This window comes from Mobula birostris, chromosome 17, assembly GCF_030028105.1.
Source record: "Mobula birostris isolate sMobBir1 chromosome 17, sMobBir1.hap1, whole genome shotgun sequence".
NCBI lineage: Eukaryota > Metazoa > Chordata > Chondrichthyes > Myliobatiformes > Myliobatidae > Mobula > Mobula birostris.
This window is the reverse complement of record NC_092386.1, coordinates 14962363-15078250: the sequence shown is the minus strand read 5'-3', so window position 1 is coordinate 15078250 and position 115888 is coordinate 14962363. Positions and strand designations below refer to the sequence as shown.

The following is a 115888-nucleotide window of genomic DNA, read 5'->3' as shown; positions in this document are numbered from 1 at the left end:
TACTTCAGAAGTGTTGGTCTCCTAGCAGCCACTCACTAACATCCTTAAACGGATGAAATGGTTAGCTGACAATGCACAATGAAGCAATCATCACAGTAACCTGTAAATCTGGCACTAACTTACATTATTCTGCACTAGTGATCCTGGAATAGTTACATACTGATTAAATTAAATCTTTTACCTCCAACAGATGTTCTGGGTAGTTTTGATGGACACCAGTGCACAGTCTTATGAGTCCTGCCAGTCCATGCAGCAGAATATAGAGCGATTTCACTTTGATTGCTGACATCCACTGAGAAGGTTAAGTAATTGATTGCCTTGACAATGAGGGTGCTGGCAGTCTGACGGACATACATATGACCTGCTAACTGCCAAATACAGGAAATATTGCCTGCAACACCTTGGAAAGGGCCTTGGAGAAATAATTAAAATTTATAAACACAAGGAAATCTGCAGATGCTGGAAATCCAAGCAACACTCGCAAAATGATGGAGGAACTCAGCAGGCCGTGAAAAGAGTAGCCAGTTGATGTTTTGGACTGAGACCCTTCATCAGAATCGGAAGAAAAAGATGAGGTCAGGGTAAGAGGGGAGGAAGAAGTACAAGGTGGTAGGTGATGGGTGAGGGGGAGAGGTGAAATAAAGAGCTGGGAAGTTGATTGGTGGAAGAGATAAAGGGCTGGCGAAGGGGGAATCAGACAGGAGAGGGTAGAAGACCATGGAAGAAAGGGAAGGGGAAGGAGCACCAGAGGAAGGTGATGGGCAAGTAAACAGATAATGTGAGAGAGGGAAACGGGAATGGGGAATGGTGGGGAGTGGGGGAGGCAATTACTGGAAGTTTGAGAAATCGATGTTCATGCCATCAGGTTGGAGACTACCCAGACGGAAAATAAGCTGTTGCTCCTCTAACCTGAGTGAGGCCTCATCCTGGCAGTAGAGAAGGCCGTGGACTGATGGAAGAAAAGTGAAATTAAACGCAAACAACAGGAATTCTGCAGATGCTGGAAATTCAAGCAACACACATCAAAGTTGCTGGTGAACACAGCAGGCCAGGCAGCATCTGTAGGAAGAGGTGCAGTCAACGTTTCAGGCCGAGACCCTTCGTCAGGACTAACTGAAGGAAGAGTAAGTAAGGGATTTGAAAGTTGGAGGGGGAGGGGGAGATCCAAAATGATAGGAGAAGACAGGAGGGGGAGGGATAGAGCCAAGAGCTGGACAGGTGATAGGCAAAAGGGGATACGAGAGGATCATGGGACAGGAGGTCCGGGAAGAAAGACAGAGGGGGGGGACCCAGAGGATGGGCAAGAGGTATATTCAGAGGGACAGAGGGAGAAAAAGAAGAGTGAGAGAAAGAATGTGTGCATAAAAATGAGTAACAGATGGGATACGAGGGGGAGGTGGGGCCTTAGCAGAAGTTAGAGAAGTCGATGTTCATGCCATCAGGTTGGAGGCTACCCAGACGGAATATAAGGTGTTGTTCCTCCAACCTGAGTGTAGCTTCATCTTTACAGTAGAGGAGGCCGTGGATGGACATGTCAGAATGGGAATGGGATGTGGAATTAAAATGTGTGGCCACTGGGAGATCCTGCTTTCTCTGGCGGACAGAGCGTAGATGTTCAGCAAAGCGGTCTCCCAGTCTGTGTCGGGTCTCGCCAATATATAAAAGGCCACATCGGGAGCACCGGACACAGTATATCACCCCAGTCGACTCACAGGTGAAGTGTTGCCTCACCTGGAAGGACTGTTTGGGGCCCTGAATGGTGGTAAGGGAGGAAGTGTAAGGGCATGTGTAGCACTTGTTCCGCTTACACGGATAAGTGTCGGGAGGGAGATCAGTGGGGAGGGATGGGGGGGACGAATGGACAAGGGAGTTGTGTAGGGAGCGATCCCTGCGGAATGCAGAGAGAGGGTGGGAGGGAAAGATGTGCTTAGTGGTGGGATCCCGTTGGAGGTGGCGGAAGTTACGGAGAATAATATGTTGGACCCGGAGGCTGGTGGGGTGGTAGGTGAGGACCAGGGGAACCCTATTCCTAGTGGGGTGGCGAGAGGATGGAGTGAGAGCAGATGTACGTGAAATGGGGGAGATGCGTTTAAGAGCAGAGTTGATAGTGGAGGAAGGGAAGCCCCTTTCTTTAAAAAAGGAAGACATCTCCCTCGTCCTAGAATGAAAAGCCTCATCCTGAGAGCAGATGCGGCGGAGACGGAGGAATTGCGAGAAGGGGATGGCGTTTTTGCAAGAGACAGGGTGAGAAGAGGAATAGTCCAGATAGCTGTGAGAGTCAGTAGGCTTATAGTAGACATCAGTGGATAAGCTGTCTCCAGAGACAGAGACAGAAAGATCTAGAAAGGGGAGGGAGGTGTTGGAAATGGACCAGGTAAACTTGAGGGCAGGGTGAAAGTTGGAGGCAAAGTTAATAAAGTCAACGAGTTCTGCATGCGTGCAGGAAGCAGCGCCAATGCAGTCATCGATGTAGCGAAGGAAAAGTGGGGGACAGATACCAGAATAGGCACGGAACATAGATTGTTCCACAAACCCAACAAAAGGGCAGGCATAGCTAGGACCCATACGGGTGCCCATAGCTACACCTTTAGTTTGGAGGAAGTGGGAGGAGCCAAAGGAGAAATTATTAGGAGTAAGGACTAATTCCGCTAGACGGAGCAGAGTGGTGGTAGAGGGGAACTGATTTGGTCTGGAATCCAAAAAGAAGCGTAGAGTTTTAAGACCTTCCTGATGGGGGATGGAAGTATATAAGGACTGGACATCCATGGTGAAAATAAAGCGGTGGGGGCCAGGGAACTTAAAATCATCGAAAAGTTTAAGAGCGTGAGAAGTGTCACGAACATAGGTCGGAAGGGATTGAACAAGGGGTGATAAAGCAGTGTCGAGGTATGCAGAAATGAGTTCGGTGGGGGCAGGAGCAAGCTGAGACAATAGGTTGGCCAGGACAGGCAGGTTTGTGGATCTTGGGTAGGAGGTAGAAACGGGAAGTGCGGGGTGTGGGAACTATAAGGTTGGTAGCAGTGGATGGGAGATCCCCTGAGCGGATAAAGTCGGTGATGGTGTGGGAGACAATGGCCTGGTGCTCCTTAGTGGGGTCACGATCGAGGGGTAAATAAGAGGAGGTATCCGCGAGTTGTCGCTGTGCCTCGGCAAGGTAGAGGTCAGTATGCCAGACTACAACAGCAGCCCCCTTATCGGCGGGTTTAATAATAAGGTTAGGATTAGTGCGGAGGGAGAAAAGTGAAAATCAGCTTTCTTGCAGTCTGAATTCTATTTTTCAATGATATCCTATATTAACCTGGAAAATATTTTCCATACTGGCACAACGGTATTGCAAAGTCCTGGTGTGAAATCACTGAAGGTATATGATCAGAATCAGAATCAGATTTAATATCATCGGCATATGTTGTGAAATCTGATATCCTTGCAGCAGCAGTACAATGCAATACATGATAAATATAGGAAAAGATTTGTGAATTACAGTAAGTATATATATACTTTAAATAGTTAAAATAAATAAGTAGTGCAAAAATAAAAAATTTAAAAAGTAGTGAGGTGGTGTTCACAGGTTCAATGTCCATTTAGAAATCAGATGGCAGAGAGGAAGAAACTGTTCCTGAATCATTATATGTGGGCTTTCGGGCTCCTGTGCCTCCTTCCTGATGGTAGCAATGAGAAGAGGGCATGTCCTGGGTGGTGGGGGTTCCTTAATGATGGATGCGGCCTTTTTGATGCATCACTCATTGAAGATGTCCTGGTTACTGGGGAGGCTAATGGCCAAGATGGAAGAATGTTTACAACTCTCCACAGCTTATTTTGACCCTGTGCAGTAGACCCCTCCCCCTATACCAGACAGTGACGCAGCCAGTTAGAATGCTCTCCATGGCATATCTGTAGAAATTTGCAAGTGCCTTTTGTGATATTCAAAATCTCCTCAAACTCCTAATGAAATATAACCACTGTTGTGCCTTCTTTTTAGCTGCATTGATATGTTGGGCCTAGGGTAGTCCTCTGAGATGTGGATATCCAGAAACTTGAAATTGCTCATTCTCAACACTTCTGATATCCCTATGAGGACTGGTGTGTGTTCTTTTGTCTTATCCATTCTGAATGGATGTAGATACAAAAAAACATAAAGTTAAAGGAAACTTCTTAATAAAAGTAAAACTTATTTAGTGCCTGTTACACCGCTGGTGCTTAGGGCAGTAATAAAAGTTCTTCATCCCTGGCGGTGTTCAGGGTTTTCTTCATCATGTCAGTAGCTTCCTCTCAGTCTTTACTACTGTCAGTCATACAAGTCCCAGGCGGAGACTCAGGAATACTACTGCACTCAGATGTAGAAAGATTCTTTATTGCTGTTTCTGTGAATAATTTGTTTTACCAATCAGGGTTGTTAGCTGAACCTGGAGGATCGGTGGACCACTCTTAGTCTGGCCTCTGCTTTTTGACCTGTTTGGCATGGGTGACCCTACCAAGACCCAAAGCATAAAGACCTGACTCTGGCCAACATAGCTCTCTGGGTCATTGAGCCTTCAAACCACAAAAGGGTTGCGGTCATCTTGGAGCCAATAAAAGTAAAAGTCGATTTTAAAATGGCTGGGTTGCAAAAATGTGGACGGAATTGATGGAAAGTGTATAGCGTGGTGCATAAGACTTTCTAATAACCACAAATGTGACTGTTCCCTGTATGCTTGTTGCAAGGATGTGACAGGTGAGGAGCATTAGGGCAGTCTGGGAGTGGACAAAATGGGATGAGCAGAGATGTGGCACAGACTCAGTACCTAATAGATTTCTCTGTATTTTTGGCCTGGTTTTGTATAATTCCCAAGGCCACAAGAGGGACAGAGCCAAAATTCCTCATTATGAAGCAACAAGAAGGATGGATACTCCAGAGGAACTGATTTCTTTTCCATTCGTTAGAAGTGATAGCTTCCTTCCGTTATGACATCTTGGATTGGTAATGTGAGAAAGACAATCCCACTAAAGAAAATGCTTTCGATTTCCAGACAGCCCTGAAGCTTTATTAGAATATTGGGAGATCTCAGAAGGGAAGTTGCAAATTGAATAAGTAGTTCATCTTTAATACAATGTACTAGGTGGATCATTACCTGGAAAGTCCTCAAATAATAGTTATGTAGCTGAAGTCATTTCACAATGAATTCAAAGTCAGTACACAGCAGAAACCCACAATGACAGGGAAATTTAAAATCAATTGAATAAAAATAATATACAATTTTACAATTCAACCATGAACTCACCCTTAGGACCCATGTGTATAAGTACCCACTTGTGACAATAAATGAACTTACTGGAAGTGGCTGAAGCAGCAAATCCATAAAACAATGGAGCTAGCCAATTAATAACTTTGTTTAGTTCAGATATACAATTCATGGAGCAGCAGTCCCTAATGAGCTAAGTACATTCATAGTAAGTACTAGCAAAATATTACTAAGGTTGTCGTCACACCAACAAATCATTTCATAATTTGAAGAGGAAATATAGGCACTAATGAATTAATCTACCTGAGCAAGGCAGTTATGAGTCAATCATAAAAAACACAGAGTCGCAGAGCACTACAACATAGAAAAACATCCTTCAGCCTACCTAGTCTGTGCGGAACCATTATTCTGCCTAGTTCCACCTGGCCCATAGTCCTCCTTACCGTTCCCATCCATGTAGTTATTCAAATTTCTCTTCAGTGCTGCTATCAAACCTTTGTCCACAACTCCCACTGCAGCATATTCCACACTCGCACCACTCTCTGAGTGAAGACATTTCCCTTCAAGTTTCCCTTTCACTTTTCATCCTTAACCAATGACCCCTAGTCCTAGTCTCACCCAACCTCAGTGGAAAAATGACAAACATGAGAAAGTCTGCAGGTGCTGGAAATCCACACAACACACACAAAATGCTGGAGGGACCTCAGCAGGCCAGGCAGCACCTATGGAAAAGAGTACAGTCGACGTATCAGGCCGAGACCCTTCATCAGGGCTGGGGAAAAAAAGATGAGGTGTCAGAGTAAGAAGGTGGGGGAGGGGAGGAAGAAACTCAGCTGATAGGTGAAACTGGGAGGGGGAGGGGTGAAGTAAAGAGTTGGGAAGTCGATTGGTGGGGAATGGAGGTGTATAGGGACTGGACATCCACAGTGAAAATAAGATGATCAGTGTCTTGAACTTCTGGTAATGCCCCCCCCCCCATCCTACACCATTCCCCATTCCAACTTCCTTCTCTCACCTGACCAGCCCATCACTTCACTCTGGTGCTCCTCCCCCTTTTCTGTCCTCTCCTATCAAATTCCCCCTTCTCCGTCCTTTTATCTCTTTCACCCATCAATTTCCCCGCTCTTTATTTCACCCCTCCCCCCTCCTGGTTTCACCCATCACCCATGTTGCTTCCCCCCTCCCCCCACCTTCTTACCCTGACTCGCTCATCTTTTTTCCTCCAGTCCTGATGAAGGGTCTCAGCCCAAAACATCGACTGTATTCTTTTCCATATACGCCGCCTGACCTGCTGAGTTCCTCCAGCATTGTGTGTGTGTGTTGCTCAGTGGAAAAAGCCTACTTATTTGTACCCTATCTGTACCCGTCATAATTTTGTAAACCTCTATTAAATATCCCCCTCAATCTCCTGCTCACCAACGTATCCAACCTTTCCCTATAACTCAGGTCCTCAAGTCCTGGCAAAATCCTTTTAAAATTTTCTCTGGTCTCTTTCACTTTTAGTGATAAACCTCACTTTAAGGAACTATACCAAAAAATGAAGTTAAATTTGTTGCTTTTACCCTTTTCGAAAAATCACAGAAAAGCTGCAATAATAAGGATTTATTAATGGAAGCAATCCACATTCAGCCTGGAGGTAGAGTACTGAATGATAATTATAACATACTATCTTAATGCTTTCAAAATAGAGAAGCCTTTGTCAGTCTTAAGATGTATTGCATTGTGAGGTTGAAGCTGTGTCAGGGAAAGGGAAAGAGAGATACAGATGGGTCCACAGCAGCAATTGGGAAAACAGTGTGGCTGTGTCAAATGCAATCTGAAAATTGGAGGTTGATGGAGCTGGAATGGCAAAATGAAGGCAACTCATGTGGTTGGAGGCTCGGGAACCCTTAGGAAATAAGATAATACTAATGTCACGAGATTGAAAGTGTGGTTGGCAAGCAGGCAGACAGTAAGAAACTGCCAAGACACGATGAAAAGAGGCAAGCTGGATAAAATAGCTGGCTTAGTGAGAGCAAGTAGAGTAATAGTGGACTGGAGCTTCAGTGAGATAATGTACACTAGGGTTTCATAAGGTTCTGTACTGAACCCCTCACTACTAAAGTCAAAAGTTTAAAGTAAATTTATTATTAAAGTACATATATGTCACCATATACTACCCTGAGATTCATTCTCTTGTGAACGTTTACAGTTGAACAAAGAAATACAATAAAATCAATGATAAACTGCACATTAAGACTGACAAGCAACCCATGTACAAAAGAAGGCAAACTGTGCAAATAAAAAACTAATAATAATAATAATTAAGCAAATAAATAATATAGAGAACATGACTTGTGGACTCCTTGAAAGTGAGTCTATAGGTTGTGGAATCAGTTCAGTGCTGAGGTGTAAAGTTACCCATGTTGGTTCAGGAGTCTGATGGGTGAAGTGGTATGTCTGAAGACTTGGACTTAAAGGAATATGGCATGATTAAGAACTTTGCAAATAACGCCAAAATTGGCAGATAATTGACAGAGACTTTAGTGACATACCATGTCTCCTCAAACTCCTAATGAAATGTAGTCACTGTTGTGCCTTCTTTATAATTAAATCAATATATTGAGCTCAGGGTATATCTTCAGAAATGTTGACACTCAGGAACTTGAAGCTGCTCACTGCAGATCCCTCAATGAGGACCGGTGTGTGTTCCCTTGACTTCCCCTTCCTGCAGTCCACAATCGATTCCTTGGTCTTACTGCCATTGAGTGTAATGTTGTAGTTGCAACACCACTTAACCAGCTGATCTATCTGACTCCTGTATGCCTCGTCATCAGAGAAAGAGGAGCATTGGGCTAAGCACGCATCCCTGAGGTGTGCCGGTGTTGATTGTCGGCAAGGAAGAGAAATTATTTCCAATCCACACAGACTGTGCTCTTCTGGTGAGGAAATCAAGGATCCCGTTGCAGAGGAAGGTACAGAGGCCCAGGTTTTGAAACTTGTTGATTAGGACCGAGGGTATGATTATGTTGAACACCTGAGCTGTAATCAATAAATAGCAGTCTGATGTAGGTATTACTATTGTCCAGGTGATCCAAAGCAGAATGGAGAGCCAGTGAGATTGCATCCGCTGTAGATCTATGATGGTAATAGGCAAAGAGCAATGTATCAAGTCCTTGCTTAGGCAGGAGTTGAATATAGCTATGAACAACCTCTCAAAGTACTTCATCACTGTAGATACGAGTGCCAATGAGTAGATAATCGTTGTGGCAGCTCACACTACTCTTCTTGGACTCTTGTATTATTGTCCCCCTTTTGAACCAGGTGGGAACCTCAAACTACAGCAGTGAGAGATTGAAGATGTCCTTGAACACTCCTGCCAGTTGGTTGGCACAGGTCTTCAGGGCCCTGCCGGGTACACCATCAGGGCCTGATGCCTTGAAAGATGTTCTGATGTTGAAATTTGAGACAGAGATCACAGGGTGACCAGATGCTTCAGGGATTCACACAGATGTAGTTTTATTCTCTCTATCAACGCATGCATGAAAGACATTGAGCTCATCTGGGAGTGAAGTATCACAGCCATTTATTATGTTAGATTTCACTTTGAGGAAGCAATGGCTTTCAAATCCTGTTAGAGCTGATGTGCTTCCCATTCAGGAGTGCCACAGACCTGGCCTTCAGTCGACTGTAAATGCCCTGGTTCATCCACAGCTTCTGGTTTGGGTATATCCAGTGTATTCTCAAAGGCACACACTCGTCCACACAGGTCTTGATGAAGTTTGTGACAACTGTGGTGTATTCATTTGGATTCAGTGATGAATCCCTGAAAATCTTCCAGTCAATCAACTCAAAGCAGTCCTGTAAACGCCCCACCACCTCCCCTGGCCATACCTTCTTGGTCCTCAACACGGATGCTGCAGAATTTAGTCTCTGCCTATGTGCTGGGAGTAGAAGTACAGCAGGGTGATCAGACTTTCCAAAGCGTGGGTGAGGGATGGCACAGTAAGCATTGTTGATGGTGGTATAACAGTGGTCAAGTGTGTTGGCTCCTTCGGTTCCACAGGTTGATGGTCGCTGTTCAGGCTACCATAAACCTGTGGACCCAACTTCTTCTAAGCTGGCCTGGTTGAAATCTCCCGCAATGAAAGGGAATCCATCTAGGTGCCTGCCAATTACAGTACTCAGCTCCTAAGTGCCTGCCTGATATTGACCTGAGGTGGAATGTACACTGCTACCAGGATGGTGGCAGAAAACTCCCTCGGCAGATAAAATGGATGAAATTTGACTGTTTGGTAATCAAGATCAGGTGAAGACAGAACCATCATGTCTATGCACCATGAAGAGTACATCATGAAGCATACTCCCCCTGCCCTTAGTGCAAAGGGAATAGAGAACATAATTCTCTGGTTGGAAAAGTGATGATGGCAGTCACTGCACTGGCTATCGCAGTGACCTATATTGGCATTTGAGTAAGGCATCTTCAGCCATCTTCCATTCATATGGAACAAGCGGAAATACTTGGATAAGATTTTCAAGGACTCAGGTGAGGACAAAAAAAAAACAGACAAATGTGATGCGCAAGCAGAGGAAGATGATACAGTTGCTGTCAGTAGGTTTGGAGATTTGAGACAAGTCTGCTAGTGCCATAAATTTTGGATGAGGTCACATGCAAGGACATAGTCACAGTCTTGAAGAAAGACCAGTGATTTCAGAGAGTTGCAGATTTTACAACTTCATCCAGAGAGTAGAGGAAATAGCTGATGTACATGTGACCACCCTAGAGTAATTTCCAGATTTTTTTTATATCAGGCTTTGAACGATTTAGCAGATTGGTGAATGAGAGAATTTAAGAACAATTTGTTTATATAGTGTTGAATTACCATACAGGAACAGCCACTGTTATGAAGAAGACATTTAAATCACAAGCACTGTCAGTGAGGACACACTTTGAGAAAATAAGCTACTATCAACTTGACCATACTGTAGTTCTGGGCCAGTGAAGCCCAGTTACAAAGTGGTCACAGGGACATGCTTAATAAAACTATTTTGCAGTACATAGAATTCACAGTTTACCCTTCGTAATGCTTCGCATCTACATACTGTAAATGAAATATCCATTTTGATGTTCCAAATTGTGGACCAAGTCACACTGGCCTTGAGAGTTCAGTTGAAGGTATGGTCTGAGAGTTATGTCGCAGTGACAGAGATTAACTGTGATATCAGGATTCTGCATTCACAGCATATTAACAGATCTTCAGTGACAAATATCCAGATGCTTTTATCTTCTGTATGTGAGTAATGTACAGGAACTGCCACCATTATGAAGAAAACACTTCTTCACTTCTTGATAAAGGATCACTTCTTCACCAAGCCCACGCAGAGGCAATAGTAATCATGACATGAACCACAGACTATGGGATACAGGCTTTCATAAGTCAAACCAAGCAGCTAAAATAGGGGACATTACTCAACATTTTCTCATCTGTCATTGGCTATGATAGCAACCAGAAAGTATTTGAATCCATGTGCCGGTAGTTATGAAAGTAAGCTAGCCAGTTCTATCAAAGAATGCGTAGAAGAGAGGCAGGAGTCAATGTCGGACCCCTGGAAAATAATGCTGGAGGGGTAGTGATATGGGTAAACGAAGTGGCAGATGAACTGAAAAAGTATTTTGCATCAGTCTCCACTATGGAAGACACTAGTAGTATGGAGGAAGTTCCAGGTATCGGGGGAATGAAGTGTGTGAAGTTACCAGAACTAGAGAGAAGGTTCTTGGGAAAGTGAAAGATCTGAAGGTAGAAAAGTCACCTGGACCAGTTGGTGTACACCCCAGAGTTCTGAAAGGGGTGGTTGAAGAGATCATGGAAGCATTAGTAATGATCCTTCAAGAATCACTGGATCCTAGAATGATTCTGGAAAACTGGAAAAAATGCAAATGTCATTCCACTCTTCAAGAAGGGAGAGAGGCAGAAGAAAGGAAACTATAGGCCAGTTAGTCAGACCTCAGTGATTCGGAAAATGTTGGAGTTGATTATTAAGGATAGGGTTTCAGGGTACTTGGAGGTACATGATAAAGTAGGCCATAGTTAGCATGGTTTCAGCAAGGGAAAATCTTGCCTGACAAATCTGTTGGAATTCTTTGAAGAAATGCAAACGAGATATACAGGATATACAAACGAGAAGCAGTTGATGTATTGGTAGGAGGCAAAGAGTGAGAATGAAGGGAGCTTTTTCTGGCTGGCTGCTGATGACTAGTGGTGTTTCACAGGGGTCTGATCCCTTTTATGTTTTATGTCAATGATTTGGATGATGGAATTGATGGATTTGTAGCAAGGTTTGCAAATGAAGATATTCGGAGGTGCCAGTAGTTTTCAGAAGGATAGAGAGGCTACAGAAGGATAGACAATTTAGGAGAATGGGCAATGCAATGGCAGATGGAATACAGTGTCAGGAAGTGTATGGCCATGCACTTTCTAGAAGAAATGAAAGGGTTGGCTATTTTCTAAAGGGGGAGAACATACAAAAAACTGAGGTGCAAGGGGACTTGGGAATCCTTGTGCAGGATTCCCTAAAGGTTATTTTGTAGGTTGAGTCTGTGGTGAGGAAGGCAAATGTAATGTTAGCATTCATTTCAAGACGACTAGAATATAAAAACAAAGATATAATGTTGAAACTTTATAAAGCACTGGTGAGGCCTCACTTGGAATATTGTGAGCAGGTTTGAGCCCCTTAACTGGAGGGGGTTTCAAAGGAGGTTCAGGAAAATGAAACCAGAATTGAATGGCTTGTCATATGAAGAGCATTTGATGGCTCTGGGCCTGTATTCACTGTAATTCGGAAGAATGAGGAGTGACCTCACTTGGCAGGGGTGTCTAATTCCAGAGGACACAGCCTCAGAATAGAGGGGTGTCCTTTTAGAACAGAGATTTGGAGGAATTTCTTTAGCAAGAGAGTGGTGAATCTGTGGAATTCTTTGCCACAGGGGGTTGTGGAGGCTAAGTATATTTAAGTCAGAGGTTGATAGATTCTTGATTGGTCAGGGCATGAAAGGATACGGGGAGAAGGCAGGAGACTGGGGCTGAGAGGAAAATTGGATCAGCTGTGATGAAATGGAGGAGCAGACTCGATGGGCCAAATGGCCTAATTCTGCTCCTATATCTTATGGTCTTATGGTATAGTTCACAATGGACCCCTTCAACTGTCCTCACAGTGCACTGTGCACAAAGCCAGGCTGGGAGTTAAACACGTTCTCAAAAGGTCACCTGAGCCCAAAGCTTTTTCATGATTTTTAACAAAAAGACTTTGTGAAACTGTCATTGTGGGATCAACCTCACCGGGAGAGAAAGCCTGTCTGAGATACTGAAGTGCTGGTTTGTGGATTAGTTTTGATAGACACTGGATCAAGGTTTCTTTGGGGTTTTAGGGCTTCTGTTGTTGCTTGATTGATGCGGGGGCGGGGGGACACGGGGTTAGTGCTTTTGCTGGCGTAGGTGTGGGAGAGAGGTTGCATTTGCTGCTGCCTGTGCAAAAGAAGGGAGGGTGCGTTGTTGTCTATGCATGCACATTGCCTTCTCTCTCTCTCTCTCTCGCTGCAATGTGAAGACATCAGTTAAAGCCCTCTCCTGTGAGCATGCTTTTATTTAATTGATATGTAGTTGTGCACAAACACATATTGGGGACGAACACGAACCTGAATGTCAGAAAATATCATGAACTGCACCGACAGTTATGGGACGAAACAGCACGAAAAGGCCATCACAGACGCCGACAAAACGCTTGAGTAACAGGGACAGATGTGCTGAATTTAAAGTGAAAATGACCTGGCAATGGCTTCAGTTGGGAAAATTGATTAATGGTGTTAATGAAGACTGGGTGTCATGTATCGAGAGGGTGGAACTGTATTGTAACATGAACAAGGTGAAGGACCAAAAGAAAGCCCCTACACTTAGCTTAATGGGCCCAAGAACGTACAATCTCTTATGCAACTTAGTAACGCCCGAAAAGCCAGCGAGCAAGATATTTGATGAAATTGTTACAATTTTACAATATCCCTTGAGCCCCAAACCACCGACAATAGCTGAGATGTTTAGATTTTACAAACGGAACCACTCAAAAGATGAAAGCATTTCTAAATACATTGCAGAACTGTGCATACTTTCCCATAACTGTAGCTTTAGAGAGGGACTTCCTGATGCATTAAGGGAAAGGCTTGTATGTGGCAGGCATAGTCAAAGCACTCAAACGAGGCTGCTATCCAAAAGAGACGGAATCTTAGAACGGGCATTGACCATTGCAATATTGTTAGACTGCAGCAAAGGACGCAGCAGAACTACAGAAAAGGGGATTAGAATATGAAATGTAAAATAAAAATATCCCTGAATGGTGCAAAAAGCCGAAGATGTTATCAATGTGGCAAACCCTCCCATGATGCAAATGTTCAAGGAAAAGGCGTGCAGAACGTGTCACAGACAAGGTCACCTGGAGCGAATATAAAGGCAGACAAAAAGCACAACTGATTGAAAAGTCTCAAACACAGAACTAAGCAAATCCATTAAGTTACTGAATATAAAACAGAATCAGACAACATAGGGTCTGACAAAGGTGAGCTCTCATGCCCAGAACAGCACAGTATAACTGAAACAGATCACAACGTAATCTGGATCACAATAAATGTGTCTGGTGTAGAAGTGAAAATGGAGCTGGATACAGTGTCAACTTTGTCCATAATTCCGGAGGCTGACTACAACAGTCTACTGCCTACGATACCACTAGAGAAGACCTCAGTAATGCTAAAGACCTACACAGATGGAAAAATGTCTCCCAAAGGCAAAGTGAAGGCAATGTGACGTATGGAGGCCAAACACAGCAGTTAAAGCTTTATGTATTGAATAGTAGTGGGCCAGCACTTTTCAGATGTGAATGGTGGAGGAAAATTCAACTAGACTGGCATTCAATCAAAGCTCTCAGTGTGGCATCAACAGGCAACTACAGCCCAAATGGTAGCACTAACCAGAGGCTGTCACAGCTGCTTAATGCTATGAGAAGAAGTTTGAGAAGGGAATAGATAAACAGATCGCAGACTTGGCCAAAAGCTGTTTGGGATGCCAGAAAGTTCAAAATCCAGGCCCACAGGCAGCATTACACCCATGGGAGTGGCTGTCTTCACCATGGCAAAGAGTACATATTGACTGTGCTGGGCCATTCATGGACTCAATGTTCCTGATTGCTGTGGATGCTCATTCGAAGTGGCTGGAGGTTATACTAATGAAGTCAACCACCTCAGCAAATTCTGTCTCACACTGATGACCATCTTCACCAGAAACAGCTTACCAGAACAAATTGTGAGTGACAACGGACCGCAATACACGTCAGAAGAATTCCCACTGTTCATGAAGAAAAATGGCATCAGACATTTTAAGTCAGCTCCTCATCATCCAGCAATGAATGGGTCAACTGAAAGGTTTATCCAAACCTTCAAGGTCCATTAAAATGATGGTCAAGGAGGACATTTCTGTACAGCACAAGGTGGACAACTTCCTTTTTGTGCATTGGAACTTGTTCGTGCGACACCAAATCAAACACCTGCAATGCTGTTCATGAACAGGAATATGAAATCTCACATAGACCTCCTGAAATTGGATATAGAGGGAAGATCAGAATAAACAGTTCAGCCAGTTGCCAAGTGAAACAGCAACGAGCTTCGAGATTGGACAGCAAGTCCTAATGCGTGATTACTGAGAAGACAAGTAGACACCTGGTAGAATAGCTACAAGAACTGGACCACTGATATACACAGAGAATATTGGAGATCAGACATGGAGACATCACATGGACCAGGTACTGGATGCTCAACTAAAGAACTCACCTGAGTAGAATGCATCCATCAAGATGGACACATTACAGTGATGATCATGTCACTGACAGCAACATGACAACAAAAACCGAGAACATTGTCTTAAACAAGACCCCTACCAATCATGATGCCACCTCACAGGCCCAGAGGAGTGACAAGAACATAATCTTAGACAAGGCACTGCCAATCCTGATGCCACTCTGCAGGTCCAGAGGAGCTATCCTGAAAGAAATACAGCACCACCCAAAAGACTGAACCTTTAGAACTGTGAAGTTAGTTATGGGCTGTTATTGTGAAAGCATGTTCATTTGGAATATGGATTTAGGAAAGGGAAATTGAATGTTTTGTTCCTATACAGTTTTATGTTGCATTCATCTAAATGGGGAGGAAGTGTAATATATGGATCTATTTCTTTTAAAGCATGACCCCCCACCACCCAGCACTATGTATTGATCTGTTGTCTGTGCATGTGCTGTTGTCTACGCACGCATATTGCTTTCTCTCTCTCTCTCTCTCGCTGCAATGTGAATACACCAGTTAAAGCCATCTCCCAAGTGCGTGCTTTTATAAAATATGTATGTAGCTGTGCTTTGATGTTTCCATCATTCATTCTATGAGGCCTCTTGTTTTGTGGATGTCTGTGCAGAGTACAAATTTCAGGTTGTATACTGTATACATTGATATTAAAATGAGCATTTGAACCTCATAAAGTAAAACCAATGTTAGATTCATTGATGCCTGGATATACTAATGTTATCAATTATTTCCATAATCAGTCTTAAACAGGGTATTACTCACATGAAACATTCTACGGCTATGCCGTGGACTAGAGTGAACTTGCAGCACGGCAAAAGTTAATAGCGATGAACGATAAATATAATAGTTCCTTCAAAGGACATCTACTAAATGTTTACCAGTATTATGAATGCTCAATACTCAAAGATATTGCTGTTTCAAGGGCAAATGGAGAGTGGATGGAGATGGATGTTCTTCTTCCACGTTTGCTCCAAGTCAAAATCCAAATTAACCCACGCAGGAAATTATGTAAGAAGCAGCTTATGATCCCCAAGTGATGTGTGTACGAAACAGTCTGCATACAAGACAAACAGACCCTTTAGAGGCAGAACACCACTGCCCATGAATTTGCCTTCCTGATGAAAGATATTTCTAAAAAAATAAGTAATTTTGTTTGATGGCTCCGCTATGCATAAAGGGATTCACATCCTTGTTAAGTGAGCAATGGTGTAAGGTGCATGAAAACTCATTATCCTTAAGACCATAGGACACAGGAGCAGAACTTGGCTATTCAGCCCATCGAATGTGCTCTTCCATACGATCATGGCAGATTTATTATCTCTCTCAACCCCATTCTCCTGCCTTCTCCCCATGACCTTTGATGCCATTAATAATCAAGAACCTATCAACGTCTGCTTTAAGTACACCCAACAACTTGGCCTCCACAGCCATCTGTGGCAATGAATTCCATGGATTCACAATCATTTGGCTAAAGAAATACCTCCTCATTCCATCCCGGTCTAGACTCTGCATCATCAGTTGATCATCATATTTCTTGGCAGGTAATGTCATGACTGAAATGTGTTTTTTTTTAATGTTCAACTCCTATGACAGCAAGGATTTACAAGGATGTTGTCAGGATTAGAGGGCCTGAGTTAGAGGGAGAGTTGGCTAGGCTAGATTTTTACTCCTTGGAATGTCGGAGAATGACAGACAATCTAGCAAAAGTTTTTAAAGTCTTTAAAGTTATGGAAGCCATAGATAAGTGGATAGGACTTTTGGTTTTGGATTCCCCAATGTAGGGCAGCTCAAAACTAGGGTGCATCGGTTTAGGGTGAGAGGGGAAATATCTAAAAGGGAACTGAGGAGCAGCCCTTTCAGGCAAAGGGCGGAGAGTGCATAGGATGATCTGCCAGAGGAAGTGGGATGAAGCAGGTACAATGGCATCATTTACAAAGCACTTGGATATTACCAGGTGGGGGGGGGCCTATAGGGATAAGGGCCAAATGCAGGCAATTAGGACTAGCCAGATGGACAACATGATGCACATGTACTCATTAGGCCAAACGGCCTGTATCCTTGCTGTATTGCTCTGTGACTCAACAATTGAACGACAGAACTCTATTCCCTTCCTGTCATTTAACTAAATCTCCCACTTACAGTACTTATTTATTGCTTCTTTATTGAGATACGATGCAGAATAGGCCGTTTGAGCCATGCCGTCCAGCAATTCCCCCAATTTCATCTCAGCCTAATCACAGGACAATTTACAATGACCATTTAATCTCCTAACTGGTACATCTTGGGACTGTGGGAGGAAACCAGCGCACCTGGAGGAAACCCACACAGTTCATGGGGAGAATGTACAAACTCCTTACAGACAACAATGAGAATTGAACCCAGGTCACCTGTACTGTAAAGCATTGTGCTAACCACTATGCTACTGTGCCAAAAGGCACAAATCAGTAGTAAAACCATATGATCAGCCATTTAGTTAATCGGAAGATTATCCAGCCAAAACACATTACATTTCTGTTTTGAACACTGGTAGTGATCTCTAGTGGGATTTGCAGCATCCTTTACGAAGACCCCCGTTGTTAGCAGAGTGGCCCTGACAACGATAGTTAATTGGAAAATGCTTTTTGGCTTCAGTCATCTTCTGCATTTTTGAGCTCCAGTTTCTGTTGACAGTGCGAGAAAATCCTGTTGCACAGTGTCCTATCTTGGAATGCATGCTAGATGCTGGGAAAATGTAAGATACACTCACGTGGGTGCCAAGCAGGAACAGCAGACTGAATGTCACAATTGGCCTGATTTCACACAGAAATTGACACAAACACAAATTACACTGGTTAAGCTCAATTTTAATCACATAACACTGTGAAAACAAAACACTGCTTTAAATATCTAATTACCAGACACACGTATTTGCTACAGCATGAAGATGTTAACAGAAAATTTGAATAATTTGTTCTCATGCAGAGCAAAAGCAAAGAATAAAGAATTCTAGTCACCCTTGCATTTGTTCTAGCATACAATGGTAGATCTTGATATTTGCATTGAGTAACACAGGGAGAATCTGAAAGGTTCTCGGATGTGCACCCAGTGGCCACTTTATTAGGAACCTCCTGTGGAGTGGCCTCTGAGTGTAGGTTCATGGTCTTCTGCGGCTCTAGCCCTTCCACTTCAAGGTCTGGCATGTCGTGCATTCAGGGATGCTCTTCGGCACACCTCTGTTGTAACACCTGGTTACTGTCATCTTCCTGTCAGCTTGAACCAGTCTGGCCATTCTCCTCTGACCACTTTCATTAACAAGATATTTTCACCCACAGAACTGCTGCTCAATAGATTTTTTTTTGATTGTTTTTCACTGTAAAACATTCTCGGTAAATTCTAGAGACTGTTGTGCATGAAAATCCCAGGAGATCAGCAGTTTTTGAAATACTCAAACCACCCTGCCTGGCACCACAATCCTCCCCCAGTCAGAGTCACTCAGATCATATTTCTTCCCCATTCTGATCTGTATGAGAACTCAACCTTTTGACCATCTCTGCATCCATTTATTTTTTGAGTTGCTGCCACATGATTGCTTGATTAGATATTTGCATTAATGAGGTGTACAGGAGTGTCTAATAAAGTGGCTATTGAGTGTATAGTTAGCTTAATTTTATTGAGAGTTCAACCAAAAAAATTTAGATGCCGACATAATGAAAGATTTTTTTCGTGACTGCAGACAGAAGCATAATTCATTGATCGTGCATGGGTTGAGGAAAATCATATGGAGGGTATAGACAGGGTGACTCTTTCCATTGAGGTTGGACAATACTACAACTAAAGGTCATAGGTCAGGGGTGAAAAGTGAAATATTGAAGAGGAACCTGAGGGGGAACTTTTTCACTCAGAGGGTGGTGAGAGTGAAGAACAAACTGCTAGTGGAAGTGGTGGATGTGGGATTAATTACAACATTTAGGAGAAACTTGGATAAGTATATGGATGAGAGGGGTATGGATAGCTATGGTCCAGGTACAGGTTGAAGGGATTTGACTAAAAGTTCAGCACAGACTAGATGGGATGAAGGACCTGTTTCTATGCTGTATTGCTCTATGGCTCTATACATTAGCAAATCTTCTTTACCCACTCATCATAAAATCTCATTCACTGTCACAGTCCATGAAAGAAATGTTCACCAAAAAACTAGCAGTCACGCACAACTGATGACAACACCTAACCTAACTGAAAACTTCCCATCTAGCTTTACGATATGCTGTTTAAAAGATCCATTTGATTGACAAAAATTAGCAAATCGGATTAATGTACAACTGATACTATTAGTTGAGACTTCGCTGTATCTTGAGATTGCAGATGCTAGAGAAGCAAATATGTGGGTCTACTCAGGAAGTATTAATGAAAATGGAATAGCTTGCATTGGCAAACACAGTTACTGAGATGAGGGATAGGAGAAGTGAACTTCTCAGTAGGAACCCCACTTTGTACGATATACATGAATGGGAACGAAGAGCTTCAATACCTTTGCATCACATTTCTGTTTGCCATTCGAGAAAATAAAACATAAAAGAATCAAAGTAATTCAGATACTGAAAATCTGAACAAAAATGATGGAAATAGTCAATAAGTCAATCAATGTTTATAGAGACAGAAATATATAAGAATATAGTAACTATACAATAAGTTTTATTCCAACAAAGCAAAAAGAGTTTGAAGAGATTCGGTATGTCACCAGAGACTCCAGATTTCTGCAGATGTACAGAGGAGAACATTCTGACTGGTTACATCAACATCTGGTATGGAGGCGTCAACTCACAGGATGGGAGGAAGTTGCAAAGTGTTGTAGACTCAGCTAGCACTACCCTTGTCACTATCAAGGACATCTTCAAAAGGAAGTGCCTGAGGAGGAAGTATACATCATTAAAGTTCGTTCAAAGTTCAAAGTAAATTTATTATCAAAGTATATATATGTCACGATACACAACCCTGAGATTCATTTTTTAGCAGGCATTCACTACAAACACAAAGAAACAAAATAGAATCAATGAAAAACCGCACACAGTAGAGACAGACAAACAACCAAAGTGCAAAGTACTCTAATTGGGCAAATACAAAAAAAACACCCAAACAAACAAATAAATAAACATTGAGAACACAAGTTGTAAAGTGAGTCCATAGTTTGTGGAATCAGTTCATTGTTGGGCTGAGTGAGATTATTCCCTCTGGTTCAAGAGCCTGATGGTTGAGGACTAAGAACTGTTCCTGAACTTGGTGGTGTGGATCCTCAGGCACCTGTCCCTCCGTTCTGATGGCAACAGCGAAAAGACAGCATGGATGGCAGGGATCCCTGATGATGTTTGCTGCTTTCCTGCGACAGCACTCATTGTAGATGTGCTCAATAGTGGGGAAGGCTTTACCTGTACATCATTGATGCTTGCATACCAGGTTATGATGCAACCAGTCAGTATACTTTCCACCATGCATTTTAGAAGTTTTTCAAAGTTTTAGTTAACATAGTAAATTTTCACAAACTTGTGAGAAAGTATTGTGCCTTCTTTGTAATGGCACATGCTAGACGCAGAAAAGATCGTCTGAAATGATAATGCTGAGGAATTTAAAGTTACTGACTCTCTCCACCTGATTGCCTGATGATGACTGACTTGTGTACCTCTGGTTTCCTCCCCCTATAATCTATCAGTTCTTTGGTTTGCTGACATCGAGTTGTTGTTGGGACAGCATTCAGCCAGATCTTTAATCTCCCTCCTACATGCTAATTCATCATCATCTTTGATTCTGCCAACAACAGTGATGTTATCAGCAAACTTAAGTATGGCATTGGGGCTGGACTTAGCCTCACAGTCATAAGTATAAAGTGAGTAGAGCAGGGGCTAAGCACACAGATGCACCTGTGCTGGTGGTGATCCTGAAGGTTGCCAATCTTAACTGACTGAGGTCTGCAAATAAGGAAACTGAGGAAATCAATTCTTCCTTGAATTGGACCTTAACTATCCAGGTCCTGCCCTCTTCCCATTACTAACATTAGGGAGGAGGTACACCAGGCTCAAGTCGCATACTCAATATCTTATGAACTGCTTAATTTGAATATAGTGGATAACATGATAGAATATCCTGAAGTGCTTTTCACAGATGATCCATCAAAGTCAGCAAATGTACATTTCAAGTACAAGATTGTCAGGAGATTTAAACAGGCAGAGAGAGAAATAATAAGGTTTCCGATGAAGTTTCAAGAGTGGTGTCAAGATAGCTTAAAATTCTGATGTGAAAGCTAGGCATTTCCATTAAATTACTTCTGTCCTACCACCAAAATTTTATTGGATCTAGTTTATAAACCACATTTAGAAATGCAGATGGACTTCCTCCAGTATCTTCTACAATGTGTGACAAAATGTGAAACTGCAAAGATATCTGGTGTCCAATTTGGGAACGTGGACATTATGATTGCACTGGAGCCAGAATTAGAAGACTCCAAAGCAATTGAAAATGGTTGAAGAGAAGAGGCCAATATGTCTGTGGAAGGATTTATAACTAAATAGCAATATTTTGATGCATTCAGAGTCAGGGTGTCAGTGATAGTTAGAGACAGAATGATAAGGAGTGAACATAATGCAAACATAAAATATAGGTTGTTAGATTTTTGGACTTGGAAGTTGGGAAAGAAATGCATTTGGGAGAAAGTGAAGGGAAACATCCAATATAATAAGGATACTTTTTTGACAGCTATAATTAGAAACACAGTGTGAAATCAGACTGTATATTCTCTACAAATAATCCCGTTCTGCTTTCTTGACGGTGCGGGAAAGCACAGCTCTTGCTGACCTGAGACCTGTCTTGTCCCTGATCTGAAGACAGTACCCAGATTTCTCAGCCGTGACCAGACCTCTGCTGTCAGCCATGACTTCTGATTTGCCCTCACGTAGATGTGTCAATTAATGGTGACTTCCTCAGTGCACTTCTCTACGTAGCCAGTCACAGATCTCACATATTCATCGATGTTAATGTGATGATCTCAAGTAGCCAGCTCCCTGAGCATGTTCCCGCCTGTGTCTTCAGAACAGTGCAAACAGTGCAAAAAGTTGGCATCTGTAATGAAGGACCCTAATCACTTAGAGCGTGTCCTTTTTTCATTGTTACCATCAGGGAGGAGGTACAGGAGCCTAAAGGCACCCACTCAATCTTTTAAGGGAAGCTTCTTCCTCTCCAACACCAGACGTACGATAGCATTAGGACAAGAACAGTTAGGATGGGAAACAGCTTCTTCCCTCAGGCTGTAAGACTGCTGAAATCCCCGCCACCGCCCAGTCTCTCACGTATGAAACACCAGTGATGTTATACTTTTACTTTTTAACTTGTATCATATATACACCTTAGTAAGTAAAGGCATCCGTTAGTCTTGCGAGACCATGGATCTGCGCCTGGAAAGTCTTCACTCTCCAGGGCACAGGCCTGGGCAAGGTTGTATGGAAGACCAGCAGTTGCCCATGCTGCAAGTCTCCTCTCTCCACGACACCAATGTTGTCCAAGGGAAGGGCATTAGGACCCATACAGCTTGACACCAGTGTCGTCGCAGAGCAATGTGTAATTAAGTGCCTTGCTCAAGGACACAACACATTCCCTCGGCTGGGGCTCAAACTCACGACCTTCAGGTCACTAGTCCAATGCCTTAACCACTTGGCCACGTGCCCACATACACCTTAGTATTCGTTAACTTATTTATGATAATATTAATTTATGTGTTGTGTATGTGAGTTATATATACTGTGCTGTGCACCTTGGTCCGGAGGAATGTGGTTTCATTTGGCAATATTTACTGTAGGCGTGTCATTGAATGACAATAAAGTGAACTTGGACGTGAACTGGAGATTTCTGAATATACCCAACTCATAAACACAAGCTCATTACTTTTACTCTCTTTTTGCACTACTTACTTAATTTATTTAAATATATATTTCTTATTGTAATTTATAGTTCTTTAATGTATTGCAATGCACTGCTGCTGCAAAACAACAAATTTCTCAACATATGTTAGTGATATTAAATGTAATTCTGATTCTGAAATGCTTCTTCTAGAAAAAGAATCTCAGACGAAGGGACAATTGTATAAGGTAAAGTGGTAGTTACTTAAAACTGAGCTATGCATAAATTCTTCAAATAGAGGGTGATGAACCTCTGGAATTCTCTGTGTTGGAGGATTGTAGATACTAGATTAGAGGGTTTTAAAGAGGAGATAAATAATTGTTGAAAGATTTGGAAGTTGAAGTTAAAGAACTGGAACAGGAATTGGGGCCTCGAGCAGATTAGGTTTGATCCTATTGAATAACGGGTCAAGTTTTCAGAAGCCAGCTGGCCTGCCACTATGCCTATTTTCTTCTGCTGTGTTCTTGAAAGGGTGGCGGGACAGAGATACATCTCCAGCAAAGGAGGTGTAAGGCACTCCTTCCCTCCACGAGCCTGCAGGTCAAGGTGTGGTACCTGCTTTGCACAAGATCAGGGTCATGTGAAGCCATGGGAGCAGGTGGTGGATGAGTAAGTGCGGCCACTGACTCCAGGCAGAAAATCTCTTTTCAGGCAAATCCAGGCAAAAAAGAGTTTGATAAAATGGCTGGGGTCACCTGTCTTGGACAGACACTGCCCAGAAGGAGGCAATGGCAAACAACATCTGTAGAAAAATTTGCCAAGAACAATCATGGTCATGGAGACCATGATCGCCCACGTCACACAACACGGTACATTATGATGATGTAATACGACATGGCACATAATGATGATGATAATGTTGACAATAGATATTGTATTACATTTATGAGGATCTTGCTGAGATTGTACCTAGAGTTTTAGCCTCCTTACCTAACAAAGGAAATATCTTCTTTGAGGGAGTGCAATAAAGTTTCACTGGACAGCTTATAGCGTGATTGAACAGACAAGAACAGTATTCTCTTGAGTTTAAAAGAGAAATATCATTCAAAGTTATAATATTCTTAAAGTATTGGTTGTAGGGTGGATATTTCTGCTGGCTGAGGAATCTAGTGCGGTCTCAAAATAAAGAAATTACTATTTAAAACTGAAATGAGGAGAACTTCCTTCCTATAAAAAAGTGATGAATCTTTGGAATTCTTTACCCCCAAGAGTGCTATGGAGGCTCAGTTATTGACAGTGGAAATAGATTGGTTCAAAGTTCAAAGTTCATTTATTAAGAAAGTATGTATGCTGTATACAACCTTGAAATTCATCTCCTTATAGGCAGTCACAAAACAAGAAAAAATAGAATCCATTAAAAAAAGACTGCCAAACATTCAATGTGCAGGAAAAAAATCGTGCAAACAATAAAAATAAGTAAATAACATTCAGAACTGAAGTTCACGAAAGTGAGTCCACAGACAATCCAGAAGTCCATTATTTGCAACCCACAACCTCAGTTCAGCGCAGAGACGAGTAAACCTCACAAGAAGCGAGCTGAACACTGGTGGATCTCTCTCCTCCGGCCTCAACACCCTCACCTTTACAATTGGGCCTGGCGCTTAAATCAGCCAAACAGTGGGTTGGACCCGAACCCGGGCCCTGCCACTTCAATAAGCACTCAGGCCTGGGCCCTGCCCTCTCGATTCAGTCTGTACCCAATGTTTCCAACCTGGCCTAAGATCTTCATGAATAACAGGCCAAGCTTGAACAGCCAAATGCTCCTATTTTTTAGACTTTTATTATCTTATTGTTTTCACAATATAAAAAGCAGACAGTCCCCAGTTTTTATCAGTGAGACGTGGCCAAGGGATATGAATGCAACACTGGAAACAAGCGGCAGGCCAGCGAGATATCTGTGGAAAGAGACACAGATGTAACTATTCAAGCATACGATGACATGTTTTATTAACAAAATAAACCTTATTCATAACAAAAATTATTTACATCAATAAACTTTCCAATTCTTTACGTACATCGTTAATGCTTTCCATACCGTTTTATTATATTCATACACATTGGCAGCACAGCTGCTGCTTGTGTGGTGCTCTGGAGTAGTGTACTAACTCTGACAATAATTGAGGGGCTTCTCCCACCCGCAATGCGGCCTCTCCCTCTGCAGCAGTGAAAGGACCCCACACTGTGGCCCTTGCCCACCGAGTCCTTGCGGTGGCTGCACCGAGCTTCAGTGCGTCCCCTCAGCATGCACTCCTGCAGACTGGACTGTTCCAGTCAGTAACATTCCTCCACGGACATCCCGATGTGCTGGTTGACATGGCATGAACATCGACTTCTCTAACTTCCGCTAATGCCCCAACTCCCCCTCGTATCCCATCTGTTACTTATTTTTATACACACATTCTTTCTCTCACTCTCCTTTTTCTCCCTCTGTCCCTCTGAATATACCCCTTGCACATCCTCTGGGTCCCCCCCCCCGGTCTTTCTTCCCAGACCTCCTGTCCCATGATCCTCTCGTATCCCTTTTGCCTATCACCTGTCCAGCTCTTGGCTCCATCCCTCCCCCACCTGTCTTCTCCTATCATTTTGGATCTCCCCCTCCCCCTCCAACTTTCAAATCCCTTACTCACGCTTCCTTCAGTTAGTCCTGACGAAGGGTATCGGCCTGAAACGTCGACTGCACCTCTTCCTAGAGATGCTGCCTGGCCTGCTGCGTTCACCAGCAACTTTTATGTGTGTTGCTTGAATTTCCAGCATCTGCAGAATTCCTGTTGTTTGCTGGTTGACCAGCAGGTTTCAGGCAAACCGAAGAGCGTCCAGTTGATGATCCGCCAGCAGCACCTGATGTTTGTCCCCTTACATGTCCCTGGGAGCAGCCCGTAGATCAGGGAGTCCACTGTCGCTGGCTGCTCAGAATGAAACACGACACAGGCCCTTTCGTCTTCCTCCACACCCTCTGTGCAAGCATACAGTCTGCTACTGTCTCTTCCCCGGTAGAGTCATCCTGCAGGCAGCAGGTTGTAGGGGTGATGCTCCAGGCGTGCAGGAAGGATCTGAGTGGGACGGTCCCTCTTACTGCCAGCCAGACAAGTTCTTAGTGCACGTTGCTGTAGCCTGGCGATGAGGCATTCTGCTAGATGGTCTGCACAGTCTGCTCAGGAAACCACCCCACTCTTCTCCTCTTGCAGAGTATTCAGGACATTCGGAGCCTAATGGCCTTGTGGCCTGAGGTGTTGATCCGGAAGTAGGACCAACAAAGGAGAGGTATTGTAGCACCATCCAGCTGACTCGGACATTGCATGGCAACAGGGCCAAATCCATCTCGCCACACATTTTAATTCCACGTCCCATTCCCATTCAGATATGTCAATCCATGGCCTCCTCTACTGTAAAGATGAAGCCACACTCAAGTTGGAGGAACAACACCTTATATTCCTTCTGGGTAGCCTCCAACCTGATGGCATGAACATTGATTTCTCTAACTTCCACTAACACCCTTCCTCCCCTTCTTACCCCATCCCCTATTTTATTTATTCATTTATTATTCCCCTCCCCCATTTTTTCTCTCTTTCCCTCTCACAATCACTCCTTGCCTGCTCTCCATCTTCCTCTGGTGCTCCTTTCTTTCTCCCATGTCTCCAGCTTTGTATCCCTTTAGCCAATCAACTTCCCAGCTCTTAGCTTCATCCCTCCCCCTCTTGTCTTCTCCTATCATTTTGGATCTCCCCCTCCCCCTCCTTCTTTCAAATCTCTTACTATCTCTTCTTTCAGTTAGTCCTGACGAAGGGTCTCAGCCCGAAACGTCGACTGTACCTCTTCCTATAGATGCTACCTGGCCTGCTGTGTTCTACCAGCATTTTGTGTGTGGCACATTCCAGGTCTGGTGAGCAGAATTGGGACAGCACTGATGTATTTGTGCACCAAGGGGAGTTGATCATGAGGCATACTCCTCCACCTCTGCTTTTGAGAGACTCTATAGACCTATCCTGACGGTGTATAGTACACCCGCCGATCTGAATCACTGCATCCGGTATTGAAGGGGTTAACCAGGATTCCGTGAAACAAAGGACACACGTGGTCCTAATGTCCCTCTGATTCAAAACGCCTTAACTCTGAGATAATTGATTTTATTCACCAAAGACTGCACGCTCGTCAGCAAGACAGTTGGTATAGGGAGTTTAAAACCCTGTTTCCTTAAACACACTTGTAACCCCGATCTATACCTGTGCTTCCTCCGAAGTGTCCTACGTGGGCGTTCCCGACCACAGTCGGTGTTGTTTATTCCCACTCTTTGCCTCCTGCTAGTCAGCCAATCTGCTATACACGCCAGTATTTTTCCAGTAATACAATGGGGTATTATTAAGCAGCCTCATGTGCAGCACCTTGTCAAAGGCCTTCTAAAAATCCAAGGACACAATTTCCAATAATTCTCCTTTGTCTATCCTGCTGGTTATTTCCAACAGATTTCTCTCATAAAGAAACCATGCTGACTTTGGCCTATTTGATCATATGCCTCCAAGTAAACTGAGACCTCATCTTTAACAATTGACTCCAACGTTTTCCCAACCACTGAGATCAGACTAATTGGCCTATAATTTCCATTCTTCTGCCTGCCTCCCTCCCTCCTTCCCTCGTAACAGTGGACTGACATTAACGGTGGCCCTCCCCCTCCTGGGCCCTGTTTCTGCTTTACTGTCTTAAACCGCTCCAGTCAATTTTTCTCGCACACCTTGGCCGCTCCAAACTGCATCCCCAGCACCTTCACGTAAACGGACCTGATGGCGAAGGGGACACTGGATCTTTCAGGCCATTTGCCAAAGAGCATGGCCTCGCTCCTTGTGCGGTTAACCCTGGCCCCTGATGCCAATTCAGGCTGGTCACAGATGATGATTAATCTGCGATCTGACTACAGATCTGAACAGGAGGTGATGACATCGTCCATATACAGGGAGGTTTTCCCTGGGTGCCCCCACTGCCTGGCAGCATCACCCCTCTTATGCTCTTGTCCTTCCTGATGGCTTCAGCAAAGGGTTTTCTACAGCACGCAAACAAGACAGGGGAGAGTGGGGCAACCCTGCCTGACCCCAGACTTGATGGGGAAGCTATCTGCTTCCCACCCCTTGATTTGGACTGCTCTACAGGTATCAGTGTAGAGCAGTTGGATCCAATTCCTGATTCCCTTCACAAGTCCCATTTTGGAGAGTACTTCCACCATGTACGTGTGTGATACTCTATAAAAGGCTTTCTCCTAGGCCTGGTAAACACACACCCCCATGTCCTGCACATAGGAAATGGTGTTCCTCAGCAGTTCAAGGCTGTCAAAGATGTTCCTGCTACATACATCTCATGTTTGGTTCAGGTGGGTCACCTGACCCAGAACAGACTTGACCCTGTCGGCAATGGTTTGGACAGGATCTTATCGTCTACATTCAAGAGTGAAATGGGTCTCCAATTTTTGATGTCATCCCTTTCCCCCTTCTGCTTGTAGACCAGGGTAATGATGCACTTCCTCATACAGTCCGACATGCTGCCAGCTAGCATTGTACAGTTCCAGCAGATCTGGGCCCACAGTGCCTACTACAACTCAGCCAGTAAGCCGTGGATGCTGGGAGTTTTATTTAAGTAAAGGAACGGATGGAGCCAGTTAGCTCCTCCAGGATCAGGGGCTGGTCCAGACCCGTCCGCTTACTGTTGTCTAACAGCTCTGTGAAAGATGACAGGAAGTTCTGGGAGACTGTGGTGTCATACAGACTGGCATAGAAGGATCTACAGATCCTCAAGATGTCCATCTATGAGGATGCTACTAAGCCATTGAGCCATCCTCTTCCTTAAGGCTGTGAGTTGCAGAGCTCCCCCTGTGAACCTTTTGTAAAAAGAAATGTGAGCACGTCTTTTCCTGTTCCATGGGTTGGAAAATGATCTTGGAAGATTTGGCAGTGAAGTGCTGAGATTGATGGATTTTCACCTCCTATGGTTCCTCCCTCACACCCACTCCCTTCAGCTGCAGGAGAAATTGCTGCTACTCTGTCTGGAGCTTATGCAGTTCCCTCTGACCCTGCCTTACTTTCTGGATCCCCTTGCGGATGAAGACCCTCCCAATGTTCTCCTTGGTTGCTTTCCACCAACTAACAGGGGAATCAAAGAGGGGTTTCAAGGTTCTCTAACCTGTGTACTCCCTCTCTAGTTCCATAATGTTCTCTGGGGTCAGCAGCTTAACGTTCAGCTTCCACGTCCCCCTATCCGCTTTCTGGTCCTCCTGTAGGTGACAGGTGGCTCAGAAAAGGCAAAGGTCAGAAAAGAACATCAGTGGATCTGACCATGATGGGCTCTGACACAAAGAGAAAATTGATAGCCAAAGCGGAGTATTTTGGTACATTACATCTGTTATTAGGGGACTCCCCCTCAACCCAACCACCTCTTTGACTTGGGTGATTGTGAAGTTGACTCCCCACAGCAAAGTCCCCAGGCTGGAAACCCCCCGACTACACTGACAAACCATGGAGCCACCATCAAGACCACCTCCAACAGTAGTAACCTGCACTCCCAGTCACATCTGCCTTGACCTTGACCAGGCACTGTAAGGCAAAGACTTATTGTACTCTTCTCTTTACACTGTGCATATTCAAAGATGCCAGTTTTAAGTCCATGGTTAGTTCTTGAGACACAGTTCTTATCCTGGTCAGTCAGCCATGGCGGCTGCACTTTCTGTGAGTTCAGGTACTGGGGAAGATCCTCCTCCGGATGTGGTGACACCGGTAGTGTGACTGGGGGAGGTTGGTCACTGGCTCAGGCACTGAAGATAATCCTCCCCTGGGTATATTGATGTGACTGGAGAAGGGGGAAAGGTTGGTCACTGGCTCAGGTATGGGGATAATCCTCTCCTGGGTGTGTTGATGTGAATGGAGTGGGGGATACACCACACTCTGCATCCACAAACAGCATTATGAAGGATCCCACACACCCCTCATACAAACTCTTCTCCCTCCTGCCATCTGGCAAAAGACACCGAAATATTCAGGCTCTCACAACCAGACTGTGTAACAGTTTCTTCCCCCAAGCCATCAGACTCCTCAATACCCAGAGCCTGGATTGACACCAACCTACTGCCCTCTACTGTGCCTATTGTCTTGTTTATTATTTATTGTAATGCCTGCACTGTTTTGTGCACTTTATGTAGTCTTGGGTAGGTCTGTAGTCTAGTGTAGTTTTTGTGTTGTTTTACGTAGTTCAGTGTAGTTTTTGTATTGTTCATGTAGCACCATGGTCCTGAAAAACGTCTTGTTTTTACTGTGTACTGTACCAGCAGTTATGGTCAAAATGACAATAAAAAGTGACTTGACTTGGGTGGTTGGTCACTGGCTCAGGTACTAGGAATGATCCTCTCCTGGGTGTGGTGACTGGGGGCAAGTTCTAATATCCCGCAGTGGTCTACATGCACCTTCCACCTCTCTCGGCTGGGGGGCGCCGGATGCGGGTCTGCTCCTGAACTCCCGCAGCTGGGAGACCGAGGCCTCAGTACAACTGCCGGCTTTCCAGAGTTGATGTGGACTGGGTACCATGCTGCCCCAGACTCCTCGGGCTGTGGGTGGTCAGCAGAACTCCCTCATTGGTATTTTCCCTTTCTACCTTTTCCTCTCCTGGTTGGGGCTTCCTCTGCCTGGGTCACCAGTTTCCTGTACCTGCTTCATCCTCCGAAGAGGATAGGTTGGCGGCGTTTGTTCGCTGCCCTGCTTTTCCTTTCCAATTCTTTTTATTTTTGCTTCTTGGGTGGTATCTTCTGAGACTTCCTCCTCTTCATCATGCATCATTCTTCCTGGCCCTCAGCCCTCCCATCCTCCATGGACTCCTCCTCGTGTTGTGGAGCTCGAGGTGACCTGCCTTCCCCAGTCACAGTCTGCATTTTAGTAATGGCCAGGGCCTCTGTCGCCGTTTGCCCCAGCATTATCACTGCCCAGCTCCCCCTTATGTTGCCTGTGCATAGGAGCCGGCAAGTTTTGGGCAGTCTTCGTAGAGGTGACCTGCCTCTCCTGGCAATCCTTTGTCTGGTGGCCTTCCTGTTTGCAGTTCTTGCAGATCACTGCACTGCATTGGGCTGCAATGTGTCCCGACTTGTTGCAGTTACGGCACAGCCTGGGCTGACCAGTACACACCGTGTAACCACGGTTCTGTCCAACGGTGAAGACTGAGAGGATGTGGACGATGGAGACATTCGAATCCATCTTCTACTTGACCTTCACCTGGTGCTTGTTCGTCCAGATCCTGAACATATCCTTAATGTCGGCACAGTTTCCTGCACCCTCACCATCATAGGTGGGGGGGGGGGGTGAGGAAGTCCAGAACAGGTACGTGTGAGTTCAACATGTGGAATGTGACCACATGCTCCTTCTGGTTGGGGATGGTGAAATGTGACTGCACCTTCACCAATGACAGCATTCTCCTTCTCTCGAAAAGCCTGCAGGAACTTCTGCCATCCCTCCACGTACTTGAAGATTACTTTTGAAAAAGCTGTTGAAGTCTAAGTCTGTTTAGGTTTAAGTCTGTCTATTCTCCTTCGTCCCAAACTTGCAGCAGTCAAGGACAGCCTTCCGAATGAAGTGGTTCCTGTTGAAGGGGAGCCCCTCACTGCCACCCTGACAGTGTTTCAGATCCCAGGCCCTCCAGTCGATGTGCTGGTAGATGCAGCCGTTCGAGCTGGGTGTCGATTGCTGGACTCGTGACGGGATGTGGCTACAATAAAAGTTATGGGATTCCTCTTTCTTGGCTCAGTTAATCAGAGGAAGACAGATACACATTGAACTCACACGACGGCTCTGGAGTACCTCTGAAGTGCTGTCACTGTGGCAATATAAGATGAGCAATCTGACCCTGTGATAACTCATCTCAATAAACGTCACTGCGAATCCGCAACTTCCCTGCTGACGATTCTCGGGATGGCTGCAACGTCACCTAATTTACATATATAAATGACCCATCGTACGTCATCCGATTACAACTGGTCTGAGATCCGATGCCCGTGACGTACACTTGCCAATCAACGCCGCGAGGACCAGAGGGCGGTCACACGCCCGTGCCCAGATTTCGACCGACGTCGTGACGTCAGACCCGCCGGCGGTTAACTCCCGCCCCCATCCACCCGGCCAAAATTCTGCTCATCGCCGCGCCAAGGATCCTGTTTGCCCATTCGCTTATTGGGCCGAGCGAGGAAGATGGATGTTCCGGAGGACCAATCACGAAGCAGAGATGCCAGCCAGAGGTTGGGATGGAGTGAGCCAATGAGAGGGTCGAAGAGGCGGCGAGCTGGGCGGGATGTGCTTGTGCAAAGAAGTTGGGCGGCAGGCATTTGCCCCACAGTTACCTCCTCGGTTGCTCTGCTGGATGGTTCCTCCAGAGCCCGGGGAAGGAAAGTGGGGAACGTGGACGATGAGAGGGACATCACACTGATGCTGGAGGGCCGAGTCCAAGATGGCGGCAGCGCTTGCTGAGGATCAACGTTACGGGCTGTCGTGTGGGAAAGCGAATCCCGGCAAACTCACCGTCTTTCATGTTAAACTGACAGAGACAGCCTTCCGAGCGCTGGAGGCCTTTCAAAATGCAAAGGTGCGGGTGGGGAAGGTTTATCATTTCTTTAAACGGTATTCCAACTTTTCATTAACGGGACCGGTAATGACTGACAGTTCGGATGCCGACAGTAGAAAAGTGGGGCGAGTTGGGGGGGGGAGGGCGGAGAAAAGAATTTTTAAAAGAGAAAAAAAACTTATACTATCAGCTATTCATTGATAGATTCATTATATATTTCAATTAAACTATCGCGTTTTGGCTGAAAACACACACGTCTGATCCCCAAGTTTCTTTTTCTCTGGGTCAGAAACCAAACGCAAAAAAAAACCAATGACAGTCTTGTTAACATGATTTATGTCTAATATGTTTTTCCTCCTGAGGCGATAACTTGCCATGCATAGCCTTAGTAAAACTTGACCAGCTGGATTGTTCCCTTAAAACAAGACAACTGACTGGAATCGGTCTTCGGTGTCTCTGTCGCCCACTGCTGCTGCTATTTCGTTAACAGATGTTAATTGACATTTAATCTCAAACATTATATGTCATGCACATTTTAGTATTCTACAGCAGATAGCAGAGGGTAAAGTTTGGATATGATATTGAAATGTTTTGTAACTGAAATAATAAACTTCGTTGTTTAAAATAGTTTTGCGTGACTGTAGACGATTCTCTAACAGCGTTATTAAATGGAGACACTGACTACGTGATGTGTGTTGGGAAGCGATTAGGCGAGGCTGATTAACCTCTGCAGTAGCCATTTCAATCGCGATATACCGTATTTGCATAACAGTTTAGGCATGTTCCAAATCGCAATGATTAACGACCGTCAAATTCAGTGAATTAAAAATTCAAATCGTGAATTGCTCCGAGTCTTTCGGGGTATCTGCCGGAGATGATTAATCTTAGACGAAGTTGCTAAACTGTTTTAAGAGATGGTGGTGGTCGTGAGGGGGATGGGGGTGGTCTGGCACCGGCAGTAGTTTAGCCCAGTAGGGCGATTGAACCTAATTGAATACACACCAATTTAACTAAAAATACTGCGCCCACATTTTAACCCGAATGCTTTTGCATTTGGTGATTTGTGTTGGGAGATGAACGAGCTTTATTCTCCCTTGCCCTGTTCCTCTGCTTTAGTCGAACATTTTTTTTCCTCTTGCAGGCGGTCATTTTGCAGATTAATTTGCGTAGGTAGTATTGGTACAGCAAACGTGGCCTCGTCGTTGGGTGAATCTTGTTGCAAAAGTGTAGAACGTCGTGTCTTTTAGTTGCTGATCGTCACGTAATGTTATATTCATTAAATTAATATTTGCTATCGTGACTAATTTCATGAATAATTTATGAAAAAGTCGTCTATCATTGCGTTGACTGCTTAACCTGACCAGACGCCTGGCTGACCTAGAATTGAAGTGCCGTCCATTTAAAAACCGTCTACGTCAAATCCTCCGGTCTACCTTCAGTTCATAAGGGCGTCCTTTGGTTCGAGCGCAAATGTTCTTATGTATATTTTCAAAGGGTTCCCGAGTTTTGATTGGAAATTAGCTTTTAAAATTGAGATTTAAAGCTGAAGAGGAAAAAAAAAATTACATTTATGGTGAACTACCTGTTATAGGTTATTTCAAATCCAAGTACTACGATTTATCGTAAATATTGCAGGCGTAGGTATCTTTTGGCCTGCTTTTTTTGGGGGTAGTTGGGTTGGTAGAGAGTTTGCTCTACCTGCCGTGTCAGCAGAGTTGATCTGAGCATGCTGTTTAAAGTACTGCAGCAGAACCTATTCCGTTCAGTGACAGTCTTCTCATTGACACGGCACTCCAGCTAGATGTTTTTCGCTTTAAGCTAGAGCAATCAGTGCATCAAGTACCGAACAATGCAGTACTTGCCTGACCCTTTTGCAAAAAAAAAATCTTTGGAAGTTGTCAATTTTAAAGTTTTCAAGGAGTATTTTTTTTAAAACCATGAGCATGGAAAATCCAAGCAAAAGTTGTAATCCCAGACGAACTTGCTAGCTATTAGGTTTTTGCAGAGAAAATAGTCAACCATATTTTGTCTTGAATATTTGTGTGGACAACGGATTTTTTTCTATGCAAAAACTTGCACTCGCGTTCCCATGCAATTCATAACTAATGAATTTTGATTTATAGTTAGTGTTAACCCGGATTTGTAGTTGAACTATCTTGCGGACCAGGAAGCCCAGGTTCAAGTGCAGCCTGTTAATTAATCTGACCTATGGGGGGGGGTGAAGGGTTCTAGTGCTTAATGGGAGAAATCATTTTAGGTTTCCAGTTCTGATTGATAGTGTGCAGTTTGCTTTGGATATCCTGAGGATAGTAGTTTGGCTGTAACTAATCTGCTGTTAAATGATTTTTATTGTAGAGGCAAGTTAAGGTCATTTCCAGCTTTTCCAAGCTGCTGATTTTTTTTCTCTGGCAAGATACAATTCTGAGGGACTAGTTTTCACTGAGCTCAGTCTATCATGATGAAGTCCTGAGTTTTGTTTTCCTTCTCAGCCCTTGCTTCTCTGACCACATACACAGGATTTTGAAGCTAATTGCAACATCTTCCTGATAGGTTAAGATTTACTATTTAATTCCAGCGATTGAATTGTTAATTGCATTCACTGTCTTTAAATCTACTTAAACTCTTAATTGTTGTCCTCGCAACATTCTAAATATGAGCTTTCCGGTGCTGCCATGCCTGACTTTCCCACTGTTCTTGGGCTAGTCTGTTCTTTCTGTATCCCAATTCATTTAATGACCCCTCCCCCCCACCTCACCCTAGCATTCGCTGATTTGCATTCATTGTACTTTCAATCTATGTTCAAGTCTGTAATTTGTTTAACCTTCCAAGATCTCTGTTCTGGTCTCTTGGCATGATTTTTATTTCCCCTTGCTCAATGAGTGCTTTTATTTCCAATTCATTCCTAGGAGTGTCAGGCTGACCCTTTATTAATGAACAGAGTGGGTTACCTAGTGCATTTTAGAGGGCTGCATTGCTGTGGGCCACAAACAGAACAGTCTGAAGTAGGAATGGCAGACTTCATCCCAAAAGGTGATATGATGACAGGTAGTTTCATGGTGATATTTGAATCCCCCTCCCCACCCCCTGTGTGTATTCAAAGGTGTGTTTAAAACCTTTTAATGTTGTTCCCCTTAACATTACTTAGCCCCCAGGCTCTTGAATAGTGTTCAATTCACTTTAGTCTTATTTTCCTTAAGATGCTCACCTGTTCATGTCCTGTGCCAGATTTTACTTGATGCTTTTAACAAAGTTATAAACCCTAATAATAAAATTAGACAATTCTTATTCACTGCAGAAGATGCTGATTTTTTTTTACTTGCCCTCCCCTTGGGAGTTTTCATTTAATAGAATGTAATCCAGTACTACTAATCTCTTTCGATCTAGTTATTATTAATTCCAGATAATAGTGCACAACTGTATGGGTTTGTTTTTGGCAATTAGTTATGTATCTTGTTGACATTAAGCAAGGAATTGAGTAATTGGGTGAAGAATCTGATAACTCTTCAATTCACAATTTAAAAATGAGATGGATCCTGTATCTTGTGACTAATAGGGAGTTACAGGAGGTAACTACTGTTAGTACAAGGATGAGAACTAGATTCAAGATGTCTTTTGAACCAATTCACATAATACAAATAGGAGAAGTTCCTTGCAGCTGACGCTGCAACAAATATTTATGCCTTTTAACTTTTCAGGTTGTTAGACTTCATGGATGTTGTGCAGACTATCCCAATTAGTTTTATATTTAGCAAGTCATGGAATTGATCCCTTGCAAGTCAATATGGCTAGTTAGTTTAACCAAATCTTCCAAACCAAATCCGGTTGGGGATGTTTTCAATTTTAGCAAATGTAGCTTTGAACATTTGCATTTTGATAAAAAATGTATTAAAATAGAAATTTGAAAAAATGCAATCTGGAGAATAGCTCTGGCTTAATTGGTATTTTCATTCCCTTTACTATTCACTGTCAATGTTACTGACATCTAAATGTAAAAATGTTAGTTTTAAAACTTATCTGTAAATTGGTAAAACTAACCATCATTACCAATATGACCTTTTTATTGAAAAAAGTCATGTGTACACTGTGAATAAGTCAGTGAAAAAATGCTAATTTGATGCGGGGGTAGGTGAGCAGGATGTTCAAGTTCAGTGTTGCAAAAGTTCAGAATAGGGAATTGGAAGTACAACCCATTTAGTCAGCAATTGTTTAGGCATTTATTGAATCTCTGTATTAGGCTGTTTTTGCTCCAGAAAATAGTTTTCTTTAAATCTAAGAAAGATTAGTGAAGGAATAATTATTAAGGATTATACAAAATGGGAAATGTTGGAATCCTGGAACTAATTTCATGTGATTTCAGTCAGGCTTCAAACACCAACCTGACGCATTTCGTATGGTAACTGTTGGTACACTGATGTCCCACGTACCTACCTAAAAATAGGTTGGTGATTGCTGCTATATAAAGGCTTGCTTTAAGTATATAAATAAATCCTTTTTAAATGCTTTTTTGGGAATCAGATGCATGAGAATAATTGATATAGTACAGTGTTCATGTGAGGTTCTAGACTGTAGTTAGATAATAGAACAAGTGTTTGATTATTGGGGGAAAAAATTGGCGGCTTCATTCTATGAATTGATCAGTTATAATTGGTTAAACTGGATACCCATCATTGGAAATTGTTCTTTAGCACCCTGTTTACAAAGTGTGTTAATATGTGATATGGTTTCAAACATGGAGGTATTGGAACAATTTTAGGAACAGTCCTAAATTTAGCCCTTTAGCTAATTTGGCTTTCCTAATTTCATCCACTTTGGAGTAGGGCAAGCAAAGTTTATTATTTTTATAAAATGATGGTTAAAGTTTAAGCATATTTGCAATATAATGTAATTGTAATATTGATCAGATATTTTGGCTCTTTCCTTGCTGCACCATGAATCTGACAGTGAAATGAAGGAGTGGGACTTCTGGAGGATGTATTCAAAGTTTTTACTCTCCTGTACAATATTGTGATAAGTGCTTGACTTCACAATAGAAAGTTAAGTGTAAATCCATTATTTCAATACCAAGTTTCAATTTCAACATGGATGTCAAAAAGTATCCCTGCTTTGTGCAGAGATTCTATGACATTCTTCCCTGTCGGCCATGGCAAAAATCATTTTGTATTGTTGTTTTTGTTTTTTTTAATAGTATGTTAATCTTGGTATGTTAGGTTTGATTTACTAAATAGAATCATTAAAGTTGTGGCAGATAAGGGAAGTTGTGTGATGATGGGCGTGGTCATACCAGCAACATAACAATGTCCTGCAGGCAGTTCAGGAAACTAGTGCTTCACTTAAATATGCATCTACTAGTCTGCATGTAATCGGAGCCTGTAATTTACATTTTGGTCATGTGTTTTTGGGCCGACTGTGCAATCTGGTACTTTTTGCTGTCTCCAAGGGAATTTGGTGTGGTTGAGAGAGGGGTTAAGAACAGGGTGCCCCACCTAATGGTAGAGCAGGAGCCCATGATAGACTCCATTACTCACCAATTAAAGCAGCGAGCGGGTGTTCAACACAGCCTGCCTGCATTTGACTGGTCTCCGTCTCCCTCTCCCTGTCTTCTACCAGAGGAAGGTGCAGGAGTCTTGGGCAATGTTTGATCTGCACAGCTTGTTGGTTGGACTCGTTTTTAGAGGACTGTGCCATTCATGTTACATATATTTTTGGTTCCTGGTTACTTTTTATGGCTACTTTGTGCAATTTTGATTGTGGAGCTTTTAGTGCACTGGTTTTGCGGCCCGCAGTCATTGAATGACACAGCTAAGTTGAACCAAACTGAATGTTCCTAGACTATTTCCAGGACACTGCAGTTTGGTGTTCAAGATTCTGTGTGATTCTCTCAATTGTGCCATATGCGTAATATGTTCTTTTTGTGCATTGGATGTTTGTTTTCCTTGACTGGGTTCCTTTGTTTCGGAGCTGCCTGCAGGAAGACTGATTTCAAGGTGGTATACTACATGCGTACTTTGATAATAAATGTACTTCGAATCTTTGAACTTTGAATTTTATATCTGTACCAGGTAACAATATCCCACCTATTTTACTTGCCATTTCTTGGTTTGTACCTTGGTAAAGTACATCAAGTGTCTTTTGAACAGAGCTTTTGTCTCAAATATCTTTAAGTCAGTGAAGTCTGGATAATTTTTTGTACAAATTTTGTTCATCTCGTGAAGCCTTGTTCAAATAAAACTACTTTGACCTATCCATTCTTCATAACTGAAATCTCTCAGTCCTGGCAGCATCCTGTAATGTGTTGACTGGACCGAATACAAGACTGTACCTGTGGCCTCAAGTTTTATTCAGTTTTAGTTTGTCATCCTTTGCCTGCTCAATAAAAGCAGTTATCCTTAAAACTGTTTGTCTGGCCTGAATGAACAGAATCGCACAATTTGTTGTGCATCTCTTTGCTTTTTGAATGCACTGCCTCATGCTCTGCGCATGGAAGTCCATCCAATACTATTCTGTTCATAATACAGGATTCCCCCGCTATCCGAAAGTAGAGCATTCCTATGAAACCCTTCATAAGCCAAAGTGGCATAAAGTGAAGAAGCAATTACCATTAATTTATGTGTTCCCAGACCCAAAAAATAACCTACCAAATAGCACATAAAACCTAAAATAACACTAACACATAGTAGAAGCAGGAATAATATGATAAATACACAGCCTATATAAAGTAGAAATAATGTATGTACAGTGTAGTTTCACTTACCAGAATTGGGAAGATTTAGCCAAAACCGATCTGTAGAGAAAAAAAAATTGGCATGTACACGCATGCGCACATCATGTATGTGCAAGTCACGCATGCGCACACACCTGCCCGCACAAGGCTTCACGGTCATGGTAGTCTTTCTCCGGATAAACACAAGTTTAAAGCGGGCGCCTTTTTCCGTAAAAGTGAAAATCCTCTTCAGATTTCTTTCGGTTAGTGAAAACAGGTACTAATGTAGGTCTTTCGTAAAAGTGAAGTGGCCTAAAGTGAACTTTCGTGAAGCAGGGGACACCTGTATCTCCCATCCAGTTCTCTTTCCTCACAGTTAACCTGTACTCTATTAAACACAGAGTGGGAGCAATATAGCACCAAACTCTGCAGTACCCCATGCAAATATATCTCCAGGCATTAAAAATTTTATCAGCCATTGTTTTTCCTACCACTGAACCAGTTTTAACCTGACACCACTTTCCCTTGGATCTTGGGCTTAATATTTACTTAATAAAAAGACTTGCTATAAATAATTTAAAGAAATTAAAGCTTTTAATTACATTTTCAATTATCTATGCCTGAATTGGTCAAACTTCCCCACAGCAGTGTACTTAAAATGGTGCTCACAGAAGTATCATTCATCCAGTATTTCAGACTTCACAATCCCCGCCCCATTAACAGAGCATATCCTCTAACAGTGGTTTTGTAATAATATATAATGGTGAAAAGTGTCACTGGGTGTGCCAACATTGACTCATGGTTGTATGAAGTTTCGTAAAGGCAAGGAACCTCCTGATGGCGCCCTACTGCCTTCTCTCTGGTGACGAACTTGCTATTTTATTTTACAATGATCATCACCTAGGTGAAGCAGTAAATCAGAATATCAGAATCAGGTTTAATATCTATACCAGTATATGTCATGAAATTTAGAGAACAGTGTCCATCAGGTATTGGTACAGTAGCACCATCGCTGGCTGAGTTCTGAGGGGAAACTGCTATCAACCGGTTCTTGGCTGGTAACGAAAGGACCACATAAAGAATTCTGCAGGTTTCTGCGTCTGACCATGAATGTATTGGTAAGAATGACCTCCAGGTATTATTTGAGAAGGAAATGAAATCTTGTCTCTCACTTGCACCTTCCTTCTAAAGGGCTGTGTGACACTGCATACAGGTTACATGGTACAGATGAGGATTAATAATCCCTCAACAAATGGATCAAATTGAAATTCTGCAGTCTTGCCCCATCCAATTGTGAACTGGTGCTAGACAATATGTTGCTTGGAGAGAAGGCAGCTTCAATATCCCCATCCTTAATGATGACAGAACCCAGCAGAGGAGTATAGAAAGCCTAAACTGATATGTTCGCAAGTACCATCAGCCAGAAATGGTAAGTAGAGTTTCCAATACATACTACCATGCTGAATTGTTTTATTACAAATAAACGTGGCCAAATTAATTTGCCCCATGTAATACCAAGAAATGACTACAAAAACAGTTAAGACAATTAAACCTAATGGCAGTCCAGCTTCCTTGCCCAAGACCAACACTCACAAATCAGCCGTGCTTCTAGTCGGTCTCATTGAGCAATCGTCAGATTTTTTTTGCTAAATGATAAGTGTATGTTTGTAATCAGGTCATTTGATACGCTTAGATCTGCTTTCACCCTTCAACTTTGTGTATTTTTAATTATTAGTTAAATGATAGAAATTGATTTGAAAGAGTATTGAGAATGACTGACTTACTGATTGAATTCTATTAAGATTGCTCTATCTTGTACTGAGAGTCTGAACATGGGCAAATGAACTGCATTCCAGAAGCAGATTCTAGTGATGGTATAACATCAAAAGGAAAACTTTACACTGGTTTAAGTTGTGCTTTTCACAAGGGAAAGTCATTGTGCTTGTTGGAAGTCAGTTATTTCAGCCCTCAAGATTACTGCAAAAATTCTTCAGTTTGGTGCCTGGTGTGTAACAAATTTATACACAAGGGGTGGCATAATAGTGTAGTGGTTAGCACACCACTTTACAGTATAGGTGACTGGGATTGAACTCCTGTCACTGACTGTAAGCAGTTTATACATTCTCCCCATGACCATGTGGGTCTCATCCCACAGTCCAGACACCTACCGGTTGATAGATCAATTTGTCATTGTAAATTGTCCCATGATTAGGCAGCTGTTAAATCGGAAGATTGCTTGGTGGTGTGGCTCAAAGGGCCAGAAGGACCTGTTCCTCGTATCTCAATAAATATCTGCTTTGATGGTGGCCTTTTATAATCATGAAGTTTAGTGAGCATATTAGTCATTAATTGCTGGGTGCTCAGTTTCATTCTGTCCTTGGATAACGCAGTCAGTGCCTGCATACATGTATTTTTTTTTTTTTTTTTTTTTTTAAAACCCACAAGATCCTAAGGTGGGAGAGGTGCTGCTGATGGGTGGCACGTAACATTCATGTCTTGAGCACTGGGCAATTTGCCATCTCCAACATGAGTTAGTAAGCAGTCTTGTCATCAATAACCTGACTGATAATTGATCAGAAAGTTAATTGCTTCATTCATATACACTTTAGGCTGTGAACGAGTCAGAGACTGGGTGTTCTTGGTATTTTCATAGTTATTTGGTGTAATTTGACAATGTGAAATATTTGCTGGTTGAAGCTACTCATCCCCCCAACACTTGATGTTGGACAGCATCCAGGAGAGAGGAACCAGTACCTTACCTACCCACCACCTTAAATATTTACTAAATTCTTGATGCACTTTCTGCAATGTAGGCACCACTAACCTGAAATGCTCCTTGGCAAGACTTCCTCAGCAGTTCAAAACTGGAACTGCTGGAAGGATAAGGCCTGTAGTGCTAACTTGCAATTTCCACACCATCCTGATTTAGAAAAATGTTTTCTTACTGCCACAACATGCAATGTTTCTTAGCCATCCTTTAGGGCTGACTTCGCCTTAAGGACAGTAATTCATGTCGCCACTTTTGATAACTAATTGTAGATGTGTGTGAAATGCTGCTGACCTTGCTAACAAGGTATATTTCCCACAAAAGTATTAAAAATTGACCAGAACCAATCTTTTCCTGAGTAAATGCATGCTGAGTGCCCTTGATTGAAGGTAATGGAAGGTTAATGCAGGCTATAGAGAAACAGGATGTCATGAGTGTATGTGAAACTATTGGTCGATGTGACAAAAGAGCAGTATGTAACTGCTGTCCTGATGAAGGAGTTTAGCCCATAACTTGGACGGTTTATTCCTTTCCATGGATGTGTCTGACCTGAGTTCCTTCATTTTGTGTGTTAATCTGGATTTCCAACATTTACAGAATCTCTAGTCTTTATATTACGTAATTGATCAATTGTACTAGAATGGCAATTATTTTGCCTCATTTTGAACCTCCGATAATGTCGGATTTATAAAATACCTCTAGCATGATGAAACTTGGAAATTTAATGACATTTTATGAAACTTGATAGTTACAAAGAACAGAGGTGATCAAAAAATAGACAATATTTTGTTTCTGTCCTTGATTATCCTTCATGAAATTGTATTCCCAGATTTCTTGATCAATCAACAATTGCTTGTCACTCTCCATGTGAAAAGTTTTGCTACCAGACTGAATTGCCAGTGTTTTACTACCTGAATTAATAATTAGCTTTTTATGTAGTGTAGACCATTGTGCTTCATCTATTTTTGTTTGTCCACACATTTAACCAATATCCCTTTGTGGACTTCATATCCTTTACACATCTTTCTGTCTCATCCAGTTTTGTGCCATCAGCAAGTCTCTAGTTCATAAGTCATTAACAAGTTTGATAAAAGCTTTAGTATTAGCTCACCTTAGTGTTATTTTGCCCCTTAATCAATTCTCCCATTAGTTGATGCATTACTTGCATCCAATGTCCTATTATGTATAATAACCTTTACCTAAATTTTCTAAAGATCTTTTGATATTACATCCTGATCTTCCCATTTATCACACTCTGCTATCACTCCAACTCTTGCCTCCCCACTCCACATTACAACTCGTCTGTAAAATTGACCCCTCATAAAATTTTCTTCTCTGCTTAGTCATTAAATTAGCCAGTTATCAATTGTATCCCTAATGGATTTATAGTTGACTGCAATATTTTATTTTAATATTTAATGTTGATTTCAGGCTTCAAATGGAATTGGTGGACCTGCATAATCTGGATCTACAGCTACATGATGAGTAAATTGAAAAGCCTATTATAGTTGGTTAGGAAATCTCTTTTAGGGCTATATAAAAATAGAGTCATTTTTATATGACTCAAATTGAAATCCAGTATTTCAAAAAAGTGATTATTATTCAGCATTGTCCTGCCCTATTTTTTAAACCTGGTCTCCACAATTGAAATGCAAGATAATTGTGCTGAAATCAGAAGTTGGTAGTCTGTTTTCCTTACTTCATCTGGGTGTCCCAGCCAATTGTTGAATGAAATGGCATCTAAATCTGTGATTTGCTTGATAAAAGGGCTTCGGTTATATTGTGGGATTTTGTTATTCCAACCTGAGATCATGAATATCGATTTCACCCCCGCCATTTTTTCCATTGCGCATTCTGGCTACACTTTTACCCTTTCTCTTCTCCTCTCCTGCCCATCACCTCTCTCTGCTGCCCTCGTCTTCCCAAGGTCCACTTCCCTCTGCTGTCGGATTCCTTCTTCCTCAACCCTTTGCCTTTTTCCACCTATTACCTCCCAGCTTTTCATTTCATACCCCTACCCACAGACACACCCTCTGTCACCTGATTTCACCTATCACTTGCCAGCCTGTACTCCTTCCCCTCGTCCCACCTACCTATGGCTTCTTTCCCCTTCCTTTCCGATCCAGATGAAGGGTCTTGGCTGAAAACATCGTCTGTTTATTCTCTTGCCTAGGTGCTGCCTGTCTATCTGCATTCCTCCAGAATTTTTTGTGTTACTTTGGTTTGTTGCCTTGTGTCACTTATTTTAGATGTTAGAATGTTAAATGGACAGAGAAAACAATAAAGGGGTGAGTATATGTTTTTCACAGATGGTTTTTGGATTGCATTTATATAGCTATTATAAATTTTTGAGGAATATTCAGTAAAATAAGTCCTGTACCTGCATTTTAGTTGTAGCCAAGCAGAATTGTGTTTGTAACTTCTGCCTTTATACCCTTTTCTTTGGATACCTCAGTTTTTTTCGGTCTTCACTGTCAACACCACACTGCTAAACAAAAGTATTTCCTATTTATTTAAATGAGAAGAGTCTTAAAGACCAAAGACCTAGGAACTGCAAACTACATGTTTTGAGAAACGTGGACTCAAAGGAACTTGATGTGAAATTTTGTAGAGCAACTGATGAAAATAGCAGCTTGCTAATTCATATCAATTTTTAATAGACTGAAATACATCTCCCAAAATGCTTGGAAACTAACTATATACTTTTCTGTCCCTGTGTTGAATTATAGCTCATCACCACATGGGGAATGAGCAAGTTTATCTATTTGTTGGGCTGAAATAGATATTTGAATTATAGTGTAAATGATGATTTAAAATTTTAACATGCTTTGGCTTCTGTTGTCCTTCCCCTACACATTTGTAATCTGATTTAATTTTTTTCAAAATGTGTGGAGCTGGAATTTTGAAAGATTTTATTATTTCTCATTATGCATAAATCATGAAGCTATCTTGCTGAAATGTGCACTGGATGTCTACTCCAGCATCCCTCAAGCCATTAGGCATGGCAGTGATTTAAAGTGCCTTATAATGAGGAAGCTGGAACATGTATTAGTTTAAGCAGAAGTATTTAAATAGGAGCAGTTTTTTTTTCAAAAGAAAATAGAGCTTTGGAAAGTGTTATTTCGGTTGTATTAGTGTGTACTAGCCATGTATAAAATTGATTTTTTTCAATGTGTATTGCTATTAAATGTTGTTTCTTACCTTATGTAAAGATCACCAATGCAAATTATTTGCTGAACTTCACCATTCATGTAATTCTGTAAGAACACAGCGTTCTCCTTGGATATCCTAGTTTCTAAATGGCAGTTGGCCCAGCTTTTTGAGGCTGGCTTCCTCTATTTTTTTCCTTAAACTTGCCACTGAACTGTCACACTCCTAAATTTAATTTTTAAATATCTAAAGTTCAGATGCTATTATTTCTGTGTTGCAGACATATTTGAATAGTTTCCTGTAACCACTTCCCATTGTTACACATGGAATATTAATTCTGAGTAAATTATCTAACAGGGTTAATGGAAACTTCATTTTAATAATTGGATGAAATTTTTCCACTCAAGCTATTAGGAAAAATGTCTTGTTTACATTTTTGCAAAGCACTACATACTGACATGCAAGTCTCTGTCTGTGGGTTAAACATTAAGTCAAGTCGTTCATACTGAAACAGGTTTTAACCAATGACCCCAACCTGGGGTCCACAAACCCCTTGGTTAATGGCAGGGGTCCAAGACAAAGATTGGGAACCCCCGACCTATTTCCTTGCTTCAGGGTACTTTTGAAGTAAGATTTAATTTAGTAGCTTAGACTGGAAAGGCAGGGTGTCGAAAGTCAGGCGTGGTTGGATCACTCTCTAAGCACCAAGCCTATTTGGAGAGATCGAGAATGGCTTCTCTGCCAGCAAAATCTAGGTCCAGAACAATTCAAAGCTGCGGGGTCCAGGTCCTAGTGTGAGGTTCAGGCAATTTAAACTCTTGCCCAGGTAGTCTGGGGGCACCTCTCTCCATGATGCTAAAGCTGTGAGACTGCCTCCAGCTACTGTGCTTCATGTCTGCAAACTCTGCAGTAATTTGTTGTCTTGCTAATATGATGAACTGAATACTGAGGCTTTGGGCCTGCTCTGAGGATTTGGATCTAAGGACTCAGTTTGGTTCAGAATGCTATGGTTGTTACTCACTTCTGTTTGCATGATCTGCTTTTCTTTCTCTGTGGGCTGGTATTATTTTTTTAAATTGGGTTATTTCAGGTTCCCTACTTGCGACTGCCTGTAAGCAAACAAATCTCAAGGTTGTATAATTTGTGTGCACTGTATGATTCAAAGTGCATTTATTATCAAAGAATGTTTTCTCTCCACTTGAGGCTTTTTATAAACATTAAATCTGGTTTTGCAGTACAAAAGTAGTTTTGCATTGCATACCCGTTCACCTTCAATGGCATTGCTGTAAAGTACTAGCTGTTTCTCCACCAGGTCTTACCCGACCTAATAAATAGTTCCAGTATTTTCATTTGCTCAAAGTTGTGAAGTATGATACTTTGTTTTAGAATTCAATTTCTTGACTAAAGACTCTCTAATTTGTCAATTAAAGACTCCTTAATTGCATCCGGTGCTCTCGGTGCGGCCTCCTCTATGTCGGTGAGACCCAGTACAGATTGGGGGACCGCTTCGTCGAGCACCTCCGCTCCGTCCGCCAAAACAGGATCTCCCAGTAGCCACCCACTTCAACTCTGCTTCCCACTCCCATTCAGATATGTCCATACATGGCCTCCTCTACTGCCATAATGAGGCTAAACTCAGGTTGGAGGAGCAACACCTCATATACCATCTAGGTAGTCTCTAGCCCCTTGGTATGAACATAGAATTCTCCAACTTCCGGTAATTCCCTCCCCCTCCCTTCCTCTATCCCTATGTCACTCTGCCCCCTCCCCCAGCTACCTATCACCTCCTTCATGGTTCTGCCTCCTTCTACTACCCATTGTGTTTTCCCCTATTCCTCCTTTACCTTTCCTGCCTATCACCTCCCTGCCTCCCCTCCCCCACCCCTTTATCTTTCCCCTTACTGGTTTTTCACCTGGAACCTACCAGCCTTCTCCTTCCCACCCTCCCCCCACCTTCTTTATCGGGCCTCTGCCCCTTCCCCCTACAGTCCTGACGAAGGGTTCCGGCCCGAAACGTCGACCGATCTTTTCTACGGATGCTGCTCGACCTGCTGAGTTCCTCCAGCGTGTTGTGAATGTTGCTTTGACCCCCAGCATCTACAGATTATTTTGTCTTTAATTTGGCTTTCTGTGACCTTTTCTGATAAAGGTAGAGGAATCGCTGAACAGCTGAATGGGGATTTGAATAAAGGGCAAAACTGAATAGATTGAGCAAAGTAAAATGGAGGGTAGAATGGAGGGAATGAGGAATCCTGTAGAATTCTGACTTGATGCACAGTATGTGCCATAAACATAATAATGGTACCCCTTTGCTTTTGTCCACTATAGAAGGAAAGATATTTGCCATGTTCAGTCTATTACAAGTTGAGGTGGCCTAATTGTTTTCCACATTTTAGGTGGGGCAAGGAGAAAGAATGGAATTGGCAAAATTTGCAGAAAATATTCTGACTTTTTGCTTTTCTCATCAGGTGGATTGAAAACTAAACAAAACGAACTTAGTAATATTTTTAGAGGCTAGTCAAGGAACGTAGAACTTTAATACTCTGTCTCAGCCGGGGGCGGGGGGGGTGGTGGAAATAAATGTACAAATGGTTTTTTTAACGCAAACAACAGGAATTCTGCAGATGCTGGAAATTCAAGCAACACACATCAAAGTTGCTGGTGAATGCAGCAGGCCAGGCAGCATCTCTAGGAAGAGGTGCAGTCGACATTTTGGGCCGAAGGCCTGGCCTGCTGCGTTCACCAGCAACTTTGATGTGTGTTACAAATGGTTTGTTATTTTTGGGGCAGTACTGTAACAAAGTTGGGGATGTGTTTCTCAATGAGCTCATAGGAATGGCTAACAAAATTTGTGGATTGATCTTTGTCCATAAGATCCCCATTTGGTTATTGATTAGGCAAACTTGAGTTAATGTTACAGATGCAAAATGTTACAAAATGAGGTCAGAGTAATGTTTTGGAGGCTAATCTAATTTTTTTCCATGCACAATTTTTAAGGTACTGTGTATATGGCAGATAGAGTCTCAAGCATAATGTGTCTTTCCTGTTTGAACTGGTGGATACTAGAATTGAGACTAGTACATTTTGGCCCAATTAAGCGGCTGCCCATTTAGCTGAAGTTTCATGGAAATAGTTAAAAGTATTTTTTTTTAAAAAGACAAACTACTGATTAAGAGTAATAAATTATGTATGTAAATGAAATAAGAGCAGATTACATTACCAATTTACTACAGTACTATAAAGCTAAAGTTATTGACAGAGGAATTCATCCAATGTACACTGCTGTGTCTGGAGTGTCCAGGGAGGGGTAGCATCTCTGGTGAAGGGGCTTGTCATGTCCACTCCGAGGCAGCTCATTCACCTTTGGTCCCCACTAGACACTTAACTCTCATTTGTCACTCCAGGTAGCTGTTTGTATGCAACAGCGGTCACACCCTGGGGTACATCGCTTTTAACAGGTGGGCTAAAATAGGTGAGGATGCCCAGCAGGCCACATACCTTGGTGAAATATGGACTTTTCTGTCCTAGCATGTGAAGTCAACTATGGCAGACTGGGCAGATGAGATCAACACTGGACCTGGACATCTAAGGTCGAGAAAATAAAACTGTCCCAATGCATCAGCTTTTCCACTTTTAAAAACTGCTGTTCAGATCTCGCTATCATTTTCAGATATGGCAACAACCAACACACTGCTGTGGTTTTTTAATTGACTATGTGAACAAAATTAGGGCAGATGCCTAGTGCAGATAATGGACTGCTTTCATACAATGCTCTTGACAATTATATCCTCCATTTCTTCATATTCATTGTAATATTCAACATAATTGTTAATAGCTTCAAATTCATTGTAGTTTCTAACATGTTGAAGTAGTGAAATTGTTCCATTGTCACACTACTGCTGCTAGATAGAAACTATTCGGCAGCAGTCTCCTGTCCCAATTAAGCGACATGGTGCCCCAAACAAGCAAAGGGAATCCCGGCTATTTCCTTGATTATTTTTGTTCTTTAATAGTTGTCCCAGTTAAGCAGCTGCCCAATTAACCAAAATCCACTGTCTAGGCAAATACACTTGCAGACTGCAATTATCGCAACAGTTGAATAAATCAACGCAATTATTGTAGGCTGGTTTAAGATGGTGAGTCTCTTTCATGCACAATTAATGGGAAACATTTCCTTAGATTTTATTGTAGTGTGAAAGTAAATACAGCCTGCTCCAAATTCTGATTTTATGCGAATCTTTGTTAACCAACAGTAAACTTGGCCATCTTCAAGTTTAAACTTATCCAGCAAGCTTGAGATTTGAGTAATTGAGAATGAATGACTAATGAAATTTAATTAAATATATTTCTAGCATACAATGTACAGGAAAGAATACAACTTCAATACTAGGAATGACTATTGATACTTAAAATGGGAGGTGCATATAAAAGCTGCGTTTTTGATATTTAAGCAATGGATAATTTATAAAAATAATTTATAAAAAGATGCTCTAATTGTTGGAAGAACGCAAGTAGCAAGCAAGAACTATTTCAAGTCTAAAAGAGCATGAATTATGAGGAAAGATGTGAGAAACTTTCCTTGATATGTGGAATAAGTTTTACTGGTGACTTCATTGCGATGTAATTTAAATATGCATATGAGTATTAAAAGCCATGGCTACAATGTTGAGGACAGAAGGCTGCAAATTTAAAAGTCATGAGCACTGTGTTTAAAATAGACCCTACTCAAGCTACTAATATTTGGAATGGATCACTGAGCTCAACATTTTAGAGATGGGATATACAGTTGGATGAGCTGGTTAAGGGGAATTTTCCTTTTTTTTATTATCCCATTATTGCTTGTTCTTAACTAATTAAAAAAAGTCTCCTTCCCTGTCATAATTTTATTCATTTCATAGAAAAATATTAGAAATACTTGGCAGCTTGCAGAATCAATACAGTACAGAGAAAGTCATTATTTAGAAAATATGTGATGTCAAACGGTCTGATCATTGCATTCTGTTGAGCTATGGTGATGGTTTCAGGTAGCTTCCGTTCATTAAGCAACTTTTAGCACACTATTTAGATATGCTCAAGAATCAATATAGTTTTAAGATAGAAAAAAATGACATCTATGTAGTAAAAATTTAAGAAAAAGTTCCACATCTGTGGGAGTTTACAATTTCTCAATTTTTATGTTGGATTCCAAAGAAAATGGAAAGTAATAACTAAATCCAGTGAAGAACAAAGGTAGCATGGCAGTCTTAAAGTTGTGCATGATCTTTTGAGGTGATCTTGGGTTGCAGAAGCTCTGTATTTGCCTCAGTGCTTCCAAGTCTATTAGCAAGTGTTATCTGGTCTTGGAAGAAGAGTTGTGCAGCACAAAATCTGCTCTTCAGCTCACAATGTCCATGACAACCTTTTTTTGCCTGTCTGTAAAAATCCCATTTTCCCATGTTAGGTCTGTATCCTGTATCTTGTCTGTATAAATGTGTCTTAGACAGTGATTGTATGTGATTATACTACCACCTCTGGTAGTAAGCTCAGGTATCAAGCCTTCCCCTCAAATCCTTGTAAAATGTCCTCACACCCATCACTACTTGTTTTTATTCCTTTGCCATGGTGAGAAAAAATACCTACCTGTCTGTACCTCATAATTTTAATGTACTTCTATCAAATCATCATTAGCCCTCCTGTCCTGAACCCAAGGTCCCTCAACTTCCCTTCGCGCCTTGCTATTTACTGTTTAACACTCCAAAATGCATTACATCACACTTGTAATAAATTCCATCTTCAACCACTGTTCAACTTTCCTCCTTATCCTGCTGTAATCCTGTCTGTCCACACCATCATCAACTTTTGTACCATCTGTAAACTTAATAAACACAGTGCCTGTATTTACATCCTAGTTGCTATTCCAGCAGTATATTATTGGTCACAGATTTCCAATAAGGAATGCACCTTTCCACCATTGCTTATTGCCTCTCATAACCAAGCCAGTTTTGAAGCTAATTAGGCAGTATGCTTGCATCCCATGTGCTTGAAACTTCTGGACTATGGGCCAGTCCACCATGTAGGGCCACATAAAGTGCCTTGCTGATTGCTATTTTGATGTTGTCATTCTCATTTATTGCTCTTGTAATACCTGCTAGGATTACTTGTACATCATGCATGAACATGCAAGATAGCTATAATATAATCTGAAAGGTAGCCTCTATGCAGGGAGAATGTTTTGTGGTTGATGACTTTGCACATAAATTCTGTTGCAAAGTCATCAAGATGAAATTCTATACTTGTACAAGTATCCTGATTGCAAAACTTGGTGTGTTTGGTTTTATTCAGGTTTCCAGTTACCATAGGGTTTGCTCTGTTAGGTTTCATCATTGAGTACTTCAACACAGGATGCTTTTAGGTTTAAGAATGCTTGACTTTTATATAGACTGCATGTAAAAACCATCATTTGCAAGTCAAACTGGATGAATTTGCTAGTGGCTGTGGGACTGCAGGGATAGTCTCTATGTGGGAACTTGGTTCACCATCACAGTTTTGACTTGCAAACTATTCATAACTTGGGGAGGACCCGTATACATGCACATTGGCTGTTTGGATCAGGCACAGGAGTGTATGTGACACTTTCATGCTCTATAGCCCAGCAAGAAGTTAATGTTTTGGGAAAAAGGAATCCCAGTCAGCTTTACTTCCAAGTTAATGGTATGGAAGCAATATTGTTCTTTTGGCACAGGACATTCCCTGTATTCATTTAAATTAGTTTATGGATAAAAATTCCTTAGACGTGGGTTGGCTGCTGCTTACTATATTTTGCGGAAGTAAAAACCAGTTGTTGTGAGTGAATTCAGCTAATGGATTGAGGGTTCCTTGTGGAAAATTTAAACAGGGCATAGCTTGGGTGCATTCAGGAGGGTTTGTTAAATCAATATGCAGATAGTCCACCAGAGGAGGGGCCATACTGGACCTGGTGTTGGATAATGAGCCTGGCCAGGTTACTCTCCTTTCAGTTGGAGATCAGAGCATATGATCCCCAACCACCAGGCCACAAAGATGTGCTACCGGGCCATGAGGAAACGATGTGAATCAGCTGTACTTTTCCTCATTCCCTGTCACACACTGTTGAACTTGAATGAACACACACACACACACACACACACACACACACACACACACACACACACACACACACACACACACACACACCACCCCCCCTCTCTCCCCCCCCCCCCCCCCGTCAGCTGGTCCGCAAGAATATTGTCAATATTAAACCAGTCCGCGGTGGGGACCCTTGAGTTGGGGAACAGTGGTTATAACTTAAGATTTAACATAGCTATAGATAAGGAGAAGTATGGACTTTTTGGGAGAACATTAACTTGAAGCTAGGCAAATTACAAGATCATTAGGCAGGAACTAGGGATAGTTAATTGGGAACTTCTGGTTATGGGCAAAACCACATCTGGCATGGAGGGTGTTTAAAGATCAATTGCACAAACAACAAGACAGGTGTGTTCAGTTAAGGAAAGACAATGTAAGGGACATCAAAAGATAGTGAATTTAGTTAAGAAAAATGAGATGCATGTAAAGAAGCTAAAATCAAATAATTTCAGGATTATAAAGAAGCTAGAAAAGAGCTCAAGAAGGGAATTGGGAAAGACAGGAGGGGCTATGAAAAGTCCTTGGCAAGTAGGATTAAAGAGAATCCCATGCAATTTTATGCATCCATCAAGAGCAGTAGGATAAGTAGGGAGCAGGTAGAACCACTCAAGAATGCAGGGAACATGTGCTTGGAGGTAGAGGATGTGGGTGAAGTCCTAAATGAATACTTGGCATCAGTATATACAAAGAAGGAGGAAGTGTAGGATAAAGAGATTAGTGTGGAGCAGTGGCAAGGCCCTTAACAGTGATGGGGAGAGACACCTTGGGTCTAAGTCTATGGCTTCCTAAAAGCTCTATACACAGATTGATGGTGTGTGAAAGAAAGTGTATGACATGCTTGCTGTTATTGATTGAGGAATAGAGGCAAGGGTTGGAAGCTCTGTTGCAACTTTATAAAACTTGAGTTAGACTCCATCTAGAATTTTGCATCCAGTTCTAGTTCCTCATTATAGGAAAGATATCAAGACTTTGGAGAGGACACAGAAAGCAATGCTACCTGGAGCACAGGGCATGTGCTATAAAGAGAGGTTAGACAACTGGATTTCTTTCTATGAAGCTGCAGAGATTGAAAAGAGGTCTAACAGAGGGTTATAAGATTGAGGGGTATTGATAGAGTACCTTTATCAGAGTTGAAATGTCTAGTATCACAAAGCATGTATTAAGATGCAAGAGGACAAGATTGAAGGAGATGTGCAGGGCATTTTCTTTTTACATAGAGGTGAGTACAAGGAATGTGCTGCCTGGGGTGTTGGGCAAGGCAAATATGGTAGACATTCAAGAGGTGTCTAGATAGGCAAAGGAATGTAAAGAAGAGATGCAGAGGGACTTGGGAGTCCTTGTGCGGAATTCTCCAAAGGTTAACTTGCAGGTTGAATCTGTGGTAAGGAAGACAAATGTAATGTTAGTACAAGGAATAGAACACATAAGCAAGATGTAATGTTGAGCTTTTACAAAACTTTGGTCAGACTGCACTTTGAGTACTGTGAGCAGTTTTGGGCCCCTTTCTAAGAAAAGATGTGCTGGCATTGGAGTGGGTCTGGAAGAGGTTCACGAGAATTAGTCCAAGAATGAAAGGGTTAATGTATGAGGAGCGTTTAATAGCTCTGGGCGTATACTTGCTGGAGCCTAAAAGAATGAGGGAGGATCTCATTGCAACTTATTGAATGTTTCCTATAATAGGGAAGTCTAGGACCAGAGGACACAGACTCAGAATTGAGTGACGTCCCTATAGAACTGTGATGAGAAAAAAATTTCCTTTGCCAGAGGGTGGTGGAGCTGTGGAACTCATTGCTACAACCAGCTGTGCAGGGCAAGTCATTTGGTATATTTAAGGTGGAGGTTGATGGGTTCTAGATTAGTCGAGGCATGAAAGGTTACGGGGAGAAGGCAGGAGAATGGGGTTGAGAGGGATAATAAATCAGCCATGATGGAATGGCAGAGCAGATTCAATGGGCCAAATGTCCTAATTCTGCTATGTCTTATGGTCTAAAGGAAATGGAAGGATATGGACGTTGTATAGGCAGGAAGGACTAGTTTATTGGGGCATTGATTAATCTAATTAGTTTGGCACAACATTCTGACTGACTAGTCTGTCCCTGTGCTAAACTGTTCCATACGTACATTTCATAATCCAAAACTGAAATTCCACTATTGTGCAAAGATAGGATTGCATAGGGTATTTTTGTCAGCTAGATAATTTGTTTAGTGTCAGCCCCAATACCTTCTACCTTCCCGAGTTAATTTTGCCTGCTCTGATTCTCAGTTGCATAAGTCTTCTGGCACAATGCGTAGTATGGTGTTAAATTTTCTGTCTCTTGTGTACCGTATTTGCTATGCATGTTGTCATTGTAAAGTACGACCTTGAAATAGCAATTACTTAGAAAATATCTTGCAAATAGAACTTTGAATAGTTAACTACTCTCAAAAGCAAATGTGAAAATAAAACAATGCTAGAAATACTGGATCAGGCAGCATTTCTTGCATTTTGTATTAGCTTAATTCTTGAAACTCATTCTTGTTTCTTCTTTTCAGAATTCATCTATTTCTCAGCCAACAATACAATTCCAAGGACTTCAAGGGGTAAGAAAAACTTGAATTTTGTTATATACAAAATAGTATTTCCCACTATTTGAGTCATTGGATGTTTTGATTGTGATATTAGATATAATTGTCAAGTACTTTTGAATCAAGTGAATATGGTGGCTGATCTTCTCCCATTTTCCCACTCCCCCCTGCCCCATCCCTAACTAAGCAGATGTATGCAAGTTTATGACTAATAGTTTGAGTAGCTGAGCACAAGTTCCAATGCATCTGTTGTTATAGCCAGTAAGATTTGGCACTATATGTTCCAGTAAGTTCACATGCACCAAAATTTAATGGTTTAAACATTAACAGAGTTTATATTGTATTTTATCAAATGATTTAAAACAAAAAACTCGTGTCGATTTAATTCTATCCACTTCAAAATGGTTTTCATCTTGAATTAATTATCTAAGTGAGTTAGTTAGATAACAGGATATCTCCTCAGGAACCTAAATCAGTTGCTTTTGTAAAAACACAATAGCAAGTTAGAAAGGATTGTTTTGCACGTCTAGTGTAAAATGGGGTTGCCAAGTTTTTAACTGCGAAGATTGCTGACTTGATTTAGTTATAAATATGTTAATCAATTTTTAAAAAATGTTTGCAAAAATGGGTTTGCAGTTTGTGTGTCAATTCCTCCTTGAAACAGTCATTTCCAATTGCTACAAGCATTTATGTTAAAGATGAAATTGCCAATCAGAAAGGAGAACTGGTAAGTAAATAACAAGGAACTATATATTTTGCATAGCAACACACTGAATGCTGTAGGAACTCAGCAAATCAGGTAGCATCTATGGAGAAGAATAAAGAGTCAATATTTTGGGCCAAGACACTTCATCATAGTTTACATCCTAAATGTGAACATTTTGCTTTGTTATGTACGGGCCCCGATGACGTACCTACCCTCCCTCCTTGTCACCACTCCAAACCCACTGCCAATATCGAGAGTGCCAACTTACCATAGGGATCGAAACATCAAGTCCTAGTAGCTCTACTATAAAAAGTAACAATTGGACACTTTTCCCAATTGAGTCAGTTGTCAGGATTACTGAAGTACCTGTAAACCAGAACTGTAGCTTTTAAGTTATTGCCTTGATCTTCCCAACCTAATAAAACTAGAATTGATGTCCTGACAATATTTCATTGTGCTTGTTTTGCCTTTGGTGCTTCTATTGGACTTGCAGTTTGGTGATTTTTGTTTTTTCTAGTTAGGGGTCTTTGGGGAGTACTAGTACAAAATCTGCTTGACGTTTTCAAATGCAAGAATTAAATCCCCTGGACTATTCCAGCTATCTCTGAGCACTTGGGTTTCACATGCCTTTGTCATTACAATTGAGTTTCTCGTCTTAACTAACTCGCATTTTTTTTCTTCTCTTTGAATCCCAAATAGATCTTCTAAACCTTATGCAACTACTGGCTCTGCCTTAGTCACAAAACCCCACTAGGAAAGGTCACAGAGTATAGTTAAATGAGTACTGTTTGAAAACTTTACCATGGTCTGCTGTTTAGCTAGACTGGTTATTTGCTTTTTTTTAAAAAAACCTTCTCCTTTGGAGGAAAAGATGACAGCGCACGTGGCCACTTTGGTGGTGATGTCTGTTATCTGTCAAGTAGGGGACCATGCACAATTCTGATTTGATGGAGACGGACGTGAGAGTACAGAGGAACATCTGGAAAACTTCTGAAATGCCCACTTCGCTGCCGCTGCTACTGTGTGGTAACTGGAATCTCCGGAGCAGAAGGTCCCGAAATCCTCGGCTTTGCGTGTTTTAATGGCCAGGGCGAGGTCGAAGGCGCTCGGGAGGCTGTATCAGAGAGGGTGGTCAGAAGCTCGAAGTTTTCAGATGGATGGACTCGGTGTCGGCTGTGGTCGGCTGCTTCCAAGGCATCGGCAAGTTGACGGTGCCTGGAGGTTTATGGCAGGGAGTTCTCCCTTTTGACGCCTGCTATTGGGGACTCAGGAGTCGATCGACTCGGGGACTTTTTGAGACTTTTTACCATGCCCATGGTTTATTCGTCAAATTATGGTATTGCTTTGCACTGCTGTAACTATATGTTAAAATTATGTCGTTCTATCAGTGTTAGTCTTTGGTTTGTCCTGTTTTCTGTGATATCACTCCAGAGAAACATTGTATCATTTCTTAATGCATGTATGCATTTCTAAATGACAATAAAAGAGGACTGAGTGTTCTCATAATCTTAAAAAAAAAAGTATTTGTTTTATTTGTAAATTGAGATTATTTAAATTCAGAAAAGTATATGGTTTAATTGTGACCTAGAACTGTGGAATTTTTAGTTATTTCAGCAAATGAAGCCATGGCAAAGTCCTTGACTGTGGAAAGTTCAGAAAGCTATTTTCCTCGTTGCACAGTGTATGTCACCTTTTTGTTAGATGCACCCTGTATTATTAAGTACAACCATTTGGAATACATAAAGCTGAGTGTTACTTGGAATTCATGTTTCTAGAGCTGGTCATGCCACAGATGAAGTATCTGCAGTGAGTGAGTGAGAGTGAGAGATTGATTCACTAGGTGTGGAAGGTGTGAAACAAAACATTTGTGGTCGGATTTGACTCCCAAATGGCAAATTGTCTTTGTGGTGCTAGGACTGAAGATATTGCTGACATTAAAGTGGGATTGTGGATTATCATAGGCTGGAGTCCAGGTGGTATGTGTGTAGAGTGAATTATGATATGATACCATCCAGATGAATTGCAGATTGTAAACTGTGATCTTAAAAAAAAAGGAGTTCTGCATTAAAATCTTTAGATTATTGCCTTTGCCACATGCCATTGAATACTGATATAGGAAAATGCACATGAAGTTATGGTTGACAAAATTATGACCATCTTACCATCTTTTAATCTCCAAGGTCATTGAACCCTGTATAGAGAGAGGAGCATTTATGTAAGGCAGATCATTGCATGTCATGTGGTTGGGACCAGAATCCTTAGGGAGAAGTATATTTGTGCCATTTTGACAGTTATGGGAACATCAGTTTCAGAAGGGAGCAAGGCTGTGAAAGGTGGGATTTATTAAATGGAAAGAAGGCGGGGGGGGACGCGAAGCTAATGATAAAGATTGGGGGAGGAATAGTATTGGAGAGTGGCTGGGAAAGGGAAAGGAGAAGAAAACATTGATCAAGTAGACCGACAGTGCTTTTATGCAGACAGCTTGTGAACGTGGATGAGCTGAAGTTACTTATAGATATCAGACTATCACGGTCATTATTGAATACAAAAGGACAGTTCGACATTCCCTATTAAACAGGATTTTCAGCAAAATTGGTTTAAGGAGATAAAAGTATCAAGGTAGGAGTTGCATTGGCAAGGAAACAGTGAGGTGATATAAGTTGCAAATGAGAAAATCTGCAGATGCTGGATACAAGTTTATGGAAATATTAACCAATGAAACCACATGGGTTAAATGTGGAACCAAAAAAAAGACATTCACATTTCAAAGAGTGTACTATAAGGCTCCAAACAGTGTTGGCAGGAGCAAATATATACGCAGGATTCTGAGAAGCATCAATGGATGAGGGAATTAAAGCTGAAAATTTTTGACCAGTATTATACTTTATACTTTATTGTTGCCAAACAATTGATACTAGAACATACAATCATCACAGCGATGTTTGATTCTGCGCTTCCCGCTCCCTGGATTACAAATCGATAGTAAATATTAAAAATTTAAATTATAAATCATAAATAGAAAATAGAAAAATGGAAAGTAAGGTAGTGCAAAAAAAAAACCGAGAGACAGGTCCGGATATTTGGAGGGTACAGCCCAGATCCGGGTCAGGATCCGTTCAGCAGTCTTATCACAGTTGGAAAGAATCTGTTCCCAAATCTGGCCGTACGAGTCTTCAAGCTCCTGAGCTTTCTCCCAGAGGGAAGAGGGACGAAAAGTGTGTTGGCTGGGTTGGTCGTGTCCTTGATTATCCTGACAGCACTGCTGCAACAGCGCGCAGTGTAAAGTGAGTCCAAGGACGGAAGATTGGTTTGTGTGATGTGCTGGGCTGTGTTCACAATCTTCTGCAGCTTCTTTCGGTCTTGGACAGGACAACTTCCATACCAGGTTGTGATGCACCCTAGAAGAATGCTTTCTACCGTGCATCTATAAAAATTAGTGAGCGTTTTAGGGGACAGGCCAAATTTCTTTAGCTTTCTCAGGAAGTAAAGGTGCTGGTGGGCCTTCTTGGCAGTGGACTCTGCTTGGTTGGACCAAGACAGGTCATTTGTGATATTGACCCCGAGGAACTTAAAACTTTTGACCTGTTCCACTTGCGCACCACCGATGTAAAGTGGGTCGTGCGATCCACTACTCCTTCTGAAGTCAGCAACCAATTCCTTCGTCTTGCTGACATTCAGGGATAGGTTATTGTCTTTGCACCATGCCACCAGGTTCTTAATTTCCTCTCTATACTCAAACTCATCATTACCCGAGATACGGCCTACAATTGTGGTGTTACCAGCAAACTTGTATATTGAGTTCGATGGAAACTTGGCTACACAATCATGGGTGTACAGTGAGTACAGCAGGTGGCTGAGTACACAGCCTTGTGGGGCGCCGGTGCTCAGAGTGATTGTAGAGGAGAGCTTGTGCCCTATTTTTACAGCCTGGGTCCTGTCTGTGAAGAAGTTGAAGATCCAGCTGCAGATCTAAGTGCTAAGGCCCAGGTTCCGGAGCTTAGGAATCAGTTTATTTGGAATGATGGTATTAAAGGCAGAGCTGTAGTCAATGAAAAGGAGCCTTACGTATGCATCTTTATTCTCCAGGTGTTCTAAGGAGGAATGTAGGGCCAGAGAGATGGCATCTTCCATTGACCTGTTCCTCCGGTAGGCGAATTACAAAATGTCGAGGTTGAGTGGTAGGCTGTGGTTGATGTGTGCCATAACCAATCGCTCAAAGCACTTCATAGCAATTGATGTCAGAGCCACAGGTCGATAGTCATTCAGGCATGCCATCTTGCTCTTCTTCGGCACTGGGATTATCGTTGCCGCCTTAAAACACGAGGGGATCTGGACTGAAGCAAGGAGAAGTTGAAGATGTCAGCAAACACTCCAGCTAGCTCACTTGCACAGGCCTGGAGAACCCGTCCCGGGATACCATCTGGGCCTGTCGCCTGAAGCCCCTCAGCTTCAATCTGACCAGCAGTTTGCTCAGGAGAGCACACACTGAGTTGCCAGATACTGGCACCATCTTGAAAACTAGGATAATAAAGCTTAAATGCTTCCGAACTTTTTGCATGCCATTTTAAAAAATAAATAAATAAATCCGCGAGAGCAGGTCTTGCTGGATTTAGTCTTAAGAACTGAACCAGGTAAAATAGAAATGTGACAGGAATGTGCTATCATAATTTAGTTAGATTTAGCACAGATTTGCAAAAGGTATAAATGCAAGTGTAAAGGCCATGTTTTAGGAACATTTTACCAGGCTGTTATTAGTTGGTAAATGTGGACTGGATATTTGAAGGCAAATCAGTATGAGAACCAGGAAATATGTTCCTGTACCGTATAGCCTACAGCATAATTGGGGACTACTTTATGTTGTAACTCATCGTTGCATGCGCTATTAGACACATTGATCTGTACTTGTGTGCTGAGTTCAGTTTCTGCCAGTAAAGAACCATGAACCTTAGCTCCAGTTGCCAGCATTTTTATTAATAGCATTGTTGTGTAACCAGGCCACATACACGACAAATTGGCGACGAGGTTAATGAACCTACATTGTATCGGAACGCCGTGTTTTAATTGATAACGACACTCGGAAGAAGAGCGCAAGGAGTGAGAGAAGGAGGCAGAGCGAGGCCGCAAGTCTGAAAGGAAGCGGAAGCACAGCTGGGGTCGGGAGACCAAGAGAAGCAGTGGGATCCGCAGCACGTCCAGCAGAGACCACAAATGGCGCTGACCCCCCCAGGGGCTGAGGGTCTGCCTGCCCCAGAAGGGAGATAAAAAGGAGCAACACACACATCTAGACAAAATGCGCTCATGGCGCTAGCAAAAAGAACACGTTAGTCAAAAAGGAAAATAAGGGGAGAATGGGGCTTAATTAACATAACAAAGATGACGATGATTAGAACCATTACAGTATTTGATAGTGGCATTGAAGACTGGGCAACTTACATTGGAAGAGTGGAGTTATATTGTAAGGCTAACAGTGTTAAGGATGAAAAGAAAGCCAGCGTCTTACTCAGTATCATGGGAGCAAAAACATACGGCTTGCTACGGAGCTTGTTAACCCCTGAAAAGCCAGCTGACAAAACGTTCAAGCAAATAGTAGACACTCTCCAACAGCATTTAAACCCCAAACCACTGGTCATTGCTGAAAGATTTAAATTTCACGATCGGGATCAGAGCAAAAATGAAAGCATTTCTGAATATTGTGCTGAATTGCGCAAGTTATCAGAACATTGTCAATTTGGAGCTGGTCTATTGGAGGCATTGAGGGACAGGTTAGTGTGTGGCATGCACTGTGAAACTACACAGAAGAAGCTTCAGTGTGAAAGAGACCTTGCATTCGAGAAAGCACTAAACATTGCAATATCAATGAAAATAGCAGCACAGGGTTCTATGTACTGAAAAATGGAGCACCACCGTTGCTGGGACGTGAATGGCTCAGGAAAATCCAGTTGGATTGGCTCACCATCAAGGCACTAGATATGTCAACAAAGGAGGGGCGCTCGAGGGGGAAGATGTCCGCAGCTCTCCTCTCACCCATTGTCGACTATTACAACGACGAGGAGGAGCTAGGCAGTGTCGATGATGAGGACGAACGCAGTATCCGTGGCTGCGACTCGGATGAAGATACAGAAGATGCAAGGGAGACAGATATTGCCAATAAGCAGGATGGTGAAGACTATCTGGAACTAAAAGCAGATGTACCAGGAGAAAGGGACACCTCTCAACAGGCAGTTACAGGAAGGCACTTTGCAGGAGTATCAGAAAAGGATGAAGAAACTAGATCAACAATACAAGGAAAGAATACGAAATGCGAAGAATACGAAATGCAGAGCTTTTTCTGCAACTGGAGACAGAACAAGTGGAAAGGAATTATATTAAAGAGAAGAAAGCAGCAGTGAAGGAATTTGAAGATAAAAAGATTGAGTTAGAAGAAAAGAAAAAGATGTTTGAGAATGAGAGGCTAACAACGGAACTTCTAACAAAGGAGATTCTATGGAGGTAAAGCCAATAATGACTAGGAAACTAAGGAAGAGACCTACTGACCCTGCTCCAATTACAGGCAAAAGACGAAAACCTGCACCTGCGCAGTTAAATTACTTGTTAACAGCTGAACAGATAATGGAAGATCTGTGATCTCTCAATCAGCTTAAATCTCCGAAAAGACCAGCATCTGTCTTCTCCTGAGCATCTTCCCAGTACCCCTGCTGAATCACCAGCACAAAGATATGAAACACGAATAGAAGATGGAAAGTTATATTACGATAAGAGATGGGATCATAAAGGTCAGGCTATCTATTTGGAACCTAAGGAGAATATGAAGATTGGCTGTGTAATTAGCTCAGTTGGAACAAATGAGATATGGGTAAGGAAGGCAAGTGATAGCACAAAGATGCGTATATATCTAGGACAGCTGCACAGAGGAGTATTCATTATACGGAGGTGATCTACTGCCTAGAACTCTTAGCAAGTTGGAGGTGCACATCTTTTTAACTCCCTATGCTCAGAGGTCAACTTTTCATGACTTTTATATGGAAATCTGTATTAAAACAAACAAGTTTATTGACAGACGTTACCCAGAGTGGCAGAGAAGACCCCCCCCCCCCGAAACTTGATTATAAATGAATCTTAGACCAAAAGTTTTTAAAAAAAAGCTTGTTATAATTTGATATTATTAAGTTACTAAGTAAGTAAATGTTAGGCGTTTGTATGTTAAGGGCAATCTATTTGTTTAGCATAGTGCCCCAGCAAAAAAAAGTAGATACACTATTAAAATAAAAGGGGAGGAGTGTACTGTATAGCCTACAGTATAATAGGGGACTACTTTATGTTGTAGTGACACGTCGTTGCATATGCTATTAGGCCCGTATTGATTCGTGCGTGTGTGCCGAGTTCGGTTTCTGCCAGTAAAGAACCGTGAACCTTAGCTCCCGTCTCCAGCACTTTTATTAATAGCATTGTTGTGCCACCAGGCCACATACATAACAGTTCCCATATCTAGCTCTCCTTGGATCTTGCCTAACATAAATAGAAAACATAATATAAATAGAAAATGTCAAAAGGAAACTTATGGTAAATGCCGAGGAATCGATGTTGAAATTGGAACAGAAATTAGGAAGGTGAAGTGCATATTTTTTTTTTAAGTGATGCTTAAAAAACTTAAGATATTTCTTGATTTTAGTCAATTTTAATGGAAATGGGTATTTTAAGGAATTAAATGATTTTTTTTTGCTGCAAGTCCATGTCCTGAATAAATACTTTTTATCACCCCATTTTGATTAGGTTCTTTGTAGAGTAAAATTAGTTTTAAGCTGTAGAGAGGCTAGGGAAGAAATGGTTAGGACAAAGGGGTGTTTTTTTTTCTTAAATATTTAGTGGGAAGTTGCCTGGAAAAAGAATTTTAAAGAAAAATAAATTTTTTTTTATATTTAAGTGAAAGGTAATACCACTTGTATCAAAAAAAAACTCAAGATGGGATAATAGCAGGGCTAGTGGAATTGCTGCCTCATACCTATATTGACCTGCATTCAGTCTTGACCTTTGGCACTGACGGTATGGGATTTGCACATTCTCTCTGTGACTTTGTGGGTTTACTCCTAGATGCCATTTCTTCCCCCTCCCCCCAAAAAAACTATGGGTTAATAGGTCAGCTAACCAGGGTAAATTGCTTCTAGTGTATAGATGATTGGCTGATTCTGGGGTCAGTTAACAATGTGGTAGGATAAAATGGGTTATAGTTTGATTGATGGAAAAATGCTTGATGGCCAGCATGGTTGCAGTGCACTGTATTTCCTTCTGATACTAATAGTCTGTGCAAAATTGATTTACATTGAAAGCAGAGGTTTTTTGTTTGGCTGTATTCATGGCCATTCATGTATAGTTGAATGACAGTTAACTTGAATTTTGGTTAATTTGAGGTGTTCAACAAGCAGTGCCTGGAGCTGATTTTTTTTCCTGGTTAATTTGATGTCTTGTAGAAATGTATATAGAAATAGTGAATGTACAATGTATATACATGTGTATGTATAATATCAACCAAAGTAAGCTAAATTTCCTGATATGCAAACATGAAAAAGTCTGCAGATGCTAGAGAAGTCGACTGTACTACTTCCTATAGATGCTGCCTGGCCTGCTGCATTCCATCAGCATTTTGTGTGTGTGTGTTGCTTAAATTTCCTGTTAATTGTGTATTGTTTCAACTTTGATAATGATAGACTTGCAGTAGAACATGGCATTGGTTTATGGTATTATTTCTATATTTATTTTCCTGTTTCTGTCCTGGCCAAACAAAAACACTTGAACACATCTGATATGGACCTCCTCCTGTTAAAATTGGAAGTGTTGTTTGTTGGGCCACTTTTATGTAAAACTACAATTTGAACAACCGCCTAACACTATCTTAGCATAAAAGCAGTTCAGGACAGACATAAATATTTGAGCACATTTTGATATTTGGTAAATTGACAAAAGTATTTGTTCTTCTGTTAAGTGAAGATTTTTTGTGCAAGAAGCCTAATTAGAATTTGCTATTTTTCCTGAATGTCTATTAAATTTCTGTGCTCCATGAGAAGACTTGGTGAAATCTTGGACACTTGTGAATGGCAAGCAGTTCTTGAGTATGAAGGGCCAGATGTTTCTGGTTAAGCCAAGAGTTACATTGTGGAGTGCTGGCCAAAAATGTATTCAAGATTGCCTTTTGTCCCTGCCACATCTGCAGAAGGTTACAAAAACTTTGTGCAGCTTTAATATAAACTGTCTGTAAACGCAAAGAAAAAAACACATGGGAAAATAGTACACAACAACCTATTGTTAAATTGCAGGTTGATCTTTATCTGAAATGCCAGTAATTTCATTATTTGTGTTTTTAAACCATGCTGTTGGCAGTAATATAAGTAATTAACTGCATTTTCCTTTGTCACTTTTCCTGCCACATTGTTTCTAATTTATAATCACATTATACTGCCATTTATTATGTATTTGGGTGGGATCTTTGAACTCAGCATCAACAGTGCATCTCTTCAGCAAAGAACTATACAAAAGTAAATACTTGGGGATGGATTTCAAAATACTAACACTGTCTTGGTTGCTCACAAATGTCACTCCACTCTTTAAGAAAGGAGGAAGGCAGCAGAAAGGAAATTGTAGACCAGTTAGCCTGACCTGAGTGGTTGGGAAGATGTTAGAGTCAATTGTTAAGGATGAGGTGATGGAGTACTTGGTGACACAGGGCAAGATGGTACAAAGTCAGCATGGTTTCTTTCAGGGAAAATCCTGCCTGACAAACCTGTTGGAATTCTTTGAGGAGATTCCAAGTTGGATAGATAAAGGGGATGCAGTGGATGTTTATAATTTGGACTTTCAGAAGGCCTTTGACAAAGTGCCACATTTGAGGCTGCTTACCAAGTTAAGAGCCCATGATATTACAGGAAAGTTACTAACGTGGTTAGAGCATTGCTGATTAGCAGTAGGCAGAGAGTGGGAATAAAAGGATCCTTTTCTGGTTGGCTGCCAGTGACTAGTGTTCTAGTGGGCAAGAAAGTGGTAAATGAAATACAATGTTGGAAAATGCATGGTTATGTGGTAGAAATAAATGTGCAAACTATTTTCTAAAGGGAGAGAAAATCCAAAAATCTGGGATGCAAAGGGACTTGGAAGGCCTTGTACAGAATACCCTAAAGGTTAACTTGCTGCTTGAGTTGGTGGTGAGGAAGGCAAATGCCATGTTGGCATTCATTTCAAGAGGTCTAGAATACAGGAGCAGGGATATGATGCTGAGGCTTTATAAGGCATTGGTGAGGCCTCACCTTGAGTATTGTGAACAGTTTTAGTCCCCTCATCTTAGAAAAGATGTGCTGGCATTGGGGAGGGTCCAGAGGAGGTTCACAAGGATGATTCCAGGAATGAAAGGGTTATCATATGAGGAACATTTGATGTATCTGGGTCTGTACTCGTTGGAATTCAGAAGGATGAGGGGGGATCCCATTGAAACCTTTCGAATGTTGAAAGGCCTAGATGTACTAGATGTGGCAAGGATGTTTCCCATGGTGGGAGAGTCTAGGGGACAGCCTCAAGATAGAGGAGCACCCTTTCAAAACAGATGTGGAAACCGTTCTTTAGCCAAAGGGTGGTGAATTTGTGGAATTTGTTGCCACTTGTAGCTGTGGCCAGGTGGTTGGGTGTATTTAAGGCAGAGATTGATGGGTTCTTGATAGGACATGGCATCAAAGATTACAGGGAGAATGCTGGGAACTGGGGTTGAGGAGGAGGGGGGAAAAGGATCAGCCATGATTGAATGGCAGAGCAGACTTGTTGGGCCAGATGGCCTAATTGTGCTCCTATGTCTTGTGGACTAATGCTTCCCCTTTTGGTAGGAATGTTGGCCAAGTGGCAAAGGGAAAGATTTTAAATGGAAAGTGTTCAAATGGAAAGTTACAAATGAGATGCATAAATATTTGAAATATATCTTGAGATGGATTACCAAGTGCAATTGGAAAATACAGCTCTGATTTTGGCCAGATTACACTTAAATCACATTACTTATAAACATACGGAAATAATACTATCACGCCACACTCTACGATTTGGAAAGTTGAGTATTAAACTGCCATGTGATTTTGATGCACTTGAATCACTGGAATAGACGAAAACCCTTACAATGTGTATTGAAGGCTTGCTGGACTGTACTCATACTCACCTTAAAATTGCTCCTTAATTGCATTTGCGACAGAGCAGAAAACAATTTACACCTCAGTAGGTGGTATTAATGATAATCCGTCTGTTTACTACCAACAGTGTGAGGGGATTAACATATTCTTATACAATTTATGGTGACAGTTTAAGAGATCTGTTATTCCATTATGTGAATTCTGCTGAACCTTGTCCCATTTGCTGTGTGGTAGCCTTATCTTGCTCTGTTTTATTTACAATCTCAGTTACAATGGGTGTACAGTATTCATGAAACTAGAGATGTCTATAAAAGCATAGCTGTAGCTGTTTGTTATAAATGTTATTACTACAGACCTTCTGTAATTGTTTTAAATGAATAGTTAAATTTCGGTATTCAATTTCCAGGAAGATATTTTTATTTGAAATTGTTCCTGTTTTGCAACAAATTTCCTCTTGGTAAATTCCAACAGATCGTTAATGGGAGTGGTGGGGGGGGGTGGCGGGAAGAATCAGATAAGATATTGTGTAATTCCATTCATCCCTTTCATTCTGTACTGATTGCTTGACTCCACATGGGGGCAAAAACATCTTGGGGTGTTACCTGAAATATTCAACAAAACATTTGAACAACTGAAGTTCAGGTGCAATGTAATTTGATGGAAAAGAAGGCCAAGCTTTCTCAAATAAATGTGAAATTGTGTCCCTTCTGAATGATAGAATTTCATGAATAATAGAATGTTTTAAATTGCTTTAGTTGTTATTCAAACTTCATACCATTATCCACTAAATTTATTTCTAAATAATAGTTTGATGGATGCATGTGATTATGCATAATGTTTCCCAATGCTTGTAGGTAACATGATTTAAGTGCAATTAGGCCAACTGGCTGTATTTGCCAGTTGAACTTGGTAATCTATCCACTGTGTTTCCTTTGTATTTTAAATATCAATGCATATTATTTGTGTTCTCCATTTGAATCTTATTTTTATACTTTCATTTAATCTCTCCCTATACTGTGGAGTGGAACACCTATTAGAGCTGCTGTGTCTTTGTTCCAGTGACGGGCATATAATTTTGTGTGAAATTTACACATTATTTGATTGTGTGGTTTTCCTCTTCATGTTCTGGTCTTCCCTCTCATTGTAAAGATGTGCAAATTCATAGGTTAATTGTGCACTAAGTTCCTTCTAACATGTAGGCAACTGTTGGAATTTAAGGATTGATTTAAGGAATTTAAGGGTGGAAGAGAATAAAATGGGGTTGGTATGGAATTGCTATAAAATGTTAAATAATTGTTGGTATTGCCTTAGCGGGTTAAAGGGTCTGTTTTCTGCTGTGTATCGTTTCACTCTCACATTGGTGTTTGCTATATGCACTTTTTATTCCTTTGAAAAGTTCCTGTAATATCTGGTTACAAGAATGAGCATCAGTAAGTGTGCAAGAAGTATCACAAAACAATTTGGTTCATGTGTCTTGCATTGAAACTTGTTCTGGACAACAATTTATCTCTATCTCAGTATTAATTGCTACATTGTGTGGCAGAAATCCCCTATTAACAATTCCCTACAGAGCAAGTGGTAGACATGGGTATAGTGATTAAAAGAAATAATATTAAACTGAAAATGTAATGATAAAATCTAATAATATTAGACGATGAAATTAGTTTTGGTCTTTGAGGCAGTTTCAACCTGATAAAACAGGGTAAAATAACATGCTGGACATGGCTACCAAACATTAAGTCTTTTGTTTCAAGCTTGTCAAAAGCTTGTCTTTTGTTTCAAGCTTGTCAAAAGCTTGTCTTTTGTTTCAAGCCATCATAAATCCATGGTGGTTGACTCCTACCTGAATTTTAATTATAGATTCTCAGTGTTCCCAATGTACCAGTCAGGTTATAACTGATGTCAGTTCTAAAGTGCCCTTATTACTCCTTGCTATTCTTGTGTGTTAAATGTCATCTATATGGATCTGTAACCCTCTCACCATAGGGTTGTACTGGGTTAGCAATTACTGTGAATAAAAGCTAACAGCAACTTAACTCAACAATGCATGGGTTATAATGATACAAAGCCCATTTCCAATAAATACAACTACAGTAAATAGGATCACAAAGAAAAAATCTACAGATGCTGGAAATCCAAGCAACACACAAAATGCTGGAGGAACCCAGCAGACCAGGCAGCATCTAGGAAAAGAGTACATTTGACGTTTTGGCCCAAAATGTTTATTGTACTCTTTTCCTAGGTGCTGCCTGGCCTGCCAAGTTCCTCCAGAATTATGTGTTAGAGTAAATATGGTCTGGATGTTCCTTTCAGGGAAATAGGACTGCTACACCCATGTGAATTTACTGTTCACCAGGAAGCAATAATTTAACTCGCACCAGTATAAATTTAGTTTGAAATTGTATTGACAAGATACTTTAAACTATTAACAAACACAATAAATGAAAGGACCCATTCCACATATATTGCCCTACAGTGTGTGCTTAATCGTTGGAGCTCATTGTTGCATATTTAATTCCATTTGCTTCACTTCATTTACTCATGGTACCAAACAATTCTGCCTGAAAACACAGTCCAAGCAAAACATAAATGTCCGTGCAACATCCAAGGATAAGGTGTAAAACTTTTTCCAAGGTCTTGAGATAACTAGCTAATTAAAACAAGTAAGCTCTCGGGCTTCCAGCCAGGTATAGGCATGATTGTAATAGACATTTTGATGACAAATTCTGCCATCTTCATCACCTCGGCCATTTTCATTCCTGATGAGTTTGTCATCGAAGCGTCAGTTATAATTGATGCTTGTATCCAGCTGGAAGCCCAAGAAGAGTTTATTGGTCGTACATGCTGGGAAGCATTAAATCCTTTTTAGCTAATTAAAAGTAATCTGTACATTGTCCATGAGATCGTTGTCTACATGAGGGTTTTCCAGCAGCAGTATCTCTCCTTCCAAATGGGTTCTATGGGCATTTCACTATGCTCTTCTGCTATATTTGTCATCCATCTACATATATTCCTCTTTCTCCTTCCATCAGCTCTCTCCAGAAAATGGCTACCCTGGTTCCTTCTAGTATGTTCCAGGCCATCTTATTAGCCAAATGTTAACAAGACAAATCTTATTGGAGAATTCATCAATCCTAACTTGTCAATCAACTGAATTACTTGATTGTATATTGTAATTAAAGGATCACATTGCATTTTGAGGAAATCTGCAGAAAATGAAATGCCCAACAGCATAGCAGTAAAATAAAGCATGGTCTTAAACCAGGGGTATTGCATATATACATTAGTATAATCAGTGGAGATGTGTATTTCCATGTGAATGGGTGCTGGAGTTCCAGTAAGCAACTTAATTCCATTTGGCTGAATATTTATCTCAGCCATCGGTGACAGCCAGTTTAGTTTTTGTGTAAATGGCTCTGATTTTTTTAGTTTTATCATTACTCTTGGTGGGCATTATGCAGTAAAGGTGTTTTCATTTATCCAGGGGAAGCCTGTTTCACATCAAAAATGCTAATTATTTTCTTTTCTCCACAGTTGATAAAGATTCCAAAAACAGATAACCATAATGAAGGACGAAATTTTGACTTTTATGTATCCAATGTTGGAAAAGATAACCCTCAGGGAAGCTTTGACTGTGTTCAACAGTATATCTCCAGGTATTCTAAATAAGCCTTCTCAGATCACACATTGAATGACAAATGTAGTTTAATCCTAGCTTCTATGATTCACTGTAGCTTCTACCATGTTTAATTTAACATTTCAAACTCTGCCTTTAGTGATGGTGTTGCAGAACTGGATTGTTTTGGAAGCATACAGGATAAAATTACAATATGTGCAACAAACGATTCTTATCTGATCACTCGAGAGCGCATGACTCAAGCAGAGGAGGAAACCCGCAGTCGAAGTACCAAAGTTATTAAACCTGGCGGGCGCTATGTAGGTAAGAGCAAATTTAATTATTTCATTTGACAAGAATAAGAACTTTCGAGATAATATATGAATGCTAATAAGCTCCTTGAACCTGTTCCACCATTGAGTATGATAGTGGATAGTCTATTACTAGCTTCCATTGTATCTGCCTTTTTCCTGTGTCCCTTAATAACTTTGAAAACAAAATGCCCTTTATATGTAATCTCTTCATTTAAGATCAAATGTAGCTAACATTCTGGCAAGGCTGCATTACACATTCCCAAGCCCATCAAATTTCTCTTAAAAAGGGTGTGCAGAGCTCCACAGTATATGACAATAATTTTTAAAAAACTTGTTTGAAATTTGAAATAGGAACAGAAAATGGTCAGCAACATCTGTAACTCTACTTATTTCCACAAGTGCTGGCTCAACTGCTGAATGTTTCTAGCATTTTCTGTTTAGTTCCTCAGTATTGACATATATGGTTTAATTGGGTTCTTTATACGGCTGTGCATAATTTCTATCGTTTATTGTATTTTAACATTTGAATGAAAGGACAGCATTCAATTAGAATCTTTAACATCCTTCTCCATCTGTCTGTGCCATTGTAGTATTTGTTCGTTCATCTCCAAGCCTCCTTAGCTACCATTGCCTCACGCTTTTCATCAATAAGTGTATTATAATGGCCTTGTTTAAAATAGATGATTCCTCATTTGTCAACATTATAATCTATTTTGCCATTTCATTAATCTATGAACAACTTTGAGAGGAACATGGAATTAAATGGCAGTGATCTCCAGCATTGTGCCATTGGGAGATTTAGATATGTAACTTCCAGTTCTGTCATTTACAGGTGAATAGTTGCAGTTGCTTTGCTGGATGCCACTAATTCCATCCTACCAACTCAAATACTTGATAGTTATTACTGTCACTCAACAAAGTTCTTAACCACTTCCATAATTTTGGCTTCAAATCCATGTCATTTAGTTCTTCAGCTCTCCTGGATATTCCTCTATCCACAGCTTTTGGTTCCCCCAAAACATTAAGTTTTTTGTTTCAAGCTTGTCAAGCCTGTCCATCATAAATCCATGGTGGTTGACTCCTACCTGAATTTTAATTATAGATTCTCAGTGTTCCCAATGTACCAGTCAGGTTATGACTGATGTCAGTTCTTAAAGTGCCCCTGTTACTCCTTGCTATTCTTGTGTGTTAGATGTCGTCTATATGGATCTGCAGAGCTATCAGTCCCAAATGAAAAGCTTCTTGCCAAAATTGACACCCATAAACAGAGGATAGCATGGAATAATGGAGGTAGTCTAAGAAAATAGTGCGTCATATTACATGAGAGACATGAAACGTAACAGCAGCAGCAACAGTATTAGGCCATTCAGCCTACCGAGTCCGTTCTGCCATTCCATCATGGTTGATTTATTATCTCTCAAACAGATTCTTCTGCCTTCTCCCTGTAACCTTTGATACCCTTACCAATTAGATCCTATGACCTTTTTTAAATATCCTCCATGACTTAGCCTCCACTGCTCTGGCAATGAATTCCACAGATTCACTGCCCCCCACCCCACCTGCACTATCAGAAACATCCTGAGCAACACACACAAAATGCTGGAGGAGCTCAGCAGGCCAGGCAGCATCTATGGAAAAGAGTAAACAGTCAACGCTTTGGGCTGAAGCCTTTCATCAGGACCTTCTGAAGGGTTTTGGCCAGAAACATCGACTATTTACTCTTTTCCATAGATGCTAGTGGACTGCTCAGTTCATCCGGCATTTTGTTTGTGTTGCTCTGAATTTCCAACGTTGGCAGATTTTCTCTTTATGTATAGGAAACATCCTCTTTACTTCTATCTATGCCTTTCTGTATTTGATAGTTTTTAATGGGTTTCCCCTCATTCTTCTAAGCTCCAGTGAGTGTAAGCTCAGAGCTAACAAACACTATTCTTACATTAACCCTGTCATTCCTGAGTGTCATTCCTGAGATTCTCGTGAATCTCCTCTGGACCCTCTCCAATGCCAGAACATCCTTTCTTGCACAAGGGGCCCAGAACTGCTCACAGTGCTCCAGGTGAGGCCTCGCCAGTACCTTTAAAAATCCTCAGAATTATAATCTCACTTCTATATTCTCATCCTCCCAAAATGAATGCTAATTTTGCATTTGCCTCCTTTATCACTGACTTAAACCTGTAAGTTCCCTTTTTAGGGTACTCTGCATGAGGACTCTTAAGTCCCTTCCCACCTCTGATTTCTGTATTTTCTCCCTGATTAGAAAATAGTTTGTCTTACACCTTCTACAGAAGTGCATGACCATGCACTTCCCTACACTGTATTGCATCTGCCACTTCTTGCCCACTTTCCTAATCTCAGTCCTTTTGCAGACTCCCTGCTTCCACAATACTACCTATCTTCATGCATCCTTTGTTCTGAGTAGAATTGCTATTAGAGCCATAGAATGGCACAGAACAGACCCTTCAGTCTATCTTGTCCATGCCAAACCATTAATCTGGCTAGTCCCCTTGACCTGCACCCAGACCATAGCCCTCATACCGCTCAATTTGAATTACCTATGCAAATTTTTCTTGATGTTGAAATCAAACCTGCATTACCAATTGCATTGGCAGCTCGTTCCTCACTCACACCACCCTTATAACGTTCTGCTTAAACATTCTACCTTTCACTCTTAGCCCATGACCTTTGTCTCGCCCAACCTCAGTGGAAAAAGCTTGCTTGCACTTGCCTGATCTCTACCCCTCATAATTTTGTATACCTTTATCAAATCTCCCCTCCATATTCTATGTCCTAGGAAATGAAGTTCTAACCCATTCAACGTTTCCCTATAACTCAGGTCATCCAAGTTACAGCAACCTCCTTGTAAATTTTCTTTGCACTCTTTCAATCTTCTTTATCTTTCCTGTAGGAAGGTGACCAGAACTGCATACAATACTCCACATTAGGCCTCCCCAACATCTTGTACAATTTCAACATAACATCCCAACTCTTGTACACAATATTCTGAAGGTCAGTGTGCCAAAAGCTTTCTTTACGCCCTATCTACCTGTGACATCATGTTCAAGGAATTATAGATCTGTATTCCCAGGTACCTCTGTTCTACTGCATTCCTCAGTAGGTTCTCCCAACGTGCAACATCTCACACTTATGTGCAATAAGTTCTGTCTGCTATTTTTAGCCCATTTTCCAGCTGGTTTAAGTCTTCGTCTCTGTCCACTACCCCAATTTTGGTGTCATCTGCAAATTTGCTGATCCAGTTTACCACAATATCTAGATCATTGACATAAATGACAAACAGTAGCAGACACAGAACCGATCCCTGTGGTACACAACTAGCTACAGGCCTCCAGTCAGAGAGGCAGCCCTTTACTACCACTGCCAATGCCTAATCCAATTTACTTCCTCTTAAATGCCCAGTGACTGAGCCTTCTTGACTAAGCTCACACAAACCCATGCTGACTATCTCTAGTCAGTGTCATGTCTATCCAAGTACTTAGTCCCTTCGAATATCTTCCAAAATTTTTCCACTACTGATGCCTATAATTTTCTGGCTTATTTGTAGAGCCTTTCTTAAACAATGGAACAACATTAGCTATCCTTCAATCCTTTCTCCAATTTAGAATCTCTACCTTGGGTTATGCTGCGTCACATTAGAGCTATAACGTTTATAAAATATAAAATAAAATATTTACTAATTTTAACTATTTTTAATATTTTAATATTTAATATTTGTAATCCAGGGAGTGGGAAGCGCAGAATCAAATATCGCTGTGATTGTATGTTCTAGTACCAATTGTTTGGTGGCAATAAAATATAAAGTATAGTGAGTGATTTGGAGGTGGGTGTGCAATTATTGCATTTGCTGTGGTTTGATCAGTAGTGGAGTTGGTAAACTAGAAGAACATACTTAGTGTGGCGATGCTTAATTTTTATGCTAAAATGCAATAGTTGACTGCTGCTTTCCTAATGAGGGATCTAGTTCTGTGTGTAAATGTGTATGAATCCTTGAATGTGCCAATGCATGTTGAATGTGGTAAGAAAGCACATGGGATCCTGGATTTTGTAAGTAAGTGCAGGGTGGTTGTGTAGAATCTTTTAGGCATCTGAAGTGAAACAGGAGTTTTGCATCCATCTCTGATTGTTATACTATGGGAAGGAAGTGAAGCTTCGAGAGTAGGACCTATTTGAATTCCTCTGGGGAGGAGGGGTATAAGCTACAAGAATCTGGGCTTATCCTTGGAACAGAGGAGGAAATGAGGAAATTTGATAGAAGTGTAAAGATGAAGGACTGTGATAGTGTTTCCATCAGCAGATTAAAGGATGGAAATGCAGGTTATTGACATGAAATGGACGGGAGGTAGAAATATGAGGGGAAACTCTTTTCCTGAGCAACAGCTGGTAATGTTTTATATCTTGCAGGTTAAAACTGAAGTTCCTTAAAGCACTAAGTGGGTTTGAGCACAAAGGTCCTTTGAGTTTGTGATCCTTTGAATTGCTGTGGTTATTAAGAGGCCTCAGTGAGGTCAAAGATTCAAAGTACATTTATAATTAAAGTATATAAGCAATATACAATCCTGAGATTTGTCTTCCTACAGACGGCCTTGGAACCTGTTCAAAAAAAATCAAACATCCAACATGCAAAAAAACAAAACAAATCATGCAAAGGGCAGAAAAACAGGGGAAGAAAACATCAAACCACAGAGTCCTTGAAACTATCTAGGAATGTTCCGCTTAGTTCAGTTCAATTTAACGCTGTCTCTTTCGTTGCAGACCATTCCGCCTCAATCAAAATGGCTCAAAATAGCAAAAAAAAAGAATAACTTGAAACACACATGAACTGCAGAGTCCTCTCAAACCGCACTAATCAAACTTTGCCCAAGACTCTGGCACCTTTCTGTGGGAGCAGTGAGCACGAGAGAGGGGGAGAAAGAGAAAGACACCAATCCAATGCAGGAGGAGACAGCACTGAACACCCACTCGCATTCTGCTCTTGTACTTGTGGATTTCAATCTTGCTCGACACTTTAATCAGTGAGAAATGGAGTCGATCATTGCCTCCTGTGCTATCTCCAGGCTTCTTGGCCTCCAGGCAGTGCACTCCGCCCCAAACCTCACCAAGTTCTCTCAAAAACTGCGAAGTGCAAATCACTCGATCAGCCCATAAATGCACCATCAGAATGTAAATCACAGGTTCCAATCACATGCAGCTTAGTAGTAAAAGTAGTTTTGTGATCTGTCTGAAGGATATCACCGTTGGTTTGATGGTGCCATCTTCACAGATGACAGTGCAATGGATCTCAACTGCCCATAAGCCTCAATTTCCCAATATTTCAATTTTTTAATCACCATTTTAAAAGACTCCAGTGATTTATCCACTGCAGTGCTCCAGTGCAGAGAATTCAAGATTCACCACTCTCTGCAAGAAGAAATTTCATTGCACTTTGGTTTTAATTCACTGTGTCCTCAGCATGAAACACTTCCATGAATGCAAATATCTCAACATCCAATTGTTAGGATGGGCCCCATCCCAATAGCACAGCTCCTTCCTGCCCCCGTCTAAGTGGAACCATTTTCAAATATTTTTTTTCCCCAGCATGCTAACAGATTAGAAATACGGGGATTCAAATCCTTCAGGATCTGTTCTTCTGTTAGCTCTTGGCATTCCCTAGAGAAGTCTATTATTTATTTTGTAAGGACCATCGTGATCTGTAGCAACTAGATCTGCTTGCCCCCTGTGCTCATTTTATCTTGGCAACGTGCCATGTAGGGGTTTTCATTCGTACTTCCAATAGTCCATATATGTTTACAATGTTATACCTAGTTTATTTCTGTATGGGTTTTGCTCTCAATAAATGAGAAATCTCTGTGATCAGGTGGAAAGCACGATGTCCCAACGTCTAACAGCAATGTTTATTTCAGCAGCTTCCACAAAGAGGGGACAGCTTTCATCTTGGACTAGATGGACCGAAGAGCCTGTTTCTATGCTGTAGTGCTCCATAGCTCTGACTCTTTATGATCCTAGACTTGCTATATGATGACAGGCCAGTACTATATTTAGAGGCAGTGTTATGCAATAACTTGGAATTTATCTGATCAGTTGTATAACAAACTGTAGTCTGTAATCTTATGCTACACAATATCTTATGTAAATTTTCTTAAAGCCTACCTGTTTAACCAAGTTTTTGGTTATATGTGGCAAATGTTTCCTTTTATAGTACAGTGTCGTAGCTTTTGTTACTAAAGGTATCTTGAAGTTTTATGTACTTGAGTGCAAGTAACATATAAAACTCAGGTGCAAGGTGTTTTTTTTTAAGAGACCAGTTTGCAAGGATGCTTTATCTGTTTTCTGCTTGAGATTTGCTTTGGTCTCTCTGAGCAAAAAGTTTGTGATCAGTTATGTAGATAACAGAGAATCTGATGGTGAGTAAGGAATTGCGTGCTTGATCACAAGTATACCATAGCATTTGATTTGTTTAGAGCACTTAAGACTGGGACAGATTTTAGTTAGGGGCAAGAGTGTCTCCTAATCTTGATTTAAAGAATGTGAATTTTCCTGAGACAGTACACTTGGAGATAATGGTGGAAACTGCTAAGGGGAATTCTGCAACAAGAGGATCATATGAGGCAGTCAGAGCGAGCCATTTCAAATGAGCTGTTGTAAATCAAAATGTTGACAGCTAGACAGTCTCACCTACAGGCTTAGTCAGTTCTGTCAACTCCTTTGAAACGTACACATTCAAAGTCATTCAAGCTTTGAAGGACTTGGCAAACAAAAGCGAGAACTTGATACTACTTGTTTTGAAAACTCATGCACTTGAGCACCTTTTTAAAACAGCGAGTCATTTCTTGAGATGTTAAAATTATTTTAAATTATTTTCTTCAAAACTGGTCATTGAAGAATGTATTTACCTGAAGCTTATGCTACAATACTCTCATTTAAAGTAAATAGTACTGAATTCTAACTGTAAAGGTGGGCCATTTGACACAATCTCCTCCAATCCCAAACTGCATGTGGAATCAAACATCGGGCTGCAGCTTAGTACAGGTGGCAAATTGCTGACGGCATCTTTTATATTTCTGTAAGCTTTTTTTAAGTATATAAAGAGTAAAAGAGAGTTGAGGGTAGATATAAGACCAATAGAAAATGACACTGGAGATATTGTAATCAGAGATGGCAGAGGAACTGAATGCATATTTTGCATCAGTCTTCACAGTGGAAGGCACCTGTAGTATACCGGACATTCAAGAGTGTCAGGGAAGTGAAGTATGTGCAGTGAAAATTATGACTGAGAAGGTGCTTAGGAAGCTTAATGGTCTGAGGGTGGATAAATCTCCTGGATCTGATGGAATGCACCCTCAGGTTCTGAGGAAGTAGTTGGAGCGATTGCGGAGGCATTAACGATGATCTTTCAAAAATCAATAGATTCTGGCATTGTACCGGATGACTTGAAAATTTGCAAATGTTACTCCACTATTTAAGAAGGGTGGGAGGCAGCAGAAAGGAAACTATAGACGTGTTAGCCTGACATCAGTGGTTGGAAAGTTGTTGGAATCGATAGTTAGGGATGAGATTATGGAGTACCTGGAGGCGCATGACAAGATAGGCCAAAGCCAGCATGATTTCCTGAAAGGAAAATCCAGCCTGACAAACCTACTGCAATTCTTTGAGGAAATTACAAGCAGGGTAGACAAAGAAGATGCAGTAGATGTATGTACTTGGATTTTCAGAAGGGCTTTGATGAGGTGCCGCACAGGAGGCTGTTTAGCAAAATCAGAGCCCATGGAATTACAGGGTAGTTACTAGCATGGGTAAAGCATTGGCTGGTCGGCAGAAAGCAGGGAGTGGGAATAAAGGGATCCTATTCTGGCTGGCTGCCGGTTATTAGTGGAGTTCCACAGGGGTCAATGTTAGGACCACTGCTTTTTATGATGTATGTCAATGATTTGGACTATGGGATTAATGGATTTGTGGCTAAATTTGCTGATGATACAAAGATAGGTGGAGGAGCAGGTAATGGGCAAAGAAGTGGCATATGAAATACAATGTTGGAAAGTGTATGGTCATGCACTTTGGTGGAAGAAGTAAACAGGCAGACTATTATTTAGATGGAGAGAGAATTCAAAACGCAGAGATGCAAAGGGACTCTGGAGTCCTTTTGCAGGATACCCTAAAGGTTAACATCCAGGTGGAGTAGGTGGTGAAGAAGGTGAATGCAATGTTGCCATTCATTTCTAGAGGTATAGAATATAAGAGCAGGGATGTGATGTTGAGGCTCTATAAGGCGCTCGTGAGACCACACTTGGAGTATTGTGTGCAGTTTTGGGCTCCCTATTTTAGAAAGGATATACTGGCGTTGGTAAAGGTTCAGAGAAGATTCACGAGAATGACTCCAGGAATGAAAGGGTTATCAAATGAGGAACATCTGGCAGCTCTTGGGCTGTATTCCCTGGAGTTCAGGATAATGAGGGGGGATCTCATAGAAACATTCCAAATGTTAAAAGGCCTGAACAGATTAGATATGGCAAAGTTATTTCCCATGGTAGGGGGATCCAGGACAAGAGGGAATGACTTCAGGATTGAAGAATGTCCATTTAGAACTGATGTGGTGAAATTACTTTAGTCAGAGGGTGGTAAATCTGTGGAATCTGTCGCCACGAGCAGCTGTGTAGGCCAAATCATTGGGTGCATTTAAGGCAGAGATAGATAGGGCATTAGCTAAGGCATCAAAGAGTATGGGAAGAAGGCAGGGGAGTTAGGATGACTGGAAGAATGGAATCGGCCATGATTGGTGGAACAGGCTTGATGGGCTGAATGGCCTACTTCTGCTCCTGTATCTTATGGTCTTATAAGCATGCAAAATTGTGGTTCGTTAATTAAATGTCAATAAAGCAGATGTTGCTATCAGTTAGGCTCAGGTGATGAATGCTAATGATTTTGTCTATAATTCTACAAAATTCAGGCTAATATAGTACAGAAGCTGAGATGCTGAGAAAAATATATTTTCAATGTTTATTCTGTTTGTGGGGGGGGGGGGGGAGTTTAAATTTCCAAAACTGAAAACTTCATTTAATATGTTCCTTGAATGAATTTATTTTATATTGCATTCTCAACAGCAATGAGTGACAAATTTAAATTTGTCAATCATTCGTGCATGTACTGAAGTAATTACTGACCTACAAAGCTTCCACAAAATATAGCAGGTCTGTGTGATGGTCCCCTTTACTTGGGCCTGCTTTTGGGCATCAGTAAAGGGGATCAAACATTGTTATCATTAATCTGGCTGAAATCTGTAGTAAAAGGCACAAATTTTTTTACTTTTCAAAATGTTTTAGAATATTTCATCCTGGAAAATTTGAAGGAGCAAGGTTATCACATGATTAAATTTTCCTGTTTGCACTTTCTAGCAACTAATTTTTGATTGTATCAAAGGAAAATAGTTGTCCTGTAATCTGTGGTTAAATGAAGCACTTTGCTGTTGACTTCAAACCGACATTGCCTTCAGCCAAACAGCTTCAAGAAGCCATAGGTTTTACCTTTTCTCATATCCTTATCCTTATTTAAAATTTTCATGTTGAAATTTCTTTGAGCTTGCACTCAAACCTGTATATATTCAGAGAAACATCATGGGTAACAGGTCCTTCTGGGCCATGAGCTTGCACCACCCAATTACACCCATGTGACCTGTACATCTTTGGAATTTGAGAGAAAACCAGAGTGCCTGAAGAAACCTATGCAGTCATAGGGAGAGTGTACAGTATAGACTCCTTACAGATAGTGGTAGGATTTGAACCCAGGTCACTAACACTGTAATAGTGTTATGTTAGCAGCTTATGCTGCGCCCCCTGTTTCTGCCATTCTGCCCTTCTCTGCATCTATGTTTCAGTGGTGGCACTGTTCATCGTCAAATAGCTTAGAATGTATTTGCTGCTAGGCTTACAAGTTTCTATAGGAGGAGAAATTGCCTGGGGAGAAGAACCAGGAGTTCAGGTTGATGGATGCCGATTCAATCTGGTCTGGTTTGGTCGAGTCTATATTTAACAGCTGTTCGCGCTCTGGTGGCTCAGTGGGTGGTGAATGTATGGAGTCCTCTGTCCCAACATGCGGTGGGAGCTGCATCATTAGAAGTATTTAAAGTGGAGGTGGATAAATATTTGAGTCATGGAGGGGTGTGTCGAAATTACACAGTATTTAAGGGCAGCATAGTCAGCTATGATCATGCTATATGGTGCAGCAAACTTGAATGTGTGATAACCTCTTTCTGATCTCATTTTTTTGGTCTTGTGGTGAACTTGACAATTCTGGAAATGCTCTGGATATGTGATAATGCATCAGATGCAGACAAATATGGAGGAAAGTTCAAGCAAGTCTCAATGGTAGGGTAATTACTCCAATCTGGTATTTTCCCAAACCAAAGTTGCGAGCTGAGGATAGGTTATTATGCCTAATATCTACTGGCATCATATCCAGGACAGGTTCAATTTCCCCTTATCTACCCTCCCTTAATTTTCTAACAAAAGCTGAGACCTGCCATAAATCATTAACTGCAGAGCTTTCAATTATCTAAATCTTGCAGAATTTAAAGGTGTAGTATTTTCATTTTTCACCTCTCCTTGGTTTTCAATATGTTTTGCATAATAGTTGTCATGTTCTCTGCAGGTAGCAGTGATGAGAATTTGTCAAGTTAGGTTGAGCGCTCTATGATGCATCCTTGCAATTTGAATTGTACTCTGGCAGGAATATGCCATTCACAATGATTTTTTTAAATCTCACTTTAGTACTGTGTTAAATTAGATTTAAGTGATTGTGTCCAATTTATTCATGAATTGACAGCACAGTAAATTTTAATGAAATAAAATTATGGTTGATATTTTTACTAACCTTTTAAATTTTCTTTTTTTGTGTGATTAAATTCTTACTACCTCAATCTTCAGCTATTTAACTTGTACCAAGTCAGGAACAGATTTCTATATTAAGTCTTTAGAATATTTACTGGTGTGATTGAACCAACATTTACTTTTCTTGAGTTTTGATTTTTATCTTTGTATTCATCTTGAATTTTTTGTTCTATCACATTTATCTCGATGATTTGGGGAAAAATAATACGCTACTGAACTCCTGAAGGGTTCTCTGTTACTGTAATTTTGGAAAAATAGAAATACTGAAAGCAGCAAACTAGCCCTTATTTTTATTGAAGCTGTAAAATCTCGCAGGTTATTCTCTTTAGAACATCATCTGCAGAGTTTAAAGTTCGTTTTATTCAATTGCATTTTGATCACATGATGCATACTTGACCTTGCTTAGTATAGTTATGGCATGTTTGGAATATTCAGAAAGCTGGGTATTTTACTTCGAACACCAGAAATTCTCCAAGTGGGAAGGCTGCTTCAGCTGAAAAGATTCTTAAATAGCTTCACTTGAATAAGATTGTTAAAACATTGTTTTTGATCTTGATCTGCCAACTAGCACTAAAATAATGAGTTATTGATTTTCATATGGGCTGTAATCAATATTTAGCCCTGTGGTATGAGGCAATTAAATGCCTGTTCCTTGTGGGAGTGAGGATCTAAAGGAAAATGGTGAGTAGGTGAGGAAAAATTAGAAGAAATTTAACTAATTGTAAATAATGACCATTCCTTGTGCAGAAATATCAAACACTTGCTGTTTTGCTGTTAACGGTGTTCTTTCAGTTGTTTTTGTAAGGATTATAGCTGAATAATTGCAGTATTCCTGTATTCCTAAATTAAGTTAAATTATTTGCTCAGACTATAACTTGATCTTGCTTAGTATAGCCATGTCCTGTATGGAATATGCAGAATATGGTTAGAATGTGGAAATCTGTCTCAAATGATCCATGCTTTGGTGAAGTTAATCTGTTATTCGACTTGAGTGTTTTTGTTCTAGAAAAACAAAAATTCTTTCTTCTGTTAGTACTTTGGGCATTTCTCCATTCTTACATTTTTATGGTATGTTTACTCTGTCTTAAATTCTATTAAAAGAAAATGCTGAAAATATTCAAGCTAGGCAACATGTGTGAATGGCGAAATGTAAGGTTTCAAATCTCTGGGCTCTCATCAGATTCGATATGTGGAGACTTCAGTTTTTCCCTGTACTATGGTAACCTCCACATTTTCTAGTCGATTGACTTTATTGGTGGTGCCACTTTCTCTACCTGAACTGGAATTTTAAAAACTTGTTGCATTGGAACACAAATTGTACTCTATTTTTTTGAGGTGCCATTGTGATGCAAGATTAAATTGGAGGAATTTGAGAAGAGCTAATTATATTACAATGACACTTGATATCTACACTTGTCATTATCTCAGAATTTTAAAAGACTTCCATGTCCTTGTGCGTGCCACTACAATTGTGTTGTTCTTTTTCTTTTCTCAACTATTTGTCAAGGGCATCTGCATTATGCAGGGTCATCCTTAATGGGAAGTAGTGTAACTATCCAAATTGTTCAGGGAATATCTGCAGCATTGGGCAGTTCAGTGGAAAACATTTACCAAGTGACAAGTCATTTTTGCAAAGGAAGAACTATTCTTTCACACTTGATAAGAAAATTGGTATTAGTTTAGGAGAGTTCCTCAGGTTTTCAGTGTTGAGGATTTTACCATGTAAGCATGTTCCTCAGGTGAACCTCGGCTAGGGTTTGAACTCAATGTCTGTATTCTCAACTGAATTTATTACCAAAATTCTTTATCCGTGCTCTCAACTTTGTAAAGCCATCTATTTTATGCTGCTATTACCTCTGGAGTTAATTTCTGTAATACTTGCTACCTGATGCACAATCTCAACCCTCAATAAATTTCAATTTATACCAAATACTCTCCGTCATTTGACTTATACCCAAGTTACGCTTTTAAATTCCTTCAAGTCCTATTCCACTATTCTCCCCAATAAATTCACCATCCCTGTTACCCTGATTATCCTTTCCCGCTAACAATTCATAGCCACGTGTCAAGGCTCATTTGGAAAATTTCACTCTATCTTTCCACTCCTACATAATTTTGTATATTTTCCTTTGTTTCATCTTTGGCTAGCTGACAAATTTTGTTTGGTTTGGCATTTTTGGCATGCCTTGTAGATTCTTTTTGCTACATTGAAAGGGAAAGGAGCACATTAATATTGTACTCTTGGTGGCTTACTCCTAAGGAGGTTCACATTCTTTTGGTACTGTAGGACATCCTACAAAGTTATTAGGCCATTCTGTACAGCGCCCATAACATTTGTCAACTTTTTTTGTTCAATTTTTAATCACAACCAGGCTATACCCCTTTTTAATACTTGTCTGATTTGTCCTGCCTCAATTAAGCTCTGGAAAAGTTTCTGTTATGTTAACGAAAATTTGCACCTTTTATTTCCAGAACAGTCCTATCCAGATTATACCATTGGACTTTTGGCCTATCCATTTTTTTTCCATTGATGTCAATCAGATGTATAGTGCTAACACTGAAATCAATTCATGATCTTAGTTCATTGATATCATGATGTTCACCAGGAATTTTGCATTTAATGTGTATGATACTACTTAATGGATACTAATGTGCATTTTGTATTTTAAAGCTTTGTTTAACAATTTAGTAGGCTAAGCCATTACAATAATAATTATTTTTCAATAAACTCTATTTTCAATTCCTTACTAATTTCTATACCTTGGAAGATGGCAAATGAGAAAATTCATTTGTTTCTGATGTACCAAAGTGAATTCATAGTTCATTATTTGCATGAAAGTTTCCAGGTTTGCTCACTTTGTAAAATAAACTGGTCATCAAAAGTATTGCTGAAATAGCTTTGGGAAAGGATTATTATTTTACCTACACACTCACTTTGAAATGGAAAAAATTTTAATTTAACAATTATACAATTTGAGTTTCTTGCGATTTGGTTTTCTTTTAATTTAGAAGTTGTTTTTGTACTATTTCCAGGTAAGCGAGTGCAGATTCGTAAACCAGCACCAGGCATCCCAGATGCTGTACCTGAACGGAAACGATCAACCCCTATTAATCCTGCAAGTACAATAAGGAAGTGCAATACAAACAGTGTTTGCCAGCGATCATATAGGGATAGGGCGATCCACTTATTGGTACTAAAACCTTTCAAGAAACCAGAGCTTCTGGCTCGATTACAGAAAGATGGTGTTAGTCAGAAAGACAAGAATTCCCTTGGACCAATTCTACAACAGGTCAGTAGTGGCAGATGCAGTTTTCATACATCACTCTTCAAGCTAGTTGTTGATGGTAGGAATAATTGAACTCTTAATTTAACTAATTTACTGTATTTAATTTTGCCAGCTTTTTAAAAATGTTATCTAATACTATGTATGTTGCAGAAGTTTGAAACCTGCATGTGAATTTTTGAGCTAGCAAAGTGGGTTTAGTTACAACAGTAGCCTCGCAAACAATATGCATTTTTCTATCTAACTTCTGCACTTTCAAGTTTTGATCCTTTTGCTGATTTGAATAATGTCTAACAAAGACGATCATTCAAATCAACCTGAAAAGTTCAGTATTTAGGAGGAAAGGAATGAAGACTTTAACTCCTTCATTGCAGCTTTCTGGATGTTGCAAACCTTTTTACGTAATTAATACTGAGTGAAGCAGATTATTCTCTCATAACTATACACTGTGGTTTTCAGCAGTAACCAGAAAAGTCATAACCTGAAGTCATTTGCTTTTATGTATATACTATGAACTCATGTTTTGCTATGTCAGAATTTAGTATAATTGCAAAATTTTTGAGTATTTCAAATAATAAACACGAGAGCAGGAGTTCCCAAGCTGGGGTACACGGCCTCCTCAGTTAATGGTGAGAGTCCATGGCATACAAGAGCTTGGGAGCCTCGGCACTGTGGTTTCCTGAATCAGTGCAAATAATCGTCAATATAAATTCTGTCTTTTCAATCAGTCCATTTGAAATTTGCAACATTATTTTCAAGTTAAGGCCAGCTAACCTTTCAGCTTACTTGGTTATTCTGTCACATAATATCTGATATTTGTATGAAACTCAATTACTTGCCTTAGGTCTATATTCTACAAAACTCTTCTGATCTTTTTTTTTAAAAAGTTGATCTCTGTGAAAATACCACTTGACCAAGTTCCAGCAGTTATAACTACTTCAGACAGTGTTACAGATTTCCACTAGGTGTAGGTATAGCAGAATTGTTTCCCGAATTTATTTCTGCATGGGCTATCTTAAAAAAAATACTCCTTTTGGTGCAGCTCTTCCCCACTAGGTGGTTAGATTTTTAGAAAACTGTCTTAATCATTTTAAATGCTGTAGACTAATTCAAGGCTCAAATATTACTCTTGATTACATTTTCTTTTCTGCACTTAAAATCTTGATCTTAGTCATAGATTCTAAATTGTAAATATTTCCACTGTGCTCTGATTGCTTTCTGTTCAAAATCAAAAATACACTACTATATGCTGTTTTTATGAAAGTGGATGACCTGAAAGGGCTAGGAGGAATGAAATTTGGCTGAAGTGTAGCTGTCATTAAAAAGGAAGATTAGCTTAATTAATATGTGGAGACTTTTAGAAATCAACAAATGGTCAGGGTTCTGTTTGCTTAGCCTTTCAGTTTTACCTTGTAGAAATCTACTTCTTAATAGGAACAAAATAGATACAATTCTATTTTTACTAAGTGAAACTGAAGGATAATGGACTAGACATTCTTGCCCACATAAACAGATTTATTCCTTCCAATATTTACTCAATGATAGTGTGATAGCTGTGTTGAATTGTCTAGATTAGCTATCTGAATGGAAACTAAAATTATTTTGAACATTCAAAATGGCCACTAAACGTCAGCCCATGATATAATTGTCTTTGAGCTCTTTGCCTCAGTTGACACAATTATTCATTGACATTTGAAATTTACAACCTTGACAGCTGATGGGATGTTTGCTATATTCTGTTTTGCTGCATTGTGTAAAATTTAAATCATGCACTTGTTCAGCATGCTCCTCTATCATGCAATCAAAGATAATTTAGAATGTTTGTAAAGGACTTGTTACTGGGATTTTTCTTTATTACAATTGTTTCTACCAAGTTACAAAAATCTCTGAATTCACTGCATAGTTTTCTCTGGTTATTTCTAAGTTGAGTGCAGCTAAAAAGATCTGTCATAATTTGCTTAAGTAACACAAGTTATACCTTCTATACTAGAGATGTATAAATCGTACACAATATTTGCAGAGTCATGGCTGTCATCGTGTAACTATATATTATATTAACCTACATTGCCAATGAGCCTGGTTTTTGCTATGTTTGGAAGTGTCGGAGGAGAGAGGATTTGGAAAGTGCAGTCTTTTCTGATTTAACAACTGTCCCATGTGCTGCTACTACTGCCATGGGTCAATTTATGGTCAAGTATTTATGTGGTTTATTTATAGCCTAAGTAGTTACTTCAATATTGCATCTATACTTTCATATGGTCGTATTACAATTGTTTATTACTGGCAGCTATTGACCCTTCTTAAAATTCAAGTTTGATTAAAATGGCCCAAGTTAGGAGCTTCAATGCATCTTGCACTGAAATGTCTGCTTCAATGTTGTACATATTTGTATATTGATCTTTAATATGGTAAAACATTAATTTAACTTTGCAGAATTGGAAGCAAAATTGTAATTTGACCGATTACAATTGTCCTTAACTGTGGCCTTTATTTTATTGACAAATTCTGGCAAGTTGTGAGGGTTTTGTGTTTAAGTAGTGAGGGTTTACCAATGTAAGTTTCTTTGTGCAGGAATGTGCCCACAGGCCTGTCAATTTAAACTACAGGTTTCCCCCACCACCCGAAGGTAGAGCGTTCCTATGAAACGGTTCGTAAGCCGGAATGTCGTAAAGCGAAGAAGCAATTACCATTTATTTATATGGGAAAATTTTGTGAGCGTTCGCAGACCCAAAAATAACCTACCAAATCATGCCAAATAACACATAAAACCTAAAATAACAGTAACGTATAGTAAAAGCAGGAATGATATGATAAATACACAGCCTATATAAAGTAGAAATACTTTTCCACAATCATTGCCTGAACTGTTCTCCATAGCAAAAATCTCACGCAAGCGCTGTTGGCAAAAACACGGCGCAAGCGCTCTCCAGTAACCTTTAAGCTAAGAAGCTGCCAAATCATACCAAATAACACGTAAAAATACACAGCCAATATAAAGTAGAAATAATGTATATACAGTGTAGTATCACTTAGGGGAATCATGAAGACATCGAGCACACTGACATGTTAGGCTGAGTCGTCAGAGTTTGGGTGGTGCAGTAGCCCCCACCCTCCGGGCAACGAGCCGATACCGATCCGCGAAGCATGCAGGGGTACAGCGGTAGCCGGGAGGCACACAGTACATCGTTAAGAAAAAAGCTGAAATAAACATGCTAATTAATTAGGTGCCTCCCGGCACGTAATTGTCGGCCCAGATCAGAGGCAATTGCCGATTGCGTTGCCTCTGATCTGGGCCGACATTTACGTGCTGGGTGGCACCTAATTAATTAGCATGTTTATTTCTGCTTTTTTCTTAAAGATGTGCTGGGTGCTTCCTGGCTACCGCTGCATTCTCTGCGAATCGGTATCTGTACGCAGCCTGGGGGTTGGGGTGGTGGGACACTGGGGTGTCATCTCATCGTCGTCTGTTTCCATTAGGGCAGGCAGGTCATCTTCTTCTATCTCTGCCTGCCCCGATGTCGAAGGTCGAGGTTCGTCGTCTGCTGTGGCTGATGTGGAAGGCTTGCTTGACTGCTTAGTCTCGCACATTTTTAAATCATACAGTTCTTTGTAAGGACTCAAACCATCTTGCAAATATGCCCTAAACCGATGTACCCTTTCAAAATTAAAGTCGTACTTTATCATTACTCATTCGGTTTCGATTGTTATCCTTTCCTCTTCCAATTGCATCAGCTCTTCATCTATCAGTTCTTGGGCAAGGGATACCAAAACCTCTTCAACATCATCTTCGTCAACTTCCACAAGCCAAACTCATTTTGTCTCCTTCGTTCACCACGATCGAAATGCTTAATTATGTATAGTTTTACGCTAAGTGTAACACCCTTACGAGCTCTTTTAGGCTTTTCCGATACCTCAGAACTCATCTTGCTAATGGCTGCTCACAGGCACGTGTTTAAGCAATGCCGGCGAGAATGCCGTTCCGAATCCAGGGGAGGGCAGCTGCTCAGGGCGCGCGCTGCCTTTTTTTCGCGTACTTCCTTATTCTGGCGTGCTGCCTTTTTTCGCGTGCTGCTTTTTTTTCATAACAGTGAAAACACCTGTTAGCGAAAACAGAGAACTAATGTAGGTCTTTCGTAACAGTGAGGTTTCGTAAAGCGAACGTTCAAAAAGCGGGGAACACCTGTATCATATTGTGAGAATGTTCTTTTTTCAATAACCTACATCAATAAAATTTTTATTTTGGTGGATAGAAACACTTGGCATGTAGCAGGACTTCAAAATGTCCCCTTCAGTCCTGACTAATTCGAAATTGGGGTTAGACAAATGAATAATTGTTACTTTGGTTTGAAAGACTGCCTCACTTGCAACAGCAGAAACCAGTCTGCACATTCTTCTATGCTTGCTGTCCATTGTCTCTTTAAACCCTGGTGTGGATTTTGAGTGCCAAAGCATGGGCATGTGTCACAGAACTCTGGGAAACTGGCCCACAAAAAATTGATCTGTTTTATTAGCATAGATTTTGCATGTTTTTTTATTATGGTTATTGTATCATATCTGTGGTGATATTGACAAGCTCCCATGGTGCACTGGAAAGTTTAAAAATATTAGTTTTAAACATTTTACACATGAAATGATTGGAATAAAAAGAAACAACAGTTAGCTGAAATAACAAATTTTATTTTGAAAACACTATTTTGGTGTTTTTGAGGGGAATTACCACACCCACATATTAAGGCCAGAGTTGTTTATTTATTTAGAGATAAAAAGCCTAACATGCCACGCTGCCAGCAATCCACCTATGAACCCAAACCAAATCACAGGACAATTTATCATGACCAATTTACCTACTAACAGTCTTTGGACTGTGGGAGGAAACCAGAACACCTGGAGGACACCCACTCATTCTTGGGGAGGAATTGCAAACTCTTCACGGATGGCGCTGAAATTGAACTCAGAACTGACGTCCTGTGCTGTAATACTGTTGTGTTAACTGCCACACCATTGTGGCCAAGTTGTAATTGATTCAGAATGATTTTTAAAGCTCTGGCCTCATTCAGTAGTGTGTTTTTTCCAGGATATTTTAGGTATCGTTTATAAGTATATTTTTTGTGATAATTCTCATTTCGAGGTTTTTGACAAAGTTCCAAACAAGTGCACATTTATTAAGGCCAGAGTTATTTATTTATTTAAAGCTACAGCATGAAGCAGGCCTTTCTAGCCTAACAAGCCACACTGCCAGCAACCCACCTATTAACCCTAGCCAAAACGCACTAAATCCTTTTTCAAATGCACATTTATTTGCAACCTCCTACACGCCAATGAAACAAGTCCCAACCTGCACAACCCTTCCATAACTCAGACCCTTGAGTCTTAGCAACATCCTTGTAAATCTCCCCTGCATCCTTTCTAGCTTGATGATATAATCCCAGACATCCCACCCTGCAAAAGCTCATTTCTGGGAGGTAGCACCATCAATTTGCGGGAGACTCCCGGAACTTGCGGGAGACTCCCGGAACTTCCGGGAGAGGTGGGATGTCTACAATAGGGTAGCTCCTTAGCAGCTAGCCAGCTAGTTTAAATAACGTTAGCTATGCTAGTGAATGAGTGACACCTGTTAAACTCACCTCAACATGTCTTTTACAGACTTAACCCACCATGGGCAATAGAAAAGTCACTGTTGTAAACAGCGCATCAAGCAACACTGTCATTATTTTGACCCCTATTACGCAAGGGTACACTTTAGGGTAGTCTGGGGTGGCGTATGTTTTATATTTTTTTTTGGAACACTCTGCCATGGCGCGCTTGCACTCTCTCGTGGTCACTGTCGTGCTCTCGCTTGCTTTCTCTCTCACTCTCTCGTGGTCGCTCTCGCGCGCTCTCTTGCTTTCTCACTCTCTCGTGGTCGCTCTTGCGCGCTCTCTTGCTTTCTCACTCTCTCGTGGTCACTGTCGTGCTCTCGCTTGCTTTCTCTCTCACTTTCTCGTGGTCGCTCTCGCGCGCTCTCTTGCTTTCTCTCGCTCGCTCTCAGAAAATTTGATTTCCGTGATATGACATATAATTTGCGGGCATCAGGGAGCTACTATTAATATGCGGGAGACTCCCAGAACAGGGGGTGGATGAAGGGCACCACATATGCTGGAAAGCAACAACCGTACCAACTCGTGGGGATCCACGGGTAGGCGCGGTGGCCGCAAATCCAGTGGGTCCCATTCAACGTCCAGGGAGCCCGCAGCTTAGCGGCACCATCGGCAGTGGTCACTGGAGCGCCAGGTACCAGTCTCGCTCGCAGTCGCTGTGGCCGACTGAAAGGTTGGCACTGCGCTCGTTTCGGAGCCTGCACCAACATTCCCTGGGTCTGCTCACTGGCTGAGGGATAACCCTGAGGGTCGGGACTCAGGTGGAGGTCAAATTGTAAGGAGGGAAATACCAGTTCCTGAAGCACCTACCCCATCGGAGATCGCTGGAAGAGATGTTATGTAGTGGTGAGGGGAGTGGTGGGGGACTCCATTAGGGCCCCCCCCCCCCAAACAGATATACCAAAACCCACAGGAGCAAACAGTCTGTGTAAACAGTTCGTTTCAGAGTCATCGGGGGATCGGCGTGAGTGGCAGGGCGTCATCATCCCAAGAGGTGATGATATAATCCCTATAGTAGGCTGACCAAAACTGAACACGATATTCTAAATGTGGCCTCAAAAGTTTTGTTCAATTACAGTATAGCATCCCTACTTACATACTCAATGCTCTGCCTGATGAAGTACAGTGCGACTTATCCATCTTGTCTACAGTTTAGAGCATAGTGCTCTTGTATTCCTAGGTCCCTCTGCTCACGTGTTTATTAACAGCAAGAAGATGACCAGGAAAAGAGCCCAATATCTACTAAGGAGGCAATCGTATGTTTGTGAAGCCCTTTAATGTGGGCAGTGCCTCTCTTCACACTTGCAAGTCAGTTGTTTGGTCTCCATTAACTCAAGATTGTAATGAGGAGTGCTAACATGTTTAAATTTTTTTTTTAATTTAGAAATACAGCACTGAATAGGCCCTTCTGGCCCCTCAAGCCGTGCTGCTCAGCAACCACCAACAATCCTGATTTAACTCTAATCAGGACAATTTATAATGACCAATCAACCTACCTGGTATACCTTAGGACTATGAGAGGAAACCGGAACACCCGGAGAAAAATCACTCCTCCCATGGGGAGGACATACAGGCGCTCCTTACAGAGGACACTGGAATTGAACTCCAGCCACCTGAGCTTTAATAGTTTATGCTAACCGCTATGCTACCGTGACGTCTAATCCCCAAGCTGTATCCTTTAATTGTGAGGATAGGTCACTAGATTTTTTTTAACAGGTGCTCTGTGTCACATTGAATAAAGGCTAATGTGCTTGTGGCTGATTGTCCTTTATCCATTCAAAAAAATGCCAAAACATCTGTTTTACTTGTTTGCAAGGGTCATAATTGAGGATAAGAATGCTGATGGAACTCCTTGCTACTTGCATTTTGCTGTTTCTTCACCAGGTAGTAGAGCAAGGGCCCATGAAGTTGCAATTTTGGGTTGTCATGAGTGCTGCTTGTAATGCAAGATGTCATGAATATGAAGATAATTATAGAGATCATGCCTCAGTGTGCCACTTGACTGGAATACTTTCCACTAACTGGAGAGAATCAGTTCAATTGTTTCCTTGTGTTGAGTCTTTCTCTTTTGGGAGCCATTTCCTTGAAATTTTTACTAGCTCAAAGTGATGAAGTAGATCAGAAAACTTGACTTTTATTTGCTGAACAAACTCAGTTGTTTGTAATGCTCTGTATTAATATGAATGTATATATGGAATATATCATGAATGTGATTTTGCAGCTTGTCGTCTTCACAATAAGAATGCACTAGGCTACTGTATGTACATGACATGAATTGTACAACTGTTGGATAAATGGCACAGACATGGAAAGTTTGAATCTTGTTAAGATGCTTTGGTTTTTAATTGGCTGTCATTGTCAGAGTCAATAATAAAGCAATATTGAAACAATTTTCCAAGTAAATGAATTTACAAGAAAGTTACCTGTTTTTGTAGCTGTTTGCTGTCCTTTGATTGTTCCTTGGAATTAGCTTTCCATAACTTGGGTTAAAATGTAGCGTACTTGAAAAATACTGTTCCAATAAAGGACTAAACTCTTGCATGTTAGATTTCATTTCTTTTATATTTTAAAAATGGCAGCAAAGGATGCTTTTCTTTTCCCTAATAGTTTGTAGTTTCAAAGCTAGTGAGGGGTGAGACATATGAACAATAAGTTATCCAATCACTTGTTAATAGACTTTACAAGTTTCCATGCACTTATTGAATGGGTTAAAATAATTCATTGGCCTTGCCAAAAAATAGAGGCCAAATTTGAAGCATTGTGTTCTTTTTTGGTCATCTACCTTCAAGAAAGATATCAATAAGATTGAAACAGAACAGAAAATTAAGTGTGTTTCTAGAATTACAGGGAAAGGTTAAATAGGTTAGGACTTTATTCCCTGCTGTATACAATATGTGATAGAGATTTGATTGAGGTATACAGAATTGAGGGGTAGAGGTGGGGCAAATGCAAGCAGGCTTTTTCCACTAAGAGGAGAAAATCTGCGAACACCAGAAATGTAAAAGCAATGCACAAAATGCTGGAGAAACTCGGCAGGTCAGGCAGCATCTATGGAAAAGAGTAAACAGTTGACATTTATCAAGACTGAAACTTCGACTGTTTACTTTTTTCCATAGATGCTGCCTGGCTTGCAGAGTTACTCCAGCATTTTGTTGTTCCATAAGGTTGGGTGAGACTAGATCTAGAGTTTATGGATGAAAGGTGAAATATTTAAGGAGAAACCTGAGGAGGAGACATCTTCACTTAGAGGATGGTGAGTGTGAAATGAGCTACCAGCGGAATTGGTGGATTGAAACATTTAAAAGTTTGGGTAAGTACATGGATGTGAGGGATACAGAGGGCTGTGGTCCTGGTGCAGGTAGATGGGACTAGGCAGAATAACAGGCATTGTCTAGATGGGCTGAAGGGGCTGTTTCTGTGCTGTAGTGTTCTATAATTGCTAGATACTATTTGTTGCATCTGAACATGTAGCTGTACAGTAGCAGTTTGATTTTATTTTCAGTAAATCTTATTTCAAGTCCTGAGTATTATTTCTGGTTCCGCACAATTAATAGAATGTGGAAGTCTCTGGAATGCAAAGGAAATTTACCAGAGTCATTTCAGGGATAAGTAATTTCAGTTATAGTGTTAGGCTGGAAATGCTGAGATTTTAATTAAGGCAAGGCAAATTTAGGAAGAGCTAGGATAATGTGGAGAAAGATTTGGTAGAGGTGCACAACATAATGATGTCAACAAATAATGTCATACCAGTTTGAGGCCAGTATTTCAGGTTTTGGGCAACATTTGCTGTGCAAGGGATTTTTTTCCCTGCGGTAAATAGTAATGATATAGAACAAGCCACCTGCGAAGATTGTGGAAGTGGAGACGCTATCAATTTCAAAAGTACAAATTGAGCAGAATTGTGGAGCTGCCTGAATTGCTCTTTAGAGAGTTAACTTAAATTCCTTGGGGTTGATTGTTTCCCTCAAACGCCATTATGACTTTAGGCCTCAAATGCCGGGCTGCTGTTTGTAGACTTCAGTTCAGAGTTTAACACCATCTTACCCCAGAAACTAGTGGGAAACTGTCCTTGATGGGCTTTAACACCTCCCTCTGCAACCCAATAATTTCTGGACTACTTAACAGAAAGGCCACAGTCAGTGCATGTGTGCAGCGGGCCTCTAGTCTCATTATGCTGAGTACTGGTGCTGGCCAAGGCTGTGTGCTCAGCCCACTGCTGTTCACATTGCTGACACATGACTGTGTCGTGGGATTGAGTTCAAACCATGTCATAGTTTGCGGATGACACAACAGTGGTTGGCCTCATCAACAACAGTGATGAGTTGGAGTACAGAGAGGAAGTGGAGCAGCTAGTGGACTGGTGTGAGAAGAACAACCCAAGTCTAAATGTGGAGAAGACCAATCAGGGACATTTATCAGGAGCACTGCATACGCAGGGCTCTTATTATTCTTGAGGATCCTACCCATCCATCCAGCATCCTCTTTGACTTTCTACCATCAGACAGGAGTCTCCAATGCATGAAGTCAAGAAAGTTAGAATGGGAAATGGCCTGAGGGAAGAAACCATGACTTCCCTGCCACATCGCATTGGAAGTGTTATTGGTTAATCTCTTCTGCACTTTACAATATTTAATTTATGCACTGTTTATTTTTGTGTAATCCATCTGTAGGTTTCATCCTTACTTTCACAAATTGTGTTATACAGTAGGTGTTGTGTATACGACTGTGCTTTACACCTGGTTTGCAGAGATATCCAGTTTGATGGTATACCTGTATATAGTTAAACGACAATAAACTTGATTCTAGAATTTTAAGAAGTTGCACACCTTGTATACACATTTGAAATGTGAAGTTACATGAATAGAGTTCTGGTTCGCAAAGTGACGAGTATCATAGATGGGGCGAAAAAAAAACTTGTGTGGAATAGAGAACATTTGTCAAACACCTTCATTAAATCTGCTTGATTTAGGCATGAGATACCCTTTTCACCAAAATGTTGCACAAAGATAAAATGCTGTAATCTTGGTTAGTACTTAAACCCATAACCTTTAACAGCAGGTGCACTATCAGCTGAATGAAACTGAAGATTTGATTTTTGAGATTGTATGAGTGCTCAAAAATAGTGCAATGGAAACCAGAGACTAAGGTTTCTTGAAATGTTCACTTGTATTCTTTCCACTGTTTCCTGAATCCTGTTTTATATCTGGCTGAGTGCGTACACCACATCATGTCCCCTTGCTCTTGAGGTTCATGAGCTTGGTGTGCATTTGAGCATGTACGTTTCCTGGGGAGGAAAAAAAATTGTCAGAGGGCAGTTTTATTTCCACGTAACTTTTGTAGCCCCACAAATTGTCTCGTAGATTCCCAGCGTCTGTAACATCTTGCATTGTTATTATTTTAACAGACTTTTTGTACTTGTATTCTTGTCATGTTAAACTTAACCATAGCCATTCCATAGGATGCAGAATTACATGGAACATTTGAATCTACTAGAATAAAATTGTACTAAGCCTAAAGAATTGAATTGACTTTATTTCTTGCATCCTTCACATACATGAGTAAAAATCTTTACGTCTTCATCTAAATGTGCAATGTTCAATTTATAGTAATTTGTAATAAATGGTATTATACAACAGGACAGTCAATATAGCGTAGAAATACAATTGTATCAGCGTTAATTGTAAACCAGTAGAATTTTCTAACACAGAAGGCACTTGAGGCCTCATTAAATATCTTGAAGAAATCTGGTATAGTTTCAGAGATTAAAGATGTTGACTGATTTGGCCAAGAAAAGGAACAGGAATGAATTTTAATATCAACCATATCCATTAAATGATGGACCAGGCTTGAAGAGTGAATATCCCCACTAAATACTCCTCTGCCTGTTTGATCCTTTTTTGTATTTTTAAGGGACATATTTCAGAAATATTTTTAGTTTAATAATTAATATAAACCTAAACCACTTATCCTTGCACCTCTTGCCTCTGCTAAAGTGCTTTTATCCCTTACTTTCAGAAATTCCTAATTGTAAGGTTGCCTATTTAATTGAAGGTCTAATGAATTTTAATTTTTCCTTCCTCAAGCTGCTGTTTAATTTTTGTACTAGTTTGGAAGTTTTCTGAATTGAGCTAGTGTATTTTGTAGAGGTACCTGTTTTTATCACTTTTTTAAAACAATACTGCATGTTTTGTTTGTAGTTTTAATATTTTGTGCAATAGTCTTGTCATCTGCTTTTGGTTTGAAAGTCCTGTGTCATTGTTCTCTTGGCTTTAAAAAGGTTTTCTTTCCACATAGGTGGCTAATATAAACCCAAAAGACAACTCCTATACTGTGAAGGATTTTGTGTATAAGGAGGTCCAGCGGGACTGGCCGGGTTACTCAGAAGAGGATCGGCAGTTATTTGACAAAGTGGTTTCCAGGTAAATTAAGTGTGGGTTAGAAAAATTCCTTCGCCTTCATTACTAAAAAAATCAAGCAGAGATCTGAAAAGTCTGTAAAGGAAGGTAAAAGTATTAAGCGATGCAAACAAAACGCTGGAGGAATTTAAGTCATGCAGTGTCTATAGAGCAAAGTAATCTCTGCCTAATTTGCTGAGTTCCTCCAACATTTTGTGCATGTCTGTCAAGATTTCCAGCATCTGTAGAATCTCTCCTGTCTCTGTTTGCAAGAATTGACATGGTGCAGACACTAGATCAAAGCCCTTTTACCGAGAGGTCTTAATTTCATGATCCTACATAGTGAAGCAATAGGGGATCATTTGGAGCAGCAACCAAACATAAGACTGCTTGGTACTATGGCTGTGTATTATCATTTGTGATGGTACTAGTTTTTTAAAATTGCTAGTATTTGCTGTTTCTCAAATCTGAGTCCAATTATAGTACTCCATCTTAAACTGGAATAATTGATCTATGTATTTGCTTGGAATTGCAGTCCAGGCTTTTAACCTTGGTGCTATTGTGACTGACTAAAACTGGGGTGCACAGAAGCTCTAACTGGGAAATATACGATGTTGTTCACACAGCAAGCCGTCAGGAGAGGGACTGCAAGAGAATCTCAACTTTCCTGACACCATGTTTTATACTTTAGAGCAGAGATAACAAATGATTAATTAGCTTCAATTGCTATGATCTAATTTAACATTTTGGATATCATCACGTAAACGGCTATAAAGGGTGCCACAGTAGAATAGCGGTTAGCGCAGTGCCATTACAGCCCGAGGCATGGGAGTTCAATCCCGGCATCCTCTCTACTTCATCCTTGTGGAATATGTGGGTTTTCTCTAGGTGCTTGGATTTCCTCCCACAGTCCAAAGACCTACAGAGTAGTTAGTTGGTCAGTGTAAATTGTCCCATGGTTAGGGTAGGGTTAGATCAGGATTGTTTGGGTTTGCAGGACACCTCGGTTCGAAAGGGTCAGGAGGGCCAATTCTGCACTATTTCTTTAAGTAAATAATATTTACAAATTTACAATTGTAGCACATCCTAAGTAAAATCACTTTGAATATTCAATGCCGGTGTCCTTTGCAAAAGCCTTTGTGTTCTAACTCCAGACTTCCTAAATATTCCCCTTTTGTTAATATTGAGAGGTGGTGTCATGAATATAGAACCAATCAGAATGTTAAGGGAGGAAGCAGATCTGTCCTGAATTGTGCCTTAAGTGGCAGGGGTACACCTTTAATAATGTGCTAATAGTGGAACACGCAAATTCGTGAAGCGCTCCATATTTTTTGTGGGTAGTGGCTCCATATGTCACTACTACAGGGCGTGACGACCCTGCCTTACACGAGTCCCGGGCTCAGCTGACTCTGGCTGACAGTACCCGGTATGGGCCCCTATCCAGGGTTACGGATCCCACTGCCTCGGGAGAAGAGAAGGCTAAGGAGTAAACCCTACACAAATCCAGAGTGGAGACCCTAAGGCAGTTGGATGATGTATCACGTCACCTCCCGGCAGCTCCTGCAGCCAAGCTGATGCCAAACGTACTGCTTTGCATTCCTTTGGACTACATCCGCGAGGCTGAGAGGGGGACCTTGATGTCTGGGCAGCCCAGGATCTCCATATTCATCGCCCACGTCTGCATCCTGGAACGGGGCGCATCCATTGTCTACTTAGACAGACGGAGCCATTAATAGTGGAATATTCATCTATTGTCTTTCCGTATGTAGTTTCAATGGGACAGTCTGTTTCACACCCAATAACTGGTTTCACCAGCCCCAAGTTATCAGTTGGAAGTTAAACTGTGTACAGGTTCTATTTCCTGAAGACTGGTTGTGGTTCTCATTTTAGTTAATCTATAATTATGCTGTTCATAATGGTTTGATTCCAGAATGATCCCTAACAGTCTTTTAGCTTCAACTTCATAGTAAGGAGCATTTCCTACAATTTCTGTTTTACTTTACAAAAGTCAAAGTCAATTTAGTAATACTTACAAAATGCTGGAGGAACTCAGCAGGCCAGACAGCATCTATGGAAAGGAGTATTGTCAATGTTTCGGACCCAAAACGTCAATTATCGACTCTTTTCATCAATCCTATCTAACCTGCTGAGTTTCTCCAGCATTTTGTATATGTGTGTGTGTGTGTGTGTGTTGCTTTGGAGTTCTAGCATCTGCGCATTTTCCCTTGCTTATAATGTTTTTTGTTCTCAATGTTTAAAACAGGAAATTATCCCAGATGCAAAATTCCAACAGCCATTCATCAGATCCTGTACCATCAAGTTCCCCTAAAGGTAGAGAATCTGCATCCCCATCAGAGGTTGGTAAAAAAAAACAAATCAATTGCCAAGTTTGTTATGGCTTGACTTATAAAGTCGATTGACCTCATCTGTCAAATTATATTATTAAGCAAGTCAGCAGTAACCAGGAGGAGAGGGAATCAGTTAAAGTTTCAGGTTGAAACGTGATCAGTCTAAAACTTCTGTTTCTTTCTCTCTAAATATGCTCAGCATATACATGTTCACTTAAGTAGGTTTTCTGACATTGGCAGATGATTTTGCTTTTCCAGTTTTCTCATTTGCTCCAAAAGCAGGAAGAAACCACGTGATGAATCTACAAACTTAACAGATTTTATTTGGTGAATACATATACCTGTTGCTACCATCTCTTGACTGTTCACTTGTCCTGCTGCTGTATATTATCCAATGAGCATATTTTTTCTCAATTAAATGTAAATATGGAAATTATTCTCCTTGGTGTTTGTCATAATTATCATTGCTCTGCCAAATGGCAACCACTCCTTCAGCAATGTACTTCGATGACAGTTTGTAAAGAATAGTTTTTAAACTTAACATTGTGTTTGATTCTGATCAAAATCCCAAATGTCAGGAAGCATTGTAGTAGCTCTCTATACTCATCCGTAGCAAATGCTATTTGATTTTGAAAAATCAACCATGCTTAATGATTTCATCAATGTTTTTGCAGAAGCGATCACTACCTTCAGATTTCATTGATCCACTAGCAAGCAAGAAGCCTAGAATATCTCACTTGACCAATCGTGTGCAGCCAACCCTTAATGGTGACTTAAATCCGTCCGGTGAGAAAAACAACATTACAGCCCCAGTTGTTCATCTTCATCCTCCACCTCCACCATCTTCTCCCCCTGCACCACCACCTGTGCCGCTTCCAGTTCCTATTGCTCATACTGTGAATTCTAACTCCAATTCCCCATGCACACCAGAAGGAAGGGGAACTCAAGACTTGCCAGTTGATACTATTGGTCTAGCTGGCGAGGGTTATGAGGACCAGCAAGGAAAGCATACCTCTAGGACTACAGTTGAAAGTCCGCCACACCAAATGGAGTGCTCAGAACTCCTCATGAAAGACTGTTCTTCTAGTGGAAAATCAAAAAAGAAGGCTAAAAAACACAAAGACAAGGAAAGAGAAAAGGAAAAGAATCAGGTGAAAAATGAGGATGATGGCAGAGAATACAGAAGCAAAACTGAGGAACACAAACCTATCAAAGATACCAATTCTGATTCAGGTATGTACACAGCAGATATTAGGGAGACATAATAGGGAAACTCAAGCTTAGAGTAAATGGCTGCAATATATATGTGGGGTGTTACATCTTGAACAACAAGAAGATATGAGTTCTTGGAGGCACATTATGCTATACAGAGCAAGACCAAAGATACTCACAGGTAACTAAGTCTTGGTAAGTTTTAAGTCTTCTCCCTTTTATGTTGTCTCTACAGAGCATGGTGATCCTGATCTGGTTATAAACATCATTGCAGGTTGAAGGAATGTTGAATGCTTTCAAGCGCCTCAGAAATTATTTGAATCAAGCTTTCCTTATGAACATGATTTATTATAGGGGTTCCTTGTGTCTATGGACCTCTCCGTTAATGGGAAGGCTCCATGGAATAAAACCGACGGGGGGCCCCTGATTTATTAGCAAAAAGATGATTTGACTGTGTCTCACTATTGTACATAAAGCATGTTAAGCCATATAATTAAAATGTAACTAAAATTGATGGTATTTATGTGAACATTTGTAATCTACGTAATTCAGCCTTGTGAAATTAGTTTCCCCATTATACCAGAGTCTTACTGGTGGTGTGAGAGTGCAGTTGGTAGTACTGCTCCCTCTTAGGGGCCTGGATTCAATCTTCACCTTGGATAATATTTGTGTGAAGTTTGCATATTGTGATCTTGAGTTCCCAAGAGTGATGTGATTTCCTCCAGCATCCCAAAGATATGCTGATACGCTATTTAGCTCTGGTGTGTTGCTACTCAGTGTAGGTTAATGGCAAAAGGAAACCAGCTGGAACTGTTAAGTACGTGTGAGACACAGTAAGTTGCAAGGGAATGGAGAAATAAGAGGAGGAATGGAATGACTAAGTTAGCACCTGGGAAGTTAGCATGGACTTGTTGGACCAAATAGTCTCTTTCTGTGTCAGAGTTTTACAGTAGATACTTTAAAAAAGATTTATTTATTTGAGAGACAGCACAGAATAGGCCCTTCTGACCCTTTGAGCCACACTTCCCAACCATCCCCCGAATTAATCTGAGCCTAATCATGCGACAATTTACAATGACCAATTCTCTCTCTCTCTCTCTCTCTCTCTCTCTCTCTCTCTCTCTCTCTCTCTCTCTCTCTCTCTCTCTCTCTCTCTCTCTCTCTCTCTCTCTCTCTCTCACTCACTCACTCACTCACTCACTCACTCACTCACTCACTCACTCACTCACTCACTCACTCACTCACTCACACACACACACACACACACACACACACACACACACACACACACACACACACACACACACACACACACCCACCCCTGAAGGAACTCAGCAGGTCAGGCAGCACGATGAAGAGGAATAAAAAGTCACTGTTTTGGGCCGAGACTTTTCGTTAGGTGTGCGTTGCCAGTTTATCCTCATTCAAGGCAACACCTTAGTCTGTATCCTTTGCAGCATCTCTAGTGTAATCACCAGAGTGGCAGATAATATTCCAGCTGTGTACTCACCAAAAAGTTTTATAAACTTGTTAAATGTTTTTTTTTCCCCCTCATATTTTTGCTCTCACCTCACTCCATTGAAAAGGGAGTTCCATAGCTTTCACCCTACGAGCCTCTGCACCCAGCATATCTTTCTTTGTCATTTCTGCTAGCTGCAACACTATCAGACCACCATCCACATCTTCTCCCTACCCTTTTCCACCTTCTGCAGAAACCACTCCCTCTTTGACTCACTGGTCTGTTCATCCCTCCCTGTCATCTTATCTGGCCTTTTCACCATCTACTTTCAGACATTTACTGGCCATCTTCCCTCTGCATACTTGGTCAGTCCTGTTGCATTTGATCAGAAACATCAAAAATTCCTTTCCTCCCACAAATGCTGATTGACCTGCTGAGTTCCTCCAGTAGAATGTTTGTGCTCCAGATTCCAGCATCTGCTGCCCCTTGTGTCCTCAAATATTTTGGTATTTGGCCACTAGTTACAATTGAGGGGGAAAAAAAACTTAAGGTTTGAGAATGAAAAACCAAAAATCAACCGTAATGCATTTTTGATGTTGAGGATGAGGAGAAAAGGAATGTATCAGTGGAATGTATAAATATAGCAATCAAAAGTATTTCACAATGGCTTTTTGAAGGGATACAAATGGATATGTTAAATGTCCTTGAAGTTTTTCAGAATGCACGAGGGTGTGTTGCTTGTAATGAGACTTTGGCAAAAACAAAGTTTGTCAAGGGTAAACTTTTTAGACATTAACCTTTTTCAGTTGGAAAATGTAATTTGAAAACTTAACTGAGTCAATTACTTTTCAATTGGAAATCACATGACAACTAAGGATTCCACTTTTATTTGTTGAAATGGCATTGTTGACATTTGTTATAAGTATCAATGTCATTTTTCTGGCAAGAACTCCAAACAATTGACCCTTCTCATTATGCAATATCCATTCCAGGATGGTCCTCTCCCTTATTACCTGCTGTAGATGAGTTCTAATTAATGTTTCTGCCTACTGGTACTGCACAGCTCCACCCTGACCAATTCTACAAGCTTTATTTTTAGGCAATTTTTTTCCTGACTTGCTCTGACTTCATCCTTTCCATCAATGTCTCGCTTCCTTTGGAGAGGGTTCAGAGAAGATTCATGAAAACAATCCCGGGAATGAAGGGGTTAATGTATGAGGAGCATCTGATTGCTCTGGGTCTGTATTCACAGGCGTCTAGAAGAATATGGGGTGTTATCATTGAAATCTAGTGAATATTGAAAGGCTTGGGTAGAAGGTGTGGTGAGGATGTTTCCTATAGTGGGACAAGCTAGGACCAGAGGGCACAGCCTCAGAATGGAAAGATAACCTTTTAGAACAGAGATGAGGAATTTATTTAGCCAGAGACTGGTGAATTCATGGTATTCATTGCAACAGACGGCTGTGGAGGTTTGGAAAGGATAATAAATCAGCCATGATTGAATTTCGGAGCAGTCTCAATGGGCCAAATGACCTAATTCTGTTCCTATCTTTTATGCCCTTTTCTTGAGAATCCAATAGGTTTGAGTATTCAACTCGCAGCCATGCATTAATTGTGTTGTATTCTTTTACATTTACACTATGAATGTATTTATTTTGTTGTGAATGCTTTGTGTATTCAGATACAGCACCTTTACCTGACTGACAGAATGACCCTAGTTCCATTGACCTACCTACACTGTTCCTTGTCCTTCCTGCATAGCTTTCTGGATTTTTCTCATAGCAGAATTGTCATTGGACAGTGATCTCAACAAAGGGGAAACAAGTCTCTCTGAATCAAAGAAATTTATGAAAAATGATTTGTTTTAACTTGTAAATCCAGTGTGCAAGCTATCTGCATCCAGGATAACTGCAGTATATTTCTGTAATACTTCTACTCGCATTCTATAAGCAAGATGTTCAATGATATTTTGTGTAAGTGTGTGGATGTCACAAGCTCCAAGCTTTAGTATTATTATTATTTGAACTAATAATTAGTCCGGGTGCAGGATGATGGGACTAGGCAAAATAATAGTTTGGCATGAACTAGATAGGCCAAAGAGTTTGTTTCTGTGCTGTACTGTGCTCTATGATTCTAAGGTTAGAACTTGTACAGTTGATATAATACTAATTCATTGATTAGTCAGTAATCAAAATGTCAGTTTTATAGGTAGTTTACTGCTTCAAGTTTTATAATGTGTTTTGAATGCTGAAAATTACGCCTAATGAATTGGGTAATTTTTGAAGTTGGCTTTGATGAAGAAGAGAATTTGCCTCATTGTTGCAACTAATATTAGAATTTTGCAGACACAAGAAGAAAATTTGGAGTCTGCATGAGACCCATGTATTTCAAGCTAGTTCTAGTATGTGTTATCTTAGATTGCTAAAATGCATAGGGTGGGAAAGGTCATAAAATTGCTTTCTTCATTATAGTCACATCTGCTGCTTTTAATAAATTAATCTCTGAATGGTCTCTTGTCTGCAGGATTTAGAAACAGTAGGAGACTGGCTATGGGTGGAGATCTTAATGCTTTGACCTCCATTGTGTAGGTAATTCAGTTAATAGCGTTACGGGCTTGAGAGCTGTTATTGGTGGTGACAGAACTGACCATATGGCTGCTGCTGTTTATAATCTGTAGAGTTTCAAGCTAGTGCATTATTTCCATGGGGGGGGGGAGTATTAGAGGTATTCCCACAAACTATAGCTGCAGTGTGACAAAGGTCAAAGGTTTACTGCTTTTTTCTCCCCTGTACTTTCTGCTGTATTTTGACAGATATACACAAGGGTCTGTCCTTTTTGCAGGATTGAATATGAAGTGCACTGGTTCCAGTAATTCTACGTTACCAACCAAAACACCTGACTATTTAGTGTGAGTAATTATACATTCTGTACTTGTATTTTGCACCCTTCCCTTGTGTAAACTAGTAAACTGCCATTTATTACTTGATTTGTTTGATATTTAACCTTTACTCTTAAAATCTTATCTATTATTTTATTTGACATTCATTAAACCATTTCTCACATCCTTTTGTTTTGCCTTATTTGTCATTTTGTAAAATGCTGATTATTGTGAAGTATAGGAAAGACATACATATTTAATGTACAGAGGCAGTCAAAAAATTTTCTATTTGAAGCTGTGAAAATTAGAGAAACAATGCATATGTGAAAAATCTGTGATTGCCATGAAAATGCAACGGGCAGTGGAGATTAAGGAAGTGATCCCATGCAGATTTAGCAGAAATGGTTCATTCATTGACCACTTTCCAAAGATACAGAAAAACTGTAATGTGACTGACTAGCTGAACAAGCTTTGTTCTCATTTATTCGCATAGAAAGGAAGTAACTTTCACAATCCCAACATATAAACATTTCGCGACCAGTTCAGTACTTTTGAAGACTAGTCATTGTAGAAACCACAATGCAGGTATAGTATGCTACCTCAAATATAAATGAAATTAAAAGTTATTTTGAAGGGGTGATTTTTGGAACTTTGGACTTAGTACTGGGCAAAAGTTCTTAGGCACCCTACCTAGCTATATAAAGTCTTTATGCCTAAGACCTTTGCACAGTACTCTAGTAATTTTATGTATTACACTGTTCTGCCACAAAAACAAATCATGAGATATGATTCTGATGTGGGTCTCTAATGTGGACTGAGATTGGGAAGGAGGTAGGGAGATGGGGATCATGGTTGGGAAAAGGGGAAGGGAGGGAGCAGGAAGCACCAGAGAGACATTCTGTAATGATCAATACACTAATTGTTCGGAATCAAATGACCTTACCTGGTGTCCTGGTGCTGTGTCTGTCTGCGTCCCTTCCCCCTGGCTCTCCTCCACCACCTGTCCTACACCCTCACCATTCCTAATATCCTTTGCTCCCACCAGGTTTACAAACGCACTCTCAATTCCACACCAACAAATACAGTACTGTGCAAAAGTTTTAGGCACCCCAGCTATATGTGTGTGTATATATGTGTATGTATATATGTGTGTGTGTGTGTGTATGTATATGTATGTGTGTGTGTGTGTGTGTATATATATATATATATATATATATATATATATATATATCTCGTGCACAAGTTATATATATAACTTGTGCACAGTACTGTATAAAGAATCTTCACTTAAAATAGCCTCGTGAATCTAGGCCAGAAGAAATGGATGTTTCAGTATATCATTTGTCCTCTACAGTCTACTGTACCTCTCGATAATGTTATGGATTATCCACTCTCCTACCCATTCTATTGCAAGTTATAAACCTATCTCTGCTTTGAATGTAGTCAAGGCTGAGTCTTCACGCTTTCTGAGTGTCTCAACCCTTTCAGAGAGGAAGAAGAAACATCCTCCGTACTTAAATTGGTGCTACCTTATTCTGAGATTATGCCCTTGGGTTCAAGACTTGAAACATCCTATTTTTGTTTAACGCTGTCTGCTACAGATTTGACTGCAGGTGCTTCCTGATCTGCTGAGTGTCTCCAGTGTTCTCTGCTATATAAAACCAAAGAAAACTGCAAATGCTTAAAATCTGAAATAAATAAAAAATCAAAATGCTGAAGTAAATTTAGCAACTCAAATTTTATCTGTGGAAGGAAAAATATTTAATTCAAGTCAAAGGTCCTTCAGCTGGAAAACTAGTTGCAGAGATGGTAAGGAATGGATAGAAAAAAAGAAATAATGTAAGTTTGCTACAACACAAAGCTGGAAAATCTAATTGTATTTGTTAAGAAGTTCTTTATAATCTAACTAAAGTAGGTTTTAGTTAAGTAATGGTGGAATAAACTCATCCAAATACAAAAGTATATGCCAAGATATGAGCAGAATTTGGCATAAATTAGTAGGTTAATTACAATCCTACTTTTCAATGGGTTATGTAATTCTTTTAAAGTTATTTGCTCCTTGATCCCTATATAGTAACTTGGAACAAAAATATCCTGCTTCTGGTAACATCTTTATATTTTAAAAAAAAAGTGGAGTCCATTTTTAATTTCCTCTTCAGTCCATAGTTTTATTCCATAATCCATGCTTTAGTTTTGTTATTGGTATTGAAATAATCTGACAACAAATTGACCCATTTAGATAATCAATTTGTCTGGGTAAAATACGAGTATGAACAAGACTATTCATGTTCTTTGTGAATTTTGATGGTGCTGTCATCTCAAGTTGAGTGTTCTTCAGAAGAATAGTGGAGCCACCTGGTGTGCAAAATGATTTTTTTTCACCTTGAATTATTTCTGTCAAGTCACCTATCATAGTTACTAAAGAGCAAACCTTTGTGTTATAACTGAGACAGCAAGCAGGGATGCATTTAATGTGTAATATTCATAATCTTTTTATTTGTTCAACAGCAAATATGCAGCCATTATGTCCCAGGAACAGAGACAAAACTACAAAGATGACTTTAATGCAGAGTATGGTGAATACCGAAGTTTGCACGCCAGGTTAGAGAGGGTAACCAAGCGTTTTTTGCAATTGGATGCAGAACGGAAGCGTCTGTCTCCTAACACTGAAGAGTATAAGGTATTGGCAAAAGCAGTTCCCAGTTTTTCCAATATAACAAAGTCCACTTCACAATGCTAATAATTTTGCTTCATGTGTATCCTTCAAGTACAGGCTGATTCCTGTGAATGTAGCTTAACAGAATTAACCTTGGGTATTTCATTTGTATGGAGTTCAATATTTTACTTATTCACGTGACAACATAAAATGAGATGGTGGTGAACAAAGCATTTATTCTGGGGAAAATGGTATATTCATAGGTGTGAAACACTAAACTGGTTGAGTATGATTTTAATCGACACATCTTTCTGGATCTTTTTAATTTTCGCTCTTTCAGCTGTCTCACACTGATTAACCTAACCAAAGAGTCATCAGAAAATTAGAAAAATAGGAGCAAGAGAAATCCATTTGGCCCTGTTAGCCAACTTCACTAATCAATAAATAATTCACTAATCATAGCAAATCTTTCAAATTCAATTTGCTGATCCAGCTTTCTCTCTCCAACTTTTCACCTTGTTAGTCCTCAAACAAAAAAAAAATATCCAATTCAATGAATCTGTCTGGCCTTACCTGGTAGAAAATCCAACATGCTGGAAGTAGTTTCTCTTCATCTCGAGATTCGGTTACTATTTTTCAGACCAGTCTTCCTATATTTCAAAGCATTAAAACCTCTCTCACACTGGTCTTATCGTGCTGCTCTTTAACGAAAGGTCCAGTGTGAGCTCATACTTAGTTTGGACATCTGCATATTACAATGCAAAAGTCGTGAATGGGCTTGCGGTCAAATACTGGCTCTTCCAGAGGGCTTGCTCCATCACTGGACTTTGAAATGAATCCAGAAGCAGAGAGCAATGTTCTAGCCTGCATCTAACCCCTCTCATTTATAGCAGGGTTGGCTGCTGTATAGGCATGGCTCTCCTCATTAGAATGCACTTGCTGACTTTAACTATAAAACTGTAAATTTTTGTGATCTTAATGTTAATTTTTAATAATTTCTTTCAATTGCTATATTTTTAACTCATTTTGACAGTTTTAATTTCATCTATCATTGACATTTAAATGGATCAAAATCTATTCATATAGTGAACCTCGCAGGCCTCAAATTCAATTGAATCACACAGGACCATAAGATGTATCTGAGGGAATAGTACAGGTGCCAGACTTAATTAGAATCAGAGTAGTGGAAGGTTATTCAGCCCATCTTTTGCCTTATTAACAGCCCTGCTAGTTTTAAATAACTTGTGCATCCTTACTCCTGTTGCTGGACCCCTCTTAGAACAGTGTCCTGTATTCTATATTGTGTGTCTTCATTCTACCGTCATTCTCATTTCTCCACATTGATCTTTCTCTGCCATTAGAAATATAGAAAACCTACAACACAATACAGCCCTTTCAGCCCACAATGCTGTGCCAAGCGTGTACTTTGTATTTTAGAAATTACCTAGGGTTACCGAGAGCTCTCTATTTTTCTAAGCTCCATTGATTAGCTGGTCCTACCATCCTGCTTAGAACTTCTGTGATGGATTAGTACTCTCTTCACTGCCACATTTTGTCATCTGCAAGATTTAGAAATTGTGACTTCATATCTAGCATCTTTAAGATAAATTTTCAAAAAAAAAGCAATGGCCCTGACGCCAATCCCTGGGAACACTACTGTTTCCCTCCCTTAGTCATAAAAGCCACCATTCACCAAAACACTTTGTCACTTAGCCAATTTGGTATCCATACTGTATGAATGTGCTTCAACTTCCCTGATAAGCCTGTGATGTAGCATCTTATCAAAGGTTTTCACATCAACCTCATTGCCCTCAGCAACTCTATCCAGTACCTCAAATTCTGTCAAATTATTTAAATAAGCTTTGGCCTTGAAATACAACTTTGCACTGGAAACCAACTATCCACTTTTAATGAACGTTCTTAACATCTGTAAAAATGACAAATTTTGTGACTTCAGTAAGGAAGTACCAGGTATGTTTCACTTGCAAGACGAGATCATAAATTCCCTTCTGAAATATTAAGTAAATGTCAACTTGTAAACTTTACATGCATGCAGGTTAATAAATTTCAGGGCAGATCTTTAGGATCCACTCAATTAAGTGTTTCTTACGCAGATCATTCTGGTAATTTACATGCTTGCAAATCAGAGTGCCTTAGAAAATGCAAAACTGGCAATGCTTGTTTCTTTTGTATTTGCTATTATTATTAAACAATGAGTCATTAAAATGTAAAACACTGTGTAGTGGCCTTAACTCTGGCAATGTTTTGACTCTAGTAAATCTTCACTTGTTTGCAGATTATTGATGAAGAAGTCTTGCAAGAATACTGGAAAATTACAAAGGTTGGTGATTAGTTTTGAAATAATGTTCCAGCTTCCCACTACGTTATTAGCTTGCATTTTGTTGGTATCAGAGCCCAGTGCCACATTCTTTTTTTGTATTTAATACTAGGCATTTTTTCCTCAAACATTTCATGGTTCAATTTGTATTTAATAGCTTTTCTCTCTCCCTAATTTATGGTGTGAAGACCAAAGGCAGCGCAGCATTTTTTTTCCCCCAGCATATTGGAAGTTCTGAGTTACAGCAGTTCTTTGACCCCCAGTGATTCATACTGGCTCTATGCAAGAGCAATCCAAGTCCCATTCCCCTATTTCCTGGGAACCTTTGTCTTTTAACTACCTGTTCAATATCCCTTTAGTTGAATATGCCTTAACTACCCCTCCAGCAATGCACATCAGATCCTAATCACTCACTCCAATAAAGTGCTTTGCTGTAGCCAATTTTCCCCTGATGCTTGGCATTTAACTTGCATACCAACATATCATTTTCTCCTACTGTTCTAAGCATCTCTGAGGAAATGGCAACATAACAGAGCCTGTGGGAAATGGCCAACAGTAATCATTAACATAGTCATACGTTAGAATATCTAGCTCCTTAACAGGAATTTATGTCTATAGAAACTATTGTGCCAGACCTCAGGATTTGACGTATCCTGCCTGTGTTCTCCTTCTGTATTTACACTTTTTATTAGGTACAGGAGTGGGATCTGCAATAGTCCATGCACTTCAAGGTTCAGAGATGGTCTTCTGCACACCACTATTGTACCACATAGTTATTTGAGTTATTGTCGCTTTCCTGGCAGCTTGAATTTCTCCATTCTCCTGATATTTTGTTTAAAAAGGCACTTATGGTCTTAAGCCCACAGAACTGCCATTCGCTGGATGTTTTTTGTTTTTCATACCATCCTGTGTAAACTGTTGTTGAAAATCCCAGATCGGCAGTTTGAGTTATTAAAACCAACTCATCTGGCACCGGCAATCACTCCACAGTCAGAGTCACTGAGGTCATATTTCTTCCCCATTCTGTTTTTTTTCTCCAGTCCCGCCAAAGGGTTTCAGGCCAAAACATCGACTCTGCTTTTTTCCGTAGATGCTGCCTGGCCTGCTGAGCTCCACCAGCATTTTGTGTGTGTTGCTCGGATTTCCAGCATCAGCAGCTTTTCTGTTATTTCCCCATTCTGATGCTTGGTCTGAACAACTGAACTTCTTGATCACATCTGCATCCTTTTATTCATTGTGACTGGTTAATTAGATAATTGCATTAATACACAGGTGTATCTAATAGTGGCCACTGGGTGTATAAATGAAACATAATGTGTGCACAGCCATATACTGTAAAAACAATACTAGATGTGGGTAATATTTATTTTGAATTGGTGACATGGATTAAATTAAGTACTTCATCTAAAATTTAAATGCTATTTCTTTTGTCTTTAGAATAGTCCCAACTACCATGAGGAGAAACATAGATGTGAATATCTGCATAATAAATTGGCTCACATTAAGAGACTAATAGCAGATTATGACCAGCAACAGCAACAACAATCATGGCATTAGAATTCGCTGGACATTTGCAATATTGGTTCGTGATCAGAAGGAGATGTGTAATAAGCTAATTTATTTTGAATTTTTGGCAAATGTTATTCTAGGGATGGTGTCCAGAATATCTGAATGTTTTCAGTGGTTTCATTATTTTGAGTTTGTTACTTCCTGAACTGCCCAAACTACACCGCACCCTCCTTATCAGACGCTGTTTGCTTTAGAACTTCTATCCTTTTTACTTGTGCGCATTTTTTGTTTATCCAAATACATCACATTAGACAAAGTACCTGGAATGTCCTTTATCCTCTGATTTATACATTAACAATTGATAGCACTAACAAACTCTAACATTTGAATAAATGCAGGTATGCAGAAGTTTCTATGTATTCTGCTGATTTTAAATGTTTGCCTTAAGTGGTTGAAGCTTCCCAAGGCAATTTGCACATTCTCAAAAGTATTCAGTGAAATGTTTAAGGTTTAAAGAATGAAAATAACTGATAAGCACTACAAACTGCCTGATTCTTTACACTGTGCCACAGTTTCAATCTATATGCTAAAATGAAAACATTGTCAGCCCCTGTGCCCCTTGCCTTAAAGATGTCTGCTTATCTACACATGGTATAATGACCATTAGCCACGTATAGCTTCCCATTTTCCCATGCATTTGGGGAACTAACTGTGGCCCTCTCTCTGTCTCTCTCTCTCTGGGTGTATTTGTTTGGATGTGTTTGTGAGAATTTACATCTTGAGAGGGAAGAGAAAATATCTACTCTCAGTAACCAAAATGCTCAGGACAAAACATCTGATGTGTTATTGTAGGTTTTTCCTATAAGTGTACCACTTCCTCCTCAGAATTTGAAGCCTTTCCATTTCAAGTGATTTAGCAGCTTTATTAACATGGAAATATTGCTACAAAGCAAAATTTGAAAGAGGTCTATAGTTTTGGGAAAATTAAACAAATCTTCAAGTAGGAGACTTATTTGTATACGACTATAAAGTATTTTTGGAGAGAAAAAGAATATATACTGTACAAAGCACCGGTCACCTGCATGTACTAGTTTATTTAAGATGTGTTCTCCTGTGTGCCAGGAATATAATTAAAAAGAAATGTACTTAATAGCACTGTGACCATCAAACAGTGCAAAGAAGTTCTTTGAATTTGTAAAATCTGTACTTAAATCAGTGCATTGTATTTCAGTTATGTAGTTAATTTATCGTGGGAACATTTAAGTTATTTGGTTGGAAGATGCGAGGTTTTGGAAAAAATATTAAGACTTCATAATTTGTAGTTTTTGTCTTATCAAAGTGCTGCCAATTGAAAGAGGAAGCATTGTTTACAAATGAATATTGGAAAGCTAGCCAAATTGCTTAGTTGAATCTTTAATAAATTGTCTCCCCAGTTCACTCCAATTTCTCTTATCTTCAGCCATGCTGCAGCTATAATATCTAAGTGTCTTATCTAAATTTGGGTGTCAACAAAAGCAAGTCCAAATGCAATGCATTATTGTAGGAATATTTGCAGTTCTCATCACTGAAGTGATTCACACTGAACTTAACAATCATTTTGTATTGATATTTTAATAGTTATTCCCATTTTACAAGTTCTCTAATCTGTGGGGAAAAAATTGTTAAATAGCCAGAACTATTATGTTAGATGCATCTGCATTGATAATTTATGGATCCCTTATCTGCCAAAAGTTTTTGGGTGTCCTTAAATAAGCATATCCTGAATGGGTTGATTTTGGTTTATTCAAATCATCACTTTGGATCTATCTATATTTGATAAGTTGTTATCAATGATTTTGGGATCGCATTTGACACCAGCAATGTAATAGTTATACCTAACTGAAATTTATGGTGTGTTGCTTCATATGCCTCGTGCAGTCTTAAGCATTCATTCAGTGATGTTGCTTGCTTGCTTGCTTCGGATATGTACAACCACAGATCCAACAGAGTATTAACTTAATACATCATCAAAACTTCCAGCTTTTCTGGAAGCCTGGAACCCAACTGATCTAGAATTAAGATAATTGTAAAGACAAAAAAAAATCTTTATTTTAATGTCTGCAGTGAGATTTGGAATTTCCCTTGTAGTCACTGTTGCATATGTGTCTACTTCAACCATCCCATTGTGCAATAAGCAAGTGTTTGAATGTTAATTTTTGATTGTTAGTAATTATTAGTGTTAAAGTTCTTTAATATCTGTGAAGTTACTCTGGTGCAAACTCTGAAATATTAGTTATTTCTAGTATTGACTACTGGTCCAAAATAAAAACTAAAATATAATTGGCCGATTAATGAGTATTTATAATGTCATTGGGGATAAGTGCCAAATCACACTAGTAGCCATTTTGGTTGAAAAAATAAATGTCTGAAGGTGCCTAACATGTTAAATACAACACCGTCGAGTTGCCTGTTTACTTTATCTCTTACACCTCTTTTATCAATAATAGAGTAATCCAAATGTGGCCTTGTAGAATTTGCAGGTCTAAAGTCTTGCCTGCGATACAGGTCAGTGTTGCAGGTTTGGTCTGTAATCATTTTTGTTCATCAGTTCCATTCATATTAGAGTGCCCAAAAATTAAAACTTTTAGTAAAATTAAGTAGCATGCCCTAGAACACTAAATATACATCCTAATAATATGATGGTTTAGTCACTAAATTCATTGTTTCATTAAGTTTTCATTCTAAATTTTGACTTCATTTTAGAGGATTCAAATTTGGTCTAAAGCTAAACCCAACCCACCGACTACTTCAGCACTTAATCCTTAATAGCTACACTAAAGTTTGACTTCAGCAAAAAAACAGATCATTTGCTTTAAAAGCTCTGCATGCATGTCTACCAGCAATTTATATTTTGGAAACAATTCTAAAGTTGTAGCAAGTTCTGATACTAATTAAATTTGCAAACCAGTGTTTACACCAAAGCTGCCTACACCAATTTAAAATGGGTTGTGTAGCACCTGCCATATTGATACTGTGTAGGAGCAGCGTTAGTCTTAATTTATTCAGTTTTGTGTACTTGGTAATTGGTACTTTAAAGCATGAAAATGTCACACTTAAATGTATTCCTGAAATTATTGGAAATATGTCAATTGTGCTATAAAAAATAATGTGCTCAAGGCCTTGTGGAAACATACATTGTTGCAGGTTTTGGCTTATACAGTTTTGGGGGTGTTACATTGCAGCTATCAGAGGCCTGACTTCAGAAATTGGCTGACACTTTATTTAAAAAAAAAATGCTCCATGCAGTGATATATTCATGCATTACAATCAAAATTCTTCAATGGAAAATGAAAACCACTGTTCCAAAGTCACGTAAAAATAACCCAAAGCTAATTTAAAGTCAAAGTAGTGGGTGACAATTTGTGTTCATCAATACTGTGGTAATGTATGCAACATCTAAGTATGTTAACTTCTGTTTTGATTGTTATCAGTTTCAGTAAAGTAGAACAAATGCTATTTACCTGCATATTGTATATGGGTATTATGCAAATACCAAGACCTTGGTATAAACATGTCACAGTATTTAATTTTGAGTTGTCATTCTCATTTATCATCAATGTTGAATATTTTTATTGGATTTGTAAAACAATATTTTGTGAAATTGATAGCTACCCCACCTCTCCTCCTCACCCAGATTCCTTCCCCCACCCCCACCATACCTTGTATTGTTTCTATTTATTGTACAACTTCAAATCCTGCTATTAATGTGTGCCAGGTCAAAACAGGTTTTGCTTCAATGCTTCTAAGTCCTCATTGTTAATTTGAGGCTCCCTTCATATCCCTGATGGATGCTGTTGAAGCCCACTGTTCAAATTGTTTTGGAAACCCGTGCTACACTTAATGAATAGACAGAATGCCTAATGATGTATTAGACTCTCGGTAGCCTCTTAGCAGTTGTGAATGTCTTTGATTTTGGAATTGCACAGTAAATCTTTAGTTTGGACCATTGAAACTGGAAATGCCACAGGAGTGTTTATACTGATTTTAAAAAAAATATATATATTTGAGCCACAATGCCTCCATTCCACATGTAATGTAAGCAGTTTATTTAAAACCTACATTAAAATGTCAACTTTGCATATGTGAGAAGTCTGGTGTTTAATTAAAATTGGTACATTTTCTGCAGTTATGTAGTCTTTTTAAAATGTGAGTTTTTTTGAAAAAAGAAATTCTTGATTTTTGAGCAGCAATTTCACTGCTTGGAAGACTTTTTAATGGTGCTATGAACCAAGCAAAAGAACGTATGCATTTTCTGTAGACTATGGACATACCTCATTGTTCGTTAGGTAGGGAGTGAAAAACCATGGTAACTTGCTGACCCATCTGATGGATGTTCCACAATGTGTTTGGATTAGGACTTCCAGAATGTAGATCTAATGTCAATGAAAGAACAGTCAAAATAGTGTTGGATTGGTGTTCCATTTCAGGTGCTGGTCTTCCTTGTGTGCTATAAATGAATAAACAAAAAGACCATAAGACATAGCAGCATTAGGCCATTCAGCCCATTGAATCCACTCTGCCATTTCATCATGGCTTTCTACACCT

At 40.3% G+C, this 115888-nt stretch overlaps 1 protein-coding gene across 2 annotated transcripts; it reads left to right on the top strand.

Annotated features, from left to right (window-relative positions):
• Positions 1-32291: 32291 nt before the first annotated feature.
• On the top strand, positions 32292-115420 carry ell2 (elongation factor for RNA polymerase II 2). Of its 2 annotated transcripts, none has more exons than XR_011889501.1 (12): positions 32292-32604; positions 54876-54923; positions 70302-70423; positions 70544-70707; positions 84623-84879; positions 96804-96928; positions 99168-99261; positions 99927-100485; positions 104765-104831; positions 105295-105386; positions 107310-107481; positions 109754-109798. XR_011889501.1 is itself a non-coding variant. In XM_072281311.1 (12 exons), exons 1-12 carry the CDS (start codon positions 32470-32472, stop codon positions 111350-111352), a joined length of 1908 nt encoding a protein of 635 aa, XP_072137412.1. In that variant the 5' UTR covers positions 32293-32469; the 3' UTR covers positions 111353-115420. The 2 variants fall into 2 exon arrangements, 1 of the variants encoding a protein (XP_072137412.1); XM_072281311.1 differs by lacking the exon at positions 105295-105386 and adding an exon at positions 111233-115420 and having other exon boundaries at positions 32293-32604.
• Positions 115421-115888: the final 468 nt, after the last annotated feature.

Excerpts from the sequence above, each read along its gene's own strand:
- ell2 (XM_072281311.1), top strand. The coding sequence starts at position 32,470 with ATGGCGGCAGCGCTTGCTGAGGATCAACGTTACGGGCTGTCGTGTGGG. Across the intron at positions 32,605-54,875 it reads AGGCCTTTCAAAATGCAAAG|AATTCATCTATTTCTCAGCC; the intron begins GTGCGGGTGGGG and ends TCTTCTTTTCAG. Across the intron at positions 96,929-99,167 it reads TTTGACAAAGTGGTTTCCAG|GAAATTATCCCAGATGCAAA; the intron begins GTAAATTAAGTG and ends TGTTTAAAACAG.